Raw genomic sequence first — 135,986 nt, 5'->3', positions numbered from 1 at the left:
CCAGGGCTGTCAATCACCCTCTCCTCCCCCTCCACCCCACAACTTTGTTCCGAGCCTGGCTGCCACAGACAAACCCTCTGTGCACCACACTCCACTGGGGCACTGCGATTTGGGGCGAGGATTTTCAATTTTTAATTTTTTTTTCAAATTTTTTTTTTTTTTTTTTTTTTTCACTTGGAGCCCAGGATGTGCTGCCCCTGAATTCCAGGAATTCAAGGTAAGGATGAAGGGTGGCTGTGGTGAGGGGTGGCTTAATCTCACACAGGGAGTGAGACAGAACTTGTTCTTCAGATTGTTATGTTTGCCCAATTATCCCATAGTAAAAAAACAAACAGTATTTGAGATAGCAGCAATTTTAATTGAACAGTTTAGAAAATATATATTGACAATACAATTTGATTAGAAACAAGGGATAATTTGGTTCCAATAATAGTGCATAAGCAAAAGATAACCGCAGGGTACGGATTAAATGATATTGTCAATATATATTTTCTAAATTATTTAATTAAAATTGCTGCTATCTCAAATATTTTTAATGGGATAATTGGGCAAGCATAACAAGATGGACAGGGATGGGGACAGAGAGGGGAATAAAACCCCTCTGCTTGTGGTAACGTGGGTAAAACTGGTGATAAAGTTGAAATAAAACCTGCAATTCCCAGGTTTTCAGCATGTGGGGGTGATGGATGGAGGGGGGAGCAGGGGCAGATTGGATTTCTATTGAGAAAAAAATGCCATGTCATGGTGAGAGGGGAGCAGGCAGATGGGGACATGTCCCATGGATGGATTGCTTGTGAAGTGCATCTCTGGATGCAGGAAGATGAAAATATTATCAAAACCCCACACATGTAACCCTAAAAAAAAACCAAACCAACAAATCAGTTTCATGATTTGCAAATACACCCAATAAAGATTTTACTTAAAAAATCCTTGTTATTGGGTAGAGAGCCTGTTTGAACAGGAGCTATTGTGCAGCCAGAGGAGATGACAGAACGGGACAAAGAAATGGGAGAAGCCAAACAAATTGCTTTTTCTCCTAAAGCATCTCAGCAACCACAGCTCTGCTGCTGCCCTGGGGTGGGACCAGCTCGAGATCAGATGCTTCAAGAGCAGCCAACAAATCAGTTTATTTCAGAGCTGTGGCAGCAATGGAGATTCAAGGTCCTGTCTTGGGAATGGTTTTGAGAGCTCCAGACCTCCTCTGGGTCTCAAGGCTGTGGGCACAAACAAATTCCTCGTTGTGTTTAATCACACACTGGCACAGGGAAGCTGTGGCTGGATCCCTGGCAGTGCCCCAGGCAAGGCTGGAGCACCCTGGGACATGGCAGGGGTGGAATGAGATGATCTTTAAGGTTCCTTCCAACCCAAACCATTCCATGATCCTGTGATGCACCTGCCTCTTGCTCCTGCCATTCTGGATTGCCAGTTCTGCCATTCTGGATTGCCAGTTCTGCCTGATTTTGGTGTTTGGGTGCTGAGTTTGGGCACTGCTGCTCTCAGAAAGGGTGGGTGCTGTCCTAGCCATGGCACACCCAAGGGAGGACACAGCACCTGCTCATATTTTCCCTCTCCATCCTTTCCTGCTCCTGCTGCAGGGGCTGTGAGGCCAAATTTCCCCTATGGCTTTCCAGCTGACTGTGACCCACCATAGATATTAAATATTCTTGTTCTTTTGGGGAGTTTTGAATCCCAAATATTTTTGTTCTTTTGTGGGCCTTTGAATCCCAAATATTCTTGTTCTTTTGGGTGTAGTCTGTCCTGGCAAATCTTCCTGGAACCCAAATGGGTTTTATTGAGCTGGGTCTAAGAAAGCAGCAATTGTCCAAAGACATTTGGGGACATGTGGATTTAAGCTGTAAATTTAACACTAGCTGGAAATCTTCCTCACATCTTGACGTTTACTGCTCATGTTTTTAAACACGAAGATGGACCCTGGTGTGGAGCTGGCCCAGCCAATTTACCCAGCCCTAAAGAGATTTTAGTCACATTTTGGGGTTAGTATGGGTCAGGAAATATTCCAAATAGATCCATAAGATTTGACTCACATGTTCTGGAGCTTAAGGGATTTTTTTTAGGATTAAGGTGTCCCTGTCTGCCTCATTCTAGGGCCAGGGAATGATCCCAGAAACTCTTCTCTTACTGCCTAAACCAAGCCCTGGGCTGTGTGAAATGCACTGGAGTGTCTGTGAGCTGCTCTGGCAAAAGCAGAACTGGAAATGCTGCCCAGGTTTGTGCTGGTGGATGTTTTGGAGCTGCACAATCAGAATAAGGATTAAAGGTGCCAAGGGACAGAATTTTTGTGGTTGAAGTGTCACTGCTAGAGAGGCAGCAAGTGGAGAGAGTGAAGTGAGATGTCTGCAGGTGGCTGAGCCCATGGGAGAGGAGAACATCAGAAATAGTTTTTTTTGTAGAAATTTAGTTGGGGAAATCAGAATTGAGGTATTGTTGGTTGGAGACCATCATCCAGGTCTGGGTGGACCTGGCAGTGCTGGGTTAATTGTTGAACCTGATGATTTTCAAGGTTTTTTTCCAACCTCAGTGATTCCATGGTGGCGGAGATGTTCCTGTCCATCAGACATTGGGGAACACAAACTGCTCCTTATCCATTTCTGGGTATTTATAAACCAAACCAATAATGAGCTACCAAGTGCTTCCCCTGCAGGAACCAGGAAGGACAGTGACCCCAGCCCCAAATTCAGAGGTTTGTTTGCTGCTGTCGTGGGTCAGGGATCTCCTACAACAAGAGCAGAGACACAAAATTCCCACACACTGATGTGGCCATGGGCAAGCCCTCAAAGATGTGAAGGGCTGATCCCAAGCACTCTGAATTCATGGGAATGGCTCTGAGGATGTCTCTGGAGATGCTCATCCCCCCCAAATCCTTCCACTTCTCCATCCCACTGCTCTCTGAACATCTCTCCCAGCATCACAGGGAGTTTGTGTTGCCCCACCTTTGGTGATGAGATTGTGTTTGGGATTTAAATGGATTTAAATGACCTGGAATATTTAATTCTGTAATTGCTTTTGGTTGGAGATCCTGGGAACAGAAGGTCCTGCCTGTCCCTGATCTGACTCCAGGAGACTCTTGGCTCCCAGTTTCTCCCAGTTTCTCCCAGTTTCTCCCAGTGAAACAAGCAGGGAAACAATGCCAGCTCTCAGCTGTGTCAGCCTTGATCCCCCAAGCCTTGAGGCAGCAGGCAGGGCTCCCCAAGGAGGAGGAGAATTTGTCTCCCAGGGATGAAGACTCTATTGGCTGTGAAGGGAACAGACTCACTTTGAGTCTCCTCTGATGTGAAATGAAAATCTGATGCGTACATGCTAAAATTATCCTGGGCATATTTCATGCTAGCCTGAACAAATATTTATAAGTTCCACAGCAAACATTAATTTTAAATGTAATTTCTAAGAGCAAATGACAGTTCCTCAAAAAGAGTACAATTTCAAAATTTCCCTCATAGATACCTCCTTGTGCTGCTGAGTGACAGTTTTATTAACTGAGGGTCTTTTCAATCACATCACTCTGTCTAGTTTGACAATATTGACTCTCAGAACCCAGTTTCAATATGCCCAGAAATGAAAGGAATTGAGGAAGTCAGAGGTTTGGCTGCTCAAGAAAAGTCCTGCTGCCTTCACAATGTCAGCACAGAGGTCCCTGTGTGTTGTGGGGACATTGTGGCACTGCTGGAGGAGATTTTTGGTTTATTCCAGCAAAGGAGCATTGTGATCCCATTGGAAATGTGCCTCTCCTTCCCCCTGGGCTCTAACTGTGCAACTTTGCCTTCTTTTAGCTTTTCCTCCTTTCTCCATCTGAACCCACCAGCAGGAAGACACCAAGTGCCTGGGGAAGGTGATGGGACCATGGAGACTCCTGGATTTGTGCTCGGCGTGGATTTATATATTTATATAAATGGGAATATTTATATATTCCCATATTTGTATGAATATTTATCCAAAGAATAGTTTTTAATATGTATATATATATGTATAAATAAATAGATATATATATAATATATACATATTATATATTATATATTTGTGTATATATATCCATAGTTATATACATATATATTATATACACGTCACATTATATATTGTATAATATTATATATACCGTTATATATTATATATAAAATAGTTTTCATAAATATATTTGTATATATACATAATATACAATATACAATATACAATATACAATATACAATGTACAATATACAATATATTGTATGTTGTCTATTGTATATTATATAATCCATCTGAACCTACCAGCAGGAAGACACCAAGTGCCTGGGGAAGGTGATGGGACCATGGAGACTCCTGGATTTGTGCTCGGTGTGGATTTCAACCTGAGGAACCCCTGAGGAGCTCCAGGAGCTCAGAGCCCTCCTGGTGGAGGCTCAGGGTGATGTGCAGAGGACAACCCACACCTGGCCGAGATGGATGAGCTCTGAGAGGGCGTTTAGAGCCCTGGCTCAGAGTTTTGGGGATGGCAGGGGATGTAAAACCTGTGGTGCACAGAGAGGGGTCAGGTCACAGTGAAGGGTGGCACAGGTGGGTGCTGAGGTTGAATTTCAGGTCTGGGCATGGCCCGGAGCAGAGCTGGAGTTGGATCTTCAGGACAATGGTCCTTTAAGGGTTAGCAAGTCCTAAAACAAGCTGGGTTTGTTGGTTTGAAGACCTAAATTTTAGAGTCTAAAGTGGGGGTGAAATGGGACATTAGTACTCATCAGTCCTAAAGTAAATAATTATAGAAAATCTGTGAAGAGCTGAGGAAATCCTTCCTCAAAGCCTGATGAAATGGCTCCTTCCATCTTCAACTCCTGAAATCCTGAGGGCTCTGCTTGCTGCTAACCTGTGGCAGGTAACAATACCATTCCCTCTTAATTCCCTGTTCTCATTTTTCTTGGCAAATATCCTTTACCTCACTCCATTTATTTACAAACTATTCTAAGTAGAATTCCTCCACTTGGGATAATTTTTGTATGCTAATGATGGTAGAAACTCATTTCAGACAATTTCCTGCAATGTCCCAGTCTTGTGACCAAGGCCCTGGGATTTCTGTTTGGGGTTGTTTTTTTATTTTTGTTTTGTTTTGATTTTTGGGTTTTTGTTTGTTTGTTTTTGTTTCACTTTTTTTGTTTTGTTTGGTTTTTTTGGGTTTTCTTTTGTGGGGGGTCGAGTTTTTATTTATTTTTATTTTTTAATTTTGGGTGGTTTTTTGATTTTTTTTAAGTTTTTTTTTGGTTTGTTGCCTTTTTTTTTCTTTGTTGTGTCTTTTTTATCTTGTTTTGGGTTTTTTATTCCCCTTTAAAAAGGAAAAACAAAATATGTATTTTTGTTAAAATTATAGATTTTTAAAAAATATTTTTATTAATATTTAAAATGCAACCTTTCCTTTGTAATAAATATATATTTTTTTATTACAAAGGAAATGTTGCATTTTAAAACATCAGCAGTGTAACCTGCTGTAGAACCTGTTCTCAAATCCCGATCAAGAAACTCATGTTGTGTTCTCAGCTTTCCCATGAGCTCCTCACATGATTTTGCTGGCCCAGGTTCTTTATCTACCCCTGGATTTCTTGTAAACCTGGGGAAAAATCACATTTTCTGTGTGGATCCCATTAGATGCTCCAGGAAGGAGCTGCCTCCCCCTCTGTGCAGCCTGAACAAGAACACCCAGGAATCCCAGGCTGGATAAATTCTGAGCAGAGGAGCAGAACTGGAACCCCAGATTTCATTTCTTTTGGGCAGAAAAAGGAGAAATTTTGCTGCCCAGGGTTCAGTTGTTCTTTCTGGTCACAAATATCCTCCGTGGATCACAGGAAATGAGGGAAGTGGAAGTGCTGAGTGCTCTGAGGACACTTCAGCAGCTACAGACTGTCAATAAAAACACCTTTTTTTCCATGTCATCCACTTCAATTCCTTCAAACTCCATTACATTTCAGATCTTTGCCCTATTTTCCCAAGGAGATGTTCAAAAAAACAAAAAACACCCCAAAAAACCCGACCCTAATGAAGGCCTAACTCATGGGTTTTAGTGGCTATGGCAACGTGGAGCACGGAGAGTGAGCAATGAAACCATCTCAAACTTCAGGAAAAACACAAGGACTTTATTATGTTTGACTGGAATAGTGTTGGCATCATGTGGGGTCACTGCTCTGGGCTGACAGAGCTTGGGTTGCACTTCAAAATGTTCTCTGTTCACCTCCTGCTAGTCTATCCCTGCTCCAAATCATCCTCACTCTCTATTGGAGTAAAGGGAAATCAAGTCTGGTCCTCCAGGACACTTTTCCCATCAGCTTTTAGTGGGAAATTGTTAAATCCAGATGCCATTTAGGGCTTTGTTCAGTCTTCACCTGAACCACCTTAGGAAAAGGTCTCAGAAGGGTTTTTGCACAATAATGCGATTTTTGCACCAGTTTGAAGCAGTAGCTGGGTATCCAGGGGAGAAATGAGTGGGATGTGCAGAGCCCCAGCTGCCAAGGTGTGTGTGAGGGGTTTGAGGTGAGGATGTGCCACAGGTGTGACAGCCCTGGGGTCTCCTGGAGCAGCTCCACTGCACAAAAAGAGCCAATTTGTGGTGTCCCCCTGAAGCTGGAAGTGAAGAGAAGTTTTCACCTCATGTTTTGGGCAGCCTGGATGCACGGGAGAGGCTGAGCTGCCTCTGTAAATCTGATTAATTGGATGACCTGAGCACATGAAGGAACGATGCCCCAGGTCCTGGGCTTGTTGGAGGCAGCTCTGTCTACCTAGACATTTGCAGGAATGCATCCCAGGGAAGGGGGAGGGATGGGGAGCAGAGCAGCAGAGTCATTCCTGCCCTTCCTTCTCTCCTTCCCCAATGTTCCAACCCAGCAGAATCCTGGAATTTGGGAAAAGAATGAAGCCAGCAATTTTTTGCTGCAGGCTGTGATTTTTTTTTTCCATGATGTTGTAGCTGGAAATTGTGGAGCCCTTGTAATGTGGGTGAGTGGAGGAAAAGGAGATTCATGGATTTCCATGTGGGCTGGGAGTGCCCTGGAGCACTGTGAGGGTTGGAGAGCTCCTCCTCACTGAGCTGCTGTGCCCACAGAAAATATTCCCACCTGGAATCATGGATGAGACTCAAAGAATGTCCTGAGCTGGAAGGGACCCCCAAAAATCACCCAGGGCAGCTCCTGCTCTGCCCAGACACTGTAGGACACAAATAACACGAGTGCACGCACTGCTGCCCTCAAGGTGAAAAAGGGAAGTTTATTTTCTGGCTCTAACATTTATAGTTTTCCAAAAGTGACAGTGGATTGGAAGTAAAAGTGCCACCTCTCCAATGACACTGGACAAACCAACAGTCCATCAAATTTGTCTTCTTCTATAAAAGAATGCAAAACAATGAGTTATTTACAGAAAGTGTGTGAGATAGTTCATTACAAGAATGTAAACATCAGAAGGTTTAGAAAATCTTAAAAAATCAGAGTGACAAGAAACCCCAACAATCCCACCCTGGGCATCCCTGGCAGTGCTGTCCAAACCCTCCTGGAACTGTGGCAGCCTTGGGCAGTGCCAGCACCTCTGGGGGAGGAACCTTTCCTTGATTTCCATCCTAAATCCCTCTGGCACAGCTCCATCCATCCCCTGGCTCCTGTCCCTGTCACAGAGATGGAGAATCACTCCCCAGAGCCCAGATCTGTCCCCACCCAGCCCTGGCCATGCCATGGGGAAGTGACATAGCCCAGCATGGGCAGCACAGCACAAACCATGGGGTTTGCCTTTCCCTGGCTCCGAACCCCTGCACTCCTGTGCCAGGAAGGGATGGGTGGCACAGGGCACAGATCCTGCATGGGCTGTGCCCTGCTCTCACAGAGGGTGCAGTGGGTGCTGGGTCTGGCGCTGCTGTGCCAGGGCAGGGGCTCTGCAGGTGCCCAAGAGCCCCTTCAGCCTCAGCCCCTGGTGCAGGAGGGGCTGCTCCAGAATGGGAGTGCCAGGGCTGAATGGAGGTGCCAGGGCTGGGCTGCCCCATGTCCCTCCCAGAGGCCCAGCCTGGAGGGAGCAGAGCCCCCATTTCTGTCTGAGCTCTCAGGGGATGGGCTCAACTGCAAAAAGCCAAAATACCGGGCAGGAACAAAGTGGGACAAGAAAAATATCCTGGTGTGAAGCTGGGCTGGGCTTTACTGAGCTGGGGCTGAGTTTGGACTGGGATTTGTTGGGCTGGGGCTGAGTTTGGGCTGGGCTTTGCTGGGCTAGGGCTGGCTTTGGACTGGGCTTTACTGGGCTGGGATTTACTGAGCTGGGGCTGAGTTTAGGCTGAGTTTGCTGGGCTGGGGCTAAGTTTGGACTGGGCTTGGTTGGGTTGGGGCTGAGTTGGGGCTGGGCTTTACTGGGCTGGGGCTTTACTGAGTTGAGGCTGAGTTCAGGCTGGGCTTTGCTGGGCTGGGCTTTCGTGGGCTGGAGCTGAGTTCAGATTGGGCTTTGCTGGGCTTTCCTGACCTGGGGCAGAGTTTGGGCTGAGCTTTGCTAGTCTGGGCTGAGCTTTGCTGGTGCAGGGCAGCTGTCTGGGGACTGCAGGATCTCTGGATCCTGCCCAGCCTGGTGGGGATTCAATCCGGGAAGTTTTAATGACACAACAACAACAACAACAAAAGAGGAAAGAGGGGAAAGGAAGAAAAGGCTCCTGCAGGGCTCGTTGCCACGGAGACCCCAAGGAAGTTTGAACCAGTCCTGCTCTTTTCACAGCCTCCTTTGAGCCAGGGAGGGAATTATGGCTGGCCATAAAAGGGGACATGTGGCCCTTTGCTCACAGGGACCGGCCTCTGCAGTTAGGAGCCTTCAGCTCATTTTCTCTCTTGTAATTGTAATAAAAACCCTCCTGCAATTATACATTCGGATCTCTGAAAATAAAAAAAAAAAAAAAAAGGGAGGGGGGGAATCTAGGACAAGTTGTTCATCCTTTGCCTTGGGGGGCAGATCTCTGCCTCTTGCAGCCCATTATTCCCCCAGCACAGCCCTCCTCCCCTGCCTGCTCTGCTCCTGGGGAATGTTGCTGTGCTCAGGGCTGGCTGGCAGCTCACACTGTCTGTCTGTCTGTCTGTCTGTCTGTCTGTCTGTCCTCACACCAGCCCCAGCTCCCCAACAGCCAAAATCTGGCTTGGTTTGAAATCCAGGTGTCTCCTGAGGAAGGCAGGAGCCTCTCCTGAAATGGAAAATGTAAACCCCTGCCCTCTGAATTGTTATAATTTTGAAATGAAGGGGCTCTCAGGCAAAGATATAGGAATGAGTATAAAAGTTCTTCACTAGGAAAAATAAAAATAAAAATTAAATAGTACCAAAAAAAAAAAAAAAAAAAAGACACTGCCAGAGTCAGACCATGCTCTGTCCCCCTGTGTGCCAGGGTGGTGGCACAGCCCCATCCCATGGGGGCTCAGCCCTCCTGCAGTGCCAGCTGTGGCTCTGCTGCAGCAGGGATCCTGCACAAGGGGAGAATTTTCCTCTGCAGCTCCAAGGCTGCTGGAGATGGGCCTGGGCTCCCTCTGGCAATGCAGGGGGCAAAGGCTGCTGGAGTGTCCCAAACCTCAGATTGTATCCAGGTAGGAATGTTCCAAAGCTCAGATTGTATCCAGATAGAAATATTTGAGACCTCAGATTGTATCCAGGTAGGAATATTTGAAACCTCAGATTGTGTCCAGGTAGGAATGCTTGGCTCCTTCCCTGGGTGGAGCATCTCTCCATGGGATGATGGAATTTGATCAGCCATGCAGGGACACTCACTGGCCCATGAACAGAAGAGATCTCCTGGAGGGAGGATGGGTTGTGGGAGAGATAAACAAAACTGCCCAATGAACAGAACTGTCCCACCTCTAACAGAGGGTGATAGAATTCACACCCAGCTAAATTTTTCAACCTTAGACCCCCATCAGCCACCCCACCCCAGTGGAGAACCTCCCTGCCCAGGAAGAACTGACCTTTAATGAAGGCAGGTTAATATCTTTAAATGACGAGCAGCTGCATCAATTGTCACACAGCTGGACAAATGTTTGCAGGCAGTGAGTGCTGCCTTTGACAGATTGGAGATGGATCTCTTGTTCCCGCTGTGTTCTCTGGACACACCACCCTGCATCCCACCCTGCTCCCACCCAAACTGCTCCTTCCTCCCCAGCTCCTGCTTTGTAGAGCAGCTGATAATTTTCAGGCTCTGTTCTTGGCACTTCTGCACAGCTTTTCCTGCTGTCTTCAAAATAAATATAAAAAAAATAAAGACAAAAATAAAAGGAACTTGCACCCCTCAGTGTCTCAGCATCATCCTTTCCATCACAGAGCTTGACAAGTGTGCCACCCTTGGAGGACTTGCTGCAGGAGAAGCTGGAATTTGATGCAGCTAAAAAGGTACCAGAGCTTCACTTTTGATGCCTGTAAATCCACTTCTGCTTCATGAGAAGGCAAAAAAGTCAACAGGAGCATCTCCCATCTGTGTGGTTCTCTCTGTGCCCATCCCACAGTGTTCCTAATGCAGAGAGAGTGATGGGAGGTCCTCAGGTGAGGGTTCCTCAGGTGGGTGCTCCTCAGGTGAGGGTTCCTCAGGTGAAGGTTACTCAGGTGAGGGCTCCCCAGGCTCTCCTTGGTCACTGCTCTGGCTTTTCTGTCCCTGTGTCACCACAGCCACGTTTCCCCCCAAGAGTTACCCCTCAGCTACCCTGGTGTCCTGTTTGTGGAGCCAAGTGGTGAACCCCAGATGTAAAAATAACTTGAGGTTCTCCGAGACCATCTTAATTTGGCAGGAAGACTCTCCCAAAATGCAGTGAGGGTGGTGCTGAGCGTCAGAATAGATGAGCTCCCTGTCCTGGGGAAAAAGCTTGACTGGATGGGGACATTTCCAGGAGAGCTGGGGACAGTGGGACGCAAATGCCACCCAGTGGGCTGTGACACCACAGAGTCACAGGGCTTTGGGTGGGAAGGGACACTGCAGAACATCCCATGCCATGGGACACCTGCCGTGAGGCCAGGTGGCCCTGTCCAACCTGGCCTTGGACATTCCAGGGATCCAGGGGCAGCCAGAGCTGCTCTGGGTCCATCTGTGGTGTGGGTTGGAGTTCTGGGTCACTGATTGTCCCCCAAGGCTGGGCTGTCCAGCAGAGCACAGGTACAGGGTCTGTCCCCAAAACCACCTTCCCCAAGGCTGGGGGTTCCTGGGGAACTGGGGTGTCCCAGCTCTGAGGATGCAGGAGGACAATCAGTCTGGAAGAACCACAGCTGAAGGACAAGCCTGTGGATGGTCTGCAGGCAAAAGGACTGAGTTAGCAGAAGAAAAAATTGATAAAATAGGAATTTATCCATAGCAAGGAAGAAAGCAAGGCTGTTAGCATGGAAAAACATAGACACATAGACACATAAGGGATATTTGCAGTTAGAAGATATTTGCCTCAGTGAGCAGCATGAGTGCCTTAATAATTAGTTGTAAACACATGCCAATTAATTATTGACATGAATTGCTTTGCACCAATAAAATAAAATGAGCTATTGCTCTGTCCAGTGAACACAATCAGCTTTTATTATTAGTTTTGATATAACAATGACTTGAGATCGCATTTTGTTAGGGGCGTAAAACTTAAAAAACCACCTTGTAATAAGGAAGAAGCCATTGTTGTCACTGCACAGGTGTGGTGGTATTTGAGGGTCCCCAGGATGAGGGAAGAGATGAGAATCTTGACTCCATGTTTCAGAAGGCTGATTTATTATCTTATAATATTAAAATATAATATATATAATAATAAAAATAAAATAAAAATAAAGTATATATAATATATTATATTAAAAGAAAATGATATACTAAAACTGTGCTAAAGAAAGAGAAAGGAGACATCAGAAAGCTAGAAAGGAAGAATGATAATAAAATCTTGTGAATGCTCACAGCCTCGACACAGTAATAGTAATAATATAGTGTAATATAGTATAATACAGTAATAATATAGTGTAATATAGTAATAGTGTAATATAGTATAGTAATATAGTATAGGATAATATAGTATTATAAAGCAATTAATTAGCCTTCTGATAAGATGGAGTCAGATGCATCATTCCCTCCCCTAGCTGGGGGGAGAGAATATAGTGTAATATACTGTAATATACTGTAATATAATGTAATACAGTATAATATAGTAATAATAGAGTGTAACATAGTAATAATATAGTGTAATATAATGTAATATAGTATAATATAGTAATAATATAGTGTTTAGTATAGTATAGTATAGTGTAATTACAATATAGTAAATATAGTGTAATTTAGTAATTATATAGTGTAATAGAGTTATACTGTAGTATAGTATAGTAATATATTATAGAATAATATAGTATAATAAAGCAATTAATTTGCCTTCTGATAAGATGGAGTCAGATGCATCATTCCTCTCTCCTCGTTGGGTGGAGGGAATATAGTGTAATACAGTATATTGTAGTAATAATATAGTGTAATATAGTAATAACATGGTGTAATATAGTGTATTATAGTATAATATAGTGTAATACAGTAAATATAGTGTAATATAGTGTAATATTGTATGATATAGTAATAATATGGTGTAATATAGTGTAATATATATATATATATATAATATAGTATAATAGAGTGTAATATAGTAATAGTGTTACATAGTATAGTAATATAGTATAGCATAATATAGTATAATAAAGTAATTTATTAGCCTTCTCATATCCATGGAGTCAGATGCATAATTCCCTCCCCTCTTTGGGGGTTCCCTGCGAATACAATTATCGAATACAACACTCGGGGGCTCAGAAGGGGGCAGTGGGGTGAGTCGGGAGGCTCGGCAAGAGCAGCAAACCCCCTTTGCCCGGCTCCGGAGCATCCCTGCCGAGCAGCCAGCCATCCTCGGGGGCGCAGTACCATCTGCTGGCAGCGCCGGGGATGGGAGAGGGGCAGCAAGCTCGGCTTTACCCGCAATCAAATCAGGATTCACGTTTTCTGTCAGTTCTGTCCAATTTAACACGCTTAGGCTGCAAATTTAGAGTTCAAACTCGACGCATCCCTGCGAGGGGGAGGTTTCGGAGTGGTAAATTCGGGCTGTGATGTTTTTCCATCTGCAGAAGGAAGGATAGAAATCCCCAGACAGAGCCCACTTTGCCAGATTTGTGTGGAAGGATTTATAATAATTTTTTCCTCAGTTTCTTAAATATTAATTTATTCAGCCCTTAACCTCTTCTTCACTGGGTGTACATTACATCAGCATGCCCTGCCTTCCCTCTCAGCCCCAATTTATTCCTGTTCTGTCCTTTTCCATTCCTCCCAGCGCCGTGCTTTGCCTCCAATCCTACCCCAGCTCCATTTATTTGCTGGAGCAATAGCAGATGATCGATCTGAGGCTGTTTGTAGTTCATTCCTGCTCTCAGAACCCTCCAGTCTGCCATCCACATCCACTTTGTTTCCTCTTAATCACTTCCCTGCTCCTGTTTGTCCCCTCCGTGGCCGCTCCACAGAGCAGTGGCTGGAAGGAAGGAAGCCCAGAGCACGTAGCCACTGGCCCACACACTGTGGCCAGGAAATTGTGGTTGGCAGCAAACCCAGAGGACTCAAAACACAGCTCCCAAAAGCATTTGTTAAGTGACATGGGTTCAGAAATGATGCAGGACTTGATCCCACTCTTGGTTGAGGATGGGTAAGAGGCAAGGCAGGCCCTGCTTGGCTGCACTTCCTGGATTTTTGCTCTCCTCAGCCTGACTCATCCACCAAAATGCACCTGATGGATGGGGAGTGTGTTCATTGCATTGGGAATTACAATTTATTCTTCCCTGCATAGCCACCAGCTTGTCCCAGGGCAGCACCTGGAGATGCAGGCCCAGCTGGCCTCACGGGGGAAAGGACCCAGCTGGAGCTGATAGTAAAAGATTTTAAAATCACAGAAAATTTGGGGTGTTAGAAAGAAAGTTAGGCTTAGTAGGCCCTGGGAAATGTATTTGTATTTTTGTAAAAAATACATGTAAAAATGTAAATGTATTTTTCACATGATCTTGTATTTGCTAGATCATGTGAGACTGCACCTGTGTAACCAGTATCTGATAAATGATATAATTGTTAGATGTGATTAGATATAATTATTGTTTAAAGAATTGATAAATGATATATGATAAATGATTTATGATAAATGATATAATTGTTAGATGTGATTGGATATAATTTTTGTTGAAAGAATCATGAGAAACTATGTTAGGGGTTTGAGGGGGATTGCGAGAAACCCATGCTTGGATGGAATCAATGTATAAAACAGTACAATAGAACATTGTATTGTGATATTGTAATGTCAATAGAACAATGTACGTTTAATAATTAATATGTAAGATATATAATGATAGAATACAAAACGTGTTCATCCCAAACCCATGGTGGAGTCAGATTTGGGTCTGTACCCCTGACACCTAAAGCTCTTAATAAAAGCACCTGCATGGAATAATTCTGTGATTATGAGTTCCTAAATGTTGACAGAGCCAGTTTGGGTGAGCTCAGCCCAGCTCAGCTCAGCCCAAGCTCAACTGATTATTAATTGGGATCAACAATCCGTCTCCATCCAGACAGGTGACCTCCATGAAAGCCTCTCTGGGCTGTTGACCTTTTCCTAGGAACTCAGAAAGCCTGTCCAGGATGGACGAGCTCCTCTCTGTTCTCCTGTTTTCTCCAGGATATGCAAGGACAATCCTGGCCCTGCTCCTCTGTCCTGTCTGAGCAATCACAGCGTGGTTTGGGTAGGGAGGAACCTTTAAAGACCATCTTTTTTCATCCTTTAAAGATGGAAACTTTAAAGATGGAACCTTTAAAGGAAGTGATTCTCCTTTAAATATGAATCCTTTAAAGGAGGAACCTTTAAAGACCATCTATTGCAATGGGCAGCGTCATCTCCAACAAAACCAGGCTGCTCCAACCCTTGTGTGACCTGGTCTTGGACACTTCCATGGATGGGGCAGCCACAGTTTCTCTTGGCACCCTGTGCCAGGGCCTCCACACCCTTATTTTTTTTCTTTATATCTAATCTGAATGTATTCTTTTAGTTTAAACCCATCACTCCTTGTCTGATCACAACAGGCCATACAGAGAGATGCACCTCAGCTTCCTCCTCGTTTTAGGTCCTCATTAGAGGATCAGAGAATGGTTTGGGTTGAAGGAAGTCTTGAAGATCATCCAGTTCCAGCCCTATTCCAGCCCTCATCCTCATCACAGGATCAGGGAATGGTTTGGGTTGAAGGATGCCTTGAAGATCATCAAGTTCCAATCCCATGCTGGGGACAGGGACCTGCTCATGCCTCCTTGCCAGGCTGCAGCCTCTCCACCCAACACAGGCCATTGTCCCTTTCATCAGGACAAGTGACACCACCATGGCTCACCACAAAATGTCCTGAGACCAAAATATCCTGCCAAAAGGAATTGGAAATCCAGTATTTCCATTTCTGAGTGAGTGTAGGTTGGACCCTGCTGTGGTAGCAGTGTCTCCTGCCCTGGCTGAGCTGCTCTCCATGGCACAAAGAGGAACATGGGGCACTTCCCACCCCACAAGAGGCTGTGGCTCCAACCCTGACCTGCTCCAAAGCTCCACCAGGAAATCCCCACCAGCTCCTTGCATGCTGTCAGGGAGCACTGGGCTTTTCCCAAGGAGTCTCATCATGTTCCCTTCTGCCTTTCATCTTCCCCAGGGTTGCATTTTTCCTATCCATGACATGTCCCCCCGCTTTCATTTTCCGCCACCTTTGTAATTTGATTTTTTCTTTTGATCTGTTTCACAATTTCCCCGATTTTCTGTTTGGATTTTGAAATTTGGCTCCTGCCCAGCAGCAACACTGTGCAAAAGCAGATTCCTTGGGAAAATCACAGGAACAGAATGTGCACGTAAACGAGACTTCTCCTGAAAAATTCCCCAGACAGCAAGAATTTGCAGCTTAGGGACTTCCCCAGCCCAAGGTAGTGCTGATGACTTTAGTAATAGTGAGGGGTTTTTCCTTCCATAAATCTACATGGTTTCTCCTTAAACTGCATGTGAACATTTGGCTTCTCTTGGTGTCACCTGCAGTCCCAGAGCTCCTGGTGACAATGTCCTGGTTATGTGAGGGACAGCATCCAATGTGTGGGGTGCTTATTTTATTTTAAATAAGCTATTCTAAATGCTATTTAATGGCTTAACTCGATGTGACAATAATTGTAAGTTCCTGTCCACTCTCTATCAGAGAGGTCTGGATCAGTTCTGTTCCTGCATTTGTTGTCTCTCACCCAAACTGAGGGATCCCAACCCTGGAGCTCCTTCTCCAGATCTCTGATCTTGCTCTGATCCTGCTGCTGTGACTCTCCACCCTTTTCCCTATTCCCCAGCACCCCTGATCTGATCTCCATTAAAGCAGCATGAAATCAGGCTGCTCACGGGCAAGAGCTGCTTCTCCTTGCAATTCCCCCTGGGATGAACAGAGGAAAACCCCAAACCACCCAGGGTCATTGAGTGAAGCTGGTGAAGCTGCAGAGTTCCAGAACATTCCCTGCCATGAGCTGAGGGTTGATTCCCTCCTCAGCACCAAGCACGACTGCCACAGGATGATGCAGCACAGTGGGACAGGGAGGAGGGATCTTGTGACCGTGTTCACAGGGGTTTTCAAATGAGGGAAGATATGAGGATCTGACTCCATGTTTCAGAAGGCTTGATTTATTAATTTATGATATATATATTCCATTAAAACTATACAAAAAGAAGAAAGAAAAGGTTTCATCAGAAGGCTGGCTAAGAATAGAAACGAATGAATGATAACAAAGGCTTGTGTCTCAGACAGAGTCTGAGCCAGCTGACTGTGATTGGCCATTAATTAGAAACAACCACATGAGACCAATCCCAGATGCACCTGTTGCATTCCACAGCAGTAGATAACCATTGTTTGCATTTTCTTCCTGAGGCCTCTCAGCTTCTCAGGAGGAAAAATACTAAGGAAAGGATGTTTCATAAAAGATGTCTGCGACAGGATCTGTCTCGTGTCTGGGGTGGGAACGTTGACATCTGAGCTAATTCATCACATCCTTATGGACAATGAGTGCCCAATTAACAACAAGGGCTTAATTAAGCACAGCCTTCTATAAACAGATCATCTCAAACCTCCTGGGTGGTCAGCAAGGAGAACAGGACAAAACCAGGAAAAAATAGAGGGAATACCTGCAATTGTGCTCTCCTCATTGCCAGTGAAGATCCAGGAGAAGCAGGGCAGGTGCTGGGGGCTGTGGTGAAGGGACCTAAAGGTCCTGAGGGATGGGAAGGCTGGAGACGGGCTGGGGCTCCCCAACTGGGCTCTCTCAAAAGGGATGAATGCAATTTTTACTCGAGCTGGTTGTAATTCCTGGCAGCCATGGGAAGGGTCTCTGCCAGCCTGGGCACACTCATGGCCTGGAGTCACAGTCCAGGTGTGTCCCCACACTGCTGGGACAGAGACTGAGCTCAGCAGAAGCAAGAGGACCATGAGCTGGCCAAAGGTACCTCAGCAGAGTCTTTGGATGTCAGAGCACCACAAATTTCCCAAATAAACTTGTGGAAAAAAACACCTGGGGGGCACAGGCACAGCTGGGCTCAATCCAGGTGATTCCAGCTCTTCTGGGATCTTTGTGAGGGGTTCCTTTACTGAGCTTCTTCCTTGAAAGAGTACAAGGACAAAGAGCCCCTGGGGAAAGCAGAGGTTTATATAGGGATCTTGAGGGGTGGGGCAGAACACCAGGACCAATGGAGTGAGGGCAGAGGGGTGGAGCAAAGGGGAAGGACCAAAATCTCATCTGCATGCAACAGCAAGGCACGCTGGGAGAAGCTTTTTTCTCACCCTAAAAAAGAGGTTGTTGCCTCCAGGGGAGGGTTATGGAGTTTTTTTTTTTTCCCCTGTTAGGCCACATTTGGGGTGGCAGTGCCATGGCACACCCCAGACTCTGAGGATGTTGTGATATCAGGGAATCCCTCAGGCCTTGCTCCTGAATTTTGGTTTTGATTGCTGTAAGGGTCCTGTGTAATTTTGGTTTTTATTGCTGTAAAGGTTCTGTGAAAGGCTGTGCCCAGGCAGTGCTGCTGGCAGGAGTGGGATGGAGATTATGAATTACTGCAGAAGGTCTGACCTGTCCCTTGGGATGGGCAAACTTCTACCAGCATGACAGAAATGTGAAATATTGCTTAGCTCTGTGCTGCACAGAAGCCAAAAGGAAACTGTGTCTGATTTAGAGGTTAAGGGCTGGATGGTGGTAGCACTTCCCTGTCACCTCCTCCTCTCTGGGGTCTCTCCTTGGGGTCTTGTGTCCTCTTCCTAAGGTTGTGGTAGCAAGGAGTCAAAAATGAGAGGGCTATCAAAAGCAGCTCCCTGTCCCAGCCATTCCTGTACAATTGGCTGGGAAATGTGGATGTCCCATCCCTGGAAGTGTCCAAGGCCAGGCTGGACAGGGCTTGGAGCACTCTGGGATAGTGGGAGGTGTCCCTGGCCATGGCAGGGGGGCGAGTGAGGAGGGCTCTAAGGTTCCTTCCAACACAAACCATTCTTGATTCTTTGGAAAAATAGCATCAAAAGTGTTTTTTTATGCAAATATCCCTGAACAGGGGGGACAAAATCAGCGAATCTCTGTGTCTCACCTGATGAGCCCTGCCAAGAGCAGGGAGGAGAAAACCTCTTCAGAAGGGCACAGAAATGGAACTTTGCTGCTCCTTGAACATTTGGGCAACAAGGCTGAGGCGAGGCTGCAGCAGAGCAGTTCGTGGGCAGTCAGGGGAGTCCTGGGACAATCCTGGATGTTGGGGGAACTCTGAAAGGGCTGACACAATTACACTGCCCTTCTTCACCCAATTTTTCATGGTATCTACTACTCCCATCTCACCCCCTATGTGAAGCCACAGATTTTTGTGACAGTCAGCCATGCACCTTCCTCTTCTTCCCTTCCCAAACCTCAACCTCCTGTGCCACCACGACCAGGGGCACAGCTCAGAAAAGAGCAGGGGAGGAGTGCAGGGCTTCCTCTTCCTCCTGTAGCAGGATTGGTATGAGATGCTGACTGCTGATGTTGTCCCTGCTCACCTCAATCCCTCTCCTAAAATCACCTAAAATCACAAATTTATATTTGTGATCTCTGCCAGCCAGGCAGGGACAGGGCTCAGGGATGCTCAGCCAATTTTGGTGCCTATATTATATTTTTAATATAGGCACCAAAATTAATATTAAACCTATTATATAAATAACCTAGAAATATTCTATTAAAATATAATATTTCTAGGTTATTTATACAATAGGTTTAATATTTCTCCTTCTGAAGTTTAACACTGCATAAATAATATTTAATAAACAACCTTTAACTTTAAACAAATTTATTCAGATATGTGATGTCTGCTCAGATCTCATATTTTAAGGATGCTCATAAATGCTGGACAAGGCTGATCAAGTCTTGCAATACAATGTTATAATTAATACAGATGTTATAATTCATGCCATCACAATTAAAAGCCAACTATTTCTTAACTACAATACAAATCCATTTCCTACACTCACCCATTGCCTGGCTGGTTTCATGTGCCTGTCCAGACCCTTCCACACCTGCAGCTCCACAGTCCTGGCATTTTGTGGGAGTGTTTTCAAGGGTCGGCTTTGCACTTTTGTCCCAATGGCCACTTTTGGGGGTCTGGAAATTTGCTACTGAGTTCCTCTGTGAAGGTTTGTGTCCTTGCACTTGGGAGGATCAGGCTCGGTGTCAAACCCCTTACCCTGGAAGGTGTTAAACCCTTCCCCAGGGGGAATCAGGCTGGGTGTCAAACCCCTTTCCCTGGAGAGTGTTAAACCCCTTTCCCAGGGGGGATCAGGCTGGATGTTAAACCTTCCACTGGAAGAATTGGGCTGGGTGTTAAACCCCCTTCCCCTGGAGGGATCAGACTGGGTGTTAAACTCTTCCCTTGGGAGGATCAGGCTGGGTGTTAAACCTCCTTCCTTTGGAGTGACTGGGCTGTGTGTTAAACCCTTCCCATGGAGGATCAGGCTGGATGTTAAACCCTTCCCCTGGAGTGATTGGGCTGGATCTTAAACCACCTTCCCTTGGAGGAATTGGGCGGGATGTTAAACTCCCTACTCCTGGAGGGATCAGGCTGGGTGTTAAACCTTCCCCTGGAGGGTGTTTGACCCTTCCCCTGGGGGATCAAGCTGGGTGTAAAACCCTTCCCCTGGAGTGATTGGGCTGAGTGTTAAACCCTTCCCCTGGAAGGATCAAGCTGGGTGTTAAACCCCCTTCCCTTGGGGGAATTGGGCGGGATGTTAAATCCCTTTCCCCTGGAGGGATCAGTCTGGGTGTTAAACCCTTCCCTTGGGGGATCAGTCTGGATGTTAAACTCTTCCCCTTGGGGGATCAGGCTGGGTGTTAAACCCTTCCCCTGGGGGGTTCAGGCTGAGTGTTAAAGCCTTCCCTTGGGGGATCAGGCTGGGTGTTAAACCCTCTTCCTTTGGGAGGATCAGGCTCAGTTTTAAACCCTTCCCCTGCAGGACGGATCAGGCTGGGTGTTAAACCCTTCCCTTGGGGTGATTGGGCTGGATGCTAAACCCTTCTCCTGGGGGGATCAGGCTGGGTGTTAAATCCCCTTCCTCTGGAGGGATTGGACTGGGTGTTAAAGCTTTCCCTGAAGGGATCAGGCTGGATGTTAAACCCCTTTCCCCTGGAGGGATCAAGCTGGCTATCAAAGCCTTCCCTTGGGTGGATCAGACTGGGTGTTAAACCCCCTTCCCCTGGAGGGATTGTCTGGATGTTAAACCCCCTTCCCCTGGAGGGTTTGTCTAGATTTGACGTCTTGGCATGGGAGGTTTCTCTGGAGCCCTCCAAAGGGTCTCCTTGCCCCCAGCATTTCCAGGAGATGTCACCTGTGCAATGCAGGTTTGGTCACACGTGTCTGAGGGAGCTGAGGATGTGTTGGGATCGATCTCCATGAGCAGCAGAGCAGTGAGATGAAGCACAGGAGGGATGTGCTGGGGGCTGCTGGGTGCAGCAGGTGCCTCTTCACCTCTTCCCTGCCCTAACAAGTGCCCGAAGGCAGCGCTGAGCCTTGGAAAGGGCAGGTTCCCCTGCCACACCCATGGCTGTCGTTCTGTGTGGCACTGTGGGCATCCTGTAGTCTGGCGCCGAGCGCCGGGGGATGGAGGGAATCCGGGGGATGGAGGGACGCAGTGACGATAGAGGGACCTGGCGGGCATGGGGGGGTCCCAAAGGGATGGAGGGATCCCGAGAGAAAGGAGGGATGCCAGGGGATGGAGGGACCCGGAGGGGATGGAGGGATCCCGCGGGGTTTCGGGGACCCGGCGGGGATGGAGGGATCCCATGAGGATGGAGGGATCCCGAGGGAATGGATGGATTTCATGGGGATGGAGAGATCCTGGGGGAAAGAGGGATCCTACAGGAATGGAGGGATCCCGAGAGAATGGAGGGACTCGGCAGGGATGGAGGGATCCAATGGGGATGGAGGGATCCCGGGGGATAAAGGGATCACGAGAGAATGGAGGGATTCTGGAGGGATGGATGGATCTCATGGGGATGGAGGGACCCGCGGGGATGGAGAGACCCAGCGAGGGTGAAGGATCCCGGGAGACAGAGAGATCCCGAGGAGATGGAGGGATTCCCAGGAGACGAAGGGATTCCAGGGGAACGGAGGGATCTCATCGGGATGGAGGGACCCGGCGGGGATGGAGGGATCCCGAGGGAATGGATGGATTTCATGGGGATGGAGGGACCCGGAGGGGTTGGAGGGATCCCGCGGGGCTGGAGGGACCTGGAGACGATGGAGGGACCTGGCAGGGATGGAGGGATCCCGAAGGGATAGAAGCACCCAGCAGGGATGGAGGGATCCCAGAGGATGGAGGGAACCCGGGGGGATGGATGGATCTCATAGGAATGGGATTCCCGGGGGAATGGAGCGATCCCGCCGGGAGGGAGTGAGGGAGGGATCCCATGGGAATGAAAGGATCCCGGGGAATGGAGGGACCCGGCGGGGGTGGAGGGATCCCGAGGGAATGGATGGATCTCGTGGGGATGGTGGGACCCGGAGGGGATGGCGGCACCCGACGCGGCGTCCCCGAGCGCTGGGGGGGCGGCGGGTCCCCAGGGAGCCCCGGGGGTTCCCGGCGGCGGTGGGACGGGACGGGACGGGACGGGACGGGACGGGACGGGACGGGGCCAACCCCGCCTCCCGCTTAAAGAGCCGCGGCGGCGGGCGGCCCTCAGCGAGCTGGGACCGGCAGCGAGCTGGGACCGGCACCGCCCGCACCATGCGCTCCGCCGAGCCCTGCCGCATCCTCCTCCTCCTCCTCCTCCTCCTCCTCCTCCTCCTCCTGCCGCCGCCGCCCGCCGCCGCCTACTTCGGGTCAGCACCGCCCGCGGGCACCGACCGGGGGAACGCGGGGAGGCACCGGGACACGTGGAGGGGGACGGAGCGTCCTGGGGCAGCTCGGGGGTGTCCTTTGGGACCGTTCGGGATATCCGTGGGGCAGCTCGGGGTGAGCTGGGGCAGTTCGGGATATTCAGGAGCAGCTCAAAGCGTCCTTTGGGACCGTTCGGGATATCCGTGGGGCAGCTCGGGATGTTCAGGAGCAGCTCGGGATGTTCAGGAGCAGCTCAAAGCGTCCTTTGGGACGGTTCGGGGCGTCCTGGGGCTGCTCGGGGTGATCGGGGCAGGTCGGGGCGTTCAGGGACAGGTCGGGGTGAGCCGGGGCAGGTCCGGGTGACCTGGGACAGTTTGTGGTGTCCTTTGGGACAGCTCGGGGTGTTCATGGAGCAACTCGGGGTGTCCTGGGACAGTTCAGGGTGACCTGGGACAGCCTGGGGTGTCTTGGGGCAGGTCGAGGTGTCTGTGGGCAGCTCGGGGTGTCCGTGGCCAGCTCGAGGTGTTCAGGAGCAGCTCGGGGTGACCTGGGGCAGCTCAGGGCGACCTGGGGCAGCTCGGGGTGTCCGTGGGACAGTTCGAGGTGGCCATGGGCAGTTCGGGGCGTCCTTTGTGACAGCGGCGGGCCGTGGCAGCGCTGCTCCTGCCGATGCTCTGCGGAGGGCGAGCGACGGCTCCGGTGCTCGGATACGTTCCCGTCGCTGCGAGGGGGTCCCGGGCGAGCCGCGCACCTGCAGCGCCCCCGGAGCATCCCCGGCAGCGCTGGGACAGGTGGGGACACAGGGGGCACAAGGGGCACAGGGACCCCTGGGTTTGTGTCCTCCCCACACCTTTTCATTTACTTGGGGTAAAGGCAGAGATGGGTTTGTAACAGGCGGGGTCAATTGGTTTTGCTCCCAAAAAGCCACATCAAACATTCACTTGTAAAATATTCAAGTCTATCAGCTTAATTTTCTATCTGAAAGCACCCATGTGTCACACTGCTCATCACCACCAAACTCACTGAGTTCTTAGATTTGGGGTTCTTATTTTGATTTTCAGATGAAAAGGTGAGAATTCCCCATGCAGTGTTCTGGGGGGATTTTGCCTTGTTTTCTGTGTGAGCTGCACCTCAGGAAGGGTTTCTGCTGCATAAAATAATCTGGATTTTAAATTTCTCAATTGTATCATTCAGCCTAATTCACATGGAAGCATCTGCTGGAGGGGGCTCCCCTTTCTCAGTCAGTGTCAGCACTGACTCACTCCCTGAAGTGTTGGATTAATTAATCCCTTCTCTGATCCAGAGATGGGACAACTGAGAGGAAAAATGTAAAAACTTTTAAAAACTTAAAAACTTTTAAAAATTTAAATTTTAAAAACTTTTATTCCATTTTCAGTCCCATGTGAAGGCCATGTGAGACAATACAGATGTTATAATTCATGCCGTCACAATCAGAGCCCACATTTGGGCTGCAGGGAGAGTTTGGCTTTCCAGGCACAGGGAAATGAATGAATTTGTGCAGATAACAGCACAGAGCTGTCACTGACCACTGCTCAAGCAGCCTGGGTGATCCTTTGCTCTGTGTCACTGATTTATTTGGTACAAGCAGCTTTCTGTGTATTCACCCAGAATTTTGTGCTTTATTTGGTTTGCAATGTGCTTTTACATTTTTTTTTATTTTTATTTTTTATTATATTTTAAATGTGCTTTAAAATTTAAAAAAATATTGTATTTTAAATATGCTTTTAAAAATTTTATTTGGTACAAGCACATGAAATCTGTGTGTGCTGCCTCTTGGCTGTGCACAGCTCAGGATCTGAGGCTGTAGGGTCAATTTTCAATGTGGGTTTTTTAACTTGAGGGGTGTCCTGTGTATTCTCACCTCTTCATCTGAAAATCAAAATAAGAACCCAAATCTAAGAACTCAGTGAGTTAGGTGGTGATGAGCAGTGTGATACATGAGTGCTTTCAGATACAAAGTTGAACTGAAAGACTTGAATATTTTAGAAGAGAATGTTTGAGTTGGCTTTTTGGGAGAAAACCAATCTCACACCTAAATTTTTACTGAACTGGAGGGGACCCTGGGTCAGTGATCTGCTTCTGTGTTTAGCCAAAGAGGAGAGACTGAGGCACATGGCTTAAATATTGGCTCTCCAAACACTTAATGGAGAAAACCTGCAAAGATTTAAGGACAAATGAAGGAGGCATTTGGGTGCCAACGTGCAGAGACAGGAGCTGAGCCCTTTCTCCTGGGGTTGTGGCAAAGGTGAAGCATTGCTGGTTCAAAGGGTGAGGGAAATGCCAAGTTTGATTCCATCAGGGCAAAGGTGAAACATGAAGTGTGTGGGATGGTGCAGCAAGAATGGAACTCACATTCACAAAACAAAGTTTTGCCAGAGTGAATGCAGCATTGCAATGGAGAAATCCAGAGAAATCCAGAATGGATTGGGTTAGAAGAGACCTTTAAAATGCCCATGGCAGGGACACCTCCCACTGTCCCAGGCTGCTCCAAGCCCTGTCCAGCCTGGCCTTGGGCACTGCCAGGGATCCAGGGGCAGCCACAGCTGCTCTGGGCACCCTGTGCCAGATTCACCCTCACAGGGAACAATTCCTTCCCAGTATCTCATCCATCCCTTCCCTCTGGCAATGGGAAGCAATGGTTGTGTTATGTTTTTAGGACAAATTTTTTAGCTCTGAGCCCATTCCCAGTGCCTGCAGCTTTGGCTCACTGGGGTCTGTGCTTGAGCAGGTCCTGGTGCTGGGTCACAGGGGGGAAATTAAACCCTGCTTTGAGGAGAGGGAGAGAAAAGCTGTGTGTGAAAGGTGGCCTGGCTGTTGTTGTGGTTGTGTTGGGCTCTCTGGATGCAGGAATCCAGGAGTGTGCACTGTCCTCACCTCCCGATTCCTTTTCAGCTGGTTTTGTTTCCACCTTTGCTTCAATCCTCCCCCCACCCTCCTGTAAAGCATTCCCTCCTTTTTGTGCTTTTCCTCTCATGGTGTTCAGCTCCTCAGGTGCTGGGAATGCCTCCAGACCTCATTAAAACCTCTAAAAGCCTCCTGTTTTCTCCCTGTTCATGTTTCACAAGGTGAAAAGGCATTTGGGATGTGCTGGAGGGCAAAGAGCTTCTCCCAGGGCAGAACCCAGAGCAGACCCACCCCAGGCAGGAGGTTTGGTGGGAAGGTGGAAGCACCAAAGCTGATCAAATCTTCTCCTGAAGAACAGGCTGGGACGTGTCCCACCCATGGGCCAGGCTGCTCCATGGGCAGATTTCTTTAGAACTCACCCTGAAATTCCTGCACAATTTTTGCTCATTCCCTGGTGGAAGGATTTTTTGGGGCTGTTAGAGGGTAAAAAACATAGACTGGAATCCACAAAAGTGTGAAATAGATTATAGAGAGTAGTGTAGGTGTATCACCTGGTGAGAAATTGAGGTTTTGGGATTTTTAGTATGTTGTGGATGGAAGCGAGATGGAGGGCGCAGGGCGTCCTCCTGGGTTTCTTCTTCTTCCTTCTTCTTCATGGGTTTGGGTGGCATTTTGTAATTGGGTGGAAAAATCCACATTGGGATCAGTTATTGAGTTAAAAGGGAAAATAATCCAGGTGTCAGTTCTTGATTGGATAGTTTAGCTTTAAAAAACCTTTTAACAAAGAGATTTGTTGCCCATTTTTGTGGTGCTTTTCCAGCGTGCTGAACCTGGTGTGGACAGCAAAACTTTAGATAAGATAATAATAAACAAGAACCTGAAGACTGAAAAAATCCAGTGTGTGTCTCTCTTTCCTGACACAAAACCACCCCAGGAGGGTCTCCCCCAACAGGGGAGCCTGAGTGCTTGAGTCCCAGAAATTGAGGGATTGGCAACAAACACCCCAACAGGAACTGGCCTGGAATTAGGATCCACATGGAAATGTTTCATTTTCCTTCATGGAAGGAGTCCAACCAAGGATGCCCAGAGAAGCTGAGGGTGGAGAGCCCTGCCCTGGTTACTGCTCTCCTCCCAAACTGGCAGCTCTTTTGATTGCAGGAATTTTATATCCTGTTCTCTGTGGAATTTCAGGAGAAATCTTTTTTAAAAAATTAGTCTGGACCTGGACACATCATCAGTTACTGCTCCCAGGGAGGGCTTGCAGCAAACAATCCATCTCAAAAGGATTCTGACTCACAGCATCATGTGAACCCATCTGAGGTTTTAATTCCAGCTTTTTCTCATTGTGAGGAGCAGAAACTTGATGGCAAACCTGGAGGAGATCAGGGATAGAGACACCTGAGGGGCTGAGATGACAACTCTGAGGGAGGAAAGCAAAGAGCTTTGATATCAACTGTTAAATCTCAATATTGATGGTGGAGATTTAGAGTTTGGATGATCTGGGGATTTCTGCCACCTCCTTTGCAGGCAGTGGGGGAGCAAACAGAGAAACCATCTTCAGGGAAAGATGGGGAGCATTAAATTGTGCTGTTTCTGAAAGGATGAAAACTCTGGTTTTTTGACAGAGCTGGGCACCTCTGTGCCCTGCACAGTCCTTGGTTCCATCTGTCCTGCCCCACATTCTCTCAGCCCTTCCTGAAATCTCCTTGCAGGGGTGCAGATATTTCTGTGGAACATGAAAGGCCCCTGAAATCAGATATGGAGTCCTGTTGTGGGCTGCTTTGATTTTTCCTTGCTTGGGAGAGGTAGGAAAGGCATATTTTTTACTGGCTTTTTAAGACCTTTCTGATCCAGAGGACGTTGGGTATTGCACAGGAACAGGCTCTCATTAAAAGTCTCTTAAGAAGCTGGAATGTGGCTGGAAGGAGATTAAAGGAAATAGATGAATTTAGCAAAGGGCTTAGAAAAGGAGAGAGAAATAAAGTTGGAGATCCTTATTGTTCTTTCAGATTGCAAGCAGGTGTGCGTTAATTCAAAGAGTTCACTTTCTTTGCTGTACGATCTGTAGATAATAAACTCTAAATCATCCCAAACCATGCAGTTTGCCTGACTGCAAATATCTGCATATTTTATATTTAATCTTGTACAAATGTTAGCATGCTCTGATCTCCATCAGATCCTGTGTTGGCTCTGCCCTGATGAAATACAGTTGTGGTGGGAGCCTGCAAAGCAATTTCTGGGCAGTTTCTGGGGCTGTCCTGGCTCTGAGAGTGGTTTCTGCTCCCAGCTGTGCCACCTGCATGGCTTTGGGCACCTCCTTTAATTCCTTTGCTGCTTGTCTAAGCTGAAATTTGGGTGAGAGATGAGTTTTGGGAGCTGTGTCTGTGCTCTGACTGTGAGGCTCCTGATCCTGGGAGCCTCCAACACAGCGATGGAATTATTGATGTAATTTATATAATTATTTCCTGCTGACATTGTCCTAATTCCAAGTTTTTAGAAGGTTGATATATTATATTATATTATATTATATTATATTATATTATATTATATTATATTATATTATATTATATTATATTATATTATATTATATTATATTATATTATATTATATTATATTATATTATATTATATTACATTATATTATATTACATTATATTATATTACATTATATTATATTATATTGATATACTAAAGTGATACTAAAGGAAAAGAAAGGAGGCATCAGAAAGCTAGACAAGAATGAATAGTAAAAACCCAAGACAGACTCAGAGAGTCTGACACAGCTGGCTGTGATTGGCCATTAATTAAAAACAATTCACATGGAGCCAATCAAAGATGCACCTGCTGGAAAGCAACCTCTGGACTACATTTTAAGCAATCAGATAATTATTAATAATTAATATAAATAGCTATAAATATAACAAATAAAAATATAATACAGTACAATATAATATAGTACAATATAATATAATAATTAATTCTTTTCTGAAGTTTCTCAGCTTCTCAGGAGAAAAATCCTGGCAAAGGGAATTTTGATAAAATATGACAGAAACAGGACTTCATAGGCTGGAGTTCATTGGACAATTAACTCCAATATGCAAATGGAGCAGAATTGATAAAAGTGAGAGACCCTGTGATGAGTGGAGCATTTTGTGACCATTTGGGTTCATCTTGGGTTCATTTTGTGACCATTTGGGTTCATCTTGGGTTCACTTTATGGCCATTTTTGTTCACCTGGGGTGCAGCCCTGGCTGGGCTCTTGTGCTGCCCAAGGTGGATTCATTGAGGCGTTTTAATAAATCCCTGCTTTATTCTTTAGCTCTGTCCAGTCTCTGTTCTAGGGCATCACTCCCAGCCATGTCCTCCCTAACTGCGTGACCATTTGGGTTCATCTTGGGTTCATTTTGTGACCATTTTGGTTCATCTTGGGTGCAGCCCTGGCTGGGCTCTTGTGCTGCCCAAGGTGGATTTATTGAGGCCTTTTAATAAATCCCTACTTTATTCTTTACCTCTGCCCAGTCTCTGTTCTAGGCCATCCATCTCAAGGTATTACACCCAGCAATGTCCTCCCTAACTTTGTGACCATTTTGGTTCATCTTGGGTGTAGACCTGGCTGAGCTCTTGTGTTGCCCAAGGTGGATCCATTGAGGCCTCCTAATAAATCCCTACTTTATTCTTTAGCTCTGTCCAGGATCCATTGAGGCCTTTTAATAAACCCCTACTTTATTCTTTAGCTCTGCCCAGTCTCTGTTCTAGCCCATCACTCCCAGCCATGTCGTCCCTAACTCACCTCCTCTGCCGCTTCTCTCCTTCCAGGCTGACCGGGAAGGAAGCCCTGACCCAGTTCCCATCCCTGGGCACCCCGGGGGGCTCTGGCCCGGGCCAGGGCCACGTGAAGCAGTGCGAGCTGCTGCAGCTGTCCCGCAAGCAGAGGCGGCTGTGCCGGAGGGAGCCGGGGCTGGCGGAGACGCTGCGCGACGCCATCCGCCTGGGCATCCTCGAGTGCCAGTTCCAGTTCCGCAGCGAGCGCTGGAACTGCAGCCTGGAGGGACGGCCCAGCCTGCTCAAGAGAGGTACAAGGTAGTTGGTGTGCAGGGAAACGCTGGCTGCGGCACCCGAGGCGTCACAAATTAGGTCTGACACAAGGTCGTGGTAGAGATGGAGGCAACACAAAGCCACACGCTCCATTTTCAGAAGGCTTCATTCAAATTGTTTTTATTATGGCATGCACGCTTTTTATACATTCTTAGAAGACTCGTAAGTTTGCACTTTACTCAAACAAAGCACTTATTGGAATAGGCAGTTGCAGGTTTCTCTTATTTATCCTTCTTTCTTTCTTGGTCAACGACCTTGGTAGGAAAGGTAAACACGGATCCTCTTCTCAAACTCCTCTCTGGCTCACAGAAGTTGTTGTAAAACCTCTTACACCATTGATGAGCAGGGAAACTCTGGAGTGTCCCAAATTAAATCTCACATGAGGTCGTGGTAGAGATGGAGACAACACAAAGCCACACTCCATTTTCAGAAGGCTTCAAACTGTTTTTATTATGGCATGCATGCTTTTTATATATTCTTACAAAATTCAGTAGTTTACACTTTACTCACTTTACTCAGACAAAGTGCTTATTGGAACAGGCAGTTGAAGTGTCTCTTATTTATCCTTCTTTCTTTCTTGGTCAACGACCTTGGTAGAAAATTCTTTCAGGGGTAAACATAAATCCTCTTGCTCACAGAAGTCACTGTAAAACCTCTTTCACCATTGGTGCCCATGGAAACTTTGGCTGCAGCACCCGGGGTGTCCCAAATTAAATCTCACACAAGGTCATGGCTGAGATGGAGACAACACAAAGCAACATGCTCCATTTTCAGAATGCTTCAAACTGATTTTGCAAACTACATGCTTTTTATACATTCTTACAAAACTCATAAATTTACACTTTACTCAAAGTTCTCATTGGGACAGGCAGTTGCAGGTTTCTCTTATTTCTCCTTCTTTCTTTCTTGATCAATGACCATGGCAGGAAATTCTTTCAGGGGTAAACATGGATCCTCTTTTCAACCTTCTCTCTGGCTCACAGAAGTCACTGTAAAACCTCTTCTACCACAGGGTCAGTTAAAGAAAAAAATCCCTTTAGTGCCTTGGATATGCATGTATGTAAACCCCTGTTATTCTCAAATACAAAATTTAAACCTGTTTACTATCTGCATGCAGACATCTCAGCGCATATTGACAAATCTCTCCTGAGACTTTTTCCCATAAATTTGGAGAAATTTGGGCAGAGTAGACAGAAGACCCACTGGGTTTTTGTTTCCCAAAATGCTTTAGATGAAGAAATTGTCCTGTAAGGTCTGGATTTGAGGTAGAAGGGAACATAATAAATCCTTCCAATGCTTGCAAAAAATACAAAGAAGATGGACACTGAAATTATTTCTTAATAAAAATTGCCAGAGAATGCATATAGGGTTTGCCAGACCTGTCCTGATCCAACCAGAGCTTGACTGTAACAGAGCTTCAGCCCTTCAATAACTTTTATTAGCACTTACTAAGCTTCAGCCTTCAGATTTATTGAGTTTCTGTCCTTGAATAATGTTTAGCAACTTAATGTTTTTAAAAAAAGGACCTGAAGAAGCCAATATTAATTTTGATGAAAATCAATGCTAATTTTAATTAACATTGGGATCAAAACTTTTTAATGTTTCCTTTTTAAAATATCAATTTTTATTACATTAAATATCAACGTAATATTTTATTAAGTCAGCACATAGAAGATCAGATTTTCTTCATTGCAAGAATTTTTTAGCAAGCAGTGGAAGGAGCTGTTCATGATAATTTTGAGTGTCTGTCTCACATCTGCACCTTCATCAACCTCAAAGAACTTGAAAATGACAATTGAATAATCCTCATCTTCAAATAGCTGGAAAACATTTAATTATCTGGCAGTGGCATGCCTTAACATTTCCATGGGCTCCTGACTGACAAAATAAAATATCACCTGTAATTTCAAACCTGTTTTGGCAGATGGGGATAAGTGTTTGAAAACTTTTATTACACAATCTTAAGGATCAAATGATGATTTAATACAGCCAGGTATGCTGTGTGCAGCCCCTGTGTGACAGGACACTTAGCTGGGAGCAATTATTAGTTCTCATCTTCCCTTTAGCTTGCAAAGGGGTTTGTTTCTTTCTTAAAGAACATGAACATGGCTTTCAGCTGCCACTTTTGATCTGTTTGTGACATTTGTTGGAACTTTCTTGGAAATTGTTGGTCGTGGAACTCTCCCCTGTCACCCAGGTAGTGATGAGGCATTTTAGAAATGTTTTAATAATTTGATATCTCCATGGTCCTAGAGGAAACATGAAGAAAATTGGAGATTTTTAGTAGTGTTAAATGCTCTTAAGAGTGCAAGAGAGTGGAAAAGGTCCTTCCCAGTGAGATGGGCCAGGTGAAAAGTCACATTCAATTTGCAATCCCAAATGACAAACTTCTGTGACTGATCTGGATCATCAATGCTTTTCCTGCTTCTAGAGATGCCAAAAACCAAACAAACAGAAAATAAGCAAACAAACAGAAAAAAAGCCAAGGGTTTTCTGGCTCTTGAAATGCCAGATTTGTTTTACCAGTCTTCACCATTTGTTGCTCTTGATAGTTCTCTGGGTACAACTGCATTGTCTGCAACCTTTCTGTGGCACTTATGCCACCTCTTACTCCTCAGTGATCCATGCAAAATCCTCCTGCATTCCTTCTCCACTCCTTTAAAGATGCATGGAAATAATTAAATGATTTCAAGCCACCTTATTACACAGGGGCAGTTGGTGTCTTTATAAAAACATGGAAAGCAGTGATGCCCTTCTGGTGTCCTGGGTGTGCTGGGAGTCAGGTGAAGCAGGATTTCATCTCAAACAACTCAGTGATTTGGGAAATAAATACCTTTAGCAAAGAGGTCAGAGCCAGCCACTCACAAAATTATTCTTGAGAAATGAGAGCTCTGCAATCCTTCCGTCTCTTAATCCCCTCCTTTGCCTCCTGCTGGCTGGACTCTGACCTTCCAGCAGTGGTTTCACTGTTGTCCTGAGGAATCCAGAGCAGTGGTGACTCACAGACACAGAATTTCCATGATGGGAGATCTGGAGAAAAAAATTCTTCTAAGCAAAAAAAGCCCTGAGCAGCTGGCATTGGAGCCAGCCCTGCTTGGAGCTGGAGGTTGTTCTGAAGACCTCAAAAGTCCTTCCATCCTAAATATTTCTATATTTCTATATCTTTTTTTTTTTTTTTTTTTAGTTTTGCTGTTGTTTTCGGAGAGATGCCTCCTCCACCTGCTCTGAAACACTCACATTCCTTCACTACAGCATTGAAAACTCTGACCCTGAGCATCTTTCCTTTGTCAGAGTCGCCCCACAGCAAAACTCCTCCCATTACAAATTTTCCCTGTGGTCTGGAGCACACCACAGCACTCAACAATGCATTGCAGCAAAGTCCTTCTGTATTTATAGATTCAGAGCTAAAAAATCCTGCTGGAGAGCTCAGGGCAAGACTTGGACACATGGAAGGCCCTACCAGAGGGATCTGCTTTGCTGCAGCCTCCTGAAATCCATCTCTGTGCTGGATGTTGGCAGCCAAACTGCCCAGCAGAGACATCTGCACCCAGATGTTCCTCTTGCACTGAGAGTTTCAGCTCCATTTTGTCCCTGACAAGAACTCAGTGGGGTCAGGGCAGTGACCCATCCCAAATCCAAGCTCTGAGAGCCCAGAGTTGGCTCCAGGCCCCGAGAACCCAGAATTGGATCCAGGCTCCTCTGCCTGGGGTGACAGGAGCTCTGTTGTCACTGACATAGCAGGACACATGGAACAGCCTCTGCTCAGCTCCCAGATTGTGCTTCTCGGAGCTGATTGCTGCCATTTGTGGTGTGTCCTCCTGAAAATCCAGCTCCAGCAGCTGCTCTGCTGAAGGACAGCTTTTACTTCCCTCATTAGTTTTGTGAATTAACAATTAAATGGTGATTGGTTCCTCATGGCAGAGTGGAGGGAATCATCTTAGACTTTTCAGGCAAGTATTTGGCAGCCTGGTGATGTTGAAGCTTTGTTTAAATGAGATGTTTCAAAGTCTGCTGGGTATCTGCAGTTGCTGCTGTCTGCAGTGGCCTGACCACAGCAGTGGCCTCTGGTTTCCAGTGGGCTGAAAACTGGCCAGGAAAACATGGGCAAACCAAAGCATCTGAAATAGCAAGGAGCAGTGTGGTGATCCACAGAGTCAGATTTAGCAGGGGCTGTGGGGCCTGCTGGCTCCTCATGGCATGGGAAAGGGCCTCTGGAATGTTCTCCTCACCTCTGGGATGTCAGAGAGGGTGTTGGGAATCTGGTCAGCATTTGGATCTGGTAAGATTTAGGATCTCAAGGATCAGTTATCCTCTCTTATCTCCTTTGGAGAGGATCAGGCACTGTTGGAAAATGTGTGAGCATCATGCTGCTGTCCACAGCCTGCACCGATCACATCCCATTCCAGCTTTTACAAAAGTTTTGGTGGATTTGGTGACATTCTTTCATTATCTTTAGAGTTCCCTGAGAAATTTTGTAGAGGATCATCGACTGGAGAGATTAATTGCAAATTATTGCCCCAGTGGTTGTGGCAACCAAAATGTTGAGGCAGGAAGAGATTGTTGGTTGATCTCCTTGTCTCCTCCATATTTCCCCACCTCTCCCCTCATGTCCATGCTGTTGGTACATCTTTATCTAAAATTCTGCAATTCCAAAGAGCTCCTATGAAGTCTACTGAAGTTGCTAATGAAGCCTCTCCATTATGTTCATGATTAGCCACATTATTCATTCTTCTTGCTGGCAACCACCAGGAGAACTCTTTGTCCTGCTCTCTTGGTCATGGTTATGGTGGACATCACTCAGATTTCAGCACTCAGTGTTCTGATCCATTGTTACAGCTGGATGGGAATTCTCTGAGGGAACAGAATGATGAAGATATTTGAGGTTGGACTTGGTGAACTCTAGAAGTGGCTTCCAACCTTTGTTCCAGGCAGGGCTCAGTGCAAGTCTAGATCAAGTCTGTGTGGTTGTCTCTCTCTCTTCCATTATTGGAGAAAACAGATTTTCCTTCTGATGTGCAAGGAGATTTGGAATTTTCCCATGTGGAATATTTGTTTGCTTCATTATGTTTTCTTCCATGCAATGTATAAGTGCTCTATCTTCCATAAACCAATTTTTTCTATTGTTGCTGTTCTTATGCATTCCTGCACTCAGAGGTATTGATCAGTCACCTGTCTCTCTCTTCCTTGCACTAATTCCTAAATTTTAGACTTGCTAAACAATTTCCCTTTAATAGTGTTTTTTTCATGCAAATGAACTCTAGAGGAAATATTAAGATTTTCCCTAGGGCTGAAAAAGAGAGGAGGTAAATATAAATAAATAAAAATATTTTGGCATCCAAAACTAACATAATATTATATTTAAGCATCAAAGCAATAAATCTCTTATAACTGGCATTTTCCTGGGACCCAACCAGATTTTCCCTTCTTTCTGTTAATTTTTAGCTTTTTCCTGTCCTTGAACATCTGCAGGAAAAGGGGGGTGGAACCCCTCCTCTCCCTTTCTTTCTTGGCATTATATGATAAAGCCCCGATCTCGGCCTTATCAACGAGTGATAGCCCGGATAACTCAGTCCCTCAGGGAGACAGAGTGCCCGAATACCCAGTCAGCTCGCAGCCGCCACAGGCTGCCCTTAACAAGGTTAGTGATTCTCAGCTCTTTGGTGATTCTCAGCTCTCTTAGGATTTCAGCTCTTTGCTTGCTTGCTAGGGCACCTATGGCTGAGGCAGAAGCAGATGTGGGAGAGGAGAAGGAGAGGTCCTGGCGGTTCCACAGCAATGGTTTACTGGGGAGTCTGTGAAGGGTTCCAGCGACAGCTCTTCTGTCCAATGGGCTAAACCAGCCCCTTTTTATAGGGTATAGGGGGATCCAAACTTGTCCAATACTAAGGGTTAGAGAAAAGTGACCTATGAGGTTACAGAGATGAGCTAGGAGACAGGAGCTTATTTTGCTGTCTCATCATGACTCAGCAGTTCCTGCTGTTAAATCTCAATCCTCCATGGCGCTCTGGTAAGCTCCACGGGGTCTGCTACAGTGTTACACCTTCCAACTCTTTTATTATTTCCAAATATTAATTACTGTATGAATATTGACTACTGTTGTCAATTTTGTCAGCACAAATCACACCTATTTACCACAACCAGCAACCCTTGTGCCCTGCAGGTTTTAAGGAGACAGCCTTCCTGTACGCCGTGTCCTCGGCGGCGCTGACGCACTCGCTGGCGCGGGCGTGCAGCGCGGGGCGCATGGAGCGCTGCACCTGCGACGACTCCCCGGGCCTGGAGAACCGCAAGGCCTGGCAGTGGGGCGTCTGCGGGGACAACCTCAAGTACAGCACCAAGTTCCTCAAAAAGTTCCTGGGCCAGAAGAGGATCGGCAAAGACCTGCGGGCCAAGGTGGACATCCACAACACCAATGTGGGCATCAAGGTAGGAGCTGTGCCTTGGCGGGCTTGGGACGAGGTTTGGGACTTTTCTTCCAACCCATCCTGTGTGTGAGAGGGATTTTCGCTGCCCTGCTCACAAAACAGACCTGCTCACCTGTGTGTCCTGGGCCTTGTGGTGCTGAGAGTCCCTGGGAAGCCTCCTGAGCTCTTGTGTGAGGAGATGCATGTTGAGTGGAAGAGGAGCATCCTGTGTCCTCCAGTGGTCCAAGGGTGGGTGACAGGGAGACACAGCACAGTGACAGCTGTGAAACTGCACAGCTGGACAACTCCAGGGGTTATGCCAGGGCCACAGGGGGTTCTGAGAACAGCTGGAGCTTAGAGCTGGTGGCATGTGTGAAGGTGATTAAAGACTGAAACTCTTGGGATCAATTATGAGTCTGCTGGTGACTTGCTAAGGAGCGAGTCCAGTCACAGGGAGACCATCAGATTGAACATTTTGAACTGTAGGTTACAGGCTACAGATTCGTCATTGTCTTCCGTTTACTGAGTCAAATTGATTGTTTAATTAGACCACTGTCTTCATTTGAATACACCTAAAGGAATCCACCATGTTGGAGATAAGTAGTTTTTTGATTGACTACTGCTACTCTGCCAAATAGAATTAATAAGAACTTATTTGGTGTTCAGCTGGTTATCCTCAGGCTATCCACTCTCTGGCTCTCCTGTCAATTCTGTAGCTTTTCCTCTGCTTTGGTGTGTGTTTTTTTTTTTTTTTTTTTGTTTTGGGTTCCTTTTTTTTATGTTAGTTTTTTTGGGTGGGGAGGGTTTGTTTTGTCTTACTTTGGTTTTTGGATTTTTTTTTTAGTTTTGGTTTTTGTTTTTTTGTTTGTTTTGGTGGGGGTTTTTCTGGGTTTTTTGGGTTGTTTTTTTTTTTTTTTTTTTTTTTTTTTTTGTTTGGTTGTTTTTTTTTGTTTTGTATTTTTAAAACTATTATTAACATTTTCTCCTCCATAGCCTAGAAACAACGCCAATAAAACTGAAGTGCTTGCAGCTGCGATCTGAGCTGCTGCCTCTACCAGAACTAGGCTCTGGCAGGTAATAACCACCACTCTTCTTCCTCACCAGGCGGTGAAGAACGGCCTCAAAACCACCTGCAAGTGCCATGGTGTGTCGGGCTCGTGCGCGGTGCGGACGTGCTGGAAGCAGCTCTCCCCTTTCCACGAGATCGGGCGGCTCCTGAAGCTGCGCTACGACGACGCCGTCAAGGTCTTCAGCACCACCAACGATGCCGTGGGGCACTCGGAGCTGGCAGGGCCACACAGACACGGCCACTCGGGCAAGCAACCTGCCCTACCTCGCCCCACCGACCTGGTGTACGTGGAGGACTCGCCCAGCTTCTGCAGGCCCAGCAAATATTCCCTGGGCACCGCGGGCAGGACCTGCTCCCGCGAGGGCAACTGCGACAGCATGTGCTGCGGCCGGGGCTACAACACCCAGAGCCGCCTGGTCACCTTCTCGTGCCACTGCCAGGTGCAGTGGTGCTGCTACGTGGAGTGCCAGCAGTGCATGCAGGAGGAGGTGGTCTACAGCTGCAAGCAGTAGGGACAGCCCCGAAGGGCAAGGCGAGTCCAGGGGAGCAGCAGGGGGACGGGGACATGTCTCTCTGCTGCGGGGTGAGGTCAGAGGTGAGCACCAAATGAGTGCTGTGCTCCTCCAACCTTGGTGTTGAGATGCTGCAGCCTCAGCTTTGAGACGCTCCAACCTCAGCATTGAGATGTTCCAGCCTTGGGTTGAGATGCTCCAACCTCAGCGTTGAGATGCTCCAACCTCGGTGTTGAGATGCCTAAACCTTGGCGTTGAGATACTCCAACCTCAGCGTTGAGATGTCCAACCTTGCTGTTGAGATGCCGAAACCTTGGCTTTAAGATGCTCCAGCCTCGGCGTTGAGATGCTCCAACCTCATCATTGAGATGCTCCAGCCTTGGGTTGAGATGCTCCTACAAACCAGCCAGAGTGCAGATGGGCTGGTGCTGCAAAGAACATGGGAATCCTAAAACTCAAATCCAAATTCACTGGCAGTGTAAGGGGTGAAGATGCTGGTGTGGGTAGCAAGATGGGCTCATCCATAGGTGGAATTGGGCTGAATTCCAGTAGGATGGAGCTCTCCTCAGAGGTGTGGGATCTGCCTGTGTGGATCTGTAGAGTGGGGCAGCTCAGCCACTCATTACAGCTGCTCTGAGCAATTCCCCAGAGAGAGGAGTGTCTGCTCACACTCTCTTTATCTTGACTTTGTTGCCCTTTTGGTTTTTACAGCTGTTTTTGACTTCTGCTCCCTCCAGTGCTGGCACAGAGCAGTCTCTGAGCAGATCAAGCCATTAACTGGATGTTTGGAGGCCACTTCCCTCTCACCAGCTACAGGTCTTTTAAAGGGCTTATTCCTTTTTATCCCTTTTCTGGCTCAAGTTGTCTTGAACTGAATTAAAGAGTTTATGACAGACATAATACTGCAAATAGGCTTAATTAGCCTAACTTTTTTTTTACCTCCTAAATACCCAAGAGCAGAACCATTATTTATATGTTGCTTTTAATCCTTTTGGAGTTGAAATCTTCCCACGAGTCTCAATTGTAAGCACTCAATGAAAAAGCTTCCAAATAAGCTAAAATTGGCATAGTGGGTGAAGTGAGCAGGGAACTTGCTCTGGCTGAACTATTGATCCCAAACCCTCTGCCCCACTGACCTCCAGCCTTGTCCAGCACCAGAGAGGGAGGGAATACCCCAATTTGGGAGGGTCCTTTGGGATCATTACATGGATCATTCACCTTTAAACAGGGACTCAGTGGAAAGAGCTGGATCCCATTCCTTGGGAAGCAAGTGGAGGAGACACCACTCTGTCTTCTTTCTCTTATCAGAGCTGCACAGGAATTGCTGAATAAGAACTTGACAAAACCAAATTTTAGGGGAAATTAAGTTTCTTCATGTACCAAAGGGGACTTTTGGAAATTCTTTGTCCTGTGTGGCTTAGAGCTGCTGGAGAAGATCTGAGGAAGAGATGGTTCATTCTCTGGTACCCCAGGCTGGGTTTGGGCTCAGTGGGGTGTTTGGAACTGGGCTAGAGTGAATTTGGGCTGTTCACTGTTAAACCAGATCTGGACAAGGACATCTGATGTCCCCCAGCTTTGCTCTGGTTAACTCAGAGCCCCCTTCAGCCCCTCCTGACACTCCTGTCCAACCCCTGCCAGGCAGCCCAGCCTCAAGGGCAGGAAACCAAATGATGAGCACTGATGGGAAAGAAATAAACAATTACAAATGCCCAATTTGAGGATTGGGAAAAGACTTGAGCATAGTTTTAGTTTGAGGCAACACTGATGTCAATCCTTTTGGTATCCTTCAGCACTGAGTTCTTTAGAGATGGTGCCATGGATAAGGGAGGGACAAAGTTTTCTTGGGACAGATATTTTTGTGGCTTTGAGGTTTTTATTTCATTCAGTTGTCCAGGGCTGTTTTGTTGGGTTGATATTCCAAAATGTATTTAATTCAACTGACAGCAGTGGGAGCAGGGAGTAAAACTTGAGTCTATTTGGCCCTCAATATTCTTAGGCTTGAATTGTATTTTCCTCTGAACCAAGACCAAGCATCATCCTGAGCAAAGCTCTTCTGCCACCTCCTGGAGATCTGGGCTGTGAAGATCTGGAAGTCCATTTGGACATTTTAGTTGTGCCACACACTTTACAATGTACTGCAAATCCTGTGGATTTGGTTATATGTATAAATGACTGGAATGACAAGGGGATTGCATTAGGTCTTGACAAAGAAATTTTCTCACTAGCAAAGCTGAAACCTCATACCCTGCCTATAAAAAAAACCCTTTTCCAAGTGCAAATGTACCTCATTGACTACTGATGGTAAAAGTCTGAGCTGCACAGGTTTGCTGGGAGTGTTTTGGTTTGGACTGAATTTTTTCCTCTGCACTTAAAATCCAAATAACCTGGGAACAGCCATAGCTCCAAACCAGGGTCCTCACTGCACACACAGGGGCTACACTGCTCACACAGGTTAGTCCCTGTCCTTCAGTGGACTTCCTAATTCAAATTTTATTACAACTCCTGGTGTGTTGCATTCCTGCAACCAACCATCCATCCATCCATCCATCCATCCATCCATCCATCCATCCATCCCACAGGCTCTCCTGCAAGTGTCACTCTGCACCCTCATGTCAGACCTGGAGGCCAATTTCAGCCAAATAATAAATATGTCACTTGGAAAAATAATTCTGTGCTTTAGGGAAAGAAAAATTTTGTCTACCTCAAGATGTTCAACTTATGTGACAAGAAGTGTGGGTGCTATTTATATTTCTTGTATTTCCTCTAGAAAGAAAGTGGTGCTATGGGGTTTAAGTTGCATTTCAGTCCTGCTTGTACCTTGTGTTAATTTTTATATTATTCATTTTGATTATAATGTGTTGTCCAATGTTGCACAAGTGTCTTCATTGCTGTGTTCTTGTCAGTCAATAAATACCAGTTGTTTTTTAAGAATGCTTATTTCTGCCTTTCAGGGAGCACCCCTGAGAAATCCCTTTGATTCACCCCATCCCTCCACAGTCACAGTGATTTTATTCCTGTAGTTCTCATTTTCACACACCCTGTGCAGGAGATAACTGGGAATGCCTATTCCTGCCCACCCAGCTGGGCTGAGCTCAGGTGGTTTTGCCTTGAAGAAATGTGACTCTGGTGAGCCAAACCTCATCCAGGACACATCAGTGGCACCTTTCCTGGGGCAGCAAAACCAACAATGCTCCTTTGGCTGTGCCACATGTGTGGGTGTGACAGCTTGTGCAGCCTGGGAACTGGGCTGATGGAACTGGGGCGGGTGTTGTTGAGCATCCGTCCATCCATCCATCCATCCATCCATCCATCCATCCATCCATCATCCATCCATCCATCATCCATCCATCCATCCATCCATCCATCCATCCATCCATCCATCATCCATCCATCCATCATCCATCCATCCATCCATCCATCCATCCATCCATCCATCCATCATCCATCCATCCATCCATCCATCCATCCATCCATCCATCCATGAGACACGTGACAAAGACACAACTGCAAGGCTCCCTGTGCTCTGCAGGTTCTCCAGGGGAGCTGGGGAACCCCAGCTCAGTCTTTGCAAGGAGGGATGAGGAGCTGGCCTCGTGCTGCAGTGAAATTGCCAGTCTAGGGGTTCTCCAGTGTCAGTGCCACATCAGGGGAGTTCATCTGTTCCTGGCAGAATGTTGATGTGAGGAATTTTTTGTTTTCTTTGTGCTGTTGAGTGGAAGGGGTTGTGTGAGCCCTGGGTGGGTGCAGTGAAACCTCCTGGTGCTGCTTGCTCCTGTCCCAGTGGGATTAAAGTGTCATGGGAAAGAGCTCCTGGCAAAGCAGGCCAGAGGGATCCCTGCTCATTTATTCGGGCAAGAAAATCCCACGCTGAAAATCCCACGCTGAAAATCCCTGGCCTTGCTGGGTGCAGGGAATCAGGACTTTTGGGGCTGGGTCCTGTGTTTTGGGAGATGTGCTGGGCTGGGGCATCTCCCAGCCATTCCTGCCACCTCTCCTCTAGGCACTGGGGACTCCAGGGAGCTCTTTGAAGTCACAGCAGGGCAGCAGGACCCAGGACACAGAAAGATTTTTAAGGTCCCTTCCCACCAAAATGTTCCTGTGGTTCTATGAGAAAACACAAGGTGGTTTGCAAGTAATATAGGAAATGCTGGAAATGTCTTTTATTGACATATCAGTGTCTTCCCAGCCAGGTTCCTTCTCTCAGCAGCATTGTGGAAGACCAAAGTACCATTGCTTTGGGGGCAAGCAGCTCAATGGAGACATTTAATAAACACCACAATTCACAATCCTCTTTGATGCCATCACTGGGGGGCAATTCCCAGTCAAGCAATTTTTCCCTCTCCTCCACAACTGCATCTGAATTATTGTGTAAATCCAACACAGCAGCAAAGTGTGAGCCCTGTGTTCCTCACCAGTGTCCCCATTCTCAGCCTGAGGCTGCTTGCTGTGACCTGTGGGGTGAAATCTGGCTGGGATCCCTGTGCCCACCCTGTGCTGAACCTTTTCTGTGCCCTGGGTTGTGGTGTGGCCCAAGGACACATCCCTGACCCTGTATCTGTGTGTGCTCAGGCTCCTCTTTTCTAAACCTGACCATTTCTGTGGCTTCCAGCCTAACCTTGGGTGTCTCAAGCTGCAAATCTGAGCGAGCCCAGGAGAAGGAGGCACCTCCCAGGCAGGAGGTGTATTAAAGGTTTAGGACAAACTCTACTTTTTCCCAGCTTATACGAGTTTTAAATCCCACAGCCATGCCTGGGACAGTGGCCTCTGCAACATGTGCTGTGCTTGCTAATGCCTTCCTTCTGCACTTGTCTGAAGGGCTTTGGGTAAAAGTATCTGCCAGGTCTCATTTGTGAAATGCATGAAACCTTCTGCCAGCTTTGCTGGGCCTGGCCTGGCTCTGGCTTCCAGCCTTTGATGGAAAGCTGGGATGAAAGTTTGGAGGGATCAGCTCTGCCAGCTCCCAGCCAAAAACCAGATTCCTATCAGATTCCTATCTGTGGTGGTGTTTGAGGGTCCCCAGGATGAGGGAAGAGATGAGAATCTTGACTCCATGTTTCAGATGCCTGATATTATATTATATTATATTATATTATATTATATTATATTATATTATATTATATTAATATGCTAAAACTATACTAAAGAAATAGAGAGAAAGGATTTCATCAGAAGGCCAGAAAGGAATGAATAATAAAATATCATTACAGACTCAGAGAGTCTGACATGGCTGGACTGTGATTGGCCATTAATTAAAAACAATTCACATGCTGGGTAAACAATTCTCCAAATCACATCCCAGAGGAGCAAAACATGGAGAAGCTGAAGCTTCCCAGCTTCTCAGGAGAAAAATCCTGGCAAAAGAATTTTTCAGAAAATATGTCAATGACAGCAGCCCCTGTGACCCAGCAATTTGAAATATTAATGGCTATAGGTAAAAACATCTTGGAAGCCACATGAGACAGAAATTACCCATCAAAATATAAGTTGCTGAAATATCTGTATGCCTTTTGTTCACATCCCAAGTTTTCTGCACTTCCTGACAATCTTCATTTCCTAGTAAGGCATTTTCCCACTGAAATTACATCTCTCTGCTCTTTTTTAACCCAGGGTTATGAATGTTTTCCAGAGAATTTTGGAGATTCCTCTCCTTTTTGTCTTGGTTACTGGATATCAGGTCTGTAGAACCTGATGCCTCAGATCCACCTGATCTTGATGATGTTGCCAATCCATGTTGGTGAAACATTTTGGATGCAGAAATAACTCCCAGGACTCCATGGGAAAAGTTCCAAAAATGGCACATTAGAAGTGGTCAGCTGCTGGCCCCTTGCAGATATTCTACCTACAGGGATGCATCTTTTAGCTGAATGTACAACACAGCCCTTAGATTTTGTCACCTTTGCTCCAACTGCTTTCCCTACAGCCCTTCAAGCAGCTGGGAGTGGATTTTTGCTGTTGGATCCCAGCATGTGCTGAGCCAGAAGCCATTTGCTGCAGCACCAGGTGCAGTGCCATGTGATGGGGAGTGAGATTCTCACATTTTCACTGCTTTGCACCTCCTTATGTAGAGGAATTGTGGATGGCTGAAATGGGAAAATGCTGATCAGCTCTGCTGTGTCTCCAGGTGTTTCCTCTGCAGAGTTTTTCTGGTCTCCATCTCACCCTGGTGGGTCTGGAGATGCAACTCCATGGATAGGCAGGATGGAGAATTGGGCAAGACAACCCTACACTGCTGAAATATCTCCATAAGGTCTTGGATTCAGCTCTTGCCCATTAATTCAGTTACTCTGGTCACCTGCCGGCCCTGCCATGGATCTAATCCTGTTGTAGGCACACAAATCCATGCCTTGGTGTTGCCTCAATTCCACCTTCTTGCCTGCAGCCTGCTTTCATTTGGCTTTCCTCCAATGTCCTTTACCTCCCCTTGTTTTTTATCCAGTTTCTGCTCCCTCCCCCATCCTCAGCTCAACCCAAATTCTTTATCTTTGCCAAAAACCCACCTGCCTCTTCCATTTCTCCATCCCCTCTTGCTTTTAGCAGGGAAGTTATTCATGGCATTGCACTGCCCCAGGCAAACTCCAGCACAAAAATACCTTGGGAGCACGGGGGCATGGCTGGGGTGAGCAGGGCAGGCAGGGCTGCAGCCAGACCTCACTCACAGGCAGCTGGAAAAAGGAAAAAGAGGATTGCTGGGGGTCTCCCAGCTCCAGCTATGGTTCACATCCATCTGCAGGGCTCTTATCTCCAATTTTTTGGGAGTTGGGAAGAGGTGTCAGCAGGGTTGGTGTCACAAAGTCACTCCTGCTCCCATCAGAGTCACCTGGTGACACATCTGGGAAAAATGAAACAGGTACTTGTCCTCTTTTGAGTATTCAGCTGCTATCCAAAATCAAGCTTGTTCGGGTTTTCCTCTCTCTCAGTTCTCCTGGTGTTTCATCCACTCCCTGAATTCTGCAGGTCTAGAGGTGGAGGGGAGGAAACAGAGGGAAAGGAAAAGAACAGCAAGTTCCTCTTGGCTAAGGAACTGCAGCATCACCCACCTAAGGAGACAACAGGTCTCCAGGGAGAGCAGGAGCCAGGACATGAGTGCAGATGAGGTGGGAAACATGGTTGGGAAAGGAGAGGTCAGGACAGACCTGCCTGTTTCCCTGGACAATCCCAGCACCATGGAATACAGGGAAATAAAGATCACTAACTTGTACTGATCCAGGCTGTGACTTTAGTGTTACTGACTTGGGAGAGGGGGAGAAGGATCCCCTCCCTGCTATCTAAAAACACCCTGAGGTCACCTGAAACCAGCACATTTTAGGGGTTTTTTTCTTTAAAAAAATCTCCTTAAGCGCATTTCCCACCCCTGAGCCGAGCTGCTCCCCACGAGTGCCCAGGGGCTTTGGGAGCCTCAGCCCGTGCAGGTGTTGGAAGCACGGGGGGCTCTGCTCCTTCCTGGCCCCAGGAAGGATGGGGGGGCTGCAGGAGGGGGTGACACATGTCAGGAGCCAGAGCTGGGCTCACGTTTCGGCTCTGGAGGGAGCTGGGTCAGGTTTGAACAGGAGCTTCAGTCTGGGGCTCGTAGCCCAAGGTCAAAAATGAGATTTCAGTGAGACAGACAGTGACATGTCCCACTGGGCTGCTTTGACAGAGATAACACAACACCCCCCAAGCAGAGTTTGGGGATGAGCAGGGTGGGCCACCCTCATGTCCTCTGAGGCAAAACTCCAATGTCACCTGTCGTCACGTTTCCCTTCACAGAGAAAAGCAAGGCACAATTCTTCCCAAGATTATTTCTGGGTTTCACATTCTCTAAACCTCAGATAAAGGAAAAAGGATTCTTATCATTTGCTGTGCCTGTTTTTATGCCAAAGTCGGATGCAATGTGGAGATTGTTCACCCACAGTGATGGTGTTTGGGTTCCTTGGCCTGTCAGGGCCAGGTGTGTAGGCCCCACATTTCTCTTCACAGAGAAAAGCAAGGCACAATTCTTCCCAAGAATATTCTTATCATTTGCTGTGCCTGTGTTTGTGCCAAAGTAGAATGCAATATGGAGATTTTTTACCCAAAGTGATGGTGTTTTGTTTCCTTGGCCTACCAGGCCCAAGCGTGTAGCCCCACATTTCTCTTCAGAGAGAAAAGCAAGGCACAATTCTCCCCAATAATATTTCTGGGTTTCACATTCTCTGAACCTCAGAGAAAGAAAAAATAATTATTATCATTTGCTGTGCCTGTTTTTATGTCAAAGTGGGATGCAATATGGAGATTGTTTACCCACAGTGATGGTGTTTGGGCTCCTTGGCCTATCAGGTCTCCTGTGGTTTTGGACCAGGTAATTTGCTGCTGTGAAGCTAAAAGGAGATGTCTGGGAAGCTTGGGGTCATTAGCAATGATGTTTAACAAACCTTGGGTTAGTGGAGAAGTGGGGAGGAGGGGAAGAGGTCCTGTGGCACCATGGGCTGCTTTCACTGATGCCCAGGAGATGATGGAAAAGCTGACAGGAGATAGAATATAAATCTCTGCAGCCTCAGCTGCAACCTGCTGCCTCACATTGTCCATTCCCTGTTAGAATAAACAGATCCTGGAAGTCTCTTTCTTCCAGGTCTGCCATTTATCTCCCTCTTTGATCAATTCAGAAGGACATGCTGCTTTTTCTAGGTATGAAGTATATTTTCTGTCATTCATTTGGTGAAGTGACAGCATATGTTCTGTTTTAAAAATCCAAAATAAAGATTGTTCATAATGAATCAATATAAATGAGACTGATCAAGGAATTGCAAGGGAATTATTCTCTAATGGGACATTCATGGCGGGGTTTGTTCCTATGGGTGATGGGACTGGTGTAAATTATTATCAGCAAAAGTTGCAGAAGACCCAAATAATTTTTTGTAATTGAAACCAGAAGCTAGTTTTAAAGAAAGTTTTGGATTATATTACAACCATATTATTTAAATATCATGGTTGAGGACCATCCATGTCATGCCAGCACCCTGCAAATCCTTTAATATCTTCTTCACCAGGTCCCCAGCCTTGAATGCAGCTCCCTTATTTCTTCATCACCTGTGACAAAATCAAAATCTGAGGCTGAGAAATGGGACAGTTGTTGTTTTACAGGTGTTCTGTCTATTCCAGTATCAAAATCTGAGAAGTGGAACAATTGTTGTCTCAGTTAGCAAAGCAAGCCCAAAAGGAGTTACAACAAATATCCCTCATTTACAGGGAACACAAATCCAGATGGAAATATGTCTTCATATGAAAGACATATTCACATGAAAATATGTCTGAGATACTGGGAAATAATATTTTAAATAATCAGGAAATGAGATTTTAAAAAGTAAATGCCACATTTATGTTGTCTCCCACAAGGAAAGCCATAAGGTGTAAATCCCGAGATAAATGTGGCACGGGTACTTCTCCTGATATGGAGATCCTGACCCAGTTATGATGGCACAACCTGCACCCAGATCCTAAACCTGACCCAAATCCTAAATCTGCATCCAAATCCTAAACTTGCCCCAGATCCTAAACCTGCCCCAGATCCTAAACCTTCACTCAGATCCTAAACCTGCCCCCAGAGATCACTGAACGCTGTCAGGAAAAGGTCCCTGTGCTGCTCAAAATCCCTCCAAGACATCCTGCAAAGAGTTCCTGCCCCCCTTTTCCCCTGCATCAAAGGCAGAGCAGGCTCTGAAGGAAAGCAGATGCTGGGGCTGGGTGCACTCCAGCCCTGTGTGGTCTCCCTATCTCTGCTCCCACCTTTGCCTTTGGGGACTGCTGGGTGTCCTGTGGGTGAGAGAGGCTCTGCAGCCCATCCACAGTGCCCAGAACTACCTGAGAGCCCCCTCCCCACATTTCTGCCATTTCTCAGATCTCTCTGAGCAATCTCTGCTCAACCTCTCCTTGCCCAATTAATAACCTTGCTGTCAGGTTGGATTACAGCCCTCTCTGCCTTCTTTGTCTCAGCTTAAAATACTTGTGGTTTCATATTCTGTCAGGAGAGATATATATAAGAGAAGAGCTTTTCTCAAAAGTGCAGATGATGATGGAAAAGGAATGTGCTGCTGCAAATTCCTGCAGGAGCCTTGATTGGATTCCTCAGGACATATTGAAAAGGAAAAATATAGGGAAGGGGTGAGAAGTACAGGGAGCTCATAGAGTGGTATTGGGGGAGAGATAAGACAAGCCTTGAGCAGAGATAACAGTGAAAGAGTTTCTACAGTTATCTAGGCAATTTCTGTCATTCCAGTTAGAGAAAAGAGCCCCCACCCAACACCTAAAACAGACCTGAATGTCCTGCTAAAGTTGCTTTATGGAAATGCTTCTCACTGTCTTTGTGACAGGAAGAAATTTCCAGTGATGGGCACAGAAACCCTGGGTGATTTCTGCTGGAGGAGCACACTTGTTTCTCCCCTGATTTCATAATATCCAGCTGCCACCACAATTCCTGCAGCTCAGAAAATGATTCCTGAAGGATATGAGACCCCAAACTTGTCTCAAGTCGGAGCAGAAGCAATTGTAAATCACGTACCTGGAGAAGCACCCATGCCACATTTATCTCATGGGATTTTCACCTTCTGGCTTTCCTGTGGGAGACAACATAGATGATCTGAGCAGGGCTGAGTGTGGAGATGATTAATAATATAATATAATATAATATAATATAATATAATATAATATAATATAATATAATATAAATCATATAATATAATCTATAATATCATATTATATCATATTATATTATTGAGTGACTCAGAGGCTGTGCCCTGCACATCCTCCAGGGCTCAGTCCTGCCCTGGGATGGGCTCTCACCTTGTTGGATGTGTCCTCTTCTGGGTCTGACACCTGCTGGAAATGTCCCCCTGCCTTGCCAGGCCTGTGTGCCTGAGGTTGATGTGGGCAGGACCATTTCCAGGTATTCATTTCTGTCTCAGGACCATTTTCAGGCATTCATTTATTTCTGTCTCAGCAGCCAATTAATTGATTTGGGTGTCACTGATGTTGGTGCTGCCATGCATGATTTCAGTAAATCTCTCATAACAAAGTCCTTGTTCCTCCAGGCTCCTGCTCCTGATGTTTGGAATCATATTTTCAGTTGGGGAATTTCTTCCTGCCATGTTAGGCTATTCTCATATCACAACTGAGGAATGATTCCCACCCAGAGCAGTACCCTGGATAGAACCTGCACAAAACACATTCTCAATAATGTTTATCTCATTGCTTGCTCTTAGAGAAATCATTTCCCTTAGGGAAATTTGTCTTTAACTTATTTAAGATGTAATTTTAAAATAAAATTTATTTAATATTATAAATAATAATTGTTGATTATTATTAAACTATTGTTTTCAATAATCTAAGGATGAATTTAAAATAAGGAGAAGCTTTTGCCCTGTTGGTGTCCAGTCCATGGGACATGATCACAGTTATCTTTAAGCTCCCTCATCTCTTCATTTTCTTTCTACTTTCTTCTTCTACAGTTGGGTTCTCAACCTCTTCTCTTGTCCCAAATGTTCACTAGGAAGAGAGAAGTTCCCCTATTACATGTTCCCTTCAAGTTCTCTTATCTCATTTCATTGGCCATAGCATCTGTTCCTTTTGCTATTTTCTGTTGCCTTGTCTGATCTGAGATTCCTCACTACTATCAACCCCACCTTTTATCATATGTAATGATGCTTGACCCCACATCTTGGCTTTCTCCAGTTTTGGAGAAGTTCCTCTTTGGTGGGGCCATGCTTCTCCTGATCCTTTTCTCTCCCTGTATGTGTTTCCATCCCAGCACCAAAGCTGGGTGCAGATGGCAGGGGTTGGGCAGTGTAGGTGTCTTCAGAGATGTCTCAGGTGTTGTTTCTTGCAAGACAGGTTCTGGTTCCCTTTGGGTGGCACAAGGAGAGCAGGATGCAGGGGCTCATACAGGGCACGCTGCTGCATCCCTCCCCCATCCCTGACTCCACTAGACACCTCAGAGCAGCCCAAAGCAGAGTCAGGGCAGCAGGAACAGGTAGGACAGGTCTGCTGTGCCTGCAGCCAGCAGAGTGAGAGGCTCTGCAGGCCCCTCCATGGGAGCACTAATGATTCCTCCTGCCCGCAGGACACGGCGGGATTGACGCAGGGTCAGCAGCATTTCCCAGTGCCCAGCTCAGCCCAGGGGTCAGCAGCTAATCATCACTGCTATCTCGCTGTGCTGTCCAGCCCAGGGCGACTGGAGGTGCATTAAAGATTAAACAAGAGCTGGGGGGTCCAGGGGAGTGTGTTGGAGTCATTCCAGGGTGGGTGGGTGGGCAGAGGTTGGCCCAAGCAAGTGGATTTCTGCTGCAGCGGCCTCCACTTTAGATCTTTCAGCCGAACAAACCGGCGGCATCTCTGTTGAGACAAAAAATGCCTCCAGCTAAAATTCCACTATCTGACCTCAGAAGGGTTCCAGCTGCTTCTGCCACCAAGGGAGCAGCTCGAGGAAGAGTTTTGCAGAGGTTGGCCATGCTGAAAGAGACATTTCTGGTGGGACAGAGCCTTCATCTTCCTCACTTCGGCCTCAGTGCTCACCCAGCATGGCAGAGCATTGGCCACTGTCCCATGAGAGACTGCAGGGCACCAGGCCATGGAGATTTACTGTAGGACATGGACAATTCTTCCAGGATGGGAGGATTGAATGTTCCCCTTGCTTGCCATGCCCATTCCTAAAGTCTCCAGCCTCTAAAATCAGTATGTGCATCCGCACTGGATTACAAATTGGTCCTCACTGGAATACAACTTGGTCCTTACTGGAATACAACTTGGTCCTCACTGGAATACAAATATTTTCAGAATTAAGGAAACACTTTCCATTTGGGGTGTGCTTAGTGGGATGGGTTAATCCCATGTTTCTGAATACACTGGAGTCAATCTCAGTGGTGATTCAGGCAGGCAGCTCCCACACCTTCCTCCTCTGCAGGGCCATCAGTGTTAATGTCCAGCATTAACAGGTCTGCTCTGACTCCTGTGACCATGGGACCACGTTCATAGATGGCTTTGGGTGCCCACAAATTGTCACCATGATCTGAACCTTCAGAGCCTGAGGGGAAGGCAGCAGGGGAATGGTGTGTCTGGCACTTTGGGCCCTGTCTGGAGCTGTGTGGGCTGAGGACATGCTGCACATCCCATCCACAGCTTCCCACTAAGCCTCAAGTTCCCTCATTTTTGGGCAATTAGAAAGGGAAGAGCAGAGGACAAGATTCATCTGGAATCAGAGTTACAGCCATAAAGTGAAGGTGGCACTCCCCATTCCTTATGGCAAGAACTTCAAGGATAATTCTGGCAAGGATAATCCATTTCAAGGCTTGCCATTTAGCGAGGGATCGTTCCTAAAGGGGTCCTGACATGAAGCTGGGCCAAGGAAGGTTTAGGTTGTATCTCAGGGAAAGGTTCTTCCCCCAGAAGGTGCTGGCACTGCCCAGGCTCCCCAAGGAATGATCCTGGCCTCAACCAGAGCTTCAGGAGGGTTTGGACAACACTGCCAGGATGCCCAGGATGGGATTTTTGGGGCGTCTGTGCAGGGCATGAGCTGCACTGGGTGATCCCTGTGGGTCCTGTCCAGTCCAGGACATTCTGTGGTGTCTGTGGCTGTGTGACATGGTCAGGGCTCTTTGTCAGAGCATCCTCAGCTCATCCAGCAGCCCCACCTGAGCTCTGGGCTCCCTTTAAGGACAAACATTCTCTAAGAAATGCCACGTGAGTTGCCCTGAGCCTTTTCCCTTCTCTGAGCATGAGCAGAGCCCAGGTTTTACTGGATCACTGATTGATCCTTGATTTCCCAGCTCCAGAAAGGATCTGAATTCCATCCACAATGTCAGGCCTGGACACTCACCTGCACCCTCCCCTTCATTAATTCATTAATGAATGAATGTTATCAACAGCAAGAATGACATTAAATGAAACATTTTTTAGCTCCGCTGATCATCTAGGATTGCTTTGCATCAAGACACTTCTTGCTCCTCATCTGGACTGATTGTAAAGCTTCCTCTCAACAGGCTCCCAGCCGAGTTTGCCAGAAAAGCTGCTCAGAACATTCGCTGCCGTTGCTATTTTTATCAGCTGAGCGTTATGTATTTTGTGTGATACAAGGGAAGTGTTATTCATTTACTGGAATTATCCTTTTATCAAGTCAGTTTCCTATTGCATTTCACCCTCCAGTGCACTGGCAGTTCATTCGTTTAACAAGGCTGTTTCTATTATTGAAAGTATATTTAAGAGGTTTTGTAATTTCACTGTGTGAGATACAGAGCATTTCCTTTTCTTTTAAGGAATGTGTTCCAAGCATCCTTAAATCCTGGAGAACCTGGAGCAACGGTGAACAAATGTATCAAGAAATTAAAAGATAACAACCTCATGAAAACTTTCCCTGAATTATCTTTGGAAAGAATCTGCTATTGTATGTTAATTAAAGCCGTTTTTACTTGTCAGATTTTTTCTGCTTCCTGTTGCAGTCGTTGTTTCCCCCAGTCCTGACTTGTGCTGGAAATCTGCTTGTGGGTCATTTTGTGAACTTCTGAGGGGTTCAAGCAGTGGTGACTGAACTGTGCAATGTGTGATTTGGGGTTTTCAGTCACTCACAATCCCAAATCCAGCATTTTTGAGGAGCTGCCCACAAAGCAGGGCATTGTGGGGTGATGGATCAGGCAACAGGCAATGGTAGGGCAAAGAAGTGAAGCTGAATTCTCCCCCTCTGGGGTCACAGGCCATGGGAACTGGAATCAGGAAGGGGTTTGAAAGCCAAGAGTGAAACCCCAAATTGTCTTGGCATTTCCCAGCGGGTCATTGGGAATTAGCAGCAGAAATGCCCCTGCAGTGGGTGTCCATTCACCAGTGAGGAAAAGGAGCTGCAGGAAGGGCAGAGTTGTGTTCAGGACAGCCCTGAAACTCCCCTGGGTCTGCTGGGACCCCCTGAGAGGGCTCAGAATGAAGATGTGGAGAGATTTCCCCCATCCCATCTGCACCCAGCTCTTCCACAGGGGCCACTTTGGGCTCACCCTGCTCAATCACCAACTGTAATTTCTATAATGTAGATTACACACCCATTTTTAGCTGTTTCTGAGCAGTGCTTACCTCAAATCAAAGTATTTTCTCCTTCCCAGGCCCTGCCAGCAAGCAGGTGCTGAAGAAACTGGGAAGGAGCAGAGCTGGGGCAGGGGGCCTGAATGGCCAAAGGGACATTCCACACCTCAGAACATCATTTCCAGGATATAAACTGGGGGAGCTGCCCAGGAGCTGATGATTGCTGTGGGTACTGGGTGATCAGTAATTGTGTTGTGCACCGCTGTTATTTGTTGGGTTTTATTCCTTTGTCCCCTCTCCATTGCTATTATTATTATCATTATTATTGATTACATTTATTTTGTTTCAATTATTAATCTGTTTTTATCTCAAACCATGAGTTTTTTATTTTTTCTATTCTCCTCCTCGCTGGGGGTGTGTGGGGGGTAAGTGAGAGGCTCTGAGGGGTTTATTTGCCATCTGGGGTTAAAGCACAACCCAAATACCTCCTGCTACATCTTTGACTGGCTTCATTCTCTAACCAACTTGCTCCTGTCACCTTTCTCAGGGATTTCACCTGGGCAGAGCCAGGGACACAGCACTGAGCTAAAAGGATCTTGGGCTTGATTGAGATTTGTCAATGTTATGTCCTCATGTCTAAACCAGGAGGGCTCTGTACACCCTGTGCATTTCTCAGCTGTATTTAGCTGTACATTACATCTAAATACAGTTGAGAGATGCACAGGGTGTATAAATATATAATATATACTATAGTATATATTTACATACAATATAATATATATTATATATACTATAAATAATAATAGATTATATTATATAGTATAAATATATAAAACATAATACAATATTTATATATAAATATACAAATATAGAAATATAAACATATTCATTAATATAATAGTATTAAATATATATAAAATATACTATATTACATATACATATATTATATATCTATATAAATAATAAATATAGAATATTTCATTATATATAGCATATAAATATTATATATATAATAAATCTATAATATATTAAAAGATATATAATATTGATTATATTATAGTAGATATATATAATATATACTATATAATATATTATATATAATATATACTATCCAAATAAATAAAATATAAAATATATATCTACTATATTATGCTAGTTTATGATATTATATTATAAAATTATATATATACATATATACATATACATATATATATATATATACATATATACATACACACACACACACACACACACACACACATATATATATATATGACTTTGTGTAATTCTGGGAAAAAACAGACAGCTCTCATGCTGCCCAGGATTGAATGAAACAGCTTTTAAAAACACCTAATTTGTGATGCAGTTCAGCAAACAAAACCAGAGTCCAGATGAAATACATTGCACTGTGTCTAAATGAGGGTGAATGGCTTAGCTGCAAGTGAGAGTGAAAGAGTCCCTCAATTGAATTGTATAAAAACATAAGAGTTAAAGAGAAAGTAGGTTCTTTGCAAGACAAATTGAAACTCCCACATCTACATTTCAAAGCCTTCATTGTCCCAAGGCAAGACAAACAAAGTGGCATTTGCATATTCACTGCCACTGGAGCAGTGTCCAAAGGCATCAGCCTAATGGAAGGAACTGAGGGGAGGGAGGTGAAATTACCATACAATGATTTCCCTCAAATTGAAAAATGAGATAGAAGGAGTAGGAGGGGAAGCTCCTGAAAGAATCCTTTGATGCTTGTTTTTTCTGAAAGGAAGGCATCCATGGGAGGTTGTGATTTACAACTGCAGTTCAGTGATAGCCAAATCTGACTGCAGGGCTCTCAGTGATCCAGACTCCCCACTCAGGGAGCTGAGCTGGAATAAACTTCTTGTGCCAGCTCAGGTTTGCTCAAATGGGGCTGATTGGGTAACTTTGTGCCAGCCTGCTTCATGTCAGATGTGCCATCAGCATGCAGAGAGAGACAGAGTTTTGTTGGACCTTGCTCAGCCTGTCTGGGGGCCTTTCCATCAGCCTTTGGTGCTCTCCTCCCACCCTTCAAGTGGCTGCCTCCACACATCATCATCCTCCTCCAGGAACCAAGTCCTCTACAGTCACTGCTATCTTATCTTTGCCAGACCTTCCTTGTCCTTGCCATGGATGTTCCTTGTGCTTGTCATGGACCTTCCTTGTCCTTGTCCTTGTCATGGACCTTCTTTGTCCTTGTCATGGGCCTTCCTTGTCCTTATCCTTGTCCCTGTCATGGATCTTCCTTCTTTGTCCTTGTCATGGACCTTCCTTGTTTGTTCTTGTCATGGACCTTCTTTGTCCTTGTCCTTGTCCTTGCACAGACCTTCCTTATCCTTGGTCGTGGACCTTCTTTGTCCTTAACATGGACCTTCCTTGTCATGGGCCCTCCTTGTCCTTGTGATGGACATTCCTTGTCCTTGTCCTTGTCCTTGTCATGGACCCTCTTTGTCCTTGTCATGGACATTCTTTGTCCTTGTCCTTGTCATAGACCTTCCTTGTCCTTGTCATGGACCGTCCTTGTCCTTGTCCTTGTCCTTGTCCTTGTCCTTGACATGGACCTTCTTTGTCATGGATGTTCCTTGTCCTTGTCATGGACCCTCCTGTCCTTGTCCTTCTCCTGGACATTCTTTGGCCTTGTCATGGACCTTCCTTGTCCTTGTCATGGACCTTCCCATGGGCCTTGCCTGGCTTGGTGATCCCACATTGTTCTAGTAGCTTCTTTGAGGTCTAATGTGACAAGCTGGAGATCTTGCATGGAGAGTGTGTGGGAAGCCTTGCAAGAACAATAAAATATCACCTCCATGAGAGAGTGGCAGCCTGGGGAAGAGTGCACATCCACGGGAAAGCAACCCCCAAAAAAACTGAGCCACAGGAACTAAAACAGTGCTGGTGGAAAGAGACCCTTGGAAGTCTCCAGCCCAGCTCTCCCTGGAGCAGGATGAGCCCAGGACCAGATCAGGATAATCAGGGCTTTGTGCAGCTGGATCCTGTAAATTCTATGGGCTAAACTCCCTTGGCAATGGGCCCAAGGGCAGTGAATATTTCCTAATGCCCAACCTGAACCTCCTAAGCTCCAGTTTGTGTTTGTTGACCCTTCCTGTGCTGTCTGGCATCAGTGACAAGAGTTTGGCTCTGCCACCCTGGTGTGTTGGCACTCCAAAAGGTCACAGGCTGCTCTGAGGCATTCTCAGTCTCCTTTTGCCCAGCAGAAGAGGTGATGCCTTCCCTCCATCCCTCTGCCTCATCATCCTCTCCCTCTGCCTCTCCTGGCAGATCACACACCCCAGGTTTGACCATCTGGATTGTTCTTCCTGGTCCCTCTGCAGTTTCTCCCCTTTGCTTCTGAGCTGGCAGCTTGAAATAGGAGTTTCTTGGAGTTAGGTCTCATAAGCTTTTGGAGGTCCATTTCACACTTAAGAGAGCTCAGCTGCTTTAGAAGGCATAAAATCAGCAGGATGGCTATTGTGGCAGTGTTGGAAACAAAAAGGTTTAATAAAAAAAGGCAAAATAACAAACTCTTTACAGAGAAAAACTGATTCAGGTGCAAGGATTCTTGCTGCTGGTAAAACACCTCACAAAGGTGATTAGTTTCATTGTTCTCTTCTTTTTCTAGTAAATTGGTCCAATAAGACTTTTTAGGTCTTATCCAATTAGCTATCCTAAAGTGAAGTCCCCTGAGTCCTATGAAGTCTTTTCACTTACACAAAAAGAGAAACTTCTAAGTGTTAAAGAAACAAAAAATGGTTTTGTCACTCCATCAACAAGAAGCACATCCCTACAGCAGCTCACAGCTGAACCCAGTGTTGCAGGGGCCCTGAGCACTGACAAGAAACTCCTCCTGCTCTCCACACAGACTACAGCAGGCAGCTTGTCCTGTTTGCAGCAGTGCCTGCCAGCTCATTTTCACTCTGGCTTCCTCCATCAGCACCAGCCCTTGGCAGCAGGACTGCATCTCAGCCAGCCGGCTCCAGGTTCAGCTGAGTTTTCTGCTTTTCCTGCCCAGATTTTCCCAGACTGCCACTGCCACTGTTGGGAATGATGATGCAAAAACCTCTTTAGTTGTTCCCAGCCAGATGTGTTGTTCTGTTTTATCATTCTGCATGCACTGTCCAGATCTCTGTGTGCTTTGCTGCTGTGCCAGGCTGGGATTCATCCTTGCTTCCTTCATCTTGGGGAAAACCCAATTAAAATACACCCTAAAGTGTGAGATTCTCAGAGGAATTTGAGCTCAGTGCTGTATTCTAAGACACAGGAAGAAAAATGTCTCCATTGATGCCTTCCTCAGGAACCAAGTCCTCTACACTCACTGCTTTGTTATCTTTGCCAGAGCAGAGGACAATGTCCAGGGATGAAGCAAATTTGGAAAATTAAAAGGAAAAATTATAATAAAAAAGGAAAATTAAAGCCAAAAGGAATTTCTGGAAGCATCTGAAGGTATCCCTGCACCTTCTCCAAACTCAGCATGGTGCTCTGGGCTGGTTGTACAGAACTAGGGTGATCCAAATCCAGTTCTCACCCCACCCATATCCAATTACAATACACCCTAAAGTGTGAGATTCTCAGAGGAATTTCAGCCCAGTGCTGTATTCTAAAACACAGGAAACAAAATGTCCCCATTGATGCCTTCCTCAGAAAGACCCAGTCAGGAACCAAGTCCTCCACTGCTTTGTTATCTTTGCCAGAGCAGAGGACAATGTCCAGGGCTGAAACAAATTTGGATGCTTGGAAAATTAGAAGGAAAAAATTAAAAAAGGAAAATTAAAGTTAAAATGAGTTTCTGGAATCATCTGAAGGTATCCCTGCACCTTCTCCAAACCCACCATGGTGCTCTGGGCTGGTTTTACAGGAGAAGGGTGACCCAAATCCATCTCTCACCCTGTCCATACCTGTCCAGGGAGCACCTGAGGGCAGGAGGGCCATGGGAGGGGGGTTAAGCAGAGGTTTGACAGTTTTTGTTCCCTAAATGAGCAGCCCAGCCTAATGCAGGTCACTCACTCCCCACTCCTGCCCAGTCAGCTGCAGTATTAGCGCTGGTCAAAGGTCTCCCCAAACATTTAGCATCCATTAAAAGCTAACCTTTCCACGGGATGTTTGAGCTTTGGGTTTCTGCATCGCTGCAGGCCATGCTCGGGGCTCTCCTGCATTCCAGGAGTGGAACTCTGCCTCCCATCCCACACTGAGCAGCTCCTGCTGGCAGCTGGACATTCCTTGTGGGCACTGTCAAGTTTGCTGCTCTTCTCCCTCCAAAAATAAACAGCAAAATGTATTTGAGATCAGGGCTTAGTAGGAAATGGTTTTTAATGTTTGTTTTTTTTTTTTTTTTTTTGCCTTTGTGGGGCAGGTTTTAAAAGATTAGGATTTTTTCCCATCATATATTGTGATCAAAGAAGAAATCATGGAGTGTCAGTTTGATTTTTCAGCGGGGTCTATCAGATTTGTCATTTAAATTTCACTTGGTGGATGGTAAGCACATCAGGATGGTGCTTTATATCTGGCAGCGAGGAGAGAAAAGGAAAATGCTCAGGAGAAAGATCCTAAAGGATCTGACAGAGCTGCAGAGAGCTCAGGGAGGGCTTTGCCACACTCAAGACTGAACAAGAAGCTCAAGATCTGAATCAGTATCAGAGTTAAACATTTAAGATTAGGCTTATGGCTCCATTAAAGACTTTTACTATATGGGATTGGATATGGCAACCAACCAGACGCTTCACTTTAGGCCTGAAGAGAGGTATAATAAAAATAAAAATAAAAATAAAAATAAAAATAAAAATAAAAATAAAAATAAAAATAAAAATTAAAAAAAATTAAAATAAAATAAAAAATAAAAATAAAATAAAAATAAAAATAAAAATAAAAATATTAATAATGATTTGTTGCTATTAATGTTATTGTGATTATTGTTGAATTTCAGTCAAAACAGAAACATGGATTAATTTAAAAACATGCTAATCTCTAATAACAACAAAAATAATAACAACAAATTGTTGCTATTAATGTTATTGTGATTATTGTTGAATTTCAGTCAAAACAGAAACATGGATTAATTAAAAAACATGCTAATCTCTAATAACAATAAAAATAATAATAACAAATTGTTGCTATTAATGTTTTTGTGATTATTGTTGTATTTCAATCAAAGCAGAAACATGGTTTCATTAAAATACATGCTAATCTCTAACCTGTAAAAACAAAGAAACCTTGTGGACAGCCAGAATTAAGAATTTAACACTGAGTTGGATCCAGTCCCAACATTTTAAATGGAATGATAAAAACTTTTTCTCAAAACCTGGGGAGATGCCTGATGAGCCTCACTTTGTTGGCAGCCCTGCTCACCTGTGATTTCATGGCTCCTACTTTGGAAACAGCTTGTATTTGTGATTTTGGCTTGAAGTGTTGCCATAACAAACCAGCATTTTCCTAAAAATAAAGCATAATGTATCCTTAAGTGTTTACATGGGGGAAAAGGGATTTTGAAGTTTTAAGAAACCTGAACCAGGTTTTCTGATTTAGGTCCTCAGTCCCTCAGAGCTGGTGGATTTAGGTCTGAAACTTTGGTTATTATTTAATAATCTGAGCTGATTATTTTCTGGATTTCAAAATTTTGGGGCTTGAAATGAAGGAATTCCATCTGTGAATAGGTACAGAAAGAAGAAGAAAGAATGAATTTGAGTTTAAAGTTGCTCCTCACACTGCTACTGCTTTTACCCTCACAAGGAGAGAGGACAAATCTCAATTCCAAATTCCCTGTACAGCGTTCTGTTACTTTGCTCTGGGTAAGGTGAGCTCTATGGAGGTTAAAATAGGATGAACATGGCAAATGGAAACTGAAATAAAGGTTTTTCCTGTTAAGAAAGGCTCTTCCAGGGAATGAGCACCTGCTGGGTAAGGAGGCATCAGCCAGGCTGAGCATCTCTCAGAGCTCTGGCCAGGAGAGATCAGCAGAGCTTGACTACAGGGACAACTGAGGCAGCCCCTGCATTAAATCAGCTCCACAAAATAAGCAGAAACTGCCTCAGAATGTCCCCATCAAAGCCTAATTATCTGCTGACTTCTTAGACATGAGAGAATTTTCTTTGTCTATTTAATTTCATGCTTATCATCAAACTAGTCATTAAATAGCTGAGTATTAGGGGAAAAAATGCAAAGCTTTCTGGTCTGTCTTGTTTAATCCTTCAGCCCCTCCCTTCCCTCCTCCCTGTCCCACTTTCTCTCTGGCACAGTCAGGAGAGGGGAGAGCAGGCAGGGTGTCCTGTGGCATCCAGGTGGGCAGGATTTGGGAGCCCTGGGAAAGTTTGGGATGGAAAATTCACCATTTCCATGGAAAATCCCCCATTTCCATGGCACAGCCCAGCTCTGGCTGCTGGCAATTTGTTTTTTGGCATCCCATGGGATGTAGCAGAGGTGTAGAAGCCACTAAGAGTGGGATGAGACCCAGAGGTCTGATCATGACAAGGAAAATGAATTGTCTGTGAGTCAGGTGGATCATTTAAAGCAGAAGCAAAGTGATTGAGCAGCAAATGGTGCTGGGCTTTCCTGTCTCATGACATATTAGTGGGGGGACATTAGATGAAATTGGAAAATAAAAAATTGTCAGTCACTGGAAGGCTTTTGGATGCCAGATGAATCAAGGAGTTGGAATTGCTGCTTTGGGCAGTATTTGAAATCAGGAACACAGAAACATTTAAGCAATGATTGGCTACTTAAAGTGATGCCAGCCCTGTCCCACTGGGATGGGTTCTTGCTTTAGGTCTCTTCAGCTGGGCTGTGTGCAGGGAACAGGGCAGGACTGAGCCTGCAGCAGCTTCCTATATTTTTATTGGAAAACCTTGCTCTGGCCATGGCAGGATTTTGGCTCAGCTAACCCAGAGAGGCAATTCCTATCTTCACAAGGATCCTGTCTGCTTCTCCAGTGCAGTATCTCTCCTTCTGAGGCCACATCACTGTCCAGTCAGCCTGTACAGCAAGACAATCCCATCCCAGAGACCCCTGATTGAGTGTTTTGCCTTTTCCTGCTTTCTGCAGTTTGGCTTCTAATGTCCAGGAGGAACCATTCCCTAGCAGCAGCCTCCAAGCTGTAAACTTTTGACCTGAGCTAATTACTGAATCCACTTTATAGAAGTAATGAGGTTCTGAGCCTCTGCAATGCCTCGGAGGCTCTAGAGAGTCCGAGCCAAAACCTGAGCTCCCTAATCAGTCCTGACTGTTTTGTTTTTTTTATTCATTTACCGAGTGCCCCGAGGCACTGCCGCTCCTTCAGCTCCCTGGGAGGAGCTGCTGTGCTGCTCTCCCCAGTCTGCAACTGGGCAAAACATCCCAGCCTGGGCTGCAGGAACGCTCAGCACCTCAGGGATGAGAGGAGGAGACACTGCGGTCAGAGCAGCAGGGCCAGGAGGGTTGTGCTCAAGTCTTTCCTCAAATTTACTACTGGGCATCTAAAATCTCCTCTTTCTGCCTCAAAACCTCCCCAAAAGAACTTTGCTGTCTGAGGGATGGCTGTGGGCAGTGTGATGATGAGAAGAGGGCAGGTGTGGCTGTACAGGACCATTCATGGACACTGGTGGCAGGAGAGCAGCAGGAAAGGACATTGCAGAGATGTTCCTGTGCTCTGGGCACCTTCTGAAATCCCATTTTCCTCATTTTGCTGAGTTCTTCCCACCCAGTACAGGCAGGCCTTCACCAGAAGTCCAAAACTAAGCCCAGAGAAGTTGTGGATGCCCCTCTGGATCTGCTTAAGGCCAGGTTGGATGGGGCTTGGAGCAATCTGGATTTTTTTCTACTGGAAGGTGTTCCTGCCCATGGCAGGGGATTGGAAGTTGTCACAGACATCTTTTCAAGAAAAATGTTTTCTTTAAGATTTTTCCACTTGAGAAGATGAGAAGCCTCAAGAACAAAATGTAAACAATGGTTATCTGCTGCTGTGGAATGCAACAGGTGCATCTGTGATTGGTCTCATGTGGTTGTTTCTAATTAATGGCCAATCACAGTCAGCTGGCTCAGACAGAGAGCCCGAGCCACAAACCTTTATCATTCTTGCTGATTCTATTCTTAGCCAGCCTTCTGATGAAACCTTTTCTTCTATTCTTTTAGTATAGTTTTAATGTAATATATATCATAAAATAATAAATCAAGGCTTCTGAAACATGGAGTCAGATCCTCATCTCTTCCCCAATCTGAAAACCCCTGTGAACACCGACACACATCCCTGTTGTTATAGGACACAAAATAAAATTACACAAACATGCAACTTTCTACGGTAAAAAAAGAGTGGTTTAAATTTTTGAGTTTAATATTTATAGATTTCCAAAAGTGACAGTGGATTGGAGGGTGACAGTGCCACGACTCCAATGACATAGGACAAACCGACAGTCTACCAAATGTCTCCTTCTCTATAAAAGAATGCAAAGCAATAAGTTATTTACATAAAGTGTGTGAGAAAGTTTGTTACAAGAATATAAATAGTAGAAGGCTTAGAAAACCTTAAAAAAAACAGGGTGACACATGCCCACTTCCCAAGATGGGAATGGAGAAGAGAAGGTGTGCTGTCCCTGGCCACCTTCATCACCAGTTTGAGGCATGAATGGTTCTGCATTGTGGCCTCCTGATGCCACATTTCTCTTCACAGAGAAAAGCCAGGCAAAATTCTTCCCAAGGATTTCTGGGATTCACATTCTCTGAACCTCAAAGAAAGGACAAACACAATTCTTATCACTTGCTGTGCCTGTGTTGTGCCAAAGGAAAATGCAATATGGAGATTGTTCACCCAAAGTGAGGATGTTTTGTTTTCTTGGCCTGTCAGGGCCAGGTGTGTGTGTGTGTGTGTCAGGACTGTCAGTGACAGCCATGAGATTCTGTGCAGTGTGTGCAGAGTTGAGTGCTTGGCAGATTCAGTTTTAGATATATAAAATAATATAGTATAATATATTATATTATATCTATTATATGTACATATAATATAATATAATATAATATAATATAATATAATATAATATAATATAATATGTATTATATTGTATATACTGTATTATATTGTATATATTATATTTAATGTATTAATTATGTATTATATTTATATATTATATAAGTATAATATATAAATATAATAGAAATTATATTATATTATATTATATTATATTATATTATATTATATTATATTATATTATATTATATTATATTATATTATATTATATTTTTTTCTGATATCCATAGAGTCAGATACATCATTCTTTTGCCTTGGTTGGAGTCACCTTTGATTTGCAATAGGCTCCTGCTGAGCCTCCCTGAGTCTCATCCATGGGCAGTGGGGGACCCCAAAATGCAGGAATGGCCCTGCTGCCGATGATGATAATGATGATGAGGATCCCAGGGAGGCAGCTCTGGCAGGAGCAGGGACGGGGATTTACATTGCAAATCCACACAAGGCTGAGCTGGAGCACCCGGGGCCACTGAAATCATTGTTGTGGTTTCACAAACCCAGCTCTCCTTGCTGAGGGTGATGTGCTTGGTGATTACATAAGAGTGGCTCATCTCTCTCTGCTGTTCCTCTGTCTCCCTGCAGACAGACGGTTGGAGATTTAAAGATTTTGTGACCATCCCTGTGTTCAGCCTGGCAGCTCAGATAATGGCATTTATCACACAGGCTTGAGGCATCACCTCACCTGACACAATTAACCTGCAATGCAAATGATGTTTTTATTTTGAGTATAAATATTCCCCCCAAAAAATACATGTGATAGTTCTAATTTTAGCTCCCAGTCATGCAAATGTGGCATCTGAAACACTCAGATTTTGGCAGCAGAAAAGTAAAGTGACTGGGGGAAGCAAGAGTGGCTCATCTCTTTCTGCTGTTCCTCTGTCTCCCTTCAGACAGACGGTTGGAGATTTAAAGTGGGGATTTTGTGAGCATCCTTGTATTCAGTCTGGCAGCTCAGATAATGGCATTTATCACACAGGTTTGAGGCATCACCTCACCTTACACAATTAACCTGCAATGCAAATGATATTTTTATTTTGAGAATAAAAATTTCCCCCAAAAAATACATATTATAGTTCTAATTTTAGCTCATAGTCATGCAAATGTGGCATCTGAAACACTCAAAATTTCAGTGTTTTAAAATAGCTGCAGCAGAGAAGTGACTGGGGGAGGCAAGAGTGGTTCTCCAAACCAGTTTATGCTATGGACACTGGGAAAAGAGTATTGGCAGGTGGAAATGCACCAAAATCTTTTGCCATCAGTGAAGATGGGCTGATTTTGCACCTGTGAACAAAGAACTTGCTTGGTTTGGAGGAGGCAGGGAAGTGATGCAGAAAAATCTGTGACTGGGCAGGCTGTGAGTACCTGTTAACAACACGCATTTATAATATCCTACAGTAATACAATTATAGCATATCATTTTATAATATTACATATTTTTTATAATTCATCAAACTGTCCAGCAGGGGTTAAAACTTTATCTTGGAAAATTCAGATTGACAAGAGTAGGACACATTGGTTTACCAGGGACTAAAGTGATTATGGGATAATCCAAAACATTTGGAGAGACCAATAAATCTTGTTCCACCTCTCATGTCCCCAGCTGCTGCACCACCATGCTTAGGACAGTGTTGGGAAGCTTGAAGGAGATATAAAGTAAATTATTTCATTAAAACAGGGAAGAGTGGTAGATGTAATTTTGCAGATTTGTTTTGGGGTTAAACAACCTGTTTTTCAGTGGAGCAGATAAATCCCTGCAGCCAGTGGAATCAGTAACTGGAGTGGGAAATGCAACTGGACCTGGGAGGAGTCAGAAATGTGAGGTGAGAGGTGCAAGGCTGGCTGCTGGAGGTAAATTTTTTTTTGGTGATTAGACCGTTTAGTCTGGTCAGAAAAAGCAGATAAGCTGTAGGGAAAACAAACCCTTCTCTGAATGTGAAATAGAAGCAGCAAATTGACAGATGGCTCAGGACAGCAGGAGCAGTGCAGGGCCAGCTAATCACTGCAGATAAGATCTGCAATACAGGCAGACTCCCTGTCCCTGTCCCTGCAGGTGGGGAAATGCCACCACACCAAGGATGCCAGGGGACATGGGCAGCTCCAGCTGTGGCAGCAGTGCCAAGGAGGCTGAGCCAAACCACTGCCAACCTCAGCCTCAATTCTGTGGAATATAAAAGCTCGTGAGACACTGTTGCAGACATCTTTTCATGAAAAATCCTTTCCTTAGGATTTTTCCTCCTGAGAAGCTGAAGGCCTCAGGAACAAAATGTAAACAATGGTTATCTGCTGCTGTGGAATGCAACAGGTGCATCTGGGATTGGTCTCATGTGGTTGTTTCTAATTAATGGCCAATCACAGTCAGCTGGCTCAGACAGAGAGTCGAGCCACAAACCTTTGTTATCATTCTTTCCTATTTTATTCTTAGCCAGCCTTCTGATGAAACCTTTTCTTCTATTCTTTTAGTACAGTTTTAATGTAATATATATCATAAAATAATAAATCAAGCCTTCTGAAACATGGAGTCAAATCCTCATCTCTTCCCTCATCCAAGAACCCCTGTGAACACTGTCACAAGACACAATCTGCCTCTCCAGCCCTTGGCTGGTGTTTTCCAGCCCCAAGGAAATACAGTTTGTGTTACCCACAGGTATTAAAATAATTTTGTGAGAAGATGGCAAAATTAAATTCCTGAGGAAAAGGTTTGTAAGAACATCAGGAGAGTCAGTGCTAGAGCATCAGGAGAGTCAGAGAGGGATCTTCTTTTCAGTGGGGTGTGTTGGGCAAGCTTGATAAAGGAAACCACTCCAAAAGGATCCCTGCATCCAGCTGTCTGTGCATTCCTGAGTGTCACTGCAGCCCAGAGCTTCCTGGGCTATCAGAAACTCCAGGGACCCCTCTCACAGAGACTCACCTGGGCCTTGGAAAATGCCTGGAATATAAAAAATACACTGAGCAATATCAGGTTTGCTACTAGGGACCCACAGTAGATACCCAGAGCAGCTGTGGCTGCCCCTGGAAGTGTCCAAAGCCAGGTTGGACAGGGCTTGGAGCACCCTGGGACAGTGGAAGGTGTCCCTGCCAGTGGCAGTGGATGGGCTTTAAGGTCTCTTCCCACCCAAACCATCCTGGGATTCCACAATTCCGTGACTCTGGCACAGGCAGCACTGAATGGTGAATCCCATGTTTTACGCCCCCACACTTTCTCCTGGTCTCCATTAACACAAGAGCCTCGGGAAGGTTTTGTTCAGATTACTGGGGAAGGTTCTAGGAAAATTCCTCCATGACACGCTTGAGAGAACTGTCCCCCCCTCAGTGCTGCAGACAATCCCCTTTTCCCTCCTGGGGGACTGGATTGACAGGAGCAGACATCCATCCTGTGGGTGCTTGCAGCTCCTGGGGCCTCTTTGTGTCAGGCTGCTTTAACAACAAACAGAGCACAGCCCCTGCAGCATCCCAGCCAGGGAGAGGGACCCAGCACAGCCACTCTGCTTGCCTGAATTACCCTGTGGATTAAACACAGATAAAAACAATTTCCCCCTTTTTTTTCCCATTTTTTTTTTCATTTTAAGGCCCTCCATATTGACAAAATATGAGTATGAGGAAGATTGACATCCAGATTTGACTTGGGAAACAGTTCAGCATTAATCTATTAAGCTAATGAACCGAAGTTATCCGGATTGGTTTGCCAAAATTAGACCCAGGAAATGGCTGCTTATTCAGTGGGCAAGAGAACATAAAAAGATCTGCCCCTAAAATTTCCCAAAGCAGCTGATGATGTTGTCTAATTTCGATGGAATTCTTAACCTGACACATTTCAGAGAAACTGACTGTCAGGGAACTGACCCCTGGAAAAATCAGGATAATGGTATTGCTCACAGATTTTAAGATTTTCCTACGTAAGTGTTACATTATTCACATCCAGTCCAGGGTTAAGAGTGCCCAGGCAGAATCTGCCATAATAAATTTATTATGTATTATTATTAAACAGGGTTGCCCAGTAAATAAATTAAAAATATTTTCAAAGCCAGAGCTTTTAAAGCCAGAACTCAGAGATTTCTGTGGGATTTGGGATTGAGGGGGATGCCATTTCATTTGAAGGCAGCTGAGGCTCCTAACAGGTTCCTGATGCTGTGCAAAAGGAAGGAGGAGTGGCAGAATTATTGGAATTTCATTTGTGCACTGTCTGGCGAAGGCAATGTAATTTCTTGCCCCTTCTGCCTCCTTGGCTCTGTTGGAGGAGGCTCTTTGCTCCTGTTTCCTGAATTTCATTGATAAGGTCAAACAGGCAGGATCAGCAGGGAAAAGGCAGGAGGAATTCAGCCCTGCATGGAGAACTGAGTTTTATTTAATCATTATTAGGATAATATAACATTTATAGTGCAGTGGAGGTGCAGGGCTACTAACAGAGCCATGCAGAGCACCAAAAATCCATCAAGGTCAGTATTTCACCTCCAGCAGCCCTGTGTGGCTGCCACCAGGGAAAGGATGAAACCATGAGGAAAATGCACTCGTCCAGGATATTCCCCAAACCTCCAAGCCATTTGTGTGTAAAAAATCCCTCAGGCTGGGGGATGCTGCAGTGTTCCTCACCACTGGGTTTATTTTTATTTTTATTTTATTTATATTTTATTTTTATTTTATTTTTATTTTATTTTATTTTTATTTTAGTTTTTAATTTTAAATTTTTATTTTTACTTTATTTTTATCTTTATTTTAATTTTATTTTCATTTAAAATTTATTTTAATTTTAATTTTAATTTTAATTTTATTCCTATTCCTATTCCTATTCCTATTCCTATACCTTTTCCTGCCATATTTCCCTGCCTCATTCCAGAAGGAAGGGAAGGAGTGAAATAGCAGAGATGCTCCTTGACTCCTTCTTCCTTTGGCCTGGCCTTCCCCATCTTTTCCATATCCCTTTCCCTGGGATATTTATGCAGAAGGGAATGATGCTCTGAGCATTTGTGACTCTCGTGGCCACAGATCAGTCTCAAAACTGACTGTGAAATGTTCTTAATTTGGGAAGATGAGCAGGAAGGTGCAATGTGTCTTTAAAAAGCTCCTTGCCCAGGGAGACCTGGGTCCAGCACATCACCCAAGAGCCAGAGAAATTTGATAGATGAGTCTCCAGCATTCTTGTCATGTCTCCCCTTCTGGTTTTGCCCCCTTCCCCAGGCTGGGAGTGCTGAGAGGCGTGCTGTGAGGTCTGCCTTGTGTCCAGGAGCCTGTCAGAGCTGGGACATGCAGCCCATGGCCTGCAGCTGGACTCACAGCAGCCTCCATCGAGCACTCATCCAAACAACGCCCTGGGCTTCGGCGCTCCTTTGTTTTGAGAGTCACAGTTATTTGTATCAGCAAAGCATGCAGAGAGTGTCCCAGAGCAGGAGGGAGGGGGGCAGAGAGTTTGTGCCTGATGGGATCACGCTCAGAGAAACGGGGGGAGATGCATGATTTGGGTTTGATATTAAACAGAGCATCAGTGTTTTTGGGGAGAACCCAAAGTGCCATGGCTGTGAGGGGACATGGGCTGGTGCAGGCAGAGCAGAGGCAGAGCTGGTGCAGGCAGGCCCTGTTTGGTTCTGATATTAAACAGAACATCAGTGGTTTTGGGGTGGGGAGAAGCCCAAATACCATGACTGTGAGGGGACATGAGCTGGTGCAGGCAGACCCTGTTTGGGTTTGATATTAAACAGAGCATCAGCGTTTTTGGGGAGAAGCCCAAATTCCATGGCTGTGAGGGGACATGAGCTGGTGCAGGCACAGCAGAGGAGGCCCTGTGAGGATCCAGCTCCCCCTTGGGAGCTTCACAGGCAGAGGAGAGCAATGGGAACAGCAATTATGGGGTTTGAAACTGCTGCTGAATGCACACGGGGTCTGTCTGCAGATTGTGTGCCAGAGAAAATCCCCCAGCCGGGGTTCTGGGAGAGCAGGGAATATGAAATCCTTTTTCTCCAGCAGATTCTACACAGGAATGACCTGGGGACATGAGAGACAGTGATAAGTGACTCTCTCCATCCCCTTTTATCCTGTTTACAATACAGAGGCTTTCCTTGAACAAAACCCTTTTTTTCCTCTCCGTGCTCCTGGCTGTTGTGTCTAAATGAGCCAATTTGCTGAAGAACTCCTCCTGGAAGGACTTGAAGTCTAACAAGAACAGACGCTGGGTTGCAGCATGTTGTTTCTGGCAAAAATCAATTTCTTGACAAAAGAACAGAAATCTGTTCTTGTATTTCAGTGCTTGCCATTTCATCAGGGCTCCTGTGATACCTCTCCAGCCTTGGCCAGGAGGGAATCCCAGAGTCTATTTCCATTCAACCTATTTCCAGAAGTGTTTGAAAATGGGGTCTAATGGCTCAGGGAAGGGGGAGTGGATGTGTTTGTTGCTGCTGCAGTTAATGGTTTTGTTGATATGCTGTTTATCCTTGGGCTGATGTGATTTCTGGGGCTTGAGCTGCTGTTTGACATCCAGGGGATAATCTCTTGCCAGAGGCTGGCTGGCTGCACGGCAGGGCAGGGCAGACTGAGCTTGATGCATCATCTGAGACAGGAGAGACGGACCCACAGGGACAGAATCTCTCATTAATTAAAGATGTGTTGTAGTTTCCCTCTTTTCTGGCTGTGTGGTGCTCAGGGATGTGTTCTCCTGTGACAAGGCTGCATTCTTCAGGTGCTCACCCTGAACTGCAAATGAGCAACAACAGAAACAAACCAACACTTTGGAGGCTGCGCCAGCCCCCAGGTTTCCCAATTTGCCCAGTCTCACATCAGGAGGTGTCTGCCTTCAGCTTCCCCACCTCTGAAAACATTTTCTCACTTTTCCTCCAACGTTTGTCATCTTTCAGTAGCTTAAATTTTTGCTGTACAGTTATTTTGGTTTTGCCTAAGTCAAGTACAGTACAAGGCTGAGGGTGCTGAAGTTTAGGATTTAAATCAGTACATTTTATTCAATAGTATTTGAGGATTTTATCTGGATGGACCCAGTTTAAGACATTATTATTGTTGATAAAGCAGGTTTCCCTTCACATCACAGGTGGGATAGGCAGCACAAACCCAGAAAAGGGCTCAGCATCAGGGGCCATTCAAAGCCTGAGGAACGAGTATAAAATGACAACATTTAATAGAAAGAAGAAATAGTGGAGAAGGAGAGAGCTGAGTGTTTGTCTGGACCATGAGGACAGAGGCTACAGACTTTTCAATTATTGATCTTGTGGTATAGAGCTGAACACTTTACAGAATACAAGCCTTTCCCAATTTTGCTCAATCAAGCTTTTATTAGCATGAAATTACACTTGTTGACAAGAACTATTTTCCATTAAACCACAGTGACAAGACAGAGTTATGGTCCTGATTTCAGCTTTTTAATCAATCAGAGTTTCTACCTGTACCTGTGCCCCGCCCGGTCTCTCCCTGTCCCTCACCGCCCCTCACGATCCCACCCGGTCCGTCAGGGCTCCACCCGGTCCCGCCCGGTCCATCTCGGTCCCTCCCGCCCCTCACGGCCCCTCCCGCCCCTCACGGCACCGCCGGTCCCTCACGGCCCCGCCCGGCCCCTCCCGGTCCCTCCCGCCCCTCACGGTCCCTCCCGCCCCTCACGGTCCCTCCCGCCCCTCACGGTCCCGCCCCGCGCTCGCCACTCCGGTCCTGCAGCGCCCCCTGGCGGCCTCGCGTGGCGCTGCAGGGGCGGGAGCGCGGCCCGGGAGGAGGCGGAAGTGGAAACGGAAGCAGCGGGAGGCGGCGGGGCCGGAAGTGGCGGGAGGTGACGTGTGCGGAGCGGAGCCGGTGCGGGATGGAGGGGCTGTACCAGCAAACCAACAAGTGAGTGAGGGGCTGAGGCGTGGGAGGGACTGTACCAGCAAACCAACAAGTGAGTGAGGGGTTGGGGGGTGTGAGAGACTGGGGGGTGTGAGAGGGTGTACCGGCAAACCAGTAAGTGCGTGAGGGGCTGTACCAGCACACCAACAAGTGCGTGGGGGACTGAGGGGTGTGTGAGGGGCTGTACCAGCAAACCAACAAATGAGTGAGGGACTGAGAGGGGTGTGAGGGCTCGGGGGGTGTGTGAGGGGCTATTCCAGCAACCCGACAAGTGAGTGAGGGTCTGAGGGATGTGTGTGAGGAATTGAGGGGTGCGTGAGGGGCTGAAGGCGGTGTGAGGAGGGCTCTGGGGGGTGTGTGAGGGATTGAGGGTGGTGTGTGGGGGGCTGTACCGGCAAACTAGCAAGTGAGCGAGGGATTGAGGGGTGTGTGAGGGGCTGTACCAGCAAACCAAGAAGTGCATGACATACTGAGGAGGATATGAGGGATTGAGGGATGTGTGAGGGCTATGCCAGCAACCGGACAGGTGTGTGAGGGACTGGGGGTTGCGTGAGGGGCTGTACCGGCAAACCAAAGGGTGTGTGAGGCACTGAGGGGTGTGTGAGGGCTGTACCGGCAAACCAGCAAGTGAGTGAGGGATTGAGGAGGGTGTGAGGGCTGTGCCAGGAAACCAACAAGTGAATGAGGGACTGAGGGATGTGTGTGAGGGATTGAGGGGCTGTGTGGCGGCTCGGGGAATGTGTGAGGGATTGAGGGGTGCAGGAGTGATCGAGAGGGGTGCAGGAGTGATCGAGAGGGGTGTGTGAGGTAATAAAAGGTGTGTGAGGGATTGAGGGGAGTGTGAGGGGCTGTACCAGCAGACCAACAAGTGCGTGAGAGATTGCGGGGTGTGTGACAGATTGAGGGGTGTGAGGGATTGAGAGAAGGATGTGGGGGAATGAGGGCTGTGTGAGGGATTGAGGGGAGTGTGAGGGCTGTCCCGTCAAACCGGCATTTGTCTAGAGGATCAAGGGCAGACCCACAAACCAAGTGTATGAAGCGCCGGGCTGGGTGTGCGGGATCCCACACCGCCACCCCACAGATCTCAGCGCCCTTTAAAAGCGTTTCCCCATTAAAAAAACCCATCCCGGTGGGGGCAGAACCGTGTGTGCCACGTCAGCCCCGCGGCTCTGCCGGCCCGGGGCACCGGGAGCGGGGATTGCCGCCCATCGCTGCCGGTTTATTTAAAGCACGCTTGTATATAAGGAGTTCTCAGCAGGGTTTGAGGGGCTGCAGCTGTTTAAACCGTCCCTGGAGGTGAGGGGGCGGTTGAGGGTAAATCCCACATTTCACATGTCGGTCTGGAGAGGGAGGAGTTGTGTGGGAATTGCAAAATAAGGCAAAAAATATCTCGTGGTTCTGTTGGTAATACTTGTGGAGTAACTCACAGGAAAGGGGCCAAAGGGCGCATTTAAGCAAATGCTCCAAATTTCTGTGGTAATTTGCATTTTGTGGGGCTCTGTTAAGGGAGGTGGGATGGTAAGAGACTTGAATTGTATTGAGGCCTCATTTCTCTGTCACTGAACAATGATACAGAGTGACCCTGTAGGGTAGAGCAGGACATCCTGCTGGAGATCTGGAAATGCAGGAATGTCACAGCAGCTGTTATGGATATGGGCACTGGTGGTGTCCTGTTCCCATTTCTGTCCTGCCTCATTTTGTGATCATTGAATGGTTCAGGTTGGAAGTGACCTTAAAGCCCATCTAGTTCCAGAATAATTTAACAACCATCAATATATTTTTTTGTTTTGTTTTCCTATGCCACTGCTTGTCCAGCCACAGTAGTTTTTTCTTATAATTACAAGCTTTTAATTTCAGTTGATGCCTGTGAATTCACACGCTGTGAGACCATGAAAATCATTCCCACTGTCATCTCCAAATCAAGCTGAACAGCTGTTTCTTGTGTTTTTCATAACCTTCCCCTTGATTTCTGTTTTTTAATAAAGTTACTTTGTAGGTGCATACGAGGTGAGAGCACAGCTTGCTTCCTGCTGAGGACCTGGGTTGGTGGTCAGGGCTGGGCTGTCTGCTCTTACACTATTGTTGCTGATTCCTGTGGTCTTCTAAAAAGGGCATTTCAGTAAAAGAAGATGAAAAGTGAGGTGCTGAGAAATAATTTTGTGTTTGTTAGCTGACTTTTCTGTTCATTTTCTCTTTGTGTCCTGACAGGCAGGTCCATGAGGTCCAGTCTTACATGGGGCGCCTGGAGACTTCAGACAAAGAGTCAGTGCACTGTAAGTGATGAGAGAGGTTGATTTAGTTTGCATTTTTAACCTTGCGTGCCTTCTCATTAAATTTACAGTTATTATTGGAACAAATTTAGCTCCTGAGCCACTGTGATCAGCTGCTGAGATACATCACCAATTCAGAAATCATTGAATTGTGTTGCTGTTTAACCTCAATAAGGTGGTTAAGAACAGAAAAGACAGGACAAGAATTTGTTTCCTCTTCCTGTTATAATCCTTTAACTGACAGAATGCTTGCTGTGGATGCTTCTTTAATGTCCTGGTAGAATGGCAGAATTTTGGTGCTGTTAGATTTTGGAGCTCATGGTCAGGGTGTCTGTGCAGCCTTCAGAATGAACAGCTCAAAACCCCCACACTGATGCTCTCATGGAGGTTTTTGAACTCCTGGAGTTCTTGGTGTGGACAGAGCTGCAGACTGAGAGCATCTCTGGGCTGGTTTGTCAGAAAGCTGAGCCTGCCCTGCTGTGCTGTCATTCCCTCAGCATCCACCACCTGGCAGCTTTCCCCTAAAGGTGCTCCGTGCAGTTTTGGGGAAAATGCTGTGATTTTGTGTGCAGGATGCTCCATCAGAGTCAGAACCTGTGATTCCACCTGCTCATCAGAACCATTGGGTCTGAAATTGCCTCAATAAATTGGACTATAACCCTGTGCTCATAAATGACTAATCATGAGATGCTCTGATATGTGTGGCAGGACTTTTTACCCCAGTGCACAACTGGCACATGAATTTTGGACCTGTGTTTGAACTCTTAATTCCTGCATGAGTAATTAGTGATGGATTCATCAGAACTTCTGAGGTGAAAGGACACTGCATGGGCTGGATGCATTTCTGCACATGTTCACTGACTTCTCTTACCTTGAGCACATCTGTGGAACATGACTGGGCTCTAGGAAGGGCTGTGATAAATTTTTCTATCAAAAAATAGCAGTTACTAATAGAATTAGTAATTATATTTATTACATATATATTTTTCTTCACCTTTTCCTCCATTTCCTCCTTTTCCTCCTTCTCCCCCTTCTCCTCCTTCTCCTTAAAATTATGATATTATACATTATATATTATAATATTATAGACCATATAATAATATATAATATAGTATAATGTAATGTGATATAATAAAATATAATAATATATAATATAATAATATATAATATAGTATAATGTAATGTAATATAGTGTAATGTAATGTAATATAGTATAATGTAATGTGATATGATATGATATAATATAATATAACATAACAACATAACATAATATAACATAACACAATATAATATAATGTGTTATATTTTTTATATAATATAATATTATATTATTGTATATATTGTTTATTATATTTATAGTAATTTATTCCAAAAAATAAAATTACCAATTCTGGTTGTAGTTTTTGTGATGTTTGCACTACTCCTTCTGCAATGCCAGACTTCTCAGACTGCTGTTCACTTGGGGTGATTTTAAAAATCCTGAAAATTAGTATAATTTGCCATTTTGTTTCTTTTACTTGAGGCCATTTCAAGATATAGGATTATGTAATTTCCATAGTTTACAGTCAGTTCACCAGTTTATGTAGTTAATAAATGAATAAATATATGTATCTATTTCTCTATAAAGTTACTAGTTTGTATTTCAGAATTTATGGAGAACAGGATTATCCATGGTTGAAGAGCAGGAATAGGGAGCAGGAAATCAAACTTTCCAACTTTGAGCACAAATAGTCCCTTCCTGCTCAGAAAAAAGTGCAGTGATGTAGTTTGGTCTGACAAACCAGAGTCTGTCAGCTCTCCTGTGTTGAATTCAGCTGCAGTAAATGATGGGGAGATGGATTAGCACAATTTCATTGATTTGTCTCAGGATGTGAGTCAGTCACTCCCTGGCTGTGTGAGATCCAAAGATGGGGTTGTTTGTGCTCTTTGCTTCTCTGGGTGCTGCTGGGAGTGATTTTCTGGGCACTCCTGGTGTGTGGAGTACTTGGCAGGTGGTTGATGATGCTTCTCTGTTCTTGTGGCAGCAAACCCTGCTGAGGGAGCAGGAAGGGGCTGCAGGGGGAATGTGTGGGCTTGAAATCCTAATTCTGATGGGGTGAGAGGCTCAGGAACAAGCAGGGGCTTTCCTAGCTGCCTTCTCAGAGGAGGAGGGAAAGGTGAGAGTGTCAAATTACTGAGCTAAAAAAGTGACATTTCATTGTACTTATAGTTTTCAGCTACCTGATTATTTTCATCCAGTAAAGATTTGAATCTATCAGTTTTTACATATTGCTTTGAATGCTTTTGAGCATTTGCCTTTATCAGATTGCAGTTGTCTAATTCAAGTCAAATCCTGTTTTTATTTCCTTGCAGTGGTAGAGAATGAGATTCAGGCAAGAATAGACAACATATTCAGCAACTTGGAACGTCTGGAAATCCTGTCCAGCAAAGAACCTCCCAACAAGAGGCAGAGTGCCAAACTGTGAGTTCACTGCTTTGCTGTGATTGTGTAGGGTAGTCTTTGTAATTATTTTAATTAAATTTACTGAAGCCCTTTGCTTTTGATTTGTGTGAAGTCTTTATACCTTGCATAACTCATCTCTGTGCTCTGCAGTAGAAAAATTGAGGCACAGAGGAAAAATCACTTTCCTGCATTTAACCCCAGCATCATGAGAATCATTAAAGCTGGAAAAGCCCTCAAAGATCATCAAGTCCAGACTGGTGATGCAGCTGAATTCTGTTCTCAGAGGAGCAGAATATGCACTCTGTCCCTTGCTTTTAATGGCATTTTGGAGGTAGAGAGTCAAATTCCTTCATTTGGTGCCATTTTCCAAGCTGTTGGTGACTGAAATAAAGAGATTTCTAAAGTGAGCAATGGTTTTGGCAGGAGGTTGCACCACAGACATCAGGACTTGCTGTTCTTAATTAATTCTGTGACTCAGTTATTAATGTTCAGTCCAAAAAGGTCCTTATAGATAGTAAGGGTGGATTTCATGTCACCTGTATCAAAGAAAGAGGCCAGTATCTGAAATAGTCATGGATTTCTTTGTAGAATCCTGGAATGGTTTGGGTTGGAAGGGGCCTTAAAGATAATTTCCAACCCCTGCCATGGGCAAGGACACCTTCCACTAGAGCATGATAGTCTGGTCATCATTAAAATTTACCAATCAAACATTAAATTTTATCAGTCATTTAATCAGGGCCAGTGGAGTTCTGGAGATTATTTGTTTCAGCCCAGTGGAGATATCTGAGGTGTTTCCTGTATTACCCACTGACTTTTGAGCACCTTTTAATAAAACCTCAAACTTCAGAACATGATGCTAATTAAGGAAACTGGAATAAAACCTCAACCATCAGAACATGATGCTAATTAAGGAAACTGGAAAGCATCATCTTTTATATGAAAGGGGAGGGTCATAAAATAGAACCTGTACAAATCCTGCCGTCTTCCCAAATCTGTGTTAAATGAGAAATGGATACAGTTCTATAACACCTGAAGAGACAATCCATGGGATAGGATGTCCAAGACAGCTCAGGAGTTCTGTTTCACATTCTGTCATTAGCCTGGAGCCTAAATAATTGATTAAAATGAATAATCACCTGTGCAGTAATCACCTGTGTAATAGAAAAATGAGACAGGGAGGATGTAGGTGTGGAATTTCAGCCTAGCATTGGATGTCCTGCATCTTGTAGAGAAGCAGAACCCACCATTCCTTGTCATTCATTGCTGTTAATTTACAGTGCTCCTTTCCTGGTACAAAAAGCACCAGAAAAGCAGAATCTTCAGAAAAGCAGATTGCCAGCTGGGGGCTATGTACAAATCACAAAACAGGGAGGAACTGCTGTGGAATGTGCTTTGAGCTGTTTGATTTTCCAGCATCAGTCTCATTACATGGTTATGACAATGGGAAGATGCCAGCAGCTCACATCAGACAAAGAACTTAATGTTACAACTTATTTTAGAAGTTCTTTGACCACACAAAGTAAAAGCACGTTGACAGTAGCTCTATCCAACCACTATAAGCACATATACCTGTGGTTAAAACAATGCCTGCTTATTTAGAATACAATACCTGTGTGTAAGCCTTAAAACACAATGAATAGAGCTCCATTATTAAGCTTAAAACTTCCTAATATGTCACTAGATAAATTTTTCTGTGAGTTTTGTGACACTGCTTTGTTTTGGGATGTATTTGCCTGATTTAGGCATTTTTAATGCCATAAATCCCATATTTGGTCAGGATTCTGTCACACCTGCAGCTCCATGGTGTGGCAGGCAGTGCAAGCTTAGGGAGTTATTCTAGACAAGCATTAATACACAGATCATTGTTCTATTTGTCCTTACTTTTCTACTTCTTACACAATTTTTCTGCTGACAAATCTCATGGCTACTGCTTAGCTCTAATCACAATTCTGCTGTATCTGAGACCTGCCTCTTGCAGCTTTCCCAAACCCCTCTGATTTTCTGTTTTTGTGCTGCTGCTCCTTTGCAGGCGAGTGGACCAGCTGAAATACGACGTGCAGCACCTGCAGACAGCCCTGAGGAACTTCCAGCACCGCCGGTACCTGCGGGAGCAGCAGGAGAGGCAGCGGGAGGAGCTGCTGGCCCGCACCTTCACCACCAACGTAAATATCCCTGCTGGGGCTCTCGGTGCTCCAGCAGCTCAAATCCAGCAGGGGGAGGCAGGGAGATTGTAAACAGCATTGTTGGGAGCTGCTGGGAGTGTGAGTAAAGGCAAAGAGGAATCAAAATATGTGGGGAGCTCTTGTGAGGAAAAGCTGGGCTCTTAAGGTAACAGGAAAAGGCTCCAGAAGCTGCTGCTCCTCTTTTATCCAGTGCAATCTACCTGCAGTTGTAAAAGGGTCAGTGAGGTAGGTACCAAAGTGTGCATTTCACTTGGATTTGTGTCAGATGTCTGCCAGATCCTGAGATCTGTGAAAAGCCTCCCTCCAGCAGGGCAGAGACAGGCAGTGTGTAAACAGGAATGCTGGAGACTGCTGGGAGCGTGGGTAAAGGCAAAGAGGAATCAAAATATGTGGGGAGCTCTTGTGAGGAAAAGCTGGGCTCTTAAGGTAAAAGAAAAGTGCTCCAGAAGCTGCTGCTCCTGTTTTATCCAGTGCAGTTCCACCTGGATTTACATAGAAATTGTAGAAAATCTGGGGTCTTAAGGTAACAGGACAAGGCTCCAGAAGCTGCTGCTCCTGTTTTATCCAGTGCAATCCACCTGCAGTTGTAAAAGGGTCAGTGAGGTAGGTACCAAAGTGTACAGGATTTGTGTCAAATGTTTGCCAGATCCTGAGATCTGTGAAAAGCCTCCCTCCAGCAGGGGGGAGGCAGGAAGTTTGTAGACAGGAATGTTGGAGGCTGCTGGGAGTGTGGGTAAAGGTGGAGAGGAATCAAAATATGTGGGGAGCTCTCTGAGCAAAAGCTGGGCTCATAAGATAACAGGGAAAGGCTCCAGAAGCTGCTCCTCCTCTTTTATCCAGTGTAGTTCCACCTGGATTTACATAGAAATTGTAGAAAAGCTGGGCTCATAAGGTAAAAGAAAAATGCTCCAGAAGCTGCTGCTCCTGTTCTATCCAGTGCAATCCACCTGCATTTGTAAAAGGGTCAGTGAGGTAGGTACCAAAGTGTGCATTTCACTTGGATTTGTGTCAGATGTCTGCCAGATCCTGAGATCTGTGAAAAGCCTCCCTCCAGCAGGGCAGAGACAGGCAGTGTGTAAACAGGAATGCTGGAGACTGCTGGGAGTGTGGGTAAAGGAGAGGAATCAAAATATGTGGGGAGCTCTCTGAGGAAAAGCTGGGCTCTTAAGGTTACAGGAAAAGGCTCCAGAAGCTGCTGCTCCTGTTTTATCCAGTGCAGTCCACCTGAAAGTTGAAAGGGTCAGTGAGGTAGGTACCAAAGTGTACATTTCACTTGGATTTGTGTCAAATGTTTGCCAGGTTCTAAAATCTGTGAAAAGCCTGGGTGTTACACACCCTGCTGGCAGCAGGTGTCAGCAAACTTCAGTGTAGCCAAACACAAATCACACAGCTGGGACAAAGCACTTTTGCCTAGAAATGAGTCAAAAGTTGGTAATAACATCAATGTGGTCCAGCTGTTATTGTTAGTTCCTCCTTTGGGAAGTCCCCCAGTGCAAATTGCTGGGGGAATTTTGCTCTCAATAATGTAGGCTTGCTTTCAGATTTCACTTTTCTGCCACTGAAAAGTTAGTCTTGGGTTTTATTGTTTGGTTTCTAAATTCTGTTTATTTGTTTTTGTTTTGGATTTTGTTTTGTTTTTTTTAATGCTATTTTTACATTTTTGTTTGATTTCCTTCTTTATTTCCCTTCTTTGTTAAAGGCATCTCATGTAACATTTTGTCAATCATTGTCAGGACAAGAGAGAAACCATGTGAGCAATACTAATTAACTGAGATTTGGGCATTTCAATGCATTTCTCAAAGCCTGCCATAAAGATAATGTCTGGTATTTTGTTGACTTTTTCAAAATTGTAAACAAGGCTTGAAGGAAACACTGCAATTTGTGGTTTTAAATATTGTGGTGTTTCTCTGCATGTAGGGACAAGTTTTCCTACAGGAAAATTTGCTGCTCAGAAACAAAAAGTTCAGAAACAACAGGCTTACAGATATAAAATATAGAGCAGATGGGTTATTTGCTCCTTCAGATATTGAAAGGTATAGTAGATGAAAAAAATTACACAATTGCTTTGTATTTCTTTTTAGCTTGCTACAAAAATGTGGCTTTAAAATGATTCTTAATAGGGAAATGATGATTTATTTATCAGTTATCAGCCTCTCTTGGTTACATTTTTCCACAGTTCCTATTCATATACTCCCCTATTCTATCAGAGATGTCACCTGAGTGTGTGAGTAAATCACTGGAATATCCAGAACAGCTTTTGGAACACAGATGTAACAGTTTGCTTAATTCAAGAGTTTGCTTAATTCAAAAGTTAAAAATTGTATTTATCTTTAAAGCCTTTCCTTGTACCTGGAGAAAATCACAAGCAGCAAAACAGAGCTTTGGTGCCATCCCATGCCTTTGTGGGGCATCACAAATCTACTTCTCTATTTTTATTGCTGCCCTTATAGTGGATAAAAAACCTTGCACAGAAATGACATCTGCTGGTTTGAAGGTTGTTAAATATCTGGAATAAGAGCCATTCACATAGAAATCCAAGTGCTTCTGCTCAGACAATTGACATGACTGTGAATTCTGCCTTTGGCTGGTTCTTATTCTGATGCCGTCCCTGCCCTCCTGTGCAGTCCAGATTAGAGTTTTACCCTGTCATTTCCATTTCAAGATTTCCAGTTCCTACATGAGTGAATGCATCTTTTCTGGAAAAAAAAACATGAAAAATACTAATTTTTAATATATTTTTTTAAATAGGGCCCTGGGTGATGAGTGAGCCAGAGCTCAGGGAACCAAGCCCATGTCTGTTTGCCTTCACTGCCAAAAATTTGTTTAGAATGTCATCTCCAAACATTTTTTCATTTTTGTTGCTCAGAAATGTGGTGTGAAATGTTCCACAAGTCTTTCACTTGCAGTGATCAATGACTAAAACCTTCTTGGTGTTTAACACCTCCTGTTCTCTCCTGCAGTACCCTTTCCTACTAAAATTATAAAAATTCTCTGCTTTTGCTCTTTTTATCCTTGAGATCTCATTACAGTTGAGCAGCTGCTCAGCTTTGCCTTTTGGCTTCCTCCCTATCTTCTCTAAATTACTTTTTTCACTCAAATATCAATGTTGTATTTAAAATCATTATTAAAAAAATAATGCAAGCACAATCCTGGCAGTCCTGTTGGGTTCTGGCTGTGTGCTTTTTGTGTTTCTGAGTGAGCAGGTAACCGAGTCCCTGCTTTCCCCACAGGACTCTGACACCACCATCCCGATCGACGAAACCTTGCAGTTTAATGAATCCCTGCAGAGTGCCCACCGAGGCATGGATGAGCTTATTGGCAGTGGCACCAACATCCTGGCTGGGCTGAGGGACCAGAGAGTCACTTTAAAGGTGGGGGCATCATTTTTTACCACAAAAACCCCACATTTTTCTGTCTTCATGCTGATCAAGCTAAGTAAAATCAATATATGTGTTGTTTCAGTACATTGCTCCGAGCTGAGGATGCTGGAAAGGCCCAAATTTCATTTAAACAACTTGAAATCTTTATATTTTACCATCCTGTTAGGAATAGCTTTAAGATCTTTTGGGGCTGGCTGGCCTTCATCTGCAGGGCAGCATCTGGAGTGCTGAATGTTTATTTTTTTGGTTGATTGTTGTTTGTTTGTTCAGGTTCTGGAGGGGCAGAAAGTGGCTGGCAGGGAGATGCTGGTTCAGATTAGCATCACTCAGAGCAGCCACAAAGCTGATGTAGAGCACCTGTGATTAAGATTAGTAATAAAGATAATGCACCTCAACAATGCCTCCTTCCCTGCTGAAAACAGCTGCATTTCTGCAGGTCTCTTCATAGCAAATATTTGCCTTTTATTTTACAGACTGTTCAAAGTGATGGTCAATTCTGAGTGAAAACCTCAAGGATACAAAAAGCTTTTTAATAAGAAGTGTTTGGGGAGAAACTGGACTTGAGAAAAATGCAGAGAAATGCCTGTTGTGTTCATCTTCTGATGGGGATAACTACTGTTCTCAGTTTTATTTTGGGATGTATTTGCCAGATTTAGGCATTTTTAATGCCGTAAATGGCAGATTTAGGTATTTTTAATGTCATGAATCCCAGGTTTGGTCAGGTCTGTCACACCTGCAGCTCCATGGTGTGACCAGTGCAAGCCTGGTCTGCAGCTGGGGAGCTGAGCTGGGTTCCAGGCTGCCTGGTGTTCTCTGAGCCCTGCACAGAACCAGCACAGCTCCAAATTGGGGCTGCAGCTCCTCCTCTGCTCCCTACTCTGGTGTGACCAAGCCCTGCACCCACAGATCTTACACAGAGCTATTAAAGCTGAGTGTGAAGCTGAGTTCTTTCCAAGATGAATTTTAGCTTCTGGTTCAGGTCACTTGTTCACTGACCTGGTGAGTATGGATTTGTTTTAAGACAAGGTTCATTACTAGAAAAACCTTGAAGAAAACTCAGTGTTCATTGCAGATGAATGGTGCTGCTGAGCAGTCTGGCCACAGGAATGGTGGGGAGAGGGAGAGGTTCTGCTGCCAGCTCATTAGGAAAAGGCTGGAAGGACTCATATTAGTGCCTGGAGAAGATTTGGGTTGTGAATGCTTTTTGGAAAGAGCACTTTCCTTGAAGTCCCTGCATCTCTGAGAGGATTGTAGACATTTGTCCACCCTGTTGAGCACTGGGCTGCTGCACACAGGGAATTGGAGTTGATTCTCCAAGCTGGGAAATCACTGATCCAAGTTAATCTCTTGTGAGGGACTGGGTGAAGCACATGGATTCTGGAGGGTTCCTGAGAAGAAGGTGCATCCCACCACAGGAGAGCTCCCTGGTGCCCTGCAGGGATGGGGAAATGCTGCTTCTTGTGGCCTCCTGGCTCTCCTCCAGCCTTTTCTCTGGGCAGGGAATTGCTGGGTGTCTGTCCCTGGCTGCTGGCACACACAGGCTGTGCTTTCAGGGCCATCACATTCCTGAGTGTTCTCCCTTGCAGGTGAGGAAATGTTTGTTCATGTTCCTTTTCCCCTTAACTCAGCTTTTCCTGCACTGACACAGATTTTGTTGCCTGAGAACATCTGGCAGAGCAGCTGGTGTAGAGACAGCTTGCAAAGAGAAATGGGTTAATGTGGAATCATGGAACATCCCATGTTGGAAGGACTTCCTAAGGATGATCCAGTCCAACTCCTGGCCCTGCAGACACGCCAACAGTCCCACCCTGTGCATCCCCGGGAGTGTTGTCCAAATGCTCCTGGAGCTCTGGTAGCCACTGCAGGAAGATTCTTTTCCTGACATCCAACTCAACCCTCCCCATGCCCAGCTCCAGCCATTCCCTGGCTCCTGTCCCTGTCCCAGAGCAGAGATTGGAGCTGCAGCCCCACTGAGCTCTGCCCTCAGCTGCTCCTCCTATGACTCCTCCAAACCTTTCCCCACCCTCATGTCCCTCCTTTGCACACTAATAGCTTTATTCTCTGTAACTTTGTGTATATTTGATATAAATAGACAGGTATGGAATGAATTTTCCTAGCTTGTCCCTTTAACTGATTCAGTTGTATAAATCCACTGTTCCATGACTGCAAGAATTGAAGAGTTTTCCCTTTCTGTTGTTTTGCTTTCATTTTGAAGTTTCATATTTGGTTTTTGTTCATCCAGCAAGGTTTGGTTTTGTTCTGAAGATGGTTAATAGGAGCTGTGGGAACTGGAGAAAACTGATTATGTGGGACTAGCAGAGACACAGCCTGACTTCAGTGAAGGGCCTGAACTGCCTGGAACACAAGGCACTGCTGATGTAGTTTGGCATTGTAAATCCGTGTTTTATGCACTGAGAAACTTCTGCATGTGGGTCTACTCTTACTCCTCCTGAAGGAGTGCATTTTTCTGAGCCACTTTTTATCTTGTCTCTGTCTAGACAGATTGTTTTGTGTCTTTAACCACATTCCTGTTCATGTGTATGAATTAATTAGTCCATACACCCAGTTGTTTTCTGTGGTGTTTGTGAGATCCCCAGGATGAGGTGAGAGATCTGACTCCAAGTTCTCAGAAGGCTGATTTATTATTTTATGATATTATATTAAAGAATGTTATACAAAAACTATATTAAAGAAAGCGAAAAGATACAGAGAGAATGCTGAACAAAAATTAATAATTAAACCTGTGACTCCTCAGAGCCTCAACACAGCTGGACCATGAGTGGTCATTGAATTAAAACAATTCACATGCTGGGTAAACAATCTCCAAATCACATTGCAAAGCAGCAAAACAGGGAGAAGCTGAAGCTTCCCAGGAGAAGAAATCCTGGCAAAGGGATTTTTCAGAAAATATCACAGTGACAGTTTCCAGGGTCCCATGCCACCTCCTGTGGAATGGTGGGGACGGTTGGCTGAGAGAAGTTCAAACCCATCTGTGATGGTGTTCACAGAGGTCCCAGGATGAGGGAAGAGATGAGAATGTTGACTCCATGTTTCAGAAGGTTTGTTTATTATTTTATGATCTACATTATATTAAAACTATACTAAAAGAATAGAAGAAAGGATTTCATCAGAAGGCTGGCTAAGAATAGAATAAAAAAGAATTATAACAAAGACTTGTGGCTCCGAGCCAGCTGACTGTGATTGGCCATTAATTAGAAACAACCACATGAGCCCAATCCCAGATGCACCTGTTGCATTCCACAGCAGCAGATAACCATTGTTTGCATTTTGTTCCTGAGTCCTCTCAGCTTCTCAGGAGGAAAAATCCTAAGGAAAGAATTTTTCATAAAACATGTCTGTGACACCCATCACTCATCCCCCATGAAGAAACACTCTTGCACTGCGGAACAAGAAGTCTCAGAGCACGAGGGTGATCGTGTCTTTGCTGTTTTGTTGTCCTCAGGGCACCCACAAGAAGATCCTGGATGTTGCCAACATGCTGGGGCTGTCCAACACGGTGATGCGGCTGATTGAGAAGCGCGCCTTCCAGGACAAGTTCCTCATGCTGGGGGGCATGGCTGTCACCTGCCTCATCATGTTCCTTGTTGTGCAGTACCTGACATGAGCTGCTGGCCTCCTGCAAGAGGACTGACTGCCTCCAGAACTGAATTTCCTCTGGGTGCTGCTTTGGATGAGCCCTTCCCGTGGACTTCAGAGTTTACAAATCCTGCTGGGACAACATCACGTGGAAGGCACGTTGGGAAATGGATGTGTCAGGAAATGGGACACTGTGCTTGAGAATGGCCCTGTGAAAATAACCCCTGGCCTTTACTGCTCTCCCCTCAAGCCTGCAGGTTAATAGGAAGCAGAAGTGAACGTTGTGCCCAGCTGTAGCAAGGCAGGAATGTCCCTTTGGGCACACAGGGATGGGAGGATGCAGAGGCACAGCCTAGGATGCAGCCAGACTTTCTGACCTGACCCCCTGCATTTTGCAGTGCAAGAATAGCACAGAGAATTTCACAGTGTTCATGGGCCTGAGTGTGCAAAAAGAGCTGGGAAGTGAAGGGCTCCCATCTGCTTGGAGGAGGAGGAGGATGTGTGGGGAAGAGTCTTAGAACACGGTTATAACCTCAGTTAATTTCACACACACTATTACCCAGCACACATCTCTCTGGTTTAGGCTGAAATGCTGCTCTGCTCCTCTGAGGGATGTGTTGGTGCCTCTCTCTGCCCTGCTGCTTCCCAGGGGGTGCTGAGTGCTCCTACTGCTCCCTCCTGCTTCCACTGGGATGCACATCAGGCCTGTGGCATCTGCCCGGGCCTCCTGCCAAATGCAGCCTCCAAAACTGAGATTGTTAATGCTGGAGCACAGAGCTTTGGGGAGCTGTGTTCATTTCCTGAGGTGCTGGTTGGGTTTGGGGCTCTGGAGCTGGAACTTCTGAGTGGATGGAGCAGGTGAGTCCCCCTGTACTCCCTGGAGGTGTGGGATTGTTCAGAGCTGGAACAGGTTCTGCACACCAGAGGAATGGTGGGATCAGCACAACAGGCCCTGGCACTGAACATCAGCTTGGTCAGGGGAGTTTCTTCAAGTCTGTGCCTTGGGATGGAGAATCCCCACCTTGGCAAGGGCATTCCTGTGCTGCCCTTTGCACCTGTGGAGTTCCTGTGAGGGACACTCAGCTGTGTCACCTCCTGGGGGTGGTGCTGGCTCACACTCATCCCTTTGGGGTCATTCCCTGTCCCAGTGAAACACTGGAGCTGTGAGATCCTGGCACTGCTTCCCCTGCAGCCTGGGGGTGTCTGGTGGAGGTGCCATTTTGGGATCATCCATTTCAATCATCCTGCAGATCCATTCTCATCCCCACGTGTGACAATTCTGGAACATTCCCTGGTGTCTGACAGTGGCACAGATGGGTCATACATAGATGGTGCTGGCAATTCCTCCCCTGTTTCCTGTCTGGAATGGTTGTGGGTCTCTTCTGGATTAATAACTAATCACAAGCTCTACATTCTGCTGACTGCACTGAGCTTTGCTTTTATTATGTGTTGCAAACTGGGAGAAAAGGTTTTAATAACAGAAAAAATGTTAGAATGAATTTTAGGGACTGTGGGCCATGGGACAGGGCCATGCTGGTGAGCAGAGCTGGAGTGACCAGTGGCCCCTGTTCATGGGCTTCTCCATGTGTTTGATACTTTCCTGCTATTTCTCCAAGTGTTTCCTGCTCTTGGAGTTCCCCATCTGTCCAGGTTTTCCAAGGAAATAAAGCAAGCATGGAGCTGGTTTTCATTTGAGCCCAAGGAATTAAGGAATTAAAAGGAAAAGAGGGAATCTGCAGTGATGGAGCATCTGCCTGGTTGTGTAACAGAAATCATAAATCCAAATTTGCATGAAATTTATTTTGGATATGAAATCTGATGGATTCAGCCCTTGAGAGGGCAGCTGAGCACTTGCAGGGGGTGCAAATCTCAGTTCTGATGAACTGATGCAGCTCCACTGGATTTTCGTGTTGGGGTTTAAGGGTCCCTGGCAAATCTCAGTTCTGATGAACTGATGCAGCTCCACTGAATTTTCCAGTGTTGGGGTTTAAGGCTGTCACTGTTTAAAGTTTCAGGGTTTGTCTTACACCAAGGTGGGATTCTGGCCAATCTCTCTCCTTTTGGGCTGTGGTAGGAGCCATAAGATACTTGGAACTGGATTTTTCTTCTGTTTCTGAGCCTAGCTTGCCATTTTAATAGATATTTTCCTGTTGATTTATTTTGCCTCTGGACTCCCCTTGTCCCTGCACAGATTTCCCTTTGGTGAGCCAAGCGTCCTTGCTACCCGTGACATCCAAAGGTGACACTTGAGGCTTGAAGGAACCACCTGGGGAACTGGATTTGGGGACATGTGACATCAGAAATGTTTGAGGTGCCTGTAAATCCAAAATGATTTCCAGGGCATCTCAGGTGATTGTGTGAAACCCAAAAACCCCATGGCAGTGGGACAGGGGTGGTTCCTTCAAGCCCCTTTGGCTGCAGTGGGAATGAGCTGGAGCCCTGCTGGGATTGTGGTCCCTGCCAAAGGAAATGAGCTGGAGCTGCAGCCCTGGAGGCTTTGCTGCTGCAGCTTGGTGGTGTTTCCTTCCTCAGCAAACACCTCACTCACTTCTGCTTCCAATCTGTGGCACGAGGTCCAGCTCTGGGGTGAGCTGGTCTCAGGAGGGGACTGTGGGAATTCACTTGCCTCTGGAATAAAACTTTTTATTTTACCAGTATTTTATACATACAGGAACGAGGGTGGGACGTGATTCATGTGATGTTCTGTGAATAAAGATTTTTTTCAACCAAAATGAAGGGATTTTTTTTTTTACCTTAACCAACATATTGGGGCCAAAATAAACAAGCAGGTTCACTGAATCTTGGTTCACTGTGGATCTGGAAGGGGGCCATGGGGGTGCTGTGGGGGGCTCCCCTTTGGGTCAGTAGGAAATGGCCCCACTGCACTGGGGCTGGAAGGAGCAGGAGCCTGTGCTGGGTGTGAAAAAGGCAATCACTTGTTTTTAAAACTTTAGAAGTTTAATAGTAATAAAATGGTTATAAAAATAGTAATACAATTAGAGTGACAATCATTTAGACAATTTGAATTAGGACAATATGAGACAATAGAAACAAAGAGTTGGGGACAGTCCAGGTACCTGTTTTTGGGCAAAATAAGCCCAAAAAAGAACCCATGCTAAAAGAGGATTAACCCTTAAAAGCAACAGCCTGTTGCACATTCATACAGCTCATACATGATGCATAAATTCCATCCAAACACAGGATTCTGTCTGGTCAGTGTCAACTTCTTCCTCTGAATCCTAACAAGAAGTTTTCTGATAAGAGAGCAATAAATTCTTTTTCTCTGAAAGATTCAGGTGTCGTGTGGCTGCTATCTTGCTGTGAGTCCTTTCTTTAAAAAAAGTATCCTACATAGCATAGTTTCTATTTTAACATTTTTTTAATAACCTAAAACTATATTTAACACACTATTAAGAGAATTAATACACCATCACTTTCTAGCACAACACATATAATATTCACTTTTATATTTGTGAAAAGCCAATCATAAAATACCCATTTTTCACACTGGGCCTCACTGGTCAGACTGGGGGGATGTGGGATGTTCCAGGTGGGACATCCCCAGAGCTGGTGGTGAAAGGGAGCTGGAAATGGGTGGGTGATGTCCTTTCTACCCGCAGTGATGTGGTGAGGGGGTTCTAATTAGGGGAAGTGAAGGAAGAGCTTGGAGAGCAAAATGTGGCTGTTGATAAAGAGATTGTGGATTTAAAATGTGAGATAAGGGGTTGGATCATCTTCTTGCTCTTCAGTTCTGTTTTGAACTAATTCCAATCCCCACAGCTACAAAACACTTATTAAATCAGAAAATGCCAGCAAAGAATGCAGAAAGTTGTCAGTGCTGTATGTGTGAGCTTGATGCAGAGGGATGGGATGGGGCTGCACTGGGTTGTAATTTTCGGTGCTGTTTAGGCTGTTTAGGTGTTCTGGAAGGGCCCAGGGATGGCCTTGAAGAGCCGACGCTTCAAAGGACGAGGAGAGACTTCTGATCTTGTCTCGGTCTTGGTGTTTATTAATTGTTTATCTAAAAGATTTTCTTTCAGCCCGACAGAGGTCTGCACAGCAAGCCAGCCATGGGCACACTCCACAAGCTCCTGGGCAGTCACTTATCTTTATACCCGAAGTTACGTGTACAATATTTATCATTTTTCCCCAATACCTTCTACCCTTATTAACCGGTGCACTTCTAGTAATAACCAATCCCAAAGTGCCACCATCACCACAGAAGATGGAGGCCAAGAAGAAGAAGAAGAACAGGACACGCCCCAATTCCTCCATCTTACTTCTTTAGACCCCCCTGTACAGAAATCCTAAACCCTGTGTTTTACACTCTAATTAACTTATCCCTTCACCATTCACCCAGTGAAACCTTCCCAGTCCTCATACAGGCGTCGTCTCCTGTGTAGGATCAAAGTCCAGCCACCAGACGCTTCCGGCAACATTCCAGGACTCCCGAGCCCCCCAAGGGTGGTCTCAGCCACTCTGCACCTCCATCCTGAGGTGCTGAGATCCCACACTGGGTCCTGTCAGGGTGGGCCCTGAGGGGCTTTGATACCCCGAGCAGCAGCTTCAAATGGGACTGAAGCTCCAGGAGTGTGTGAGAGTGGGACTGGGCATGTGGAAGAAATCCAGGGAAGGTTTTATGCCCTGGTTTCACCTGGGATTGAGTTAATTTCCTCCCCAGCAGCTGTTCCCAGGGCTGTTTGGGATTCAGTATGGGAGTAATGTTGATAACACAGTGATGTTGATAACACAGCAATGGTTTAAATTAGGGATTTTTCACTCTGCCAGTGAGCAGAGGCTCAAGAAGCTGGCAGGGAACAGAGCCAGGACAGGTGACCTGAACTGGCCAGAGAGATATTCCACACCACAGAGTCATTCTGAGTGTATGAAAACTGGGAATGATGGCCTGGGAGAGGTCAGAGGGTCCTAAACAACTGTACTGGCGCCAGCACTTGTCTCTCTGGGGTTTTATGTCTCCACCTCTCATTATTTTTTTTTATTATTAATTATGTCTAACTTTTTTCAATTATTAAACTGTTCTTATCTCAGCCTCGAGTTTTACTTTCTCCCCCCCAATTCCCCCATCTCCTTGTGGAGGGCAGTGAGCTGAGATGTTTAGTTGCTGGCTGGGGTTAAATCTGAGAGGGAAATGTTTTTAAAAAAACGAAACCAGTGAGTATTTGAGCACTTAAAACCAGTGAAATGAGGGTAAGGTATATGTAGAATAGAGGGGGAGATAATAAGTGATAAGAGATGATGATTGGGTGGGACAGAATTAATTTAGAAGGAAGATAATGTAAGTAACTACCAGAGGATGTTTGTACTTGGCCCAAAGCCTGCTCTGTGTCTGCCTCTCCCTGTTCACTCTTCCCCAGGTTAACCGTGGAATGTCTGAGCTCAAGGAGATGTGTTAAAAATCAACCTCCTCTAGAAGCCCATGGTGACACTGCCCAGGGCTGGAATTCTCAGCTGGAGGAGGAAAACATCTGTTCCCAGGCCATAAAGGTGAAGGTGTTGGGGGTAAAGGGAAAAGCTCTGTCAGCTGCCTGCTCCTGCCTCACTTTCTCTCCATGAGGTCCGTGGATGATGAGCCCTGCACCCCAGGGGAAACCTGGCATGGAGATTCCTGGCATGTAGATTTCCCAGTTCCCAGGGAATCCTGGCAAGGAGTTCCCTGGCATGGAGATTGCCCAATCCCAGAAAATCCTGGTATGGAGATTCTGCAGTCCCAGGGAATTCTGGCATGGAGATTGCCCAATCCCAGGGAATCCTGGTATGGAATTCCCTAGCATGGAGATTTCTCAGTCCCAGGGAATCCTGGCATGGAGATTCCTGTCATGCAGATTCCCCAGGTCCAGAGAATCCTGGTATGGAGTTCCCTGGCATGGAGATTCCCCAGTCCCAGGGAATCCTGGCGTGGAAATTCCTGCCATGGAGATTCCCCAGTCCCAGGGAATCCTGGCATGGAGATTGCCCAGTTACAGGGAATTCTGGTATGGAGTTCCCTGCCATGGAGATTCCCCAATCCCAGGGAATCCTGGCATGGAGATTCCTGGCATGGAGATTCCCTAGTCCAAGGGAATCCTGGCATGGAGATTCTCCAGTCCCAGGGAATCCTGGCATGGAGATTCCCCAATCCCAGGGAATCCAGGTATGGAATTCCCTAGCATGGAGATTCTGCAGTCCCAGGGAATCCTGGCACGGAGTTCCCTGGCATGGAGATTTCCCAGCTCCAGGGAATCCTGGCATGGATTTTCCCTCTTTCCCCTCAGCATTTCTCAGCTCCTGTTCCACTCCTCTTGGAAATCTTTGTGCCTTGGCTTAGGGAGGGGAAGGGCCAAGAGAAAGGAAGGGGAATCAGAGGGATCAGAGTCCTATCAACGTTCTGGAAAGGGGCAGCAGAAATTAAAGCCCAGCAGGATTGGAAATTATCCTGGAGTTGCAAATACAGGGCAGGAATATTGCCAGAGGCCTTGGCTGTGCTGGACACAGCAAAAAGGATTTGCTGCCTTGGGTCATTCTGGGATGTCAGCATTGGGTGTGTAGGGATGGGGTCAGGAAAGCCCTGATGGAACAGGACATGGCAAGGACAGAGGTCAGCACAGAATGGCCAAGGAGAGGGCACTGTCACAGATATAATTTATCAAAAATCCTTTCGTTAGGATTTTTTTCTCCTGAAAAGCTGAAAGGCCTCAGAAAGGAAATGTAAGCAATGGTTATCTGCTGCTGTGGAATGCAAGAGGTGCATCTGTGATTGGTCTCATCAAGAGCTTCCCATGCCAGCATTTATTGACTCCAAAGAAAAGCAATTGCAGGCAATTTAAAACATTTTTATTTTAAATTGCTAACAAGAACCTTGAGATAAGTTGACAGAACCTTAAAAGAATATTAATTTTGCACATTCAAGTCAACATGTATTATTTTCTACTAGTAGTATACAGATGGTGGAAATCCAGTTTTTAGGGGGAAATATAAAGGCATTAATCTCTTTCTATACAAACATCATGTCTGGCATCTTAATTCTTTATGGTTGTATATTTAGATCCCATTTTGTACTTTGCATGTTTAGAAACAGACTGCTTGATCTGAACATTTTCAGTCCCAAACATGCATTTTTACTGATTTAAACCATTCCTACTCCCTTCCTCCCCCAATGCAGAACAGGCACCTGAGAGCTCTCAAACACGTTTCAAGCATTAGAAAACTGCAAAACTTGAATGGAAACTGGAAAAAGCACCTCAGTGTCCACTCTGTTTGGAGTTGTTTGTGATGCAAGGAATTTGCAGAGGATTTTCAGTTAAGGTCTGCCTGGGGAAGTTCCTCACAGACAGGAGACAAAGGTAAGGCCCAAGGTGACAAATGCAAGGCCCAAGGTGATAAAGGCAAAGCTGAAGGTGTGAAGGTGCAAAAGTTGAGGTCAGGATGCTCTCAAAGCAGTCTCTGCAACTGACAACACAGTTTAAAACCCAGCCTGAATGCTTGTCATACCCTGAGTGGAGAAACTCAGACTCCAACCAAATAAAAACAAGATGTGGATGCATAGTAAAATACTTCTAAGTTTTCTTGTTACAAAAAACAGAGACTTGGCAATTATGATGTTTTTTCTGTTCACAGGGAGCCACCATGACCCAAGGTTGGGCTAGGAAGGTTTCAGTGTACATTTATCAGTCTATTTTTTTGAAAAACAGTAACAAAATTCACCAAATAAAGGTGAGGGTAACTTTTAAAACAAGTGGTTGGGGGAAACATCTGCCAACCAAGGACAGTTCCACATATTCAAATGTTACAAGAAATATATCAGGCAACAAAAGCCAGGTGTAGAGAGTCCTGCCATCAGGTCCAGAGCATGTCTGTCTTCTGCAGGAGCTCTTCTGTCCAAACCAGGGAGACATTTACTGCTGGGGCAAAACTACATTCCAAGGGGAGGAACTAATACTCCGAATTCTGCAAAGGACAAAATACAATTTTTGCATGAGATGGACAAAGATACAACAACTTTCCCCACTCCCCCAAGGGACAGTGGCCTCTGCAGGGGCTGCATTTGTCCCCTTGGCAACAAGGCTTGTCTAAAAGTGACATTTCAGTTTGGTTTGCCAGATTCAGCCCAACACTGTGGAAATTCTGTCTCTGGATGTGCAGGAGCTGTGCCTGCAGTGCCCTGAGAACACCAGGTTTAGTTGCTCCCAGTGGGAACCAGGACAATCATTCCTCAAAGCTGTTGCTTTGCTGCTAAAAGCAAATAAAAATCTTTCATTTCAGCATTGGAGCTCCTTCTCTCCCTCTCCCAGATGGAATTTGGTATTTTTTTCCCCCATTGGTGCTGGTTTAAGGACCCTGTTTCACTTCAGCTCTGACTTGGCTGAGCCTGACAGTGAACAGAGCACAAAGCAAAGGAATAATTTGGTTTAGGTGGAATTTGGTACTTTTTTCTCCCACTGGTGCTGGTTTAAGGACCCAGTTTCACCTCAGCTCTGACTCAGCTGAGCCTGACAGTCAACAGAGCATAAAGCAAAGGAAAAATTTGGTTTAAGTGAGGGGTGAAAGGGGATAATGGGGATGCTGTGTTTAGAGAGACAGAGCCAACGTGGCCAGGAAACAGCTCTGCCTAAGCTGGGCCACAGGAATGGAGCAAGGAAACAGAGAGGATGCCTCAAAGGAAGGACACAGAGGATGATCCCAGCAGCAGATTCCCTCAGAAGCTGCTCCGTCCACGCAGGGGGAGCCACAAAGAGCTGTCACAGGGATTCAGGAGCTCAGTACTCACAGGCCTGCAGACACACTGTATGGAAGGGTCTCAGGGGGCCGCATCCGGGAAGGCAATGAGTTGTTCTGCTCACTGATGGGGCTGGAATTGAGTGAATTTGGTTACTTCTGGCTCACATTTATGCATTTACTGCAGCAACGCCCTGGGGGATGGTGCTGTGCTATAGGAATGTGTCACCTTGTTGATGGAGTGACAAAAGTATCCTTTGTCTCCTTAAAAAGGAAAAAAGCCCAGAAGTTTCTCTCTTCAATGAGGTGAAAAAGACATTTCATAGGCCTGAGGGACTTCACCTCAAACTTAAGGATGGCCAAAAAGTCCCACCTAAGCAATTCACTAGAAAAAGAAAAGAACAATGGAACTAAATTGCTTTTGTGAGGTGTTTTACCAGCAGCAAGAATCTCTTGCACCTGGATTGGTTTTTCTCTGCAAAGAGTTTTGTTATTTTGCTTTTTATTAAACCCCTTTGTTTCCAACACTGCAACAGAAGCCATCCTGCTGATTTTATGCTTCCAAAGGTAGCTGAGCTATGTTGGGTGAGGAATAGACCTCCAAGAGCTTCTGAGGCCTGGCTTGAGGAGGCAACTATTACTCTGTGCCACCCTGCTGGTGGTGCTGAGAGCTGGATGTGCTCGGAGAACTCAAAGGTTTTGCAAGGAGTCTGACAGGTGGAACCAGGTCAGCCCCTATGGAAGAGCTCACACAGAACTCAGAGCTGCCAGGGGCAGGATTATTGCTGGATTGTAAATAAACCTATTAAATAAACCTGTTAAATAAACCTTAAAACACTTTGCCAGCCAGGGCAGCCCCTTCCTGTCCATCCTTGTTACCCCTGCCCCAAACTCTGACCACACTTTGGAAAGGGCACAAGGGGAGGATTCTGCTGACACAGGGCCCAACTCCAGCACATCTGCCAGACCCCAAGAGGAAGGAGCTCACAAGGAATCTCCCAAGGACTCAAAGAGCAGCCTGCCACAGGCACACAGGAGCAGTATCAGTGCTCCTGAGGGTTTCCTGCTCTGCTCCAGGCCACATGAGGAAGCAGGACACACTGAGCCAGCAGCAGGGCTCTACAGCAGCAAAGGCAGCTCCTGTTCAGCCATTAAGGTGAGGCTGGGAGATGGCTGTAATATTTGTATAAACAAAACTGATGTAAAGAATCAAACTTCCATTCCCTACCTGCTCATGGCAGAGTTGATCACACCCCACACAAAAGTAGACTCAGATCCCTCCAGCAAGTCTGTGAAAGAGAGAGCAGATGTTTTGGCTCAGAACTAAGAAAGCCCAGAAACCACCATCAGATCAGTGGCTTAAATGGCTTCCCACTGCCAGAGGGCAGGGCTGGATGGGATATTGGGCAGGAATTGTTCCCTGGCAGGGTGGGGAGAGTGCCCAGAAAAGCTGTGACTGCCACTGGATCCCTGGAAGTGTCCAAGGTCAGGTTGGATGGGACTTAGAGCACTCTGGGCCAGTGGAAGGTGTCCCTGCCCATGGAATGAGATGAACTTTAAGGTGCCATCCCAGCCAAACCATTCAGGGATTCTGTGATCAGGAATATTTCTGTCATATTTTTACATGTTCAAGAGGGAGGAAAAGTTGACCTATGAGGAATGTTTCCATTGCTATCACCACACATAAGGCACAAAAGCTCTTATGGGAGGAAGGGGTGCTTGGAAATCTCTTCCCATGCTCATTCTGGCAGGCATTTTGGATTGCTCTCTATACCAAGCTAAGCCTGCTGGGTTCAGAGATCCATGTTCACATGAATGATAAGCAAAGTGTCCTACAAGGCAGCCCTGAGCACTCCTGGGCTCACACGGGCCAGGAAGAAGGCAGCACATGGGCAAATTCCTCACCTGTTTCCCAGTCTTCAGCACTTGGAGGTGCCTGCCATGTGCTCCCATTATTCAGCTGCTCCTGTGAGGACTCAGAGGATCGGCTCACTTCAGGAAAAGAGAGAAAACACAGTGACCAGCAGCCCTTAAATCCATTAAAATCCATGAAATACTTTGGCCAAACCTGTAAAACACCTCTGGGCTTAAGAGCAAGCAAATAGGTTGGGGACAGCCGAAATGCAGCAACTTCAAATTTGCTTTTTTAAATGAAAAAGAGAAGACCCTGCTCTCTGAAACTCAGAGCAGGAATTCCGCAGTGAAGAGGAAACCTACTGACATGGATGCAGGCATCACTGCCTGTGCACCTCTACAGAAGACAGAAAACTGTAAGAAGAGCAGCCCATCCTTGTGGCCATTAATGCATCCCACTCTTCCTTCCAGAAGCATTTCCTGCACAGTTTTGGGTAAAACCTTTCCATTCAACAAGCCTGATAACAAAATACATGCAAAGCCTACCCAGAGCAGCTGCCATATTATCAAGAAACTGCCCAACAAAGCCAAGCAAATGAGATCAAGCTTCCCCAAAGCTGCTGTGTCACACAAAACTACAGACAACCATCTGCCTCCCACTTCTGGGTTATTCCACCTCAGTCCCCGGGGTGTCTCTTACCCACATCTTGCTCCACAAAGGCTTTGTCATTGCACTTCATGATGTGGTTGCTGAGGTCAGCCTGAGGAACCAGGTGACGAGCGTTGAAGGGACATGTGGCCAATTTCTTTGCAATTTCAGGGTTGCTCTGGACAAGGGAAAACCAAAATTATGCCCCACATCTGTCAAATTCACTTACCTCTTGTTGATACATAAGAAAAAAAAGACTGGGATGTTTGTGGTGTTGCTTTGAAAAATACAAAAATGAACAAGAAATTGCAATGTATTGGTTAGACACTAAATACAAATGAAGATGAATTTTCTTCCATTCACAGAAACTGAGCCATCCTGACTGAAATAGAACAGGGCCTCAGCAAACTCCCTACAGAGCACCCTGGGGCAGTCCCTGCCATGGCAGGGGTGGCTTTCAGGTCCCTTCCAACCCAAACCATCCTGTGATTCCATGATTCTTAAACAGTTCTAGCCAAGAAATCCAACTTGCTCTGCTCGCAGTGTCCCTGTTTGGGTCAGGGCTGTGTTCTGCACAGAGCAATGGCAGAATGAGCTGGGTGGAAGTGTTAATTGGATTTTATGCATAAGGGATGCAAAGGAAACAACAAAGTTGTCCTAAGCAAGAGGGACAATCTCCACCCAGACCCTTGCCACTGCAAATAACACTGTGGCATCTTCAGATGGACCAGTGACAATCCCCAAGCTGCTCTGCTAATTGCTAATTATTTAGACACTGGCTTTATCTGCTTGATGATCACTATCCCACCTCACCCTGAAAGTGGAAAAATGAACATGGCCTCCCTGAGAGCTGCTGGGAGAGACCAGAGTCTCCTCCCTGAACTACCCATGAAAGATCTGTCTCCTTCCAACAGAGCCAGACTGTGAATGGGTGAATGTCACACACATCTTTTATGAAAAATTCTTTCTTTAGGATTTTTTCTCCTGAAAAGCCTCAGGATCAAAATGTAAACAATGGTTATCTGCTGCTGTGGAATGCAACAGGTGCATCTGTGATTGGTCTCATGTGGTTGTTTCTAATTAATGGTCAATCACAGTCAGCTGGATCAGACTCTCTGTCCGAGCCACAAGCTTTTGTTATTCATTCTTTTTTTTTCTATTCTTAGCCAGCCTTCTGATGAAATCCTTTCTTCTATTCTTTTAGTATAGTTTTAATATAAAATATATCATAAAATAATAAATCAGCCTTCTGAAACATGGAGTCAGATCCTCGTCTCTTCCCTCATCGTCAGACCCCTGTGAACACGGTCACAGGTGAATTCCTGTGTGCCTGGAGCTGTCTCTAAACAAATCCTCAAGTTCTATGAAATAAAAGTTAAACAGGGCTACTTGTCAGGAAAAGCAGGAACACAGAGAAGCACAGAGTCACTCAGCCAGCCCAGCTCACCTCCTTACACTTCACCAGGTGATAGGGAAACCTCCGTGCTCTGATCCAATGGTGTTTAACCAGGGGGCACTGGATTAACCTCTCTGGATCCAACAAATCTGGGGGAACAGAGAACAGGGAAGAGCATCTGGTTAGGAAGATGAGAATCGCTCACACACTGGGGAAAACCCCACAGCACCACATCAGGGCTGTGGTCTGAGGGAGTTCAACTAGTTGCTCTTAGTTTGAAGCCATTCATTAAGGCAGGCACCTGCTTTGCATAACCAAATTAATTAAACATGAAGTTTTCATAACTGAGACATTATTTAAAACAGAGGAGAGTCAGCACCAGTGAGTGTAACAACTCTTTAGGTTACCTTATTAGGGAGGCACCCACCCTTACTCCAAGGGAAAGCCAGCAGCACTTCCCAGCTCTCCTGGAGGACCATCAGTGGCATCATGGCACACCCACCAGCACCTAAACCATCCTTTTTCCATCAACAGCTTGTTTTGCTGGAGGCAGAATGTGAAGGAATTGAGTTACACTCTGGAGGCAGCAGTGTGTCTAACATGCTACATGAGACTCTGAATGAAGCTTTTAATCATGTAATTATTTAGGAGCTGAGGCGTTACTGAAGCAGCAAAAACACTGAGGAACAAACATTGAATGTGAAGCAGGATGAATCCATGCATACATAATTGTCTACAACATACATTAAAATATAAATATTAATAAATATGGATATTCCCAGTGAGGGAGAGAGGCAGCCAGGAGGAGACACAAGGCCCCAGTACTGCCTGTGGGGTACACGCCAAGCAGCCTGGGCTGCTCCCATCCTTTCTGCTCTGCAGGGGCTTTCAGCACATTCAGGACTGGATTATGCAGGAGCCAACCCAGCTCTAGGCACTGGCTGCTGCTGCCTCTGCCCTCCTCTCACACACGTGGCTCCATCAGGTCCCAGGCTGGCAGCTGTAAAAATGCTGTTCCAGGAGTCCCAACGAACAGAATTCAGGCTAAGAGGAACATGAAAAAAGAAGGGACAGACAGGATCCTTGTCTCCACCTGGGCTGTGCAGTGCTGCTGCCTCTGAGCACCTCTCACCTCAAGAGACAACTCGGGGGGAAATTGCATTGGCTCATCTGCCCCTGGAAGAGCAATCACAAGTGGCTTTGTTACTGAAAATGTGAAAAATTGAACACTAACAGTGTTATTTCAGTATGAGAAAGCAGCATTAATTTTTTTTAGCACTGGCTGCGTGGGGGATGCTCCTCCCAACATCCCCTCCTCCCCTCTGAGGAGGGTTTCTTCTCCTCGAATGCATTCCAACTATGTGGTCAGGCCAAGATACACCCTTTATCAGGCACACAGTCTGTATTCTCCCGGCTAACATACCCACTACTGCATGTTAATCACCGATATATGTAAATACAGGATTAAGCACTGTCTGTTTAAGGAATTCACAAGGCCAAACACTACTTGTTAAGATTTTTCCAATAGCTTTTCCCTCTGAACTGGCGCCACGCAAGACCAAATGTGTTGCCAGTGAAGGGAAAGGGGACAGAGACAAGCAGCAGAGGAAGAGCAGAGCCCGGAGCAGCTCAGGCAGTCAAGCAGCCGCAATTTATACACGGCTGAAACCACCAAAGGCACCACAACAATGCCACGTGCAGGGAGAACCTTGTACCCGACACTGCATTGAAACCGATGCCAAAACCGCCTGCAGCGGCTGAGCCGGGAGACACGGGGGGGAAGCCACGCTCGAACCAAACAAAACAAAGTCGCTTTATTCAGTTAAATCCTGCACCCGGTGGGGCGACCTGGGCTGGAATCAGCGGGAGAGAGCCTGCCCGGCCCGGGCACTGGGCATGGGAACGGACCGGGGCAAAGAGGAGACAAACCCGGCTCGGGGTGCGGGACAAACCCGGCCCCAGGGGGAACAGACCCCAGTGGCGCCGCTGTGGTCCCGACCATGCCCGCACCGACGGGCGCTTTCCCCGTCCCTCCCCAACCAAGCCTCGAGCCTCACCGAAGTCCTCCTCAAGCTCCATGGCGGGGCCGGGCTGGGTCCGCTCTGGGTCCGGACGAAGTGTGGAGTCGGCTGCGGGGGCCGGGACTGCCTCAAGGCCGGCTGCGGGGGCGGGTGTGGAGCCGGCTGTCGGCCAAGTCCACCTCGGGATTGGTTGTAGGGTCGGCTGCGGATCCGAGTCCGCCTGGGCGTCGGCTGTGGATCCGAGTTCACCTCGGGGTTGGTTGTGGGGTTCGGCTGTGGATCCGAATCCGCCTCGGGGTTGGTTGTGGGTCCGAGTCCGCCTCGGGGTCGGTTGTGGGGTCGCCTGTGGGGCCGGGCCGCTCTCGCACTTCCCGCCCAGTCGCGGTTGCCGGGGCAACGCCGCGTGCGCGGCGCCATCGAGGGCGGTCGGGCCTGGAGCCCTGCTGGGCCCCGAGCCCGGGCCGGGACCCTGGAACTTTGGAGATACCCCTTGAATACCTTTTAATTACATCAGCCTGTTGCATATTCATAAACAATTATGCAGAGTAAACTTTTCCCTCAAACTAGTCTGCATGTTCCAATTATTGTTTAGCTTGGCTGCTCCTTGTATTCACCTTTTCAGATCGTGTGTATTTTTGGGTGCTGTTTTTAGTCCTTTTTTATCATCACCTCCAGTTGCTGGGCCTTGGTCCACTGTCTTCAGACAGTGAGTGCTGATAGTTGGCAGATCTGTACAGGTGTCCTCATCCTGTGTTCATTGAGTGTTACCCCATCCAATTTTAACACAAGCACACTGATATCAGCTATTTCATTACTATGTCTAAGCTTCTTTAACAACAGAAATAAAACTTATATCTTTATAATAAAGTTAATTAACACCACATGTATAAAATCCATTTTAATATTTGTAAAAAGCCAATATTGTAATATGTATCTATAACACAGGGTTGTCTGGTGGCAACAACACAGAGGGGAGAAGAGAGGATTAAAGGGAGGACAAAAAGTCACACATCGAAAAAACTTTAAACGTTAGCAAAGTTTCTTTTAAGACATAATATCCATTCCTCATCTGCAAGAGCTAATCACCACACCACATAAGACAAATTATTTTGGCTGGAATGGAGTTGATTCTGTCTGTGGTTGCACAGTAGATGGCACAGTGCTGTGCTTTGACTTTAGCATGGGAAGAACACTGATAATGTTGCCCACAAAAATTGCATTGATTACCTGGTGCATTATTACAAGCCAATAATTACACACAGGGAAATATCAGTCATTTATGTCAGAGTGGCACGAGCCTGGGTGCTCAGTGGACTTCCACAATGCCAAATATTAAAATTTTTACTGCTTGTACATTTTAGCAAACAAAGGAGAGTGGTCGTTCATTGGCTACATGTAACACAGCTCTTTTATTAATTAGTATTCTATCTTCTGTTGGCTAATGAATCTCTCATTTCTCATGCTATTTAGTCCATGTGCTCAGTCCTTTTCTTCAGGGTCAGTGGTCTGTGTGTTGGTGGCTGTGATCTGCCCCTGCTGGAATTATCTTTTACCCTCTTGGACCTGATTTTAACACAATTGCTCAGTTGGCTTTGTTAGTTTCTTCCTTATCTTGGGAGTTCTACCAGACGTCCTTGAAGGCTGTAAATTCTACATTCCTGGTGTCCTGTGCAGTGTTCTGCCCTCCTTCACAAGCTTTGTTAACCTCTCCCTAGCTTTGAGATCGATGAAGCATGTCCAGCCTAAAGCTTAACAAGGCAATTCCAGGAGCAAGTTTTCTTCTAACACCTGGATGTGACTTATACAGTTTGCGGGCTGCTCTCTATTTCACAGATTAAATCTCTCTTCTTGTCGATTAGCCTTGATCCTCTTTTGGGCAGGGGAATAAATGAGAGGGAGACATGGACTGCAATGCAAAAGAACTTTAATGAGTCAAAACAGGAAAATTGGGTCAATCCAAGGTGAGGTGACAATGCAGAGAGCACCAGGGGCAAACAACAATCTGTTGTGTTTTCCAAGCAGGTGCCCACAAAGGAGTGCAGAGCCTGCAGGTGCTCCCCAGGATGGCTGTGTGGGACTCACAGCCCCAGGGAGCAGAAGGGAACAGGGACACAGGAGGGAAAGGAGAGAGTGGCAGGGGACAGAGGCAGGGCTGGGCTGTGCTTGCCAAGAGCCCAGGCTGGCCCTGTCTCTCTGCAAGGGCTGCAGGGCTTGCTCAGCCCCTCAGGAAGCACCAAGGCGATGCTGCGTGCCCAGGGCGGCTCCATCCTGGCACTGCCTGGGTTCCTTCCCCAGCAGCTTCAGCAGGGGAGGCCACAGATGCCACTGCCCAGGCCAGAGAGGCCAAAGCCCCCAGAGCTGATGGGCACTCCCTGAGAGCTGAGGATGCTGCCAACAGCAGCAGAGCTGGAGGATCCCACGGCGGTGTTCTGGGGGAAGGAGCTGAGGATGGGCCCAGGCAGGGTCACCACCACGGGCGAGGGCTGGATGAACACGGTGGAGTCCTGGCACTGCCTGACACAGGGCTCATTGCAGCTGCTGCCCAGCGGGGTGGGCCCACAGGGCTGGCAGGGCTGGCACCGCGGGTAGCAGGACATGGCTTGGGGCTGCAGGTGCACCTGGGAGAGAGCAGAGAGAAATAAATCACAAGGAGTGGGTAAGGATCCAACTGTTACCTCATCATGAGAGAGCCAAGGCATGAGCTGGGAATGAGAGCTGAAGGCTGTTTGAGGAGGCACATGGGCTCTTCCCCTCAAGCCCAGGGATGTCCCCAACCAGCCCAAAACTGGGGCAATACTTCTGCCAAGACCCAGCAGTCACACACCTCCCACTCCTTTCCTCCTCTCACAAAGAGCATCTGCAAGATCTCACACGGGACAAAGTCACAGGTATGTGCAAGAAATCCCAGAGAAGAAGGAGAAAATGGAAAATAGGCTTCAAACTCACCTTGTTCTCAAGGAGATGGAGGTGAGAGGAGTGGATGAGAGAGTGAGGAGAAGGTGCTGCTTTTATACTGCTCCTGCAATGCCCCAGGCCCAGAGTCACTGCACAAGGACAGTAATTTTCCTACACACTCATCTCAAAGCAAAACATTCTACCCAATGGCACAGATTGTGGTTTGGTTTTCATCTTTTTGCCATTTCATTTCCCCATTTCTGACATTCCCACTAAGTCACGGAGGCTTCTACCATGTAGTGGGATGGAGAAGTACAAGGATTTCTTGTGCAGGAGCACAATAGTATGGGCAGGAATCAAGGCTCAAGTTGACCCATGTGTGACCCATGTGGAGTTCTGTACTTCCTTACTGCCTGAGGGATGTGTTCACTCTTGGGACAGTGCCTTTTCTACCCCTCTTTTCACCCCATGATGCATTTTGGCTGCACCCTTTGCACCCTGACCTGGAGGACACACAAAGTCCTGCCACACATTGTCAATTCTGCAAACACCCTGAGCTGTGGCAGTGCTGCCAAGCAAGTCAGCAAGTCAGGCTGAGGGCAAGGGCCTTTCCCTGCCTGGAGCTGTGGGTCTGGGCTCAGCCCAGTGCTTGAAAATGGTTCTCCAGGATGTTGGATGGAACTGCCCTTGCTGGAAGGGAGTTCAGCCCTGCCTGGCACAAAGCCTGCAGACATCACACACGCCTGGCTTGACCTCACACCACAATTAGAGCGTGACTCTCCATGGGTCAGGAGAGTCTGTCCCTGGAAATTTGCCTACTGAAGGCATTCCCTTGCCCTCCTGGGACGCTGCCCAGCTGCCTCCATGTCTGCAGGGCAGGGAAGAACATCCCTCACTGCTGTAGTTTGAAATCTGTTTTTGCATCTAGGGCATTTCTGGGCACACCTCCTCCCTGAGCACTGCATGTTGGATTTTGTAGTGATTTTCTCTATGAGCTTTCCAGATATCAAGTCTGACTGGCCTGTTCTTCCCTGACTCCTTTCATGCCTCTCTTGAAGACAAGACACTCACTGGCTTTCTTCCAGCTCTCAAGTGTGTTCCATGGTTGCTGTGACTTTCAAAGAGAGTTGAGAAAGGCTTTGTACCAGTGAACACATAACATCAGTTCACACACACTCATTTCAGACCAGTGTGTTTGGATGTTCCCCCATTGGATTCTGTTCTGCTTGGGGAAATTTTTTCTGTTCCAGTTGTTCCAATCAGCACCAGGAACTTCAGTTCCTGACAGCAATTCCTGATGGTAAAGACCAAGGACATGAACCTTTGAGAATTTTCACCTTTCCTGTACCCCCTGCCCTCAGGGAAGCTGCCCTGGTGAATCCTGGGGCTGCTTGTGTCTAGGGCTCCCATTTACTGATGGCCTGTCTGGAGAAGACCTTCTTATTGCCCCTCCATGTGCTCTCCTGATTCATGTCCAGGTGGGCTTTGGCTTTCCTAAAGCCTGGCAAACATCCCCTCCAGAGCAAACGGCATCAAGGGGAAGAGAGCTGAAACATTGGCACAGCCTGGCTGCCTGGACATGCTGCAGCTCATGACCCTTGCAGAGAACAGAGAGAAGCAAGTGAAATGTCCATAAAAAGCAGATTATTTGGATGCCCTCTGACATGTGCAGTGTGAGACAAGGACTCTTCCTGCAAGGGGTACTGCAAAGAGTTGCTTTTCATTGCCCTAAACCAACATTCCCAGCCTTCATCCAGCACTTGGGTCATGTGCCCTTGCTGACATGGCTCTGCCTGGGATATCCTTTGCTTCTCATCACAGAACATGAAAGGATCCTGCAATGCAGGGCAGGAATGCTGGAAATGAGGAAATGAAATGGCAGCCTTGATGGAAACAAAATGTGAATCGCTGCCCCTATAAGGGATATTTTCCTTTGAAGATGAGTCTGTTCAAAAATTACCACCCTTGTGCAGGATTATGGGCCTGGGGCAATGCAGGATCTGTATAAAAGGAGGCTCTTCTTCCCATTCTCACATTCACTCCACTCACCTCCATCTCCTTGGAACAAGGTGAGTTTGAAGCCTATTTTCCATTTTCTCCTTCTTCTCTGGGATTTCTTGCACATACCTGTGACTTTGTCCCGTGTGAGATCTTGCAGATGCTCTTTGTGAGAGGAGGAAAGGAGTGGGAGGTGTGTGACTGCTGGGTCTTGGCAGAAGTATTGCCCCAGTTTTGGGCTGGTTGGGGACATCCCTGGGCTTGAGGGGAAGAGCCCATGTGCCTCCTCAAACAGCCTTCAGCTCTCATTCCCAGCTCATGCCTTGGCTCTCTCATGATGAGGTAACAGTTGGATCCTTACCCACTCCTTGTGATTTATTTCTCTCTGCTCTCTCCCAGGTGCACCTGCAGCCCCAAGCCATGTCCTGCTACCCGCGGTGCCAGCCCTGCCAGCCCTGTGGGCCCACCCCGCTGGGCAGCAGCTGCAATGAGCCCTGTGTCAGGCAGTGCCAGGACTCCACCGTGTTCATCCAGCCCTCGCCCGTGGTGGTGACCCTGCCTGGGCCCATCCTCAGCTCCTTCCCCCAGAACACCGCCGTGGGATCCTCCAGCTCTGCTGCTGTTGGCAGCATCCTCAGCTCTCAGGGAGTGCCCATCAGCTCTGGGGGCTTTGGCCTCTCTGGCCTGGGCAGTGGCATCTGTGGCCTCCCCTGCTGAAGCTGCTGGGGAAGGAACCCAGGCAGTGCCAGGATGGAGCCGCCCTGGGCACGCAGCATCGCCTTGGTGCTTCCTGAGGGGCTGAGCAAGCCCTGCAGCCCTTGCAGAGAGACAGGGCCAGCCTGGGCTCTTGGCAAGCACAGCCCAGCCCTGCCTCTGTCCCCTGCCACTCTCTCCTTTCCCTCCTGTGTCCCTGTTCCCTTCTGCTCCCTGGGGCTGTGAGTCCCACACAGCCATCCTGGGGAGCACCTGCAGGCTCTGCACTCCTTTGTGGGCACCTGCTTGGAAAACACAACAGATTGTTGTTTGCCCCTGGTGCTCTCTGCATTGTCACCTCACCTTGGATTGACCCAATTTTCCTGTTTTGACTCATTAAAGTTCTTTTGCATTGCAGTCCATGTCTCCCTCTCATTTATTCCCCTGCAGATCCTCTCCCAACATGCTCAAAAAGAGAGGTGTTGCTCAGGGCTGGATGTGGGAAGGGATTGTGGGAGATGGTTGTTCATAGCGTGTTAACACAGGCAAAATTTAAATATTCTTAATGATGCAATGGTTAACTCCATTTTCTAATTTTCTCTACTGACATCTAATTGCTGCTTCCAGTAAATTGTACTTATCTAAGCCTGTGATCTTTGCTTTTTGTGCCTACTATTCTCCTCCACAGATGGAGAGGAAGGGTTGAGAGCAGCACATGGCTTTATTTGGATCATTAAATTGGAGAATACCATTGTTGAACCACGACAAAGATTTTCCTGTACTTTCCAGCCTAATTCAGTAAAAAGGAGCCCTAACCAGTGAAACAGGCAGCAGCTGCCTCCCCTAGTCAAGGACATCTGGGAATAACAAGCCATAAAGATGTAATTGTTATGGTTTGGCCCAGGTGAGGGGCCCCAGGAGGGGACACGGGCAACACCTCCATGTTATCATTCCAGCTCATGTCCTTTCCATATTTATTCTGTCTTGCTTCCAGGAAGAAGGCTGTTCCTCCCAGAGGGAAAAACCCTGGTGGAGGGTGAAACCATCTGAAATTGTTTCACTTTACTGTAAAGAATTTCTTAGTCTCATAGCTTTTGGTATTAATATTGTAGCTGTTACTGTTTATATTCTTGTCTCATTGCTGTTTCCAATAAATTGTTCTTATCTCAGTCTTTGATCTTTGACTTTTGTGTTTCCAGCTGGAAGGGAAGGGGAAGCCAGTGTTGGTGTGGATTTTTTTTTTTAGCAAGACCACTAAACTGGAGAATACCATCCCTAAACCACAACAGTAATAAATAAAGATGTGTGGTAGTGGAGCAGATTGCAGTTAGCATCTCTTACTCAGGGACATCAGCAGAAAAAGAAGTTTTTAAGGATGCAGTGAATCAAGATGTTGATGTGTGCCTATGTATACATTGCTAACCTGGCAGAATATTCAAGGTCCATGTATCCTATAGCTGAATTATGTTCTTTGCAATACTGAAAGTCACAGCTACAGGTCAAAAAGACCCTTGTGAAGAGCCTTCCTCTGAGCATGTGTAGAATTGAGCTGGGGTTGTGTCACTTGTATGGAACTCCCAATACAGAGCTGTACTTGGAAAGTTTCTAATTCTGAATTTCTGAGTACAAATAATGTTATGAAAAGTCTGGTGGGTATGCTTGATTTGGGGAGTTCTACCAAGCATCCAGGCTTGTGCAACTCTGACATAAATAATGTCTCTGCTGAGTGCGTGATTATTCAGCTGTTGTGGAGTGGGTCGCAAATCTGATTTTTTGGGCAACGCAACCAAACCCAATCTGTGATTCCATGGGAACACAGGTCTGTGAGAAGGCAGCCCACTGCACTGTGTCCCTCCTTTTGGGAATCCTGTGGTTAGGATGGGACCTCCTGGAGTCTGATGGGAAGCTGGTCCTTTGTCTTGTCAGTAACACATTCATTGCAGAGTACTTGTGTCAAACATTCAGCTTAAAGAGGACAGAGGTGCATGGTTGTCCCTGGACCATGCCGGGTAATTTTATGATGTTCTAGGGTTATTCTATTCTATTCTATTCTATTCTATTCTATTCTATTCTATTCTATTCTATTCTATTCTATTCTATTCTATTCTATTCTATTCTATTCTACCAAGAAGAACTTTGGGGTGCCTGTGGGGTGATAGGCCTGCCACAAACCAGAACTGTGCTCTGGCATCCAAACCAGCTTGGGCAGCAGGACAAGGAAGGGGATTCTGCCATGCTCAGGTGAGACCCCAACTGCAGAGCTGCCTCCAACTCAAGAGTCCCAGCACAGGAAGGATATGGAGCTGTTGGAGTGAGTCCAGAGGAATCTGAGATTATCAGAGGGATGGAGCAGCTCTGCTGTGAGGAAAGGCTGGGAGAATTGGGGCTGCTGGAGAGGAAAAGCTTTGGGGTGATGTAATTGTGGCCTTGCAGTACCTGAAGGGAATTTACAGTCAAGATGTGGAGAGATTGTTTAAAAGAATATATAGTGACAGGACAAGGGGAATGCCTTCACACTGACAGAGAGTAAATTTAGACTGTATATCAAGAAGCATTCCTTTATTACAAGGGTGCCCAGGGAAGCTGTGGCTGCCCCTGGATCCCTGGAGGTGTTCAAGGCCAGGCTGAGATGGGGCTTGGAGCAATCTGAGACAGAGGAAGCTGTCCATACCCATGACAGGGGAAGGAACTGGATGAGCTTAAGGTTCTTTCCAACCCAATCCATTCTGGGACTGTATCATTCTTTTCAGATCTATGGAGACAGGGAAACTCAGAACCCAGAGGGTCACTCAGTGCACACTGAGCACTCCAATGCCAGCCTGTGTTCACAGCCAGTGCAAAAGCAGCACCAACAACACCCCCAGAAACACCCCTGGGGCAACATCTCTGCCTTGGGAGAGTGTCTGCAGGGCAAAGGATGACACAGAGGCACAGGCTGGGATGCAGCAGAATTTAATGAGCCAAAATAGGGAAAAGAGGGGGATCCAGAAGGAGACTCCCACGTGGAGCAGCTTCAGCAGGGGAGGCCACAGATGCCACTGCCCAGACCAGAGAGGCCAAAGCCCCCAGAGCTGATGGGCACTCCCTGAGAGCTGAGGATGCTGCCAACAGCAGCAGAGCTGGAGGATCCCACGGCGGTGTTCTGGGGGAAGGAGCTGAGGATGGGCCCAGGCAGGGTCACCACCACGGGCGAGGGCTGGATGAACACGGTGGAGTCCTGGCACTGCCTGACACAGGGCTCATTGCAGCTGCTGCCCAGCGGGGTGGGCCCACAGGGCTGGCAGGGCTGGCACCGCGGGTAGCAGGACATGGCTTGGGGCTGCAGGTGCACCTGGGAGAGACAGCAAGAAAAAGTCATGAGGGGTTTTTGAAGAGCAGCCCGTCACCACACCATGCAGCTTCACTGTCAAGCCAAGATGGGAACAAGAGCTGGAGGTGTTGTACTGATGCCCACAGGCTTCTCTTTCATTTAGTCGAAGAAGTTCCCTGCCAAGAGCAACCAAGCCCAGGGTAACCCCACCTATCCCATCACTCACTTCAGCCAAGTCCCAAACTCTCCCCTGTGCTCACTTTCTGTTCCTGTCTCTCTCCCAGAGTAAGCAGCCCTATGACCTGGCATAAAACAAAAGGGGCAGGTATGTGCAGAAAACAGAAGGAGGGAGAATAGAAAGAGTGAGAGGAGAAAAAGTCTTCAAACTCACCTTGTTCTCAACGAGATGGAGACAATCGGAGTGGATGTGAGAGTGAGGAGAAGGTGCTGCTTTTATACTGCTCCTGCACTGCCCCAGGCCCTTAGTCACTGCACAAGGGCAGTAATTTTCTTTCAGACCCACCTCCCAAGCAAAATATCCTCCCTGATGCCACAGGTTGTGCTTTTGTTTCCATCAACGCTGCCATTTAATTTCCTCATTTCTGATGTAACCAACAGGCCTCCAAGGATTATTTCAAGCACTGAGATGAAAGACCCAAGGGTTTTCTGGGCAGTGACACATCAGGACGTGCAGAAGATGAGTTGCATGTGCTGGAGGGGTCTGTGCAGTTGACACCTATTTGGGAAATATGTTCTGGTTGTTTTCTACCCTCTTTGCAGGCGGCTGAACATCCCCTCCCACCAAGCCTGTCCTCTCCTCTTGTGGCAGTTTGTTTAGCAAGGTCGTCCCCTCTCATAGCTGCATTGTGGGGTTACCAGTGTGTGCCACCAGCAGTTGTGAGGGAAAATAACTTTGGTTTCCTGAACATCAGGATTCCTTGAGATGTCTCATGGAGTTGTGTCCCTTTTCACTCTCACAGGAGTGTGTGGAGGTTCAGAAAATACCATGTTCTTCCCATTTTCCCCACATCACCATACACTTTGGCCCCATACTAGCCAAGGATGCTTTTCCAAACCAAGCTAATTGTCCTGAGAGCCCCCTGAGCTGTGGGAGTGATGGTAACAAGTTCATGCTGAGGACAATTTCTGTTTGAGCTGCCTGGAGCTCTGTACAAGAAGTAGCTCAGTGACTGGAGATGGTTTTGCTGAGGTGTGGATGGAGCTGCCCTTGCTGGAGGGGAATTCAGCACTGTTGGCTCATGGGCTGCACACATCACACCAAAAGGCTGACACACAGCCAACCCAAAATTAGGCTGTGACTCCCCACAGGTAGAGAGAGTCTGTCCCTGGAAATTTGCCTACTGAAGGCATTCTCTTGCCCTCCTGGGACGCTGCCCAGCTGCCTCCATGTCTGCAGGGCAGGGAAGTGCAGCCCTGCTTGATGTGGTTTGAGAGCTGGGTCCTTCTGAACTTGTCCCCTCCCTGAGCATCCTCAGGCATGTGGTACCACAGGGTCCTTCCAGCTCTCACTCAGGAGCTGGGTGTGTTTCAGCTTCTCCAGGGGTGCTGATTTGTGCTCCAGGCTGAGGAAGCCTTTGGCTCAGGGGAAAGGAAGCATGAAAAAGCACTAATGGCAGGAGAAGTTGTGTCATGTGAAACCCAGGGATGTGTCCCAGATGCTGGGGAGATGTTTTCTACAAACCTTTAACTCTGTAAAGCATTCAGGAGAGCCCCCCACCACAACCTGAGGGAAGCCTCAGGCCATGTAGATGAGGCCTGTGCATCCCTTCTACCCTCTGCTGGTTTGGGTTGGCTTTCCTCAGGCTATCCTTGACTTGGAGCTCACCCACTGCAATTACTAACAGCACTTCACTGTCCCAAGCCAACATCTGCATGCCCAGGAGCCCTCCTGTACCTCTGCACTCACTGGCATGACTCTTCATGGGGTATCTTCTCACTGTGGCGCATGAAAGGATCATGCAAGGCAGAGCAGGAATGTCAGCAATGAGGAAATGAAATGGCAGCGTTGACAGGCACAAAAGAACCACCTGTGGCGTTAGGGAGGATATTTTGCTTTGGTGATGAGTGTGTAGGAAAATTACTGCCCTAGTGCAGTGCCTGTGGGCCTGGGGCAGTGCAGGAGCAGTATAAAAGCAGCACCTTCTCCTCACTCTCACATCCACTCCGCTTGTCTCCATCTCGTTGAGAACAAGGTGAGTTTGAAGACTTTTCTCCTCTCACTCCTTTTATTCTCCTTCTTTCTTTTTTCTGGACATACCAGCCCCTTTGTTCTATGCCAGGTCATAGGGCTGCTTATGGTGGGAGAGGGACAGCACAGAAAGTGTGCACAGGGAGAGTTTGGGACTTGGCTGAAGTGAGTGATGGGATAGGTGGGGTTACCCTGGGCTTGGTTGCTCTTGGCAGGGAACTTCTCTGGCTAAATGGAAGAAGAAACCTGTGGGCATCAGTACAACACCTCCAGCTCTTGTTCCCATCTTGGCTTGACAGTGAAGCTGCATGGTGTGGTGATGGATGCTTTTCAAACACCCCTCATGACTTTTTCTTGCTGTCTCTCCCAGGTGCACCTGCAGCCCCAAGCCATGTCCTGCTACCCGCGGTGCCAGCCCTGCCAGCCCTGTGGGCCCACCCCGCTGGGCAGCAGCTGCAATGAGCCCTGTGTCAGGCAGTGCCAGGACTCCACCGTGTTCATCCAGCCCTCGCCCGTGGTGGTGACCCTGCCTGGGCCCATCCTCAGCTCCTTCCCCCAGAACACCGCCGTGGGATCCTCCAGCTCTGCTGCTGTTGGCAGCATCCTCAGCTCTCAGGGAGTGCCCATCAGCTCTGGGGGCTTTGGCCTCTCTGGTCTGGGCAGTGGCATCTGTGGCCTCCCCTGCTGAAGCTGCTCCACGTGGGAGTCTCCTTCTGGATCCCCCTCTTTTCCCTATTTTGGCTCATTAAATTCTGCTGCATCCCAGCCTGTGCCTCTGTGTCATCCTTTGCCCTGCAGACACTCTCCCAAGGCAGAGATGTTGCCCCAGGGGTGTTTCTGGGGGCTGTTGTTGGTGCTGCTTTTGCACTGGCTGTGAACACAGGCTGGCATTGGGAGTGCTCAGTGTGCACTGAGTGACCCTCTGGGTTCTGATTTTCCTGTCTCAATGGATCTGAAAAGAATGATACAGTCCCAGAATGGATTGGGTTGGAAAGAACCTTAAGCTCATCCAGTTCCTTCCATTGTCATGGGTATGGACACCTTACACTATCTCAGATTGCTCCAAGCCCCATCTCAGCCTGGCCTTGAACACCTCCAGGGATCCAGGGGCAGCCACATCTTCCCTGGGCACCCTATGCTAGGGCCTGCCCACCCTTGTAATAAAGGATTACTTTTTGATATACAGTCTAAATTTACTCTCTGTCAGTGTGAAAGCATTCCCCTTGTCCTGTCACTACATATTCTTGTAAATAATCTTTCTCCATCTTGACTGCAGATTTCCTTCAGGTACTGCAAGACCACAATTACATCACCCCAAAGCTTTTCCTGAGTGCTCAGTGTGCACTGAGTGACCCTCTGGGTTCTGACTTTCTCTGCCTCTTTGCATCAGAATGGAATTTCTGTAAGGAGTTCAGTGGCTAACTTGTACTTCACACACTTTCTCATTGTCTCTCAGTCAGCTCAGCACTGCATTGGAGGTACCAAGCAGTGGATGTGTTGCTGCAAGGACACAGCTTCCAGCTTCCCATCAGCTGCCAGGAAAACCCTTCCTAACAGAACTGTGACTGTACCAGTCACTCAAAATTCCACTAAAACTCATCCTGAACACTTCCCATGATGGGACATGCCATTTTCCATTTCCCACCACATCATTAACTCCTTCCTTTTGTCCCTCCTACATCTACCCTATTTCTGTCTAAAAGTGTTGCTTCTTGTCCAGTCACTGCAGGCCTTGATGTAATATCTCTCTCCAGCTTCCTTTTCCCTCCCCTTTATATATTGAAATGCTTCAATAAGGTCTCCCCAGAGCCTGCCTGAAAAAACTCAAGTCCTTCAGCCTTTTTCTATGGTAGGGGCAATGCATCTGTGTGATCATTTCTGCAGCCCTTGTCTGGTGCTGCTATAACAGGTTCATGCCAGACTGGATTCAGGGTTCCAGGAAGGGTCTAACAAGAGCTGACCTGCTGCCTGTGTTTCTGTTTGTGCAGACCAAGACATGATTGAATTTCTGGATGTGAAAAACACATTGCTGGGTCATATCAAAATTTTCTACCTCCATGATTTCTGGTTCCTTCTCTGCAGGGCTGATCTAAATTGTTTCTCATCCAGTGCTGGCTTTGGTGAAGTTCCTGAGTTTCACATGGTGCCATTCTCAAATCTGCCAAGATCCCTCTGGATTGAAACACTTTCCTCAAGCCTCATCTTGGTGTCATTCACTTGTTGAGTGTCCACTCAGTCCCACTATCTATGTTATTGATGACCATATTAACAAATATTGGTCCCTGTATTGATCCTTGCTGTACACCACTCATCACTGGTTTCCACTTGGACATTGAACCCGTGAGTATAAATCCTTGGATACTCCCAAAATTCTCTTGAAAATCTTTCACTGTAACTTGCAGGTGAGGAAGGAAGCCATGACTCCCCAACTGATCCCCTGACCATCAGATCCAGCTTTGCCCACACCTCCCTCCTGGCCTTGGTGCTCATTCTGCAGAAGGACAAAGGACCTCAACTGACCAAAGGGCTGTTCCAGGTCATGTAGAATCACAGAATCACTTAAGTATTTATTTAGACAAGACCTTTAAGATTAAGAGGTCCAACCATTAACCCAGCTCTTCCAAGCCCAACACTAAACCATGTCCCCAAGTGTCACAACTAAATATCTTTTAAATCCCTCCAAGGGTGGTGATTCCACCACAGCACTGGGCACAAATGATATCATGCTTAGTAATAAATCTGTGAACAGTGTTCCCAGTTTGGCCATTCTTCAGACACTTGGCGTTGGTCTGCTGCTGCCACAAGATTCATTGACTTGGAACCACTTGGTTTTCTCTTTTTTCTCCCATTCCTTCATAGAATGTCGTGATCTTGACACCAGGGTGTGTCACTCTCTTGCTTTTCCCATTCTCCCCCTTCCCACTGGGTCAGCAGATCATAAAAGCCACTGCTCAGTGCTTAGTGCTGCTCGTAACACCACACAGACCCACAGGCAGTGCTTGTCCTCTTTGCCCTGCTCGTTCAATGTCTCTGCCCAGGGCTTCCTAGGAAAGTTTTTGGAGAGATGGTGGCAGGAAAAGACATTGGGAAGGAAAAGAGGCAGCAGGTGTGGGCTGAGTGACTCAAAGTGCTGTCCAGAAGCAGCTGAGGGAGAGCTGAACTGCTGCAGGACACAGAAAATCATCCTTGGAGTAGACAGGGCCAGTGAAGAGGTTTGGTTCATTCTACCAGCTCCAGACATATCAAGAAGGATATAAAGCAGCAATACCATGATATAGGAGATTTAACTCTCCTGTCCTAAAAGGAATTGAAACAACTCCTAAATCTGTCACACAGAGCCATTCCTGAGCAACACCTCCCTCCCAGGGAATCTGGGGAGACCAAAAACAGGGAAAAGATGACACAGAGAACAAGCTGGGATGCAACAGAAATTTAATGAGTCAAAAGATGAGAACAAGGTCACTCTGAGTGGAGGCCCCAGTGAAGAGAACAGCAGGGTCAGCTCAGAATTTCCATCACATGGCTGTAGCAGAGATCTCAGCAAGTTCCACCTGCCTAATGCAGAGAGGGAGCAGGGCCAGCAGGTCAGGATAGCTGAGTGGGACTCACAGCCCTGAGGAGCACAAGAAGTCACTCAGAGTGGTAGACAGAGCACTGTCGCTCTATCCCTGGGCTGGTTCCATCCTGGGAGTTCCTGGGTTCCTTCCCCAGGGAAGGAAGCTTTCAGCAGCTTCAGCAGGGGAGGCTCCTGGTGCCACAGAGGCCACTGCCCAGGCCAGAGAGGCCAAAGCCCCCAGAGCTGATGGGCACTCCCTGAGAGCTGAGGATGTTGCCAACAGCAGCAGAGCTGGAGGATCCCACGGCGGTGTTCTGGGGGAAGGAGCTGAGGATGGGCCCAGGCAGGGTCACCACCACGGGCGAGGGCTGGATGAACACGGTGGAGTCCTGGCACTGCCTGACACAGGGCTCATTGCAGCTGCTGCCCAGCGGGGTGGGCCCACAGGGCTGGCAGGGCTGGCACCGCGGGTAGCAGGACATGGCTTGGGGCTGCAGGTGCACCTGGGAGAGAAGGAACAGAGGAGCAGAACATGAGGTGAGTTTGAAGAGCAGCCTCACCACACCAGGAGGGAGATCCTTTCTCTCAGCCCTTGTGAGCACCACCAAGAAGGCCAAAGCCAGGGACCATCCTCCCAACCCACAGCTCAGGAGACACCTAAGTCTACGTCCAGGATTGCTCCACAACATATGTCCCCTCTCCCACACAGCCTCAAGACACAACAGGGAACAAGGGCAAACATATCTGATCAGAAATCCCAGAGAATTACAAGGTGGAAGAGAAAGGGTAGGAGAAAAAGCACAAGGAGAAGCCAGAGGAAGACAAGAAAGGGCTCAAAACTCACCTTGTTCCCAACAAGATGGAGCTGAAGCAGTGGATGGCAGAGTGAGGAGAAGGTGCTGCTTTTATACTGCTCCTGCACCGCCCCAGGCCCACAGGCATTGTACAGGGGCACTCATTTTCCTACACACTCATCTCCCAAGCACACTGTCCTCCCAAATGCCCCAGGCTGTGCTTTGGTTTCTGTCAACGCTGCCATTTCATTTCCCCATTGCTGACATGGCATTAGGCCACAGAGCATCTTTTGAAGTGTTGCCATGAGAGGCCTGAGGCTTTCCCGAGCACCATCACATCAGCACAGGCAGAAGATGGGCCCCCATGTGCTCCAGAGGGCTGTGGGCAAATGTGTGGGGAGTGTTTTTACAAACCCCTGTGAGGAAACATGGTCGTGTCTTCCCACCAAAGCAATCCCCTCCTGAGCACCTGAAGTCTTCCCTCAATGTGTTTGTGCTGCCTCCCTCTCCCTCCCTGCTCAGGCCTCACTGGGCAAGTTTGGTGCATTGCTGGTTTCAAATGGCTTTGCCCAAGGAAATCTTCTCCTTCAGGGAAGACATCTCCTGGTTTATTTGGTAGAGTTGTCTCCCCTCACTGCCATCTCTGGGGGAGCCCAACCTGTGCTGTACATAGGCTTGTGGTAGGAGATTGTTGCCCTCCTTAATCTTGTTATTCCTGAAGAACCCCTTTAGGATTGGGCCTCACTGTCCTTTGTGTCAGAGGGATCTTTGGCAATTTCCTGCACATTTTGTGCCATAATCTGCAGGACACACAAGCACAGGCCACTTTTTCAATACACATTGTTCGTCCTGCAAGAATCCCTGACCTGTGAGGGAGCTGCCAAGCATCCCTTTTCCCTGGGCCAGGATGGACCTGCCCTTGCTGGAGGGAGACTCAGCCCTGCCTTGGACAGCCCTGCAGACATCACACTCTCCTAGCTTGGCCTCACACCAAAAGGCTGACACACAGCCAACCCAAAATTAGAGCATGACTTGCCACTGGTAGGGAGAGTCTCTCCCTGGAAATTTGCCTACTGAAGGCATTCTCTTGCCCTCTGGGGCACACCCCAGCTGCCTCCATGTCTGCAGAGCAGGGCTGTGCATCAGTCCTTGGTGTATTTTGAGAGCTGGTTTTGTAGCCAGGGCTTTTCTGAGTGCATCCCCTCCCTGAGCATCCCCAGGGATGTGGCACTGCAGGATCCTGCCAGGCCTCAGGGTCCTGCCAGGCCTCAGGATCCTGCCAGGCCTCAATCCTTTGGGTAACTCCACTTCTTTTCCAGGAAGACCATCTTCAAGTACTGGTCTATCCCCACGCCCTAGCAGGCAACCCCAAAAGCCATTGCCTTCAGCCTGACCAGCTTGGCAGCACTGGAGTGTTCTCAGCACTGAGTTTTAAAAAACTGGGGAGGATTTTGTGTGCTCCCCAGGTCAGGGTGCAGCCAAAATGCATCATGGGGTGAGGAGAAGGGGAGAGTGATGTTCCAACAGCCAACATATCTCTCAGATGCTGAGAGCAGAGGAACCTGAGCCCACAGGATTTGTTGGGTGATCAAAGGGTTTTTGACAGGACAGTGCTCTCCTTCCACAAGCCCGGTGACAGCACAGGTTGGGGTCCCCCAGAGATGGCAGTGAGAGGAGACAAACTCTCTCAAATAAACCAGGAGATGTCTTCCCTGAAGGAGAAGATTTCCTTGGCAAAGACATTTGAAACCAGCAATGCACCAAACTTGCCCAGAGAGGCAATGCCCAGTGAGGCCTGAGCAGGGAGGCAGCAGGGAGGGAGAGGGAGGCAGCACACCCACACTGAGGGAAGACTTCAGGTGCTCAGGAGGGGATTGCTTTGGTGGGAAGACACGACCATGTGTGTGTCGTATCACAGGAAGACCTGTGTTTCCTCACAGGGGTTTGTAAAAACACTCCCCACACATTTGCCCACAGCCCTCTGGAGCACATGGGGGCCCATCTTCTGCCTGTGCTGACGTGATGGTGCTCGGGAAAGCCTCAGGCCTCTCATCTCAACACTTCAAAAGATGCTCTGTGGCCTAATGGCCATGTCAGCAATGGGGAAATGAAATGGCAGCGTTGACAGAAACCAAAACACCACCTGGGGCATTTGGGAGGACAGTGTGCTTGGGAGATGAGTGTGTAGGAAAATGAGTGCCCCTGTGCAGTGTCTGTGGGCCTGGGGCGGTGCAGGAGCAGTATAAAAGCAGCACCTTCTCCTCACTCTGCCATCCACTGCTTCAGCTCCATCTTGTTGGGAACAAGGTGAGTTTTGAGCCCTTTCTTGTCTTCCTCTGGCTTCTCCTTGTGCTCTTTCCCTTTCTCTTTGACCTTGTAATTCTTGGTATTTTTGATCAGATATCTCTGTCCTTGTTCTGGGTTGTGTCTTGAGGCTGCTCACCATGGGAGAGGGGAGATGTGTTGTGGAGAAAGGCTGGATGTAGACTTAGGTGTCTCCTGAGCTGTAGGTTGGAAGGGGGGTCATCCCTGGCTTTGGCCTTCTTGGTGGTACTCATAGGCGCTGAGAGAAAGGATCTCTCTCCCAGTGTGGTGAGGCTGCTCTTCAAACTCACCTCATGTTCTGCTCCTCTGTTCCTTCTCTCCCAGGTGCACCTGCAGCCCCAAGCCATGTCCTGCTACCCGCGGTGCCAGCCCTGCCAGCCCTGTGGGCCCACCCCGCTGGGCAGCAGCTGCAATGAGCCCTGTGTCAGGCAGTGCCAGGACTCCACCGTGTTCATCCAGCCCTCGCCCGTGGTGGTGACCCTGCCTGGGCCCATCCTCAGCTCCTTCCCCCAGAACACTGCCGTGGGATCCTCCAGCTCTGCTGCTGTTGGCAACATCCTCAGCTCTCAGGGAGTGCCCATCAGCTCTGGGGGCTTTGGCCTCTCTGGCCTGGGCAGTGGCCTCTGTGGCACCAGGAGCCTCCCCTGCTGAAGCTGCTACCTCCACCTGGATCCCCCTCTTTTCCCTATTTTGGCTCATTAAATTCTGCTGCATCCCAGCCTGTGCCTCTGTGTCATCCTTTGCCCAAGGCAGAGTTGTTGCCCCAGGGGTGTTTCTGGGGGGTGTTGTTGGGGCTGGTTTTGGACTGTCTGTCAGCTCAGGCTGGCATTGTGAGTGCTCAGTGTGCACTGAGGGACCCTCTGGGTTCTGAGTTTCTCTGCCTCTTTGGATGAGGATAGCATTTCTCTACATTTTCCAGAGACAAACCTCTTGTTTTTTATCTCCACTTTGCACTTCTTTTCCTTTTTCAGCTCAGCACTGTGATACAAATACTCAGCAGTGAATTTGTTACTGCCCAGACAGAGGTACTAGATTCCCATCAGACTCCAGCAGATCCTTTGGGTCTGAAAGGTTTCTGAAAGGGAGGGACAGAGGGCATTGGGCTGCCTTCTCACAGACCCCTCTTTTCATGGGATCACATAATGGGGCTGAGTGGAAGAGACCATTAAAGTTTATGCAGTCCAACTCTTTTGCTATGACACAAACATCCTTCACTGCATCACATAAGGTTGGAGCAAACCTGTCCTTGAACCCTTCCCAAGTTGGGACACCCCATCATTCTTTAGGCAACATTTCCCAGTGTCTTGTCCCACTCATCACAATAAAATTCTTCTTCATGTCCCTTTTGTATTTATCCTATTTCAGTTTCAAACTCTTCTCTTCGTCCAATTATTGCATGTTTTGAGAAAATATCTCTCTGAACTTCTTCATTCATCCCCTTTACATATCAAAAGGTGTCCCCAGAGCCTGCTCTTCTCCTGCCTGAAAAACTCAAGTGCCTCAGCCTTTCTCCATGGTAGGGACAACGCATCCATGTGATCATCTCTGCAGCCCTTGTCTGGAGCTGCTCTAACAGGTCCATGCCTACTTTGGACTAGGGACTCATGACTGGATTCAGGGTTCCAGGTTGGGTTTAAGAAGAGCAGATAAAGTGAAGAATCTCCTCCTTTACCCTCTGGCCATGTTTCTGTTTGTGCAGCCCTGGATCTGATGGAATTTCTGAGCTGCAAACACACATTGCTGACTCATGTCCACTTTTCAATCTCCAGTGTCCCCATGCCTTCCTTAAAGGTCTGCTCTCAGTCCTTTCTTCTCCTGGGCTGTTCTGATATTGTGGATTTCCAGAATGCAACTTTTCTGGGACAGTTTCTGGGGACAGGGAGGCAGGGAGAGGCATCAGGTGTGGGCTGAGGGTCTCCAAGGGCTGTGCAGGAGCAGCTGAGGGAGGGGAATGGCTGAACTGCTGCAGGACGCAGGTGGGCATGGTGACACACATCCCCAGAGAGTCCAGATTTGAAGTTGTTGCTGTTGAGATGGTCACAACACACAGAAGAACACCATGCACTTCAGAAGGCTTCTTACTGTTTATTTTAACAGCATCCTGTCTTTTATACCTTCTCACAAAGTTTATACCCATTCATTGGCTACAATAAATCAGCATAATGTTCATTGGTGCAGGGAGGTCTCCACCACGGTTTTCCACCAATATCCAACTCAATGCCCCCCTGTTTATTTTTCTTCTCCCTGGTTTCCATGTCAGTGACCTTGCTAGAACTCCTTTCAGGGGCAGAGGTGACTCTTACCAGCTTCTCTTCTTCAGCTCACTCTTTCTGGCTTACAGAGCAGCTGTCAGCTCCTTCCACATGATGGTGGCTTTGTAGCAGCCAACCCTGTCCCATGGTTCAGTGTGGAAGATCAGACAGCTACAGAAGCAGAGCCGGGCAGTGCCACCAACGTTTTGGCCCTGGTAGAATAAAAACTGAGGGGGAGATAAACTCAAGGCAAGAACAGGAGTGAAGACATCATGTCTGGTCACTCTGACCCCCTGATGCTGACCACTCTGATGAGGGAAGATTAACAAGGACTTTGCTGGTGAAAGAGGTAACAAGGACATTACTAGTGTGAGAATGATAATCAAGAAGATTTTGTTTCTAAAGGGACTGGGACAAAGGAGTCTGAGAGGAAGATTTTGTACAAATGTAGTGACCTGTAAATACTTGTGTAATAAACTGGCTTTGCTTTGCTGGCATCAGTTCATGTCTGTGAGTCCCCACATTTCAGTCTCTGAAAGGATGAGGTGCTTTTGTCGTAACACCATCAAAACAGGTGGAGCTGCCAAGAGTGTTCCTGGGCACCAAGGAGTGTCATCAACATCCTGGGCTATCAGAGCACAACTGTGAACAGGCTATTGATGGGAGCAAAGATCCCACTCTGCTCAGCACTCCCCAGATGGCATCAAGCATGCTGTGCTGCCTACTGCCCTGTAACTCAAAAAGATCTCCAGTGAGGGAAGTGAAATACATGAAGATTGACCAGGGTGGTGAGTGGGCTGGAACATTTACTTGTGGATGAGAAGCTGAGGGCACAAGCTTGCTGACAACAAGAGAAAACTTGAAAGATTTGTTGGGAGAACTAGAAGTATTTTTGGAGTATTGGTGGTCATTGAACTGTGTGGGGCAATTCCTGCACATAGAGAGAGGCAGAGTAATTTAGACAGGTGACACTAAATATGAGTAATCAATGCTGTGTTAACATAATGAATGTGATGTTGACAACCATGGCAACACGTCTTCCAACAACACCCTCCCAGAGCCACACAGCAACAGCTCTCTCACTGGATATGTTGGGTGAGCATGTGCAGGGGAAAGGATGACACAGAGGCACAGGCTGGGATGCAGCAGAGCTTTAATGAGTCAAAAGGTGAGAAAGAAGTCACTCTGAGTGGTAGATAGAGCAATAATGCTCTATCCCTGGGCTTGGACCATCCTAGGAGTCCCTGGGTTCCTTCCCAGGGAAGAAAACTTCTAGCTTCCAGCAGCTTCAGCAGGGGAGGCCACAGATGCCACTGCCCAGGCCAGAGAGGCCAAAGCCCCCAGAGCTGATGGGCACTCCCTGAGAGCTGAGGATGCTGCCAACAGCAGCAGAGCTGGAGGATCCCACGGCGGTGTTCTGGGGGAAGGAGCTGAGGATGGGTCCAGGCAGGGTCACCACCACGGGCGAGGGCTGGATGAACACGGTGGAGTCCTGGCACTGCCTGACACAGGGCTCATTGCAGCTGCTGCCCAGCGGGGTGGGCCCACAGGGCTGGCAGGGCTGGCACCGCGGGTAGCAGGACATGGCTTGGGGCTGCAGGTGCACCTGTGAAAGAGAGAAGAGAGAAGCAGACTCAGGGCTGAGTGAGGGGACACTGTTCATCCATCATCTGGAGAAAAGCCAGAAGCGCAAAATTGCACAATGATGTTTAGAGACACCCACCAGCCTCAATTCCTACTCAGCCATAAGGAATCCCCCTAAGAGTGACCAAGCCTGGGCCCTTCCACAGCTCAGGATACATCTAAGTCAAAACCCAGCCTCTCTATATGCCCAAATTCTGCCCCTTCCCTCTCCCATAACAAGCAGCTCTCCACAACCCACATGGAACCACAGGGGCGGATAGGCTCTGAAAACTCAAAGGAAGAATAAAAGAAAGGGCTTCAGACTCACCTTGTTCTCAAGGAGATGGAGGTGAGAGGAGTGAATGAGAGAGCAAGAAGAAGGTCCCCCTTTTATACAGCTCCTTCACTGCCCCATTCCCCCAGGCACTGCACAAGGACAGTAATTTTCCAACACATTCACCTCCAAAGCAAAATACCCGCCCTAACGCCACACGTTGTGGTTTGGTTTCCATCCGGGCTGCCATTTCACTTCCTCATTTCTGACACACTTGCTCTGTGCTGCAGCTCCTTCCACATGTGCCAGGCCAGGCCTGAGCACCCCTGAGGTCAGAGGTGTCCCTGCAGGCACAGGAGGTGCCCCCAGGCCAGAGGGTCCCTGCAGGCAGGGCATGTTGGCTCAGGGCAGTGCCTTGCCCCTATTGGCAGCTGCCTCTGCAGGGACAGCCCTGCTGACACATTTCCCTTCACAGAGAAAAGCAAGGCGCAATTCTTCCCGAGGGTTTCTGAGATTCACATTCTCTGAACCTCAGAGAAAGGGAAAACACGTTTCTTATCACTTGCTGTGCCTGTGTTTGTAGAATGCAATGTGGAGATTGTTTACCCACAGTGATGGTGGTTGTTTCCTTGGCCTGTCAGGGCCAGGTGTGTGTGTGTGTGAGTGTGTGTGTGTGTGTCAGGACTGTCACCGACAGCCACGAGATTCTCTGCAGTGTGTGCAGAGTGAGTGCTTGGCAGATTCAGTTTAGATGAAATGTATATAGTATAGTATAATAAAGTAATTAATTAGCCTTCTGATATCAATGGAGTTAGATGCATCGTTTTCTCTCCCCTTCATTGGAGTTGCCTTTGATTTACACCCAGTCAGGTATCTGGCAGGATGGAGGCACCTGTGAAGAGTAAAAGAAGTTAGAAAAGCTGGCAGCAGCTTAGGTATCCTGTGGGCAAGGATTAAGAAAGGTCCAGGAAAAACACAAGAAACCAAGAGGAGGTCTGAGCATAAGGGATGTGCTCAAGAGGTACAAAACCAGGCCACATCAAGGAGTGCTGCACTTCCCTGCCCTGCAGACATGGAGGGAGCTGGGATGCATCCCAGAGGGCAAGAGAATGCCTTCAGTAGTCAAATTTCCAGGGAGAGACTGTCCCTACCTGTGGCAAGTCATGCTCTAATTTTGGGTTGGCTGTGTGTCAGCCTTTTGGTGAAAGGCCAAGCCAGGAGTGTGTGTGATGTCTGTAAGGATGAGTCTCCCTCCAGCAAGGGCAGCTCCTGCTATGCAAAGAGAAAACAGCTCCAACACTGGACTGTAGCCAAGCCCAGAGCTCCCAACAGCCACACTCACACTTTGCCCTCAGCAGGACATTACTGTCTGCCAAAGAAGGTGGAAATCAGTGTTACCATTTTTCCCTGGTCCCATGATCCCTTCCTTCCAGAGACACCTCCAGCACATCTTCTGCCTGTGCTGATGCATCCCTGCATGGGAAATCCTTCAGTCTTTCATCTCAATACTTGAAAGGAATCCTTGGATGCCTAATGATCACGTCAGGAATGAGGCAAACAAATGGCAGTGTTGATGGAAATAAAAGCACAGCCTGTGGCGTTAGGGAAGATATTTTACTTTGGAGGTGAGTCTGTAGGAAAATTACTACCCTTGTGCAGTGACTGTGGGCATGGGGCAGTGCAGGGGCAATATAAGAGAGAGCTCATCCTCACTCTCTCATCCACTCCTCTTGCCTCAGTCTGCTTGTGATCAAGGTGAGTTGGGTCACTTTTCTCCTCTCCTTCCTGCTCCTTTTCTTTTCCTGTGCATACCTGTCACTTGGTCCTTTGCTGCATTGTGGGGCTGCTCTGTGAGAGGTGGAATGTGAGTGAGGGTCGCATGGAGAGAGGCTGGGTCTCTGCTGAAGTGAGTGATAGTCTGGGCAGGAACGTTCTGAGATTGGTTACTCTTGGCAGGGAACCTGTGGGCTAAACCTTATCACTCTCTACAATTTCCTGAAGGTTACCTGTAGTCAGCTGGGGTTGGGCTCTTTCTCCAGGCAGCACTGACAGAATGAGAGATCACAGTCTCAAGGCTCATCAAGGGAAATATAGGTTGGATATTAGGAAATAGTTTTTCATGCAAAAGTGATGAAGTTCTGGAATGGTCTGCCTGGAGAGATGGTGGTCACCATCCCTGGATGTGTTTAACAAAGCCTGGATGTGGCAGTGGGTGTCAGGGTTTAGTTGAGGTGTTGGGGCTGGGTAGGATGATCTTGAAGGTCTCTTCCAGCCTTGTGATTCTATGAAATGTGAGGAAGAACCTGTGGACATCCCTGCATCTCCAGCTTGGATGGAGCCAGAGTGTGGTGAGGCTCCTTCAAACACCTCTCATGCTCTGCTCCCCTCTTCCCTCTCTCCCAGGTGCACCTGCAGCCCCTAGCCATGTCCTGCTACCCGCGGTGCCAGCCCTGCCAGCCCTGTGGGCCCACCCCGCTGGGCAGCAGCTGCAATGAGCCCTGTGTCAGGCAGTGCCAGGACTCCACCGTGTTCATCCAGCCCTCGCCCGTGGTGGTGACCCTGCCTGGGCCCATCCTCAGCTCCTTCCCCCAGAACACCGCCGTGGGATCCTCCAGCTCTGCTGCTGTTGGCAGCATCCTCAGCTCTCAGGGAGTGCCCATCAGCTCTGGGGGCTTTGGCCTCTCTGGCCTGGGCAGTGGCCTCTGTGGCAGGAGGTCCTTCCCCTGCTGAGGCTGCTGGTGATGATTCCCGGGTGTGAACCTAAGCACTCAGCAGGATGGTTCTTCACTGGGGATGGAGCATCAGCTTGTTGCTTCCTGGAGGGCTGAGCAAGCCCAGCAGCCCTTGCAGAAGGACTCTTGGCAAGCACAGCCCATCCCTGCCTCTGTCCCCTGCCACTCTCTCCTTTCCCTCCTGTGTCCTTGTTCCCTTGTGCTCCCAGGGCTGTGAGTCCCACACAGCCATCCTGGGGAGCACCTGCTGGCCCTGCTCTCTCTCTGGATCAGGCAAGTGACACCTCCTGGGGCACAGACTCCCTTCTGTCCCTTGTGCTCTCTGCACTGGGACCTCCAGATGGACCAACCTTGTTTCTGTGTTTTGTCTCATTAAATTTCTGCTGCATCCCAGCCCATGTGTCTGTGTCATTCTTTCCTCTGCAGGTTCTTTCTCAACATGCCCAGGGGAAAATATGTTTTTAAGAGCTGTTTTTTTTGAGGGTTTGCTTGGGATGAATATGCAGTGATGAATAATTGTGACGGTGTTCACAGGGGTTTTTGGATGAGGGAAGAGATGAGGATCTGACTCCATGTTTCAGAAGGCTGATTTATTATTTTATGATATATATTCTATTAAAACTATACTAAAAGAATAGAAGAAAGGATTTCATCAGAAGGCTGGCTAAGAATAGAAAAAAAAAAAGAATGAATAACAAAAGCTTGTGGCTCGGACAGAGAGTTGGAGCCAGCTGACTGTGATTGGCCATTAATTAGAAACAACCACATGAACCCAATCCCAGATGCACCTGTTGCATTCCACAGCAGCAGATAACCATTGTTTACATTTTGTTCCTGAGGCCTCACAGCTTCTCAGGAGGAAAAATCCTCAGGAAAGGATTTTTCAGAAAATATCATGGCTACAGATAATAGCATTGTGTAGGTTTTACACAAGATGGAGTTCAATTTCACCAAATTAACCCTTCTATGGATTCTTTGCAGTTGGAGCTAGAATGGTGCTGATAACACAGAAATATTTTGGGTTTTTCTGGGCAGTTCTTGCCCAGCATCAACCCTGGCTCTCCACCCTCCTCTACAAAATGTCATGAAGGTGGATGTGGTCAAGAGCATGGGAGAGGACATAGCCAGGCTGGCTGACCCACGCTGACCAAAGGAATTTTTGATACCATGAGACATCATGGTCAGCAAAAAACGCTGAGAGAAAGGAGGAGGGGGCTGGCAGGGGAGCATTTATTAACAGATTGTTTGTCAAGAATCCTTTTTCATCTTAGTGTGAGGTGTTGAAAAATACTCATTAACTTTATTGACTTAATGTGGTGTTTGAGGTATCTGGTGTCAGGGTGGTGCAAGAAGAGAGAATTTTCTGGTGTGACAAGAGTGAAATTTATCCTGAGGTGGCTGGTGACAGCTTTTAACACACCTCTGGAGCTTCACCAGCACTATCAGAGGACAGGGGTCCAAATCACTTCTGAGAATATCACCATGCATCTGAACTACATTTAAGAACACAGTAGTTGGGGCAGACACCGAAAACCACACCTGAGAACACCAGGGCTGAGGTAGGGACCCAAACAATACCCTATGGTAATTGTCCCAGTAGTGGAAAAAAATCGTGGACAAGGAGGTGAATGGGACCAGGTCACTGATGATTTGAGTGAAGGGGAGAAAAGAGGAAAAAATCACAAGTTGTATAAATGCAATCAACCACTACCTTGCACCAGCAGACCAATACCCAGCCAGGCTCTGGAGAACACCTACTTTGGAGAAACTGCCTACAGTTTTTTGCTGAGCATGTTCTATGGCATGGCACAGCCCTTTCATCAGTTCAGCTGAACCAGTGGGAGGATTTTTCCCATGTGATTCTTCTTCCCTGGCACACTGGCAGTCCTTGAACCGTAACTTGTCACGATTTTTATATTATTCAGAGTATTATTCCATAAACTGTCAGTGTTTCAGTGGTGTTTGCAGTCTCTGGCAGCAGGGAACTTACTCAAATACAGTGGAAGACCCACTTAGGGGTCAAAAAGTGCAAAGATCTGCTGAGGGGTCTCCTTCACTCTGATGGTGTTTCCCTGACTGAGTCAATAGAGCTGCCTTCCAGTCCAGAAGGATGGCTCAGTGCAGGGCCCCCCTAATTGGACACTGACAGAGTGGCTGTTGGAATTCAGGACATCCCTCTGGCTCTTCTGGATTGCCCAAACCCCTTCCAGGGGGCTCAGAGACCTTGGCACAGAGCCCAAGACACCTGTGACTTTGATTATGAAAAAATTACCAACCTTATATGAGGATCTGTGAGCCACAAAAGTCTAAGTAGAATAATAGTTAGTTTGTCACAGGGTGGAAAATAGATTTTTTGAGGTTTTTGGAATGGGGGTTCAGGAGGCAAGATGGAGGAATCTGGGTGTGTCCAGCTTTTCTCCTTCTTCTTCTTCTTGGCCTCCATCTTCTGCTGTGATGCTGGCACTTTTAGATTGGTTTAAAGTAGAAGCTCACTGTCTAACATAGGTGATAGGTATTGGGAAGTTATAGTAAATAATGTACCCGTGGTTTTTAGTATAAAAAGATAACACCAGTGGGCCTCTGCCTGACCTGCTGAATGGACCTCGGCAGGCCATAGAAAGAATTTTATAGATAAGAAACAATAAACAACCTTGAGAATGAGAACTGAAGAGTTCTGACTCCTTCTTCAACCACCAGGCTGGGAAAAGAGACTTTCTAACACATCTTGGGGTCACTTTGACCAGCAGAAGTCCCAAGAGGTGGCTGACACAATGGTCTCAGTTTTTCTGGGGCACTGACAGACAAATTAAATATTAAGGGTCGAGGAAATCTCCCCTTTTCCCAGCATCTCTGGTGGAGCTCTAGCCAATGAACTGTGTTGAATCATTCCATCCAGCTCTAGATAGGTAGAGAAGCTTGAAAAACAGAGGATCACCCTCTAAGCATTGTCAAAACTATCCTGTGATAATGGTCCCTGCACAAGCACACCCAATAACCCCCCATGTCATTTTGTGAGGGCGTGTGCAGGGGAAATGATGACAAAAAGGCAATGGCTCAAATGCAGTAGAACTTTAATGAGTCAAAAGATGAAAACTAGATAAATCTGAGTTAAAGGAGCACCAGATAACTGTGGTGAAGATCTCAGAAGATGTCCATCTGCCTGATCCAGAGAGGGAGCAGGGCCAGCAGGTCCTCCCCTGGATGGATGTGTGGGACTCACAGCCCCAGGGAGCGCAAAGGAGCAAGGAGAGGGAAACAAAAGAGGGGAAGAGGGCAGAGTCAGGGATGGGCTGTGCTTGCCAAGAGTCCTTCTGCAAGGGCTGCTGGGCTTGCTCAGCCCCTCAGGAAGCACCAAGGCAATGCTCCATCCCCAGTGAAGAACCATCCTGCTGAGTGCTTAGGTTCACACCCTGGAATCATCACCAGCTCCTTCAGCAGGGGAAGGACCTCCTGCCACAGAGGCCACTGCCCAGGCCAGAGAGGCCAAAGCCCCCAGAGCTGATGGGCACTCCCTGAGAGCTGAGGATGCTGCCAACAGCAGCAGAGCTGGAGGATCCCACGGCGGTGTTCTGGGGGAAGGAGCTGAGGATGGGCCCAGGCAGGGTCACCACCACGGGCGAGGGCTGGATGAACACGGTGGAGTCCTGGCACTGCCTGACACAGGGCTCATTGCAGCTGCTGCCCAGCGGGGTGGGCCCACAGGGCTGGCAGGGCTGGCACCGCGGGTAGCAGGACATGGCTTGGGGCTGCAGGCGCACCTGGGAGAGAGAAATGAGAAGCAGAACAGAAACTGTGGATGAAGAGCAGTCTTGCACTCAACTAAGAGTGAGATAAGTCAGAGAAAAAAGACAAGTTGGAGAAAAAAGCTGGGAACTTTGCAGTGAGATCCACAGGTATCCCATTCCTTTCTGCCCAAAAGAACCCCCTGGACAGCAACCAAGCCCAAAGAGGTTCCTTCCTCGCCCATTGCCATGAGACACTTTAACAAATTTCAGCCTCTGGTGGTGACAGAACTTCCTCCCCTTCCCTCTCCTATTATAGCAGTTCCAAGACCCCACATAGGACCCCACATAGACACTTAACCAAGTTTCTGATGATGACAGAACTTCCTCCCCTTCCCTCTCCCATGACAGCAGTTCCAAGACCCCATGCAGGAGTGGAGCAGATATGAGCTGAGGTGCATTGGAGGAATAGGACAAGAAAGAGGAAAAAAGCTTCAGACTCACCTTGTATTGAAGGAGATGGAGGTGAGAGGAGTGGATGAGAGAGTGAGGAGAAGGACCTGCTTTTATACTGCTCCTGCACTGCCCCAGGCCCACAGACATTGCATGACAGCAGTAATTTTCCTGCAGACTCACCTCAAAAACAAAATGTTCTACCTGGTGGCGCAGGTTGTGTTCTGGTTTCTGTCAACCTGTGCTGCCATTTAATTTCCTCATTTTCCACATTCCTGCTCTGCTTTCATGTGCTGAGATGAGGCACCCAAGGATATCCTTGGTGATGCTGTGTCAGTGAAGGCAGAAGATGTGTTTGAAGTGTGGTGGGGTCCCATGAACACAGGGGGTGTTGGCTTGGAGTGAATTGCAATTTTATACAGCTCCCCTTGCAGCAAGAATTTTCAGCTCTCTTCCTATTATTGAGCTTTTTTTTCTGGGGAGAATGTTTGCCAGTTTGTCTGAGTATGCAGGACTAGGGACAATCAAAGCCTGGCTGGGTATGTACCAGAGCAGAATACAGAGAATACAGAATATAGAATACAGCAGAACCAGAACAGACAAAATACATGATGGGCACAAGAAATTCTTCCAGGTAGCTGAGAAGTCCAAAGGCTGACTGGAGCAGCCTCACTGAGGACAAGGGTTACAGGAAAAGTGGAGATACTCAAGGAATCCTTGGCCTTGGTTTTTACTAGCAGGAATTGCTGTCAAGAGATTGGGCCACTTGGAAAGTCACCAGCAGGAAAGGTTTACCTGCACAAGTTCTACTGGGGGAAGAAAAAACTCCTTCTGGAGATTATTTGCTGCTAAAGAGCTTCACAGCAGAGAGCAGGGGTTCTGGAGGGCACCATGGGACAGCCCTGGGCCCTTATGGAAATGGCATCTGACAGTATCCTGGGATGCCCATTTCAGATGATGGAAGGTGATCTCAGAAGTGTGGAGATAGAGGAGACAATGCCTCTCTCAGTCTTCACCTACAACATCTCCCAGGCTGCTGCATCCCCTAAAAGAGTTCTGAGAAGGTGGGGGAGCCTTCTCAGCAGTGAATGGGTGTCAAAAAAAAGACTGCCTGACAAGAGTCAACCAGTGAAAGCCTGCTAATGTATTCTGGGTCATGGTTTCTATAAAGTGAATTAATGACTGTCTGGAGAACTGGGCCACAGAGGCCCTCTAGCACTCAAGAAGAACAAACAGCAAGATCTGCACTTGGAAATTAAAAACTTCTTCCAGCAGAATGGGCTGGAGACTGAACTATGCTACAGTCCTAGAGCCTCAGCTCTCTTTTCTCTTGTGAGAGATGCCTTGGGGAGAGGCTTGGAGGGTGCAGTGGATGCACAAACCTCATCCTGCTGGCCAAAGACACCTTGCTGTGTTGAGGAGCTCTCCTGAATGCTCTGTGGAGGGATAGGAGGGGTTGCAGAAAAAAATCTCCCCACTGGTTGGGACTCATCAATGGTCCCTCATCAATGGTGTATAGGAATGTGCCCTCTGTTGATGGAGTGACAAAACTATCCTTTGTCCCCTTTAAAAGGAAAGAAGCCCAGAAGTTTCTCTCCTCATTTGGGTAAAAAGACATTTTATAGACCTAGGGGACTTCACCTCAAATTTAAGGATAACCAATTGGACAGGGGCCAAAAAGTCCCACCTGAGCAATTCACTAGAAAAAGAAGAGAACAAAGAAATTAATAGCTTTTGTGAGGTGTTTTACCAGCAGCAAGAACCTCTTGCACCTGGATTGGTTTTTCTCTGTAAAGAGCTTTGTTATTTTGCCTTTTATTAAACCTTTTTGTTTCCAACATTGCAGCAGAAGCCATGGTGCTGATTTTATGCTTCCAAAGGTGGCTGAGCTATTCTGGGTGAGTAATAGCCCTCCAAGAGCTTCTGAGACCTGGCTTGAGGAGGCAACTCTTACTCCTATGCATTGAGTATTCTCTTGGCATCTGTGCTTCAGCACACCTTGTTTGCCATGCCCAAAAAGACTTGCTTAGAGAGCAGCCCAGCAAGCCTTGGGGAAGCAGGAACTCGTCCAGCTCCCTAATAAATGAGAGCTGTCAGTGATAGCCCTGCAGTGCCACGCACCTCAGAACACTGACGGAGGGGATGCACTCAGAAAAGCCCTGGGTACCAAACCTGCTCTCAAACCACATCAAGGAGTGATGCACTTCCCTGCCCTGCAGAGACAGAGGCAGCTGGGATGCATCCCAGAGGGCAAGGGAATGCCTTCAGCAGGCAAATTTCCAAGGGGAGACTCTCCCTACCAGCAGCAACTCATGCTCTAATTTTGGGCTGGCTGTGTGTCAGCCATTTGGTGTGAGGCCAAGCCAGGAGGGTGTGATGTCTGCAGACCCATGGCCCTTGCAGGGACACAATTGCCCTCCAGCAAGGGCAGATCCATCCATAACCCATGAAAAGTGGTGCAAGAACTGGGCTGTACCCGAGTACACAGCTTCAGGCAGCCACCAGAGCCATTGCTGACAGCATGAGCTTCTTGCCAGCACTCCCACAGCTTCAGGGGCTCACAGGGCAGTCAACATGTTTTGCAAAAGTCTCTCATGCTGGTCAGGGTTTAAGGCATGCAGCCAAAGCTCTTGGCACTGTGAGGAGGAGAGAGGGACAAACAAGGTGCTGTGCCAAGCATCAACACACCCCTCATGTAGTGAGGGGAGACCACACCAGAATTGTGATCATGGTCCTTAGGAAGGATGACATTTTCTTTCTTCATGTTGATGGACATATGAGACTCCCAGAGACTGCCATGAGAGGAGATGACTCTTCCAAGTAAATCTGTAAAGGATTGAGGGAGAAGGAGAAGTCATTTCATTAGGCACAGGAGCCTTTGTGTACCCAAGACAGACCCCTGCATTGGCAGGGGAAGAGCCAAGCCTTTCTGCAGTGGGGTTGGAAAAGAACATCACCAGATTTCCCAGTTCCATGTCCTACATCTGCACAGACCCCTCCTGCACCTGAGGGTACATCTTCTGGTGACAGGGGCATGATCAATTTGGAAAATCATTGGATCTGTCATCCTGGAACATGAAAGGAGCCTGCATAGCATAATGGGTGCGTCAGAAACAAGGAAATGCACTGGCAATGGTGATGGAAAACAAAGCACAACCTGGGGCATTAGGTGGGATATTTTGCTTTGAAGATGAGTCTGTTGGAAAATTACTGCCCTCATGCAGTGACTGTGGGCCTGGGGCAGGACAGGAGCACTATAAAAGGAGTTCCATCTCCTCACTGTCACATCCACTCCTCTCCTGCACACAGTCTCCTTGGGAACAAGGTAAGTCTGAAGCTCTTTATTCCTCTTTTCTTCATTCTCATCATTGTGCTTCCATGGGATTTTCCAGCACAAAGTTGTCTTTGTCCTATACCTGGTTCTGGGGTCCTTGCTTTCTATACTATTCCCTTGCTCTCTGTGGGACAGGGAAAGGTGCAAAAGGGGGGACATGGAGAGAGCTTGGAGCTCAGTTAGGTGTCTCCTGTGGCTTGGGCTAGGAAGGGATCTCCCAGAGCTTGGTTGTGTTTTGCAGGTCTTTTTTGGAGAGTTGTGGAAACCCAGGGCACTAGGAATATTTTTCTGTCTGCTCTGGCATGTCCTTGTGCCCAGGGAAGCACTGACTTGGACCCTCATTCATGGAGAAAACTAAACTTCAAGATAGACTAGAATCCACAAAAGTGTAAAATAGATTATAGAGTACTGTATGTGCATCCCTTCGTTAGAAATTGAGGTTTTGGGATTTTTAGTATGTTGTGGATGGATGCAAGAGGGCACAGAGTGTCATCCGGGGTTTCTTCTTCATGGTTCTTCTTCCTCCTTCTTCATGGATTTGGGTGGCATTTTGTAATTGGGCAGAAAAGTCCACTTTGGGATCAGTTATTGGGTTAAAAGGGAAAATAATCTAGGTGTCTGCCATTCGTGTGCTGAGATTGAGGCAGGAAGAGGTGAGAGGCAGGATGGTAGAAAAGGCAAAGAAGGTTTTATTCAAAAGAACCGTGTGGTTTTTATAGAGTGGTACAGTAGATTCTATTCTATTGGCTAACTAACAGAAACATCCATCTCATGCACTGTCCTTGAGAGGAACAGAAAAAGAAAGTAGAAAAACAGCACCTGCAAATTGTTTATAGTCAACAATTTATCACATCTTTCCAGCTCCCTAAAACCTCTCACAGCCTGCTGTGAGAAATGCTTGCCATTCCTCTCTCTCTGTCCCATGGCATCCGCAGGTGTCAGTTCTTAATTGGAGAGTTTAGTCTTAAAAGACCTTGTAACCAGAGATTATTGGTCATTTTGTGCCTTCTAATGAAAAGCTGCCCAACTCACAGTAGTGAGACTGTTTTACTGATAAGAAATAATAAACGTCTGAGTCTGAACATGAATTACTGTCCCAAGTGCGTTCAGTCCAGACTCAGAAAAATGGACGACTGGGGCCCCACAGAGAAGGAGAAGCCTGTGGGCCTCCTTATGATCCTTCCAGCACTTTGTGTGAGCTGTATTCTCTCCTTTCTGGTGGTGTTACAGGCTTGTACTCACTTGTGCTTTTCTATCCCACTTTTCTGTCTCCCAGGTGCACCTGCAGCCCCAAGCCATGTCCTGCTACCCGCGGTGCCAGCCCTGCCAGCCCTGTGGGCCCACCCCGCTGGGCAGCAGCTGCAATGAGCCCTGTGTCAGGCAGTGCCAGGACTCCACCGTGTTCATCCAGCCCTCGCCCGTGGTGGTGACCCTGCCTGGGCCCATCCTTAGCTCCTTCCCCCAGAACACCGCCGTGGGATCCTCCAGCTCTGCTGCTGTTGGCAGCATCCTCAGCTCTCAGGGAGTGCCCATCAGCTCTGGGGGCTTTGGCCTCTCTGGCCTGGGCAGTGGCCTCTGTGGCAGGAGGTCCTTCCCCTGCTAAAGAAGCTGCTGGTCATGATTTCAGGGTGTGAACCTAAGCACTCAGCAGGATGGCTCTTCACTGGGGATGGAGTATCAGCTTGTTGCTTCCTGGAGGGCTGAGCAAGCCCAGCAGCCCTTGCAGAAGGACTCTTGGCAAGCACAGCCCAGCCCTGCCTCTGTCCCCTGCCACTCTCTCCTTTCCCTCCTGTGTCCCTGTTCCCTTGTGCTCCCAGGGCTGTGAGTCCCACACATCTAGCCAGGAGAGCACCTGCTGGCCCTGCTCCCTCTGTAGGGCAGGCAGATGGACATTCTAGGGTTCTCAGAACCTTCTAGGGTTCTCAGCCACAGCCACGGGGCACAATCTCTTATCTGTCCCTCGTGCTCACTGCACCATGATCATAGCTTGAAATTACCTAATTTCTCTCTCTTGACTCATTAAAGTTATGCTGCGTTTGAGCCATTGCTTCTGTGTCATTTTTTCCTGCAGATGCTCTCCCAAGACAACCAGGGAAAGAGATGTTGCTCAGTCTTTGTTCTGGGAGGCGTTTGGGGATGGCTTTGAAGTGACTGGTAACACAGGCTTGCAGCAAGTTTCCTTAGTCAGACACTGGATTAATTTCTGCTTTCTAAATCTTGCAAAACTTGCAGGATGATGACATTCCAGATGCCAAAGGGATTTTATTGCTAATGGCGTCCAGGGCCAGCTTTAATCTTTGTGGATGGAAAGTTCACTTGGAGCACCACTCTTTCTCTAGTGCACCAGGATAACTTGGTCCATATCTGCCAATCCTTTCTATGCCATGAAATTTCCATTTCTTTGTCACTACACACAAAACACACATGCCAGAATCCCTTTACTTATGATTAAATGCTCCACCTGGAAACAATCCCTCCCTTTTTTTGTGGCATAAAAACCTCTGCAAAGACCAAAAAAGTTTTGTCACTGAATTGTTGGACTTAGTGGAGTCTTCAACAGTTTCTTTCAGCCCTTGGAACAGTGCAGTGAGACCAGGTCAATGTAGGCAAGTATAATCTACAAGGATGTATGGTCTTGGCAAATGGAGAGATAAAATTTCCACCACAGAATCTTTTCACCCCTTTGTCCATCCTCTGAAGAGTGACTGCCATCAGAACAAGGTTCATTGACTGGATGTGTCTGTCTGTGGAGGTGAAATAGAAACTGCACCTGGAGCCCAGCTTCATAGAATCACCACAAGAAAATCCTTGTGGTGTTGTGAGGTCCCCAGGATAACATGAGAGATGAGAATTTGACTCCATGTTTCTCAGAAGGCTGATCTATTCTATTCTATTCTATTCTATTCTATTCTATTCTATTCTATTCTATTCTATTCTATTCTATTCTATTCTGTAACTATACTAAAGAAAGAGAAAGGATACATCAGAAGACTAAACAAGAATGAATAATAAAAACCCTTGACTGACTCAGAGTCCAACACAGCTGGACTGTGATTGGCCATTAATTAAAAACAAATCACATGTTTGGGTAAACAATCTCCAGATCACATTCCAGAGGAGCAAAACATGGAGAAGCTGAGGCTTCCCAGCTTCCCAGGAGAAGAAAACCTGGTGAAGAGATTTTTCAGAAAATATCATGGTGGTGTACCCTGAGCTGGAAGGCACTCACAAGAATCACCAAGTCCAAATCCTGGCCCTGCACAGACACCACTGCCATCCCACCCTGTGCCAGAGAGCATTGTCCAAATGTTCCTTGAGCTCTGGCAGCCTTGGGACTGTGACCATTCCCTGGGGAGCCTGTTCAATATCTGACCACTCTCTAGGGAAAGACTCTTTTCCTGATATCCAAACTAAATCTGCTGATGTGAAACAGAAGACCCACACCCACCTTTCTCTCTGGCAGCTGGGGAGAGACAAGGACCACACAGAGGCACAGGCTGGGATGCAGAAAAACTTTAATTAAGAATTAAAGCAGGTCCTCTGAGTGGGCACCATAGTGCAGGGAGCACCAGGGGGATGTAGGAGATTTGGCCACGAGTCCCTTGGCCATGGGTGCAGTCACACCTTGGATGGGGCTTAGCCAGTGATCACAGCCCAGGGGAGGACATGAGAGCAGAGACAAAAAAAGAACAGGAGGGAAACAGGCAAGTTAGACAAAGGACATGGTTTGAGAGCCCAGGCACAGCTCTTCCCAAATGCCATGGATCCTCAGTGACTGTAAATGACCATACTCAGTCCATTTCCATCTTCTGGGTTCCAGGGGGTCCTTCTGTGGGGCAGCAGCTTCAGCAGACCCTGTTCCAGCGGGGCCTGGTGATGCAGGAGAGGTCAAAACCCCCAGAGCTGATGGGCACTCCCTGAGATCTGAGGATGCTGCCAGCAGCAGCAGAGGAGGAGGATCCCACCACAGTGTTCTGTGGGAAGGAGCTGAGGATGGGCCCAGGAAGGGTCACCAGCACAGGGGAGGGCTCAATGACGATGGTGGAGCTCTGGCACTGCCTGACACAAGGCTCATTGCAGCTGCTGCCCAGGGGAGTGGGGCCACAGGGCTGGAAACAGGGGTTGGAAGGCTGGAAATAAGGGTTGCAAGGCTGGTAACAGGGGTTGCAAGGCTGAAAACAGGGGTTGCAGGGCCAGTTGCAAGGGGTGCAGGGCTGGTAGCAAGGGGGGCAAGGCTGGCAGCTGGACATGGCTCTGAGTCTCAGTGCACCTGGGAGAGAAGAAAGAGACAAGATGGGGATGGTTAAGGAGCCACCTCTCCACCCACCACAAGGGAGACAAGACACAGCCTGGCCTGGGAGATGCAGCCAGTGAAGGGAGGTGTTTTGTGGAGATAACCCAAAGTCCACAATTTTGTGGAAGTTGTAAAGCTGGTATGTTTATTACAGCGCCGGACGCATGTGGAGATTGCTCTCCTTAAAAGACGTGTACTTCTGGGGACGTCAGGTCCCTTTTTATCCCCCTCTCAAATACATATGCATACAATTTCACAATAGGTTCATACATATTCATTATTATGAACTCCGCACTAGTTCTTCTTTATCAGAAAGAATTCCTAGGTCAGGTCGACCTGCTCTCACAGCAGTTTCCCTGTCTCTCTTTATCGCCCTCTCTCTCCCCTACTTATCTCTATCCTTCATTGAATCAGTTTCCCTGAGCCTAGGCCTTGCAGTCAGGCTACATAGCTATGTTTTCTAACCACAGACTCAAAGATATACATTTCACCTAAATCAAAATGGATTTCTACTCTGGAGAATTTCTACTCTGTCTCAGAGGACCACAAGACTCTTTGCCTGATCCCCACCACTGAGCAAGGACAGACAGGACCACAAAAACACTTTCTTAGTCAACACAACAAGAGTTCCCCCAGCCCAGACACAGCCCCTCTACACACCAAAACCTCTCTCCACCTCCCCTCCCCAAACAGGCAGCCTCAAGCCCAGCATAGGACAGAGCCTCCAACTCACTTGCTTCCAAAGGAGAAGAAGGGCAGTGGAGTGGATGGGAGAGTGAAAAGCTGGGACGCCTTTTATACTGGTCCTGCACTGCCCCAGGTCCAGAGGAAGTCTCTCTGGAAACAATAATTTTCTGAGAAGCTCATTTCAAGTGCAAAACACTCCGATTAATGTGATGGGTTGTGCTTTGTTTTCCTGC

At 46.9% G+C, this 135,986-nt stretch overlaps 12 protein-coding genes and 1 pseudogene across 16 annotated transcripts; 7 read left to right on the top strand and 6 right to left on the bottom strand.

The window, feature by feature from the left end:
• Positions 1-22,302: 22,302 nt before the first annotated feature.
• WNT9B (Wnt family member 9B) lies at positions 22,303-37,291 on the top strand (the record flags this gene model as incomplete). Its single annotated transcript, XM_059489442.1, has 4 exons — positions 22,303-22,349; positions 29,028-29,284; positions 35,467-35,732; positions 36,815-37,291. Coding segments are annotated over 4 exons (1,047 nt in total), but the record flags the coding sequence as incomplete, so codon positions are not given.
• A 32,747-nt stretch (positions 37,292-70,038) lies between these two features.
• GOSR2 (golgi SNAP receptor complex member 2) lies at positions 70,039-86,702 on the top strand. Of its 4 annotated transcripts, XM_059489413.1 has the most exons (6): positions 70,039-70,100; positions 72,306-72,370; positions 74,720-74,828; positions 76,840-76,972; positions 80,224-80,364; positions 83,837-86,702. In XM_059489413.1, exons 1-6 carry the CDS (start codon positions 70,072-70,074, stop codon positions 83,996-83,998), a joined length of 639 nt encoding a protein of 212 aa, XP_059345396.1. In that variant the 5' UTR covers positions 70,039-70,071; the 3' UTR covers positions 83,999-86,702. The 4 variants fall into 4 exon arrangements, with proteins under 4 accessions (XP_059345396.1, XP_059345397.1, XP_059345393.1 ...); XM_059489414.1 differs by lacking the exon at positions 80,224-80,364; XM_059489410.1 differs by lacking the exon at positions 83,837-86,702 and having other exon boundaries at positions 80,224-80,721.
• A 4,077-nt stretch (positions 86,703-90,779) lies between these two features.
• LOC132084298 (gametocyte-specific factor 1-like) lies at positions 90,780-98,932 on the bottom strand. 2 transcript variants are annotated; one of them, XM_059489379.1, is made up of 7 exons: positions 98,639-98,932; positions 96,633-96,730; positions 95,237-95,363; positions 94,588-94,674; positions 93,911-93,971; positions 92,735-92,815; positions 90,780-91,914 (listed from the first exon to the last, which is right to left on the bottom strand). In XM_059489379.1, the coding sequence occupies exons 1-7, from the start codon at positions 98,658-98,660 to the stop codon at positions 91,863-91,865; spliced, it is 528 nt and encodes a 175-aa protein (XP_059345362.1). In that variant the 5' UTR covers positions 98,661-98,932; the 3' UTR covers positions 90,780-91,862. The 2 variants fall into 2 exon arrangements, with proteins under 2 accessions (XP_059345362.1, XP_059345361.1); XM_059489378.1 differs by lacking the exon at positions 98,639-98,932 and adding an exon at positions 97,009-97,123.
• A 1,970-nt stretch (positions 98,933-100,902) lies between these two features.
• On the bottom strand, positions 100,903-102,421 carry LOC132084256 (feather keratin 1-like). The gene is made up of 3 exons (XM_059489325.1): positions 102,394-102,421; positions 101,549-101,646; positions 100,903-101,220 (listed from the first exon to the last, which is right to left on the bottom strand). The coding sequence occupies exons 1-3, from the start codon at positions 102,419-102,421 to the stop codon at positions 100,903-100,905; spliced, it is 444 nt and encodes a 147-aa protein (XP_059345308.1).
• A 1,067-nt stretch (positions 102,422-103,488) lies between these two features.
• On the top strand, positions 103,489-117,033 carry LOC132084123 (feather keratin 1-like). Its single transcript, XM_059489125.1, has 2 exons — positions 103,489-103,566; positions 116,707-117,033. Exons 1-2 carry the CDS (start codon positions 103,489-103,491, stop codon positions 117,031-117,033), a joined length of 405 nt encoding a protein of 134 aa, XP_059345108.1.
• LOC132084351 (feather keratin 1-like) lies at positions 103,916-104,212 on the top strand. The gene has a single exon (XM_059489424.1). It carries the CDS (start codon positions 103,916-103,918, stop codon positions 104,210-104,212), a length of 297 nt encoding a protein of 98 aa, XP_059345407.1.
• LOC132084350 (feather keratin 1-like) lies at positions 107,202-107,498 on the bottom strand. Its single transcript, XM_059489423.1, has one exon. It carries the CDS (start codon positions 107,496-107,498, stop codon positions 107,202-107,204), a length of 297 nt encoding a protein of 98 aa, XP_059345406.1.
• LOC132084321 (feather keratin 1-like) lies at positions 107,905-110,395 on the top strand. The gene is made up of 3 exons (XM_059489395.1): positions 107,905-107,942; positions 109,609-109,711; positions 110,078-110,395. The coding sequence occupies exons 1-3, from the start codon at positions 107,905-107,907 to the stop codon at positions 110,393-110,395; spliced, it is 459 nt and encodes a 152-aa protein (XP_059345378.1).
• LOC132084122 (feather keratin 1-like) lies at positions 113,440-114,205 on the bottom strand (annotated as a pseudogene).
• Positions 117,034-119,922: 2,889 nt separating the features above from the next.
• On the bottom strand, positions 119,923-120,219 carry LOC132084125 (feather keratin 1-like). The gene has a single exon (XM_059489127.1). It carries the CDS (start codon positions 120,217-120,219, stop codon positions 119,923-119,925), a length of 297 nt encoding a protein of 98 aa, XP_059345110.1.
• A 2,736-nt stretch (positions 120,220-122,955) lies between these two features.
• Positions 122,956-123,261, top strand: LOC132084124 (feather keratin 1-like). Its single transcript, XM_059489126.1, has one exon. The coding sequence runs from the start codon at positions 122,956-122,958 to the stop codon at positions 123,259-123,261; it is 306 nt and encodes a 101-aa protein (XP_059345109.1).
• Positions 123,262-126,694: 3,433 nt separating this feature from the next.
• Positions 126,695-127,613, bottom strand: LOC132084267 (feather keratin 1-like). The gene is made up of 2 exons (XM_059489336.1): positions 127,490-127,613; positions 126,695-127,021 (listed from the first exon to the last, which is right to left on the bottom strand). Exons 1-2 carry the CDS (start codon positions 127,586-127,588, stop codon positions 126,695-126,697), a joined length of 426 nt encoding a protein of 141 aa, XP_059345319.1. The 5' UTR covers positions 127,589-127,613.
• A 3,015-nt stretch (positions 127,614-130,628) lies between these two features.
• LOC132084255 (feather keratin 1-like) lies at positions 130,629-132,375 on the top strand. Its single transcript, XM_059489323.1, has 2 exons — positions 130,629-130,763; positions 132,049-132,375. The coding sequence occupies exons 1-2, from the start codon at positions 130,629-130,631 to the stop codon at positions 132,373-132,375; spliced, it is 462 nt and encodes a 153-aa protein (XP_059345306.1).
• Positions 132,376-135,986: the final 3,611 nt, after the last annotated feature.

Source organism: Ammospiza nelsoni, chromosome 26 (assembly GCF_027579445.1).
Source record: "Ammospiza nelsoni isolate bAmmNel1 chromosome 26, bAmmNel1.pri, whole genome shotgun sequence".
In the NCBI taxonomy this organism is placed as follows: domain Eukaryota; kingdom Metazoa; phylum Chordata; class Aves; order Passeriformes; family Passerellidae; genus Ammospiza; species Ammospiza nelsoni.
Note: the sequence above shows the minus strand (reverse complement) of the source record. Positions and strands in the feature narration are given on the sequence as shown.

Bases quoted from the DNA above. Each gene is read 5' to 3' on its own strand.
- GOSR2 (XM_059489410.1), top strand. From the start codon at position 70,072: ATGGAGGGGCTGTACCAGCAAACCAACAA. The intron at 70,101-72,305 runs GTGAGTGAGGGG...GTGTCCTGACAG, and splicing joins CTGTACCAGCAAACCAACAA to GCAGGTCCATGAGGTCCAGT. The intron at 74,829-76,839 runs GTGAGTTCACTG...GCTCCTTTGCAG, and splicing joins AAGAGGCAGAGTGCCAAACT to GCGAGTGGACCAGCTGAAAT.
- LOC132084298 (XM_059489378.1), bottom strand. From the start codon at position 97,072: ATGATGCCACTGATGGTCCTCCAGGAGAGCTGGGAAGTGCTGCTGGCT. The intron at 96,731-97,008 runs GTGGGTGCCTCC...CTGTTCCCCCAG, and splicing joins GGCTTTCCCTTGGAGTAAGG to ATTTGTTGGATCCAGAGAGG. The intron at 93,972-94,587 runs GTGAGGAATTTG...TCTCTTTCACAG, and splicing joins TGCTGAAGACTGGGAAACAG to ACTTGCTGGAGGGATCTGAG.
- LOC132084125 (XM_059489127.1), bottom strand. From the start codon at position 120,219: ATGTCCTGCTACCCGCGGTGCCAGCCCTGCCAGCCCTGTGGGCCCACC.
- LOC132084350 (XM_059489423.1), bottom strand. From the start codon at position 107,498: ATGTCCTGCTACCCGCGGTGCCAGCCCTGCCAGCCCTGTGGGCCCACC.
- LOC132084351 (XM_059489424.1), top strand. From the start codon at position 103,916: ATGTCCTGCTACCCGCGGTGCCAGCCCTGCCAGCCCTGTGGGCCCACC.
- LOC132084124 (XM_059489126.1), top strand. From the start codon at position 122,956: ATGTCCTGCTACCCGCGGTGCCAGCCCTGCCAGCCCTGTGGGCCCACC.
- LOC132084255 (XM_059489323.1), top strand. From the start codon at position 130,629: ATGAGTCTGTTGGAAAATTACTGCCCTCATGCAGTGACTGTGGGCCTG. The intron at 130,764-132,048 runs GTAAGTCTGAAG...TCTGTCTCCCAG, and splicing joins ACAGTCTCCTTGGGAACAAG to GTGCACCTGCAGCCCCAAGC.
- LOC132084256 (XM_059489325.1), bottom strand. From the start codon at position 102,421: ATGCAAAAACAGATTTCAAACTACAGCA. The intron at 101,647-102,393 runs GTGAGGGATGTT...GTCCTTGTGCAG, and splicing joins ACAGATTTCAAACTACAGCA to TGACTCTGGGCCTGGGGCAT. The intron at 101,221-101,548 runs GTGAGTTTGAAG...GCTCTCTCCCAG, and splicing joins TCCATCTCCTTGAGAACAAG to GTGCACCTGCAGCCCCAAGC.
- LOC132084123 (XM_059489125.1), top strand. From the start codon at position 103,489: ATGCAGGATCTGTATAAAAGGAGGCTCTTCTTCCCATTCTCACATTCA. The intron at 103,567-116,706 runs GTGAGTTTGAAG...CTTCTCTCCCAG, and splicing joins CTCCATCTCCTTGGAACAAG to GTGCACCTGCAGCCCCAAGC.
- LOC132084267 (XM_059489336.1), bottom strand. From the start codon at position 127,588: ATGTCTGTGGGCCTGGGGCAGTGCAGGAGCAGTATAAAAGCAGGTCCT. The intron at 127,022-127,489 runs GTGAGTCTGAAG...TCTCTCTCCCAG, and splicing joins TCCATCTCCTTCAATACAAG to GTGCGCCTGCAGCCCCAAGC.
- LOC132084321 (XM_059489395.1), top strand. From the start codon at position 107,905: ATGGAGACAATCGGAGTGGATGTGAGAGTGAGGAGAAG. The intron at 107,943-109,608 runs GTGCTGCTTTTA...TTACTGCCCTAG, and splicing joins GATGTGAGAGTGAGGAGAAG to TGCAGTGCCTGTGGGCCTGG. The intron at 109,712-110,077 runs GTGAGTTTGAAG...TGTCTCTCCCAG, and splicing joins TCCATCTCGTTGAGAACAAG to GTGCACCTGCAGCCCCAAGC.